The 144,179-nt window shown below is 39.3% G+C and overlaps 4 protein-coding genes and 3 non-coding genes across 10 annotated transcripts; 3 read left to right on the top strand and 4 right to left on the bottom strand.

The window, feature by feature from the left end:
* Window positions 1-1,849: 1,849 nt before the first annotated feature.
* LOC132641072 (uncharacterized) lies at window positions 1,850-14,425 on the top strand. Of its 3 annotated transcripts, XM_060357950.1 has the most exons (12): window positions 1,851-2,001; window positions 6,727-6,944; window positions 7,032-7,208; window positions 7,282-7,533; window positions 7,617-7,864; window positions 9,138-9,347; window positions 10,401-10,493; window positions 10,572-10,670; window positions 10,717-11,077; window positions 12,752-12,801; window positions 14,101-14,149; window positions 14,241-14,425. In XM_060357950.1, exons 2-9 carry the CDS (start codon window positions 6,734-6,736, stop codon window positions 10,939-10,941), a joined length of 1,515 nt encoding a protein of 504 aa, XP_060213933.1. In that variant the 5' UTR covers window positions 1,851-2,001; window positions 6,727-6,733; the 3' UTR covers window positions 10,942-11,077; window positions 12,752-12,801; window positions 14,101-14,149; window positions 14,241-14,425. The 3 variants fall into 3 exon arrangements, with proteins under 3 accessions (XP_060213934.1, XP_060213932.1, XP_060213933.1); XM_060357951.1 differs by lacking the exon at window positions 10,572-10,670 and having other exon boundaries at window positions 1,850-2,001; XM_060357949.1 differs by lacking the exons at window positions 6,727-6,944; window positions 7,032-7,208; window positions 7,282-7,533; ... (6 more) ...; window positions 14,101-14,149; window positions 14,241-14,425 and adding exons at window positions 3,196-5,785; window positions 5,880-6,603 and having other exon boundaries at window positions 1,850-2,001.
* LOC132639582 (uncharacterized) lies at window positions 11,225-14,001 on the bottom strand. The gene is made up of 5 exons (XM_060356020.1): window positions 12,856-14,001; window positions 12,459-12,487; window positions 12,307-12,415; window positions 11,902-12,186; window positions 11,225-11,803 (listed from the first exon to the last, which is right to left on the bottom strand). Exons 1-5 carry the CDS (start codon window positions 13,960-13,962, stop codon window positions 11,225-11,227), a joined length of 2,109 nt encoding a protein of 702 aa, XP_060212003.1. The 5' UTR covers window positions 13,963-14,001.
* Window positions 14,426-37,680: 23,255 nt separating the features above from the next.
* On the top strand, window positions 37,681-37,786 carry LOC132643047 (small nucleolar RNA R71). The gene has a single exon (XR_009583502.1). It is a non-coding gene; the product is annotated as a small nucleolar RNA R71 (small nucleolar RNA).
* Window positions 37,787-46,255: 8,469 nt separating this feature from the next.
* Window positions 46,256-100,306, top strand: LOC132639580 (uncharacterized). Its single transcript, XM_060356019.1, has 5 exons — window positions 46,256-46,502; window positions 48,623-48,675; window positions 99,281-99,334; window positions 99,435-99,581; window positions 99,718-100,306. Exons 1-5 carry the CDS (start codon window positions 46,256-46,258, stop codon window positions 100,120-100,122), a joined length of 906 nt encoding a protein of 301 aa, XP_060212002.1. The 3' UTR covers window positions 100,123-100,306.
* TRNAP-UGG (transfer RNA proline (anticodon UGG)) lies at window positions 89,668-89,741 on the bottom strand. Its single transcript has one exon. It is a non-coding gene; the product is annotated as a tRNA-Pro (tRNA).
* On the bottom strand, window positions 90,012-90,099 carry TRNAS-GCU (transfer RNA serine (anticodon GCU)). The gene has a single exon. It is a non-coding gene; the product is annotated as a tRNA-Ser (tRNA).
* Window positions 100,307-101,493: 1,187 nt separating the features above from the next.
* LOC132642571 (uncharacterized) lies at window positions 101,494-107,799 on the bottom strand. 2 transcript variants are annotated; one of them, XR_009583242.1, is made up of 8 exons: window positions 107,504-107,659; window positions 107,198-107,421; window positions 106,978-107,115; window positions 106,802-106,880; window positions 103,069-103,137; window positions 102,843-102,918; window positions 102,428-102,484; window positions 101,494-101,859 (listed from the first exon to the last, which is right to left on the bottom strand). XR_009583242.1 is itself a non-coding variant. In XM_060359692.1 (8 exons), the coding sequence occupies exons 1-5, from the start codon at window positions 107,782-107,784 to the stop codon at window positions 103,133-103,135; spliced, it is 639 nt and encodes a 212-aa protein (XP_060215675.1). In that variant the 5' UTR covers window positions 107,785-107,799; the 3' UTR covers window positions 101,496-101,859; window positions 102,428-102,484; window positions 102,843-102,918; window positions 103,069-103,132. The 2 variants fall into 2 exon arrangements, 1 of the variants encoding a protein (XP_060215675.1); XM_060359692.1 differs by having other exon boundaries at window positions 101,496-101,859; window positions 107,286-107,421; window positions 107,504-107,799.
* Window positions 107,800-144,179: the final 36,380 nt, after the last annotated feature.

The following is a 144,179-nucleotide window of genomic DNA, read 5'->3' as shown; positions in this document are numbered from 1 at the left end:
AACCGCTGAAAATTTGCTTCTGCTTCTACTTAAAAACACTTTTACTTGTTGGCCAAACAGCTCAATATTCTTTTATTTTATTTTATTTTTTAAAATGGTATTTTCTCTCAAAATAATGCTTTTACCCTCAAAACTGCTTGGCCAAACAGCTGAAATTAAAGAAATAACTTACTTAAATATTTTTTAACCACTTCCTAACATTGAGGTGATTCTTTTTTGTACTATATATACTCTAAAAAACAAACCAAATGCATTGTTTCCAATGGCTGTGAGGGTAATAACAATTTGCTTTTCTCTTTTAGTTTCAATTGTCATTCTTTCTAATGTGGTCAAGATTTACGAGTCCGCCAGAAGATCAAACCTTACAATTGAGGTATAATTTCTATATGTTTTTCTCCTTAGGGATATATATTACGAAAATGTATGCAGTGAAAGAATTCTTTTTGTTTTTATGTGGTGAAATTGATCTTTTTTATAGACTATTCACAAGACTTTTACGATTGTTGGACATCTACATGCAACCGTGTCTTCTGAATTCACCATTGGGCATAGAGAGAATTAAGGTGTAAGTTTTGTTATAGCATCTTTTTAAAAGAACAACTTTATCATATCTTCTTTGAATTACTTTCACTTGTGAAATCTCATGAAAATGTTACTTTTTTAAAAAAAAAAAAAAATAGGGGAAGAGGGATTTATTATTCACTTTGTCATATATCTTCTTCTTTTAATTTGAATTGTAGCCTCTTACCACCCTATTTTTCCATGCGAGGACTTACTAAAACCTATCGTTTAGGAAGATATGCAATTATCAATTATGAAAATAAAAAGAAAAGAAAAGAATGGTGCGGCTAACAAAGAACTATGGAAATACTAGCTCCCTCGCATATGGTAGATAAATTCATTTTGATATTTGATATGATTTGGATTAAATACTCATGGAATTTTCTTAGACAATTTTATATTCGGGTTTTCATTTTATTTACTATGCACAATATGCAAAATAGATGATCATTGCAAAGGAGCTTGAAAGTCAGATATTAAAATCTGAGCAACCAAAAAAGGAAGAAAGATCAAGCAATTTCAAGGCAGAAAAATATTGGTTGAACAAGGAAGGATGCCCAATTGGAACTGTGCCTATAACGACAAAGAAACAACTTCAAAATGCCTCCTCGATCTTGGCTGATGAATACTACGGATACAAATGGAATGATGTAAGTATTTGTTTACAAACATCTTTACTTGACTTGATGTTATTGTTACGACCCAAATTACGGTCATGATGGCACCCACACTAACTCCCCTGGTGGGCGGACCATCCCCTTAAGCAACGCTTAATCAATTTTAGAATCAGGCATAAATATCAAAAGTAAACATTAATAAGTCTTTAACCATACATAATCATAAAGTGCGGAATACGAAGTGAAATACATCTCCCCTAGGACGTGAGTCACTATACAAGAATGACTAATCCAATACAAGTCTAGGAATATAACAACCACTACAAGAAAAAGGCTTATCTGCGACCAACATTTAGGGACGAGTTAATAATCCTGTCTCTAAAAGTATATTTTTTGGGACGAGATTTTATTTCGGTCCTGAATTCTATATTTTATTGTGAAGGCACTAAATCTAGTCCCAAAATAATTTAGTAACTGGTCCCAAATTATAATTGATAGGCCATGAGCAGGATAGATGCCACCACATATAATATTAAAAAAGCTACTATTTCTGAAAAATCAGGCGCCAAAACAATTGTAGTGAAATAAACACTTTTAGTTTTCACAAAAATTAAGGCGCCAAAACTAATAAAGTAGCATATCCTAAAATAAAAATTTCTAAAAATTAAATCAAACTCTCTATCTTCTCAAACACAAGTGATGATCTGAACTCTAGCCCTAGTTTCTACGCATCAAACCCATCGTCTGCTCTTCCTTAATTAGTGCAACCAATTGATTTCTCATCTCCTCAGATTCTTCTCTTGTGCATCAAAAACCTCTCAAGGTATTATAGCTTCTTCTCCCTCTTTGTTTTATTTTCTATGATTTGTGCTATTTGTTTTATTACTTCTTTTTTTTAAATCAGAGGGTTAAAAACTCAATATTTTGAATTATTGAGCTTATTTTTTTGGGTTTGTGTGTTTATGATATGAAAAACCTTCTATTTCTTTTAAAACTCAATCTTCTAATTCTGTTTCAATGTTTTGCATATGCACCAAGTTGAATTTTTGATCTTTTTCTTTTGGGTATGTGTTTATGATTCTATTTCTTTTAAAACTCAATCTTCTAATTCTATTTCAATGTTTTGCATATGCACCAAGTTGATTTTTTGATCTTTTTCTTTTGGGTATGTGTTTATGATATGAAAAACCCTTCTATTTCTTTTAAAACTCAATCTTCTGATTCTGTTTCATTGTTTTGCATATGCACCAAGTTGAATTTTTGATCTTTTTCTTTTGGGTTTGTGTTTATGATATGAAAAACCCTTCTATTTATATTTTAAAACTCAATCTTGATTTCGTTTTATAGCTTTGTATAAGTTGAGTTTGATTTGTGTGCTTATTTTTGTTGTATGAATTTCTCTTTGTTTAGTTTTCGACAATTTGTGCTATCAATTTTATGGGTATGTGCTTAGGATCAGAAAGACCTTTTTATTGTTGAGATTTTCAGAGCCAAATAGGGACATGTCCTGTTACTCCTATTGCCATTTTTCTATTTTACATCTGAAAAGGTTTCGACTAAATCCATTTATACCTCATAGCCCGTCTACTCTCTATTGTCATTTGCATTTAGCATACCTGGAAAATAAGAGCATATAGGAAGAAAAACCACAATTTTTGTTTTACTTTTTTCAAGGATAATAAAAAAATTCGTTACAACCTAAAGAATAAATGCACCGATAATGAGACTTATTGTTAAAGCAGAATTAAAACAATTCAAACTAGTAAGAAAAAGGAACGTATTCATGTTTTAGGAACCAACATTTTAATTACAAGTTAATTTTTAATATTTTATGCATCTTAACACCATCTGATTGTATAGTGCAATGCATTAACGGATAAAGGAGCCGAGGTCCACTAGAAATTGCGACCTTAGAGTTCAACCTAGTTGTGTGCATCTGATCGTAACAAGTTGTGTGCACCTTAGTTTTTTCTTATCTTTTTTCCTTTCTTAATCTAATTGTTATGTACTTTCTAAGGTTATGGCACCTAGTAAGCAATGGATGCAACTTGTTGATAATCGGCTCGATGAAGCCTACTTAATTGGGGTGCAAAAGTTTTTGGATTATGCTTTTTGGAAAACAGGAGAAGAATATGAAATACGATGTCCATGTGTCAAATGTTGTAATACAACTTTGGGAACCCGTGAGACAGTTGAGACACATTTGAAAGTTTATGGAATAATTCAAAATTATACTTTTTGGTATCACCACGGGGAAACTTTAGGTGAGCCCCTATCAGAATCTGAAGATGAAGATGGTGATGAAGCAGAAGAATGCGAGAGTGAAGATGAAGTACAAGAATTGTTGAGAGATTTATATCCTAATCTTGATGGAGAAACCACGCACAATGATTGTGACGATTTACTTGACGAGGAACCAAATGCTGAAGCAAAAACATTTTACAGCCTATTGAAGGATTTCGAGCAGCCATTGTACCAAAATTCAAAAGCTTCAAAACTGTCCTCTTTGATTAAATTGCTTCATATCAAAAGTATGGGCCGTTGGAGTAACGAGTCATTTACGATGTTATTAAAAATGTTAAAAGAGGAGTTGTTGCCTGATGGTGCCAATTTGCCAAACTCATATTATGAGGCAAAGAAGATAATTCAAGACCTTGGGTTATCTTACATCAAGATTGATGCTTGTACTAATGATTGCATGTTATACTGGAAGGAGGACAAGTTACTCGATTCTTGCAAAATTTATGGTGCATCCAGATGGAAAATAGATACACATAGCGGGGAGACAAGAAATAAAAAAGGTAAAAAGATAGCATCAAAGACTTTGCGCTATTTTCCATTAAAGCCCAGGCTTCAAAGATTGTTTATGTCTAGAAAGACATCTACTCTAATGACATGGCATAAAGATAAAAGAGTTGATGATGGAATAATGAGGCACCCAGCTGATTCGATGGCATGGAAGTCATTTGATGAACTTCATCCTTCATTTGCGGCCGAGCCTCGTAATGTTCGACTTGGACTTGCTAGTGATGGATTTCAGCCATTTCGGAATTCAAAAACCTCATATAACATTTGGCCTGTGGTTCTTATTCCTTATAATTTACCACCTTGGTTGTGTATGAAGCAGGAAATTTTTTTTTGTTAATGCTTATTCCTGGTCCGAATGGTCCAGGAGATGCAATTGATACATATCTTCAACCTTTAATACAGGAACTAAAGGAGTTGTGGGAAGTTGGTATTGTGACCTTTGATGCATCGTCTAGACAGAATTTTAAGTTGCATGCTTCTTTGTTATGGACCATCAATGACTTTCCAGCATATGGAAATTTATCTGGATGGAGTACAAAGGGAAAATTGGCATGTCCATGTTGCAATAAAGACATTTCGTCAATTCGATTGACTAATAGTAAGAAGCAGTGCTTCATGGGTCATCGGCGTTACCTTCCTGTTAGTCACAAATGGAGGAATGACGAAAAGTCATTTGATGCTACAAAAGAGAAAAGGCTCCCACCAAAAATGCATTCCGGTATTGAGATACTTAATCAAGTGCAAGATCTTAAAGGGCTACAATTAACAAATGATCCAAAGAAAAGGAAGAAGATATCACATGAAAATCGAAAGGATAATTGGAACAAAAAAAGTATCTTTTTTGAACTTCCATACTGGAAATCTCTCTTGTTGCGACATAATTTGGATGTTATGCATATTGAAAAAAATATATGTGATAATATTATGGGGACAATCATGACTGTCAAAAGAAAGACCAAGGACACAGTTAAAACTCGGTTAGACTTGCAAGAAATGAACATTAGGCCAGAATTGCATCCCATCCAAAGAGGGGAGAAAGTCGAAGTTCCAACTGCATGCTACACATTGCCTCCCGAAGATAAGCACAAATTATGCCTTTTCTTAAAGAACTTAAAGGTCCCTGATGGATTTTCATCTAATATTTCTCAATGTGTGAACCTGAAAGATCACAAGATATCTGGGTTGAAGAGTCATGATTGTCATGTTCTTTTGCAACATATACTTCCTCTTGCACTTCGTGGTATGTTGTCCAAAGAAGTTTGTGAACCTCTTATTGAGTTATCTTTATTTTTTAACATGCTTGGATCAAAGGAGTTGAGGATTGATGATCTGGAACATATTGAAGCGCAAATTCCCATAACACTTTGCAAGTTAGAAAGGGTCTTCCCTCCTTCATTTTTTGATGTCATGATGCACTTGCCTATTCATTTGGCTAGTGAAGCTAAGATTGCTGGACCTATTCATTATCGGTGGATGTATCCTGTGGAACGATGGTTATATTTTTTGAAATCTCTCATTGGTAATAGAGCATGTCCAGAAGGTTCTATTGCAGAGGGCTACATTGCAAATGAATGTATGACCTTATGTTCAAGGTATCTGCATAGGATCGACACTAAATTCAATCGGCCTGAACGAAATTATGAAGGGGGTTTAAAAAAATCTAATGGAGGTTTAACTGTGTTTTGTCAACCTGGAAGTACTCTGGGAGTTAAAGTTCCATGTGATCTTGAAGAAAATGAATTGGAACAAGCACATATATACATACTGAAGAACTGTGATAAAGTCATACCATATCTCGAGTATGGAGAGTTCTTTTATATCTTCTTATTTTCCTTATTTCATTTAGGATAATTTTTTTCTATATGACATTTATGGTCCACTTCAATTTTGTAGAGAGTTTGCACAAACTCATGTGGATACTGTGCAACACTTGACTGATGCAGAATGGAACAGAAAATTTATTGAATGGTTTAAAGTTAGGGTGAGTATTACATAAAACATTAAATTTAAATTTGACATTTTAGTGTTGTATTACTCCTAAAATATTCAACTTAATTTGTTCGTAGGTTGCACAATTGTATAAGGGAGATAATAGTCAGATCATGGAAGATCTGCTCTCACTTTCACGTGGTCCTACCGGATATTCGACACATTGCAATGGTTACATTGTCAATGGATATAGATTTCATGCCGAAGATCATGATAAAAACTTAAGGACTCAAAATTGTGGTGTTGTTGTAGTTGGTGAGAATGATAAAGATAGTGAGAACCTTGATTACTATGGAGTTTTAACAGATGTGATTGAATTACAATTTGTCATGCATAGAAGAGTGATTTTGTTTCAATGTAATTGGTTTGATGTGTATGATAAAACAAAAGGAGTTAAAAAAGATGAGTACGACTTTGTGAGTGTTAATCCAAGGAGATTTTTGAAAACAAATGAGCCTTTTGTTTTAGCGGAGCAAGCATCTCAAGTGTTTTATGCTAATGACAATTCCAACAAAGGTTGGTATGTAGTGAGGAAGACTCAACCTCGTGATTCGTATGAGATTGTGAAACAAATGGATGATGTTATTGTAGACATAGGAAATCCTTCTCAAAAGAAACGAAAAAGAATTGATGAGGTGAAGTATCTCTTTATGAAATAGTACACTGTTACACATTCTGATGGCATGATTCCTTTTATTATTACATTGTCACGTATTTTATCTTATTGTTTTTTTATTATTGCTCTTTGCAGGTTCAATATGAAACCATTAAAGACTGATGAAGTGGGATCAACTATAAAGACTACTAGCAGATATGCATTCGTCGCGCCAGGTGCTATAGGTGCTATAGGAAAGGGACGAGGACGAGGAGGGCTTAGATCTTTGATTGAGAAAGAGCATATGCCAATTAAGAATTTATTTCCTCAATCTAGTGATGTAGTTAAGAAATACATCCAAGAAATTGAAACAAGTAAGAATATTTATTAATCTGTTGTTTTTAGTTTGTGTAATTGACTTTCAATGCTTAAGTACTAGTGATACGGTTACTCTTCCTTAGGTGCTACAGGGAAGGGACAAGGAGAAGGGCTTAAAAAATTCACGATTTCTTCTAGTCAAGGAATGAGAATGATACATAACAATTCCATAGTTCTTGAGAAAGAGTATATGCAAACTGATAGTCCATTGCTTCCATCCATTGATCAATTTAAGCAATCCACCCAAAAAGTTGAAACAAGTAAGTTTTTCCAATAAATCTGTTGTGTATTTTAATTGCCAAAGCTTTTACTAATATGATTTCTTTTTTCCAGGTGCTATAGGGACAGGACGACGACAAGGGCTTAAAAACTCTACCATGTCTACTTGTCAAGGAATGGGAACAATACATGAAAAATCCATGGTTCTTGAGGAAGAGTTGCATACTCCTTCTAAAAGCACAAGATCAAATTCTGCAATGGAGAAAAACCCCTTGATTCTTGAGAAAGAGCATACGCAAACAAATATTTTAGTGCCTCTATCTACTGATCAAGTTATGCAACACTCCCAAACAGCTGAAACAATTGGTATGGCATTTTGAATCCATGTGTTATTAATTTGTAGGACTGAATTTTATTACTGTAGTTTTTACCAAATTATGAAAATGTAGGTTCATCTAATCCTAGGAAAGTAAAAAGAGTTCGAGGGAGGAACAAGTGCAAAGAAGTTGCATCACTTGAAGTTGGACAAAAGCTGAAATTAACTTTTTACAATAATCGAACGGTTGGAACGAACAACAATCTGTTTTCGAGGCACTTGGGAAGAATAGCTCGTGACCATAATATATGTCCATTGGGAGTATCATCGTGGAGTGACATTAAGCAAGAAAAGTTGAATCACATGTGGGCAGCTGTTGAGGTAACTATTGTAGTCAAGAGTATGATTGTGCCATTTTTTTGGAGGATTATGTACTCCTAACAGAGGCAGATCCATGATTTTAAAGATTATATCCGAACTTGATATAAACTTATATATTACTGTTAAATTTTTCAAAAAACATGTGCATAGGTATTTTTTTCGATGAATCTGTATAGATCTTTTAACTACAATTTTGTGATTAGTCTCAAAATAAGAAAGGTTTTATAAGGACTTACTTCTAAAAACAGTGTGTTGGTGAGTTGATAGAAAATCAAGATGCAAAGGTTCTATTAACAATTAGTTTGCACAGTGCAGTAGTTTTGAGAGTCTTTATTTCTAAAATGCCATTTTTTTGCTGGATTATGTGCTCCTAACATAGGCGGATCCGTGATTTTAAAGACCATATATGAACTTGATATAAACTTATATATTATTGTTAATTTTAAAAAAAAAAAATGTGCATAGATATTTTTTTAGATGAATGTGTAGATCTTTTAGCTGCGATTTTCTGATTAGTCTCAATATAAGATAGGTTTTATAAAGAGTTACTTCTAAATACACTGTGTTGGTGAGTTGAAAAAAAAATTAAGATGCAAAGGTTCTATTAAGAATTAGTTTGAACGGTGCAGTAGTTTGAGAGTCTTTGTTTCTTTTTTTTGTAAGTAACGATTTTATTATTTACCAGTTCTTCTCTTACCTTGAAAGATCCTATTATTCCTTTCTCGCCAGATATAGTAGATGCTCCCAGCCAGTACCATTCTATGCATCTAAGCAGTCACATTTCTTCTTCTACAATGTGTCACTGCCCATAGCATTTCTTGTCGCCATTCCATAGCCTGTATAGAGCCTTGCTTGCTTGAGTCTTTGTTTCCAAAATGCCATTTTTTTGGCTGGATTACGTGCTCCTAACATAGGCTGATCCGTGATTTTAAAGACTATATCAGAACTTGATATAAACTTATATATTACTGTTAATTTTTTCTTTTTAAATGTGCATAGATATTTTTTTCGATGAATGTGTATAGATCTTTTTAACTGTGATTTCAGTTTCTATGCATAAAGTACTTTTCTTCTATTTTCTGATTTGTGTCCAAAGTCGAAATAAGAGTATATATTTGTTTCTAGCTTTCAAGCTCTTTTAAGGCCTTGATCTTAAGCATCAGTTTAAAAAGAATCAAACAAGAACTAACTTAATATAAGTATACGGAAAACATCAGTTTGTCGATAGTATCTTGTAAATGCATTAACTCAACCCATGTTTTGATTGTTGTAGGATAAGTTTGAGAGTGTGGACATGAATGATCATCGTGATCATATCTTGGAATGGATGAAAGAGTTATGGAACAAATGGAGAGGATACTTGTATGCAAACTATGTGAAGAATAAACCAATCCAACAGGCTCTTAAGAATATTCCAAAGGGAGTAGACACGAAAGAATGGGAGTGGTTAGTAAAAGAACATTTTACTTCAGAAAGTTTTCAGGTATGCCTAGTGATTTACTCGACTATTTCGCTATATTATCCGTAACTTGATTCCCCTCCCTTGCACTAGATATCTTTTTTCCACTATTCTTGGAAAATAACCTATGTATACTGTTTTTTTTTTTAATAAAGTCCACTAGGCATTTGGTGCCTAGGAAAATAACCTATGTATACTGTGTTAGTATCTGGAATTTTTTTTTTCTAACTGCTGAAAACAACAGCAATTTGCCCCAGCAGTACTGATTTCCTGGAGTTGCTGCAAGTGGCCCTTGCAGCCTTTGTTTCTTTTTGCTCAAAATTGATGCAGCCATATTTCAGCTTTCCTAGCCTTCTTTTGTTTTCATGAGTCCATGCTGAACCTGCTCTTTGTATCTTAAACCTGTTCCATGTTTCTGATTACATAAACAAGCAGATCCCATATCATGTTCAGAAGAATTGAATCACTGGACTGCATCTGTTGTGATCCTGCAGAACAAAAAAACAGCAACATACTTGCTGCTTTGTGTAGATTGCAGTCTTATTGTCCACTGCAACACATCCCAACATGCTGCACCCAGCCTTTGCATTTGCTACTGTCCTCCTCTGTTCATTTGTCCCATCTGATGGCTCATATGACTGCTACAGCATAGCAGTGATATTGAACTGTTGCTTACCAACTGCTACACATAGCAGTGATATTTTCCACCAGACCACCAGCAACCAATTCCAACTCTGCAACATATCATCTCCCATATATCTTCCCATCAACCATTTCGACCACAAAACCATATTTTCCATTTTGCCCCTGATCATGAAAAATCAGTCTTGATATTCCAAACCATTAGGTTCTCCATACAACATATTTGTAAATGATTGTATAAATCATTATCCATCAGCCTAACAGATTTTCCGACCTAAAAAAACATATTTCCCATTTTGCCCCTCATTAAGAAATACCAATGAAATCCACTCTCCTCCTACTTATTGTCAATAATCTCCAATATCTCCAATGTATACTGTTTGAGTTTATTTGTTATAATTATTACATTTAAGCTTAATTATATAACAAATGTAGGCGAGAAGCACCAGGAATGCAGCAAATCTAGCTAAGTTGAAGATGCCTCATCATATTGGTAGCAAGCCTATTCGAGAGATTATTTATCAAAAGGTATTATCATAAAATCTATGTCGCCCTAAAGGAAATATTTATGAGGTGTTATTTGACATGTTTTCTTTTGATGTAAAGGGCGGGAAATATGGCAATCCACCAGATTTGGGGACTGTTTTCTTTGAGACTCGTAAGAAAGATAACAAGCTTATTGAACCTGAAGCAATTGAAAAACATGTATGTTTGGTAAATTGAATATGTAAATTACTTGAAATTATTATAGGCTCAGATCAAAGATATGGTTCAATCAGAGCCATCTCTATCTAGCATAGAGATTGTAGAAAAATGTTGTGGCCCTCAAACTCGTAGCCATGTGTTTGGCTTTGGGGGTGGAGTAAAGGCGAAAGACTTGAAAGGTGGCACTTCTTCAAAGGCTGAATTATTGTCTGCGCTACGATCAACTCAAGAGGAAAACAAATCCTTGAATGAGAAACAAGTCCTTGAATGATCGCTTGTATGCCTTAGAAGATGAAATGAAAGATATTAAGAAAATGAAAGAATTCTTTACTGCTCAACGGTCATATGTCCCACCTATGACATCGCCTGTTTCATCCGAATGACCACTGTTTTTGTCTGCTGATCAAGTTAGTAATAATATACCCGACTTTTAAATCTATGTGTTGATTTGCGTATTGTCAATTTCTATCTTATATTGATTCACATCCTTCTTTGCATGGTTTGCATTAATTTTGCTACATTTTTAAGTTCAAAGCATCTTTATTATTTTATATTTAGATGGTGCTACTGTTATCCATTTCACAGTTCTTATTTATTTGTGGCAATCTCGGTTCAAAGTCTATAACATTTGTGTCTGATTCACACTCAGCTTTTACACTTTCCTGGCTATACTTCTTATTCTCAGATTTACTCTCATGCATCCTATTAGCATCAGCTCCAAATTCCCTTTGATCCTGCGCTTTGTGAATCTGTTTCAAGTTCTCTATGGCCGAGAATTGTTCAACTGTTGGGACCACTGCTTGCGTGTGCATCAACACACTAACTGTATCAGTCACAGCATAGTGTAGTTTGGTGACCGAGTCTCCACGTCCAAGCTCCTCAGGAAAATCATAAGCAATGTATGCCTTAGGCCCCAAATCTGGCTTCGAACAGTTATCAGGATGTCTTAGAGCGAGATTGAGATAGCCATATTGAGGATGCGTATATTCCATAAAAGGTAAACAACTAGAAAATTTGGCACCATGACGTGGCAGTCGCTCATCAAATAGACCTGATGGCAGCCAGTCATTCAACTTTAAGAGTTGAGGCCACCCATAACTGTCAAAACGACCCTCCATGTATCCTTTGAAAAACTGGTGTATGTTCATTTCCAACTTACACCAATTTAAGCAATTTAAAACATCAGTAGCTTTCTTGGTTTCTTGGTTTGTCGACAAGCACGACACATTACCATAGGTTGCCAGCTCAATCCCAATGCATTATCAAGAACGTTAGTTACCACAACTGGTTCACCCTTAAGCATATGGAGCCGAAAATGCCTGAAATTTGCACGCCGAGTATCCACAGCTGCTGGACAAAATACATAGTTATCATCAGAATTTGCTCGAGCAGCTGGCTTACGTAGCTTGCCACCATTTGCACCCTTAGATTTTGAACAGGAGTAGTGCAGTTCTGAATCATTATGCATTTCCTTCAATTTACACTTTCGTGCTATTTCTTTAGCTTTCTGTAACAGCTGTTATATCCAATTCTCAGAAAATATACATCTCAACTTTAAGGTTCCTTTACTGCAACCTCCCATATCTTTGGGTGGGCAAGGAATGGTACCATCTTCCTTGGCTTTCCAGTTAGATGCCATTGCCCCTTTGGTCTTATCCCTTATTTTAACTTCAGCAGTTCCATTCTTAGCGGAAGAAGTTATGCTACAACCTTTACCATACATTTTCCATATGTTGCCATTGCACCTGCACAACAAAAAACCAATAACATCACAAAAAAAAAAAATACTTTGCTGCCTGAAGTACAGCACCTGTTTCCTGCCAAAAACAAAATATTTTGTGTTTCAGGAACATATATTGCTTTAAGAAGAGTCTTTTGTTGTACAAGAGACTAACATCTACAGTTTATGTAAAAAATTTAGTTGGGAACATATTGTAGCAGTAGCATGTTTCTCTTAAAATGGGAAACGACGCCTTAAGTTCAAACACTTCCATTATGCTTGACACAGTTATTATTTTAGTTGCGTTTTGGTTAATGCGTCCCGAAGTTTTTCTAATTAATTTTGTTTTATACTCCTGCAGGCTCGATGATTTTGTTGGATAACACCTAATGAATTTAGATTGCTTTTGGGGTAAGCGGTATAACCACTATTAGTGTAACATTTACATATATTATCTCTCCATACCAGCTGAAATTTTTGCAGTAGTACAGTAACAAAGGCTAGCTGTACAATTTTCTGGCTGCCATTGCATTTGAAACACATAATAAACCTCATTCCAGCACACCCTTCACATGGACATTGAAAACTATCAATAGGAATTCCTTCTAGAAGTGGCCTAAACTTCCCTTGTTCATGCAATGTCACTACTTCTTCAGCTCCACCAATATATCTTCCTTTAATAAACAACCTTGGTGGCACCACTTTCCCATCCATAATTCTCCATAACTCTTCCTTAAACTCAGAATGCATCGAAATATCCCTCTCGAAGAACATAACACGAAAATTCTCTAATAGAAATCGAATACTATCACAGTCCTCGAACGTTTTTCGTATCCCTCTAAGACCTGTTGTGTACAGAATCACTGAATCACATCCTCCTGGTAGACACTTTTCTTTAAACTCCAATAAGGGGTCTATAGTTTCCTCGATTTTTCGAGTTTTTAAAGGCGGTTCCTTTTCTTCATCATCTTCTTCTTCTTTTCTTTCTTCTAGTGGTTTGAAAATCTTTTCCTCAATCTTGGCTTTTCTCTCTGCTTCTTGAGCTTTAACAACCATGACTGCTTCCTCAAATGCAGCAAGAATATTTGGATCAAAAAGTGTACCCAAATCCAAATCAGGTCGCCTAAAATTCAACACATCAAAGTCTAATAAAGGGGTAAAAGAATTCCCATCAAAACTCTCATTTTTTGGCTTCAGTGGGCTACAATTCTCAATATTTTCTCTCAAAGGTTGAGACTTTTTCACATTTGTAGCAGGCCTTATGTTCTCTTTATCGTCGATTTCGTCTTCTTCAACCTCCATTTCTTGATCTTCGAGGTCTTTCATTAGCTCAGAAACATCAATAATCTCAGCTTCTTGATCTTGTACAACATTCTTTTTGGGATCTTCATGGAGTTGGACAGGTGTTAATGGAGATTGACAATGAAACTGAGAATTTGTTGATTTTGGTGGTGAAGTATACTGAATATACCCATCTGATGCATTTGAATGAAGGATTCTTTCTGGTTTTAAATACCCAATTGTTTTGATTGTCTTTAGTTTCTTGAGTAGTTTTCCTTTCATGGTCTTCATTTTCTTGAAATTCTCAACAAATTTATTTCAGATTTTCAAATTCTGAAACATTATGCTTGAAATAGTTATTATTTTAGTTGTGTTTTGGTTAATGCGTCTCGAAGGTTTTCTAATTAATTTTTTTTTATACTCCTGCAGGCTCGATGATTTTGCTGGATAACACCTAATGAATTTAGAATGCTTTGGGGTAAGCGGTATAACCACTACTATTGTAACATTTACATATATTAATTATCTTACTAATAGTTATTCAGTCTTTTCAAATTTTGTACTTACAGGTTTTGAAGATCAAAGTTACAAGTCAAGATGCATTATTTTGCTAGAAATATTTTGTAGAACTCAATATAATAGTCTAGCTCGAGGTGTTAGCAATGTCTTTTTGTTAAGGTGTCAAGCAAATATTGAAACTAACATCATGGGATGTTAACCATTTTATTGTAATTAATAACTAGCTCTTTTCCTCTCTCTCTCTCTCTCTATATATATATCTAAGATTTTTATATGTATTTTTTTCAATATCCATTTGAAATTTATTGATAAAAATAACATTTTTGGATATCGAGCTTTAGGAACCACTCGTGATAAATAAAAGACCAGAAATATAAAATTAGTACAATTATTTCAAATAAAGACCAGAAATGCTCGTCTCTAAAGATAATCTAGGACCAGTAACGGCTGGTCGCTAAAAAGGTTTAACGACCAAACAATATTTATTTTTCATGATATTAATCATTCATTAGGGACCAGATATGTAGTCTCTAAAATGCAATAACGATGAGATATATAGACCGTCCCCAAAAACTTTTTACGACCAGATTTTTAAACCAGTCGCTATTGGCCTTTAGCGGCGGAGGCTATTACGACGGGTGGCGACCAGAATTTTCCCGTCGTAATTTCCTCTTTTGGGACCAGATTTGGACTTTTAGGGACCAGATTTCCCTTCCTTAAAGGCCATTTTTCTTGTAGTGAACAGTCTGAACATACCTAAATACTATCTAATGCATAGAGTAATAGACAACGATGATGTTATATCCCGCATTTTGTACATTCGGATAATTCAAGATAATTGCGGGAAGTTAAGAGCAAGGTTATATTTTGATCTTGTTTAATACACAAGTTGTTTATGAAAATTTTTGAAGTGGGAAATAATAAGAATGGCTAGGGGTAAAATGGGAAATTTGCAAGATGACTCATAGAAGTGTGAAGGAAGGCTAAGGGCAAATTTGGAAAATAAATTTTCATGAATTGCAAAAAAAAAAAAAAAAAAAAAGAGTTGGGCTTGAACTAAGAGGTCATGTGGCCGTCCAAACTAATTGGGCCAAAGCCCATATGGATGCTAAGTGTGTATAAATAAAATATGGCCCATGGATTATTATTCATCTTCTTCTTATTTCAAGAAACTTGAAGAAGTTTCAAGAAAAGAGAAGACAAAATAGTATTCGGCCATGGCTCCAAGAATTGAGACATGGAAAATTGATCAAGAAACATTGTTTTCTTCTAGCTTTTCTACCAATTGGAAGGTCCTCTACAACATGAGATAGTTGTTGGAATCAACAAACCATTCGTTTTGTCGTTTGCAAGCCCGAGCTATGTTGTGAAGTAAGAAGAAAAGGTAAGGTTTAATCCTCTTTTTCATATGTTGTGAATGTTTTGTACATGTTGTAGTGTGTAGAAATGGATGGAATTCATGAAACCATGCATGTTGATGTTGGCCGAATAGGGGTTGTTTTGGTAGGATGTGATGAATTGATTTTATTTAATGTTTTGGTTGTTATTGTTGTGAATTCTATGATGCCAAAGGAAGATTTAATGACTCAAGTTGGAGTTATGGTTGGTTATGGGCTTTTTTAGAAGTTAATGTGATATTAAGTTAGTTTCTTGTATTTATGAGAATGATGTTGCTAACGTGTGGATTGTTGGTGTAGTTAATGAATTTGGAAGAAAGAAATGTGTTATTGTTGTTCTTATTGAAATTGGGAGGTTTCGGGTGGTGTTGCATATTGGTTGGGTTGTTTTGAATATTGTGCGGATTATTTGAAATGTTCTTGAATCTCGCTTGAATTATTACGGATTAGTATTTGAATATGTGAGCGTTGATGTTGGTTTGAATGTATGTAGTTGAATGGAATGAAATCGGAATGTTGCTGAATTATGTAGAAAGGAGCTACTAATGTGAGAATGTGTTTTGACTTAATCGTTAGAGATGGAATCATGATTGTTGGTATTATTGTTGATAATTTGGCCGAGTTGAATTCTCGGGTTTGTTGTTGTTAAATTGGCCGAGTTAGATTCTCGGGGATGTTGTATTTACAGGGGAAATGCTGCCGAAATTTCGATAGAATGTAAATGAATTCATTTGAAAGAATAAGACGAGTATATGTCGATGAATCTAATGATTATGTCAACTTTCTTGAATGTAGACTAGCAAGTTTGGATAAATAAGCGTAGCTAATAAGGTGTGGCACAGGTATGTAAGGCTTACCCTTTCTTTCTTTTGGCATGTCCTAGAGCTAAGTAAGGTATGACATCGCACACACCTTGGGGTAACTCTACTCTTTGATTCCGAGCTTGGTTATGATGCTTATTCTCTTTTGTCATGAGCATGTCCCGTATGGCTGAGTCTATTGTATGATTAATAAATGAATAAGCTACTTCCTATGGTTTTGATATGTAGCCATGATTCCGAAGCTCTGTTTGATGTGCTTCCGAGGTTGCCTATGATTCTGATTCACTTCTGATATAAGTATGTCTAATATGATCGAGCTTATTATATGATTGAATAATGAGATGAGTATAAAGAGTTTTGTTTCTGAAAGAGTTCTATAAGTTTTAATGTCCCTAACTTTCGTAAAAGATATTGGATTTGATTAGAAACGTTCGTAAAAGTTCTGAGGTAAAAATGTCTATAACTTTCACATACTAACTCCGATTGACTTGAAACATGTTTATGATCCTTCAAAGGTCAGTATGTGTACGTATATATTGAGTCTTGATTTATGTGCATATGGTTTCGCACTACTCTGTTCGTGCAAGTCTCAGTATGTCCTCCACTGCGTCCCGGGCCAGGGTATGTTCTCGTGCGTATTTCTCTGCATTGTTCACCGCGTCCCTCTCACTTGCGGACCGGGGCATGTTATGTATATGATATGATGACATTATGATGTGATGACGGGGTGGTGGCCAGGATGGCACATGATTTATTCACCGCGTCCCGCAAAAGAGGGCCGGGGCACGTTACATGCATGTATGATACATGATATTGACATATGATGATTCTATTTACCGCGTCCCTCACTGGAGGGCCGGGACATGTTATATGCATACATGATATATGATTTACCGCATCCCTCAATGGAGGGCCGGGGCACGTTATATATGATATATGGTAATGACATGCATGAATTTCTCACCGCGTCCCTCACTGGAGGGCCGGGGCACGTTATATGATATATGACACATGATGATGGCATACATGATTTTCATTTACGATTTATGATGACATACATGATTTTCAATTCAAAAAGGCAAGTGCTTTGATGTTTTAAAAGTTCATACTTGATTCTGGTAAATCTCTGTTTCAGTTATGATTCTCCTTTACTGTGATTTTTGCCTTACATGCTCAGTACATTTTCCGTACTAACCCCCTTTCTTCAGGGGCTGCGTTTCATGCCACGCAGGTACACCCAGATGAGTGGAAGATATTACAGAAGATGTTCCAGTGAAGTTGGCAAGCTCCACTTGTTCCTAGAGTGCTGCCGAGTCAGAGTATACGTGCTATGATGTCTGATTAATATTAGAGACTTTGCAGACAGAGTCGTGGGTATTGGTTGTCGGTTCTGTAAGCGGCTCCATCAGCCGATATGTCATCCTGTATTATGATATAAATTCTATATGATTATGGATTTTTGGTTTGATTTGAGAATAACATGAAGGATATTTCTGAAAGTATTACTATGTATTTCATTCTATTTAATTTAAAAGTCCGAAAAGAATATGTATGTAGTAAGAGTCAGAGGGTTCGCTCGGCCCTGAGGAAGGGTCGGGTGCCCATCACACCCTAGTAAGGTTAGGGTGTGACAGATAGATAAGATCCAGGGTTGCAGGTTGGCAAGTGGATCACCCTCCGATCTGAAGCAAGAAGCCTCGGGGCTAGACTCGGGGCCTCAAACAAGAGCCTGTCTTAAACTCTGCACTCAATAAAAGTGCAGCAAGAGTAGTATCAGTACAACACACGTACTGGTAAGCATCATAGGCCGACTAAGACTAGTTAACGCATATGAAAAACAAAAATCAACAAGTAAACAGATAAGGCAATCAATGACAAACAACATGCACATAATGTCCCAAATAGTCAAGTCGTAGCCTAGGTTTAAGCTTCTATTCCACTAGTCTGCCAATTTATAATCAAATCCCTAAACTATAGGCAACAACACTACACAACATCAACAAGAATCCGATGAAATGGTATATGATGCAATGATGAGAAGTGCAATGCCATGAGATGCAATGTCGTGCAATGCAATGGACAATAACTCAAACTTGTACACACATGCTATATGCATTTGTCGCTTCAATAGTCATGACCCATGGGGGACTACGGGCCGTGACTCTGCCACTATATCCAGTGCAAACCTTGAACTATAGCAATAATCATGATACTTTCCTCATTATCTTTCTTTCCTTTTCAAATTTGTTTCCATAGCTCTTTCATTATGCATGAATGTATGAATGGAAGAATGAGGAATCACTTGCAAACAATGCTAATAAATATAATATGGAATTCACAAACACCATAATGCCAATTCAATCCCTGCACAAGTCATCATAACTATCATGGAAACGTATCAGATACTCAATCCCAATAATAACAATAGGACTATCACTTAACCTCAACCACTTCATCAAGCAGCACATGTCAATAATTGCATAAAGTACGGCGACAAGCTCACATACTCAGAAATCATACCAAGCCAGTGGATTTATCACCACAACCATGCCCGAAGGCCTATCATGATTTCCCCATCAATAACTACATAACACATATGAGTCACTAATCAAAGTCTAAGAAGATAAGTCATAACCTACCTCAAAGCCGAACACCAGCCTCGACTCCTCAAATCTGGGTCGTCCTCTTCCGGATTGCCTCCAAACGCCCAAAGTCTAACATATATATATATATATATATTGCTATGCATTTGGAAAACCCCAAATAACCCTAAAAAGATGACCTCGAGCCCACAAGGGTAAAATGGGAAACTACAAGTTGGAAAAGGTCAATCCGAAGTTCTAGAAGTCCATATACTAATCATCAACACCAATTAGTCCCCAATTAGCATTAATTTCATCAATAATAGGAAACACTCAATTTCCATAATTCAAACCCTAGAAATTAAGAAGAGATTCAACTTAGTTACTACATACCCTGATGATTAAAAGCTTAGAAATTAACAATCTTCCCATAACCTCATGGAAATATACAAGAAATCGTAAAGGAACAACTTAGGGTTTCTACCCATCTTCCCCAACTTACCACATGAAAACTACCATGCCTTCCAATCCAAAGTCATAACTAAATTGCAAAAGAGTGTAAAGGAACTTACCCCAAGATGTAATCACCTAAAAGCACTCCAATTTTGCCCACAACACTCTCTAAGATAAGAATTTGGTGAATGGAAGGAATGGTACATTTTGGGAAATAAGAAAGGCTTTCTGATCAGCGAGTTTTGCATCCGTGGACACCTTGTCCATAGAAGCGGACTCACCTCCGCGGAGTCACTAACTACGTCAATCTTTCGTGTCTATGGGCCAAGTCCCGCATAGGTGGACCCGAAGAAGCGAAGACATGCCCGCAGAAGCGGGACATCAGAAACCAACAGAAATCTGGTTTTCACTACTTCTAACCCAAAACCCGACACTCATCCGAGACCCCGCGCATACAAACCAAATATGCATATCAACATTAAAACACGCTACGAAACCACCTGTGACCTCAGAATTCCAACGGAAGTCATTTTGACTCGATCAACCCCCAAAACCTCTAAAGTCAAGTTTCCAACCAAGGACTTGAAACATTACCGAGTTCCTCGGGAACTGAACCAATCACCCCACCAATTTACAAATGGCTCTTCGAACCTCGTGGAATTAATGGAATTTTGAGAAGGTTCGTTTACCCAAAAGTCAACTATTGGTCAACAGTTTTTTTCACTTTAAGCCTCCAGTTTCCTCAAAATCAATCTAGATCACCTAGGGAACCGCGCTACCCATCCCCACGAGTCAAACATGCTCTAATGGAGCTAGAGGGAGGGTCAACAGAGGTAAAAGGGTCAAAAACCTAAACGACCAAATAGGTGGTTACAGTTATCATATATACATATCTATGTATATAGAGTATTAGAGTTGCATGTATAGTTGTATATAATGTAACAGAAAGAAAAATCCTTATGATACTTTTAGTGAGAAAGGCTTAATCTATATTTAGGTGCAGTTTTCAAATAGTAATTTCTGTGTTTTTAAGTGTATCTTTACTTGATCTATCTGAATTTTTGCCATGATACATTTGGGCCATGTTACCAGGAAAAATGCATCTATTGATCTTGAAAATGGATGGTCTTGAATTTTTAACCCTGCTTGCTCCATGTGCAATCCTTTAAGGTAAAAAGTTACAAAGTTTGTCTATGTGGCAAAACTTTTTAACTTGAAGATTTTTCCATAAAACAAGTGGAGTTAAAAGTTCAAATCATCCACCTCTAAAATTACCCTTCATTACTAGCTAAGTGCATTAACATACGCCACAATACAAACTTCAATAGTCGTATTTAGGGGTCGCAAAATTAGTTCAAACCCAACTAACCCGCCCAACCTATCGAAATTCGGGTCAGTTTGGATTGAGCATATATTTATGATGGATCAATTTGGGCTCAACCCAAGCTAAACCATCTAAGAGTTGGGTTGAACATATAGCCCAAACTAATCCATTTAGAAAATTAGTAAACAACAATCTTTAATTTTTATTTTTATTTTTGTGCGATGCAATAAATATAGTCATAATAAGAAAATAAAAAGTTTATGTTTGTAATTTAACATTTTATAAGAAAAAAATAAAGTAATTAACACTATTTTAGAGTTGGACGGGTTGGGTTATGACCTATTGCTTTGCCCATCTTCACCCAACATATCTCAACCCATGTAACTTGGGAAGGGTTGTGATACGCTCAAATTACACCTTTTATGTCAAATATAGTATCCCAATAAGGTTGGGATCGAATCCCACAGAGAATATGGTGTGAAAAGGTTACTAAAATCGTACAATGCTTAATTTAGGTCTAATCTCTTAATCTGATGATTTTTGTAAAAGTTGGTTGTTTATGACTAATTTCTAACTAATTATTGCTTTCGACTGTAATTTATGGTAAAAGAAACAAGGGTTGTGTCCCCTTCAGATAAAGTGTATGATCATGGGTATTGATCTTGATATACTTCTAATGGATCGTTTTTATTAATGCACTTAACCTCTATGTGAATCTTTACTATTTTCCAATAAATAAAGATTATCACTTTCTATGACTTTCCCAAATATAAGAAATTTGATATGAAGAACCGTTAATTATGCCAAGTAATTTCTTCTTATTCCTAAGTGAATTTATTAAACAGAGTTTAAAGCTTTTAGTTCTTGTTATTTATTCTTACCAAACCCTAATTATTTTCCCAAACAAATCAAGGTTTATGACTTTAATCAGTATTTGCAACCATTAATTATGAATGAAGAATGAAGAATAAATAAACCCTAACAATCCATTATGCATATATCAATCCCAATTCCCAATCACAAAACACCCATCATTGGGTTCACAACCCTAGTAAGGGTGTTTAGCTACTCATGACAAAGAACAAGAAACAAGAAATTGAAGAATTCATAATTGCTTACTTTTGATGAAAAGAGGAATTGATAATACTTGAATTGATGTTTTGAATCACCAAAACCAAGAGAGTATTTAATATTCTAAGCCAAAAGTCAAAATATAATAATTGATAATAAATAAACCCCACATTGGACTATTTATAGGTTTAAAAAAAGTAAAAGTACAAAATTCGCACTTAAGTCCTAGGCGGCACTTATACGGTCCGTATAACATTACATGGACCATATAAAAGTTATTCTTCAGTCTTCATGTCTGCATAGAAAAACACGAATTGGTATTACACAGTTCGTATAAACTTATACGGCTCGTATGACTTGCTCGTGAAACTCCTTCTAACACAACTTTCCATCTCATCTTGAATCTTTCAACACATCCAACTATACGGCCCGTATAATATTATACGGTCCGTATAAGTGCTCGCACCTCAGCATCTTTCAACTTTGACATTATGTTGCCTTGGTCTCTTTTATACGACCACAGACACGGTGCGTATAATATTGTACGGACCGTGAAAGTTCATCTTCAGTGCAATTTTCTATAACTTTCCGTTCTTGAACCCGGACTTTATGATTTACCTGAAACACATCAAAACAACACATACTTGCCTAAAAACAAGTAAAACTTCTTGTAAAAAGGTATCGAATGTGCCATAACTTCCCGGCACATCAACACCCCCAACTTAAAGTCTTTGCTTGTCCTCAAGCAAGCAGGACAACACAACGAAGACTCAACTATCACCTAGATATCACAAAGTAATAATGTCGACAATGGTTTTAACTCCAAACTACCGGCATGCATGTCTTACTATCAAGGACCACCTCACTTTCACTATTAAATACGATATACAACTCAAGAAGGCTACAACTCATAGTGAAGCTTCGATTTATTAAATTATATTATCGAACATATCATAATGCACACAAACGCCACTTTAGGCGATCACTTTCTTTTGCACCAATCTCCATCCTTATGCCCTCACATAGACCAAAGAAAGTCCCAAACACACATATATACAATGAACAAGGGACAACAAACTAAAGAGAAGAGAAAACACTTACACTCACAATGAATTTCAGATCTACACATGTAAATACCATAGGCTTGCCCTTATTTTCTATGCTTTCATCCTTTGTTTGTTCAGTTGTGATCATGTTAGGACTTGTTTCGTCTTTTAATGTAGGCTTGGGGACGGGTAGGATACTTTTTGGGTATTAGTGACTCACCCTCCTTGAAACTACAAATTTTACCTCTATTCACTTTCTTCGTTTCTCCCTTTGTTTTCGTTTCAAATCTTCGACCTCGATGTGGCTTAATCTAACTTAAACTTATTTTTGCATTACATTTTTCTGATTTTCTTCTCTTTATTTTTTTTTTTTTTTTTGTTATGTATAGACACCACAACTAATACAACATACACCAACCCCAAAATAGATTCTCAGCCTCTACTCCACACTTATCTCACCCCCAACTTAGGCTTTCAGCCTCTTTTATCTTGCAGTATCAAGGAGTGAATGGGTGCGAAGCTGGATTACTTTCCTAAAAGGTACGAGTTTGTTAATGGCTAGCGAAGAAAAAGGTCAAAGGCTCAGAGAGGGAAAACTAGGGATATTTACATCATATGGTTAGGCTTATTTAGGCAAAGTGACTATTCATAAAAAAGAAAGCCTATGATCATCTCACAACGAAACCAACTGTCAGATTCAAACATGACTAACCGGACAAGTTCTAGATTACACATGTATAGATCGACCAAAACTAACAACTCACTCACACATTGGTAGAAGGACGATTATTTATACATTTGTGACCTGCTAAGCAATCATTCGTCACACACAATACCCCAATACTTGTAATGTCATATAAAGAATCAATCACGTCAATCAGTAGCTCTTTCTAAGTATGCATTTCGAGGGATCCACAATTTCCAACAAAATCACACAACATGCCATAAGTTTCAGAACACTACCAAATAAGTCAAAACTACTCTATTCTATCTCAGCGACAACATACATATACCAGTTTCAACAAAACAAAACCCCTTAGGAAAAGAACTCTGGCAAAGAAAAGCCGCGGGAGTTCCTAGACACATATTTACACTATTAACATGATCAAATACCCCACCCCTAACTGAAAATCATGCAGTATCCCAATGCATCAACTGTAAGTACAAAAGGGTAAGGGATACCTGGGCTCCCTAGGCGCTATGCTTATCGGCTCAGGACTGTGCTGCCTCAGACGCAGCAACATCAGAGGTCACCTCTCAGGGCTGGCCGCCGATGCACCCATTAGGTATTGATAGTTCTCACGCAAAGAGTTCAGTCCAGCAGCCTGCACCATCTCCTCCTCCGTTCGGTGCAGCCTATTATTTCGGATCCTCAACTACAGCCTCTAGTGGCCTTTTCCCCTGAGCCTTCTCTAACTCCTCTTCTTCCTCCTCAGAATCGAGCAAGTTCTGAATAGGGATGTCAATATCCATGCTAGTATGTGGTGCCAGAACAGGTTCCTCTACTCGCTCTTGCACCTTCAGCGCCTCAAACTCAGCTTTCAACTTTGCCAATTCCGTACTAAGCGATACTGAGCTATCCCCTAGTGTTGACCGCTCCAAAGCAGCCAATCTCATCTCAAACCGGTCTAGTCGTGCCTGGAAAACCTGGTGAGTCTATGCATATTCCTCCCGAATATCTCTTTTGGCCATGTTTATTTGTTTGTTTATCTGGGGCTTAAGCTGGGCCAAGAACACCTTGATTTTTTTTTCAGCCTTTAAAGTTTTGAAGGCTATTTCTCGGTAACTTGATCTCGAGAATGTCAATAAATCAGCCCCAGATTGTGCTGCAGGTGGTGGAACAGATGAAGTAGTAGCAGCAACAACAACAATTGTGATAGTACTAGGGTCAGTGGCATGAGCCTTAGCTGTAACATCAGTATTACCAGCTTCAGGAATAGCAAGATCAGTAGTAGTAGCATCTTCCATGGCCCCAAACTCCTACTTGTGCTGAGTCTCTATATCTCCAACCGGTGGTGCCACAAATATTTCCGCCGCATCCTCTATCTTACCCTTACGCCAATCCCCAAATTTAGTGGCTTTGGTGCAGTGGTCTGATCTGGAATGTCAACAACCTGGGCTCGTCTGCACAACTTCGTGATAAGACACAGGAATACGAATGAGGTCATAGGCTGGGGTGCTCTCTGTCGAATCTTATAAACTATCAGGCGCCCCATGTTTACGGGATACGGACTCATCATTGAGGCAAGAGCTATCACCTGGAAAACAGTGACTGTGTTGTCATTCTGAGTCACAAATAATTTGTATCTCATCAGGTGCCACATGAATCTACCCTCCCTATTTAGTTTATTCTTGACTACCTTCGGGCAAGTATTGCAGCTACCCATCTAATAACTGTCCTCTGATTTTGGCAATCTAACTTGTCTAAGTACTCTTTCTCATTCTCTGGCACACGAAAATCATCCCTGAAATAAATTATGTTGATAGCCTCGGTGGAGATGTCAACTTTTACATTCCGCACTTTAATTTCATTAAGTACTGGGAGTTAAGGATTCGTCTGGTTGGGCTTCTTCATGTTCAACAACTCAGCCACATAGTTGGCATAAAATTATCGCACAATGACCGGGCAATACTGTCCAGGAGGCTCAGCGAAAACCCTAGCCTATAGAATCAGATGGTCTCTGCAGTGTTGGGAAGAACCTCAAGACCCTCGAATACAAGTCGCCTCTAACGCTTGGGAGAGAAATACCTTCCTCATACAGCTTCTTCAATTCTTCAATCCCGAACCGCAAAGCATCCTCTGGTAGTGTTTTACTCCTCAGAACCAACCTGCGCTTGCCTTGCGCAGATTCCGGGGAAGCATCCAAATTCGGAGCTAGGGTGTCTGTAGGCTCAGATGAGCCGCTCTCATTCATATCTCCCTCATTATCTGAGGGCTCACCTGACCCAGACCCGCTGCCTATGGCCCCTGCATTTTCAGACCCAGCTTTCGCTGACTCTTCTTCTCCCTCATCCGATGTGGAAGGAATCATGGTCGTGGATTGAGGATTTGTAGCCCCCCGAATCTTATTTACTGGCATGACCTCATCATCAGAGGACTCATCTATTAGGCGATTGTCAATCTCTAGTTGGTCTTGGGCTCGACCTCGGCCTCGGCCCCTACCAGTTCGGGGCCCCGTACCCTTTTGGACACTATGTTTTTGAACCATGCTTGCAAAAGAGCATTTGTTAGTAACGGGTCTTAGAAATTAAAGTCAAAAGAAAATAAAAAAAAATGGATAATGTTTTTTATATAGGTCATATAAGTCTTTTACGGACCGTATACGATTATATGGTTTGTATAAGTCAGGATTGTTGGAGACAGAAACTACAGAAACCCTAATATGATATACGGACGAGTTTCACGGACCGTATAATATATGGTCCATATAACAGCATATACTTATGAATTCAAAAATAGGGCTGCTACTATCCCACCAATCCTATATGACCTTTTAGTAGCAGAAGATCATCACTCTCACATTATTTCTATGGTTCAATTCCTACGGGGATTGGGTTACTAAGAATTCACCCACTTGTTAAATTTTCACAATTCATTTAGGATTCAATTTTTAGCAATTTTGGCAGGCATAACAATATTGGAATCCGAAATTCAAATTCGTCAACTGAAATGCCCTCCAACCCATTAGGGTGTTGATTTCTCAACCCCATGAATTCAAAGTAGCCCATTATACTCATCCCCATTTAGAAAAATCATGAACCATGGAAATTTCACGAAGAACCTTAGGTAAATCAACGCCCAACAATTAAATTACACCCATATGAGCAAACTTAAAGAGTGAAGCATCAATATACCTGTGTATTAATGATATTGAGAAGTATCCTTGAGGAAAAATTAGTGAAAACAAAGTAACAAACTAGTGAATTTTGAACAGAGGGTTTTCAGGCATGGAGAAGAATTGCAATGGGTTTTTGGTGATGAACTTGGATGTATTTATGGAAATTTAAGGTGGATTAGTCGTGGATTAAAGATGTATGGTCGTGGGTTTTTATGGGGGAGAGTGGGAGTTAATGGAGGAAGTGGGTCGAAGCGCAAAAGGCGGGCCTCGTTTATTTGCATTAAAACCCTCTGTTCGTGATTTTTTTTACAAGTTATACGGGCTGTATAAAATTATACGGTCCGTGTAACTTCAACTTTTTCTGCTAGCCCATGTTTGAACACATCTTAATTACACGATCAATTATACGGCCCGTGAAAATGATCGTGTATGAAAGATGTCTTCAAATAGTGATCTGTCTGATTTCCTTACCTTCTACGATTGGATTATACGGCCCGTATAATATAATACGGACTGTATAAGTCCATTTTCCTTCAGTGTTCAGTGATTTTTCTGCACTTTTCATCCTGCACCAAAACAAACATTACCCTATACACCCCCTATCTAAGGTACAAAAATTTCAAAAGCAACAAAAATTACATATGGGTTGCCTCCCATGAAGAGCATGATTTTACGTCGCAGCACGATGGTGTTACCAGTTTACTCCTGGTAAGGATTCTTCGAGTCCACATTCATTCCAAGGTGCTTCAACCAGTATCGGTCAACAATTCTATCTCCATTAACCATTCCGTGATAGTGCTTCACCCTCTGCCCGTTCACCTTAAATGTCTGAGTTCCATCTCCGAACTTCAGTTCAATCGCTCCATGGGATGAAACACTTACCACCTCAAACGGACCGGATCACCTTGCTTTTAGCTTGCCCGGTAACAGCAAGACAGGATCACCCTTGCAGAATTCTCGCTTTAGGATTTTCTTATCATAATACTGCTTCATTCTCTCTTTATAAAGTGCTGCACTTTCATATGCCTGGTACAGGAATTCATCCATCACATTGAGTTGAAACAACCTGAGTTTGGTCGCCTCTTCCCAATCCATGTTCAATTTCTTCAAGGCCCACATAGCCTTATGTTCAAGTTCAACTGGCAGGTGACAAACTTTTCCAAAAACTAGCTTGAAGGGCGAAGTCCCAATCAGAGTCTTAAAAGCAATCTGGTAAGCCCATAGAGCATCATCAAGCTAGCGGGCCCAATCAGTTTTATTTGCATTTACTACATTAGCTAGAATACTCTTGATCTCCCGCTTGGAGACTTCAACTTTCCCACTTGTCTGAGGATGATAAGGCGTTGCCACCCAATGTTTGATGCCATACTTCTCTATCAATCCCGCGAAGGCTCTATTGCAAAAGTGGGAACCACTATCACTGATTATAGCCCTCGGAGTACCAAATCGAGTAAATATGTTTTTCTTTAGGAACCCCATGACACTCTTGGCCTCATTGTTCGGTAAAGCCACCACTTCTACCCATTTCGACACATATTCCATAGCAACCAAGATATACTTCATGCCACTAGAGCTCACAAAGGGTCTTATGAAATCAATCCCCCAGACATCGAACACCTTCACTGCCATCACAAAGTTCATAGGCATTTCTTGCCTTCTGCCTATACTCCCTTGCCTCTTACACTGATCACAAGATCGCACCAATAGATTTGCATCATGAAAGATAGTTGGCCAATAGTAAATACATTCAAGAATGTTAGCAGCAGTCCAGTTACCACTATGATGTCCCCCAACTGAGAGTCATGGCATGCCTTTAGAATCGCCATCACTTCACTTTCGAGAACACAACGCCGAATGATGTTATCAGCTTATGTTCTGAAAAAGTATGGCTTGTCCCAATAGTATTGACGAGAATTGTGCAAGAACTTCATCTTTTGGTATGCCTTTATCTCCTCTGGAATTATGCCTATCACCAAATAATTGGCAATGCTTGTATACCATGGTGCCACTTCCATTGACACAACCATCACCCTCTCATCTGGAAATGTATCATTGATATCTACCTCATCCGAAGGTCTCCCGGCTTCTTCAAGCCTAGAGAGATGGTCAGAAACCTGATTCTCAGTTCCCCTGCGGTCTTTCACCTCGAAATCAAACTCTTTCAACAACAACTCCCATTGGATCAATCACAACTTAGATTCCTTCTTCAACATCAGGTATCTCAATGCGGCACGATCAGTGTATACCATGAATTTGGACCCCAACAGATAGGCCCGAAACTTCTCAAAAGCAAAAAATATCTCAAGCAGCTCTTGCTCTATCACTGTATAATTCATCTTAGCAGCATTCAATGTTCTTCTTGTATAATAGATCGGATGCATGATTTTATTATGTCTCTGGCCAAGCACAACACCGATAGCAAAGCCACTTGCATCACACATCAATTCAAACGGTAGAGACTAGTTGGGAGAAATAATAATAGGGGATGTGGTCAACCGCTGCTTCAATTCATCGAATGCCTCTCGGTACTTCTAGTCAAATTCGAACTTTGCCTCTTTTTCAAGAAGCTTACACATCAGGTTAGCAATTTTTGAGAAATCCTTAATGAAACGCCTATAGAAACCGGAGTGTCCCAAAAAACTACGGACACCCTTAACTGAGATAGGCGGAGGAAGCTTCGAAATCACATCAATCTTTGCTTGATCGACCTTAATCCCTTTTTCCGAGATTTTATGCTCGAGGATGACCCCTTATTTCACCATGAAGTGGCACTTCTCCTAATTCAGCACCAGATTAGTCTCCTCATAGCGTTTAAGCACTTGACCCAGATGGTCAAGACAGTCATCAAAAGAATCACCAACAACGGAGAAGTAATCCATAAAGACCTCGAGAAATTCTTCCACCATATCAGAGAATATCGACACCATACACCGCTGAAAGATAGCCTGTGCATTGCAGAGACTGAAGGGCATTTTGTTGAAAGCGAATGTCCCATAAGTACAAGTAAAAGTTTCACGACCCAAGCTGATGAGTTGTGACGAGTACCCAACCATTACTGACCAAGCACCCCTAATCTCGTACTTGCATCTCACCGAGCAACCTGGTGGCCCATAAATAACTTATAACTGAGCTATACCATCTCTTGTAAGATTAATACCATAGACTCTGCATCGAAAGCTCACAACCAACGCATATATATAAACATACATGCTAAGGATAATAGTGCAAGCCGACTAGGCCGCTACGTATGTTGTACAACAAAAATAAGAGATGACAAGGCTACATAACATCCCAGCTACATACAACTATCTAAAGACCTCTGTGGAGTACAAGTTGTAGAAAGCACAGGACAAGGCCCTATCATACCCATATATACATGTCAAAATGCCATACTAAAAGGGACTGCAGCTCCGAGCTAAGTGAAGCGCACTGTCTGTAGCTGAGCGGAAGGCCTACTGAGCTAGATCTCCTGTCTGGCTACCTAAACCTGCGGGCATGAATGCAGCGCCCCCCGGCAAATGGGACGTCAGTACGAAATAATGTACTGAGTATGTAAGGTAAAGGATAACTGAAACTGAACTGAAAACAGTACAATCTAGAGGCCAAAGAATTCCTTGAATATCTCACCTGACCTGTCTCATATGAAATTCAATATAATGCTATTATACATCTCACTGATCTGTCGGCCAAGAAATTTGTCTCACTGACCCGTAGGCCAGGCAATCTGTCTCACTGACCCGTAGGCCAGGAAATCTGTCTCACTAACAATGTGGCCAGGCTAAAGAAAATGTCTCATTAACCAAGTGGCCAGACTAAAGAAAAATATATATGTATATTATGCATATGCTGAAAAACACTGATATTGTAACATGTTTCTTATGTCTCTCTATAAACTCAAGGACATAGGGAGGGGATATGGCCCCTTAGAAAGAATAACATAACACTCGGAAACTATGCCATAATATGACAAGCTCTACTTTGACAAATCTCTAGTCATAAGGTTCTTTACGCTCCTACCATATGTGGAATCATGCCAAGAAAAGAAGGAACAACCTTAACATACTTGAAAGTTCACTTCTCGACTGTCCAACCTACTTCCGGTCGCGCAATCTACATATAAAATCATTCATACTATTGTTAGGCTTATCGTCGTATACTTATCTTAAGCCTTCAAATTAAACCCTTTTTTGAATCTGCTGAATTTCGGGCCGCATCTCCCCTATTTCATCTACTCCCTCCAATCTTAAAAACAACTCCCAAAGCACAATAAAAGATCAACAATTCCATAATCAAAAGATTACAATCAAACTATACTCAATTTAATCCTAAAACTTCTTTTCATAATCAATCCATAACAACAACTTCATACAACCCCTTATACACTCGTATACGACAATTCCTTAACATTATTATTATCCCTCATAACAATATTATGCTCAAAACATACTAATAATTATAAATCAAGTTAATTCACAACTCAAAATATTATCAAATGCATATTTGAACTTTTTCTCCAATTTTCTTCTCCTCAAATCTTTACATAATTACCAAACAAACTCATAAACATAAAACTAAGATGAAATCTTACCTCAAATTCAAGAACACTTCTATTCCATGGTTACTCCACCTTAAAAATACTCACCCAAACATCTTCAAGAAGAGGAGACAAGTGTAGACCTCACATGGAACCCTTAACAACTTTAATCTTCACTTTGATCCTTGGTTTGGGCTTGGAAATATGTTGGAATATGTTTGGAGTGGTTTCTAGGAATTACTAGGACTAGGGGCTATGTCAAAAATGAAATAAGAATGACCAAAATTGTCATATAGACTTGTAGGAATATGTCTGCATGTTGTGGAAGTTGGAGGAATGTTTTAGAGGATTTGGGATATGTTTAGGGGGGTTTGGATATTGGATGAATGTTTTGGGAGGTTCTAGAGAGGTGTGGAGATGAGAAATGGTACAAAATTAAGTTATTTAGGTGACTTAAGGAGGTATATATAGTAGTCCAAATCGGGTCGGGCTGATGGGCCGAAATTGGTGGGCTTTTAAGTAGTTTCTAGAATTTCCGTGTAGGTTCGCAAACTTCTGACAGTCCGTTTTAAAATTCCCATAACTCCCTACTCCGATGTCGTATTGACGGACGGTTTGTTGCGTTGGAAACTACACTCGACAAAATTCATTTTAGGATCTCGAAACACCTCAAAACTCCTGATATCCCAGGAGATATACCTCTCTAAACTTGATCCAAAATTTCTGTCCAAAATTCGGCCAAATTTTTCCCAAATTTTTGATAAACTTATTTTCTTCGATTTGCTTGATCCCAGAACCTTTAGACACTTGATTAATACTTGTTAAGATTATTCATTAACCTCATAAGGGTTCCATGACGTCTCCAAGCTTACATTAGTTTATTCAAAACGCAAACGACGCGAGAATTTTTGAATTGTAACAAAAAGTTATCTTCTCTTAATCTTCAAGGGGGATGTTGATCTGACTGTAGCCCGAATAACCATCAAGAAAGCAATAATAAGATCGCCCCGCTAGGCAATCAAGAATTTGATCAATAAAAGGCATAGGGAAGTGATCCTTGCATGTGGCAGTGTTAAGCTTACCGTCCTTATCGGAATCAACTCATTCTTTGCATTGGGTACCGTTGTTATGCCGGCCTTTTTGGAACGCATTGGACTGGGTTCACCCATTTACTTTCAGCAATTGGGTAAACTACTCCAACATCTAACCACTTGATAATTTCTTTCTTGACAATTTCTTGCATGCTCTCATTTAGTCTCCTTTGATATTCCACACTCGGCTTGCTATCCTCCTCTAACTGGATTTTATGCCCACATATCCTTGAAGGAATTCCCTGAATGTCTGCTATAGTCCAACCAATAGCACGTCTATATTCTCGCAATACCTCCAAAGGCTCTCGATCTGCTCCTTAGTCAGTAATGCTGAAACAATCACCGGTAATGTATTATTTGGACCAAGGAACTCGTACTTCAAATGTGATGGGAGCTTCTTAAGCTCAAGCTTCGGTGGTTCAATGATCGAAAGCTTTGCTGGAGGAGTTGTTCTATTTTCCAGATCAAGATTTAGCTTTTTGGGTGGTAGGAATAAGAACCCAACTCAACAGGTGAATGAATCGTCTCCACATAAGCCTCCATATCTTCAGCATCAAACTTTGAAAGAATACCAGCCAGAGCTTCTCCCAAACTTTTTTCTTCCATCTTGAACTCCACCGCCTCAACAACAACATCAAAAGAATCAATCACTGAAATGCTCTCATAAGCACTTGGTAACTTCATCCCCCTACTTGACTGAAAAGTAACTTCCTCATCATTGATTCGGAATTTGATTTCATTGTTCTCCGAATCTATTAGAGCTCTTCCCGTAGCAAAGAAAGGTCTCTCCAGAATAATGGGAATGTCCTGATCAACATCACAGTCAAGAATCACAAAATCAGCAGACAACATAAATTTCCCAACCCGCACAAGGACATCATCAACCACGCCAACAGGCTTCTTAATAAATCTATCAGCCATTTGTAACCTCATAGTAGTCGTCTTTGGCATCCCCAAACCTTATTTCTTGTAGATAGCAAGTAGAATAAGATTTATACTTGCCCCATTATCACACAGAGCACAAGCAAAATCATGGTACCCAACAGAACAAGGAATGGTAAACGCCCCAGGGTCTCCCTTTTTTGGACAGTAGTTGTTGAAATGATGGAACTCACAGTGTGAGTCAAACTCACGGTTTCATATTATGCCATCTTCTTCTTGGTCAACAGGTCCTTCAAGTACTTTGCAAAACCGGGTATCTCTTTAATAGCATCCAGGAATGGAAAGTTCAGAGCTAACTACTTTAGCTGATCATGGTATTTTTCGAACATAGCATCTTCCTTCTTCTTTACCAACCTCTAAGGAAAGGGTGGTTTATATTTGAAAAGATGAGTCAAGGGTGGAGAGCCCCTTTCACAGTTTTCTTACTTTAGTCATCAGCCCCCTTCGAACTTTCTGGAATATCAGCAACTTTCTTGTCAACAATAATTTGTGCGTTAGACTACACCTCTTCCTCTTCATCAATCTGCTCGAGATCAACAACCTTATTTTTAGCACCTTGGAGTACTTTACCACTCCGAGTGTACTTTACCACTCCAAGTACTAATCGAAAACACACAGTCTACACCGCTTCCCCATTCTTCGGATTTGGAATAGTGTCACTAGGAAGTCCTCCCTTTTTAATAGGGTGCTGTTTCTAGAAATATCACGCATCTGTGATTCGAGCTTCTGAATAGTTGTTGTATGGGATCCCACTATCTCTGTTAGCCCAGATAACGTCCTTTCCGACTTGGTTTGGTTTGCTAGAACCTTTTCGAGCATTTCCTCAACCCTTGAACTACCTTACTCTGTTGACTGCCTTTTTGGTGAAATGTAAGGATTGGAACTCTTATTCCCAAAATTGTTGTTGTTGTTGTAGCTCCCTTGGTTCGCACCACAATAATTATTTTTGTAGTTCCCTGGGTTATTGTTGTTATAGGTACCTTGGCCCTGCTGAGATCTCTTGTTATGTCCCATGTTTTCGCATAATTGGAAATCGTGAAAATAATTAAGACTTGTAGGTTATAAGGTAATATTTTGATTTTAGTTAATATGACTATGTTGGTTATGAAAGTATTGGTGCAAAGACATCGGGGAAGGCCTAGGGTGAGAGTTGGAGTTTCGGAAATTAGTTTCGGGAATTGCGAAAGGAGATTTTAACGAATTGGGCTAAAAAAAAAAATTAGAAAAAATTTGGGCCCAAGACCAAGGGGTGGCCGGCCAAGAGGCCTTGGCCCAAGCCCCATTTAATGGTCATGTGAGTTTCATGTGATCACTTAATCATCAAGATATATTCATACATATCCATTGGAAAGTTCAAGAAAATCAAGCAAAAATTGAAGAACACCTCCAGAGAGGGTTTCGGCTATAGCAAAAGAAAAGAGAAAAAAAAATTCTAGCCTCCAATCTTAATCCAAAAATCTTGTTCTTCTTGTATTGTAGCAAGTTCAAGACGCTCTCCGACGTGATACAATTAGTTTGGCGAAAGAGCGGCGTTTGCGGCACATCGGAATTTTAAGAAAAAGGTAAGATTTCTATGTTTTTATGTTATGGAATGGATACATATGTTATAGTGATTAGGGTTGCCTGAAGATTATGGGAGTGTGGTGTGTATGTGCATGGCGTGTGTGTGTGTGAAGGGTGTGTTTGGCCGTGAGCCATGTTGGTGTGGAAGGGGAGGTGAATTTGATTTTGTTTAGTTTGTTAGTTGCGTCGTTGTGGCATTTATGACGTAAATGAATGTTTAACGAGTTGAATTGGCATTGAAAATGGTTGCGGGTTGTTATGGGAGATTATATGATTTTTGTATATTCTTATATAATTGTGAAAGTAAGACTTTAAATGTGGATTATGGTTGTTGTTAATAAATTTGGGAGGAAACAATGCGAGTTAGTAGGTTCGTCGTAGTCGTTGACATTTCGGATAGAATATGGAAAGTGGCGGATTACTTGAATTCATGTATATTGCATGTAATATTATTGAAATACGGTTGAATAACCTTAAATGAGTAAATGAATATGATAATCTCGATATTAGTTTGATACTGTGGAGTTTGAATGGAAGTTGTCGCTTGATGTAGAAAGGAAGAATGTTGGCATTAGATTATCTCGTTGTGAATTATGATGTCTTTGGTATTGTGGGTTGTTGTTGTTGATATATTGAGCCGAGCTAAGCCTCGGGGATGTCATATGTATAGGGGAAGTGCTGCCGAAATTTCGGTAGACAAATATAAGGTTAGATGAATTCTTAAAATCTCGCAATTCCTAATTGGTAACTTTGACCATTTGTAGATTCTGAGCGAAACGGGATTTGAGTTTTGGACGAGCGTAAGACGTATATAAGGTATGTAAAGCTACCCTATTCCTTCTTTTGGCATGTCTTAAGTATCCTAGGTTGATATCGGAGCCCCGGGGGCAATTCTGTTCCTGGAAATCCGAATTGGAAATCGAGCACTATTCATTCAATTGAATTGAACCTTAAAATTCTCCTTTTGCTTGAAAAGTAATTAAATGTCCGAAACTTATGCAAATGTAATCAAATCGCTTCGGATCCTCCATGTATGATCCCATAGACTCCAAATGTTCGCGATTTATGTCCGCCACCTCGACTTGATCCGAGGTGGGCCCGCTAGCATCGAGATTCCCTTGTTTGCTCTATTATTCTCATTTTTGTATAATGTCGGCAAAACACTTTTGTTTATGAAATTGGCTATCATAAAATAATGTTTTGACTGCCACGATATTCTAAATTATAGTTTGAACCATAGATACTATGCTGGAAATACTTTTGTGAAACGAACCCCATATTGACTAACTATTCGAACTATTTGACTAATGAGTTAGCATATGATATTATCAAGTTTCAAAAGGTGTTTTGACATATAAATTGCATTGTTTGCTCACGACTCCGCTCGTGCCCTTATTATGACTTCGTTCACCGGTTCCCGGGCCGGTTATGGTTCGTGCGCGTTATGATAAATTCGGCCGTATGCTGTGTTACAGTTCCCGAGACTTCGCCATAGGGTCGGGTTCCGTTTGGAGTTATGCTGTGATATGGCTGGTGATGTGTTATGATGATATGTGTGTTCGGGGTTGTACGGAGATTAAAACCTTCTGGTGTTATGCTGTGTGTGGCACCAGCGTCGGAGTGGTGACCACGTTCCTGAGCTTTTGCATGATTTTACCTGCATTATGTATATATGTTTTCAGTACAGATTCTGATATACTGTTCAGTATTCCCCCTTTTGTATGCTGTTTGTTTTCAGTTGTGGCTTATATTTCTGTACTCTATGCTTTACATACTCCGTACATCTTTCGTACTGACCCCCTTACTTCGGGGACTGCGTTTCATGCCCGCAGGTACAGACACCGGTGATCCACCACTGTAGGCTTCACTTTCTGTTATTTCGGAGTGCTCCCTTTTGATCCGGAGTCCACTTTTGGTACATACATCTTTTGCTATGTATATATTTCTGTATATCTGACTATTTGGGTACGGCGGGGCCCTGTCCCGTCATACGTCTTCATTTTGGATTTGTAGAGGCCTGTAGTCATATATGTGGGTCGAGGGTCCTATATGTGTTTGTTTGTTTCCGATTTGCGTTTTAATGCGGTCCGTCTGTTATGGCGGCCAAAACGGCCCTTATGTTTATATTTGTACATATGACCGGCGATGTGCATTCCGCCGCTCCCTTCTGTTCGGATATGATATTTTGGGTGCGTGTGACCGCTTAAGACGAGTTTTGATTTAAATTATGTTTAAAATGGCTATTATGAAATTTGAGCTAAGTATGGGTTTGACAACGGGATATGTGAATCGGTCTGGGTGCCCAAGTAGGGTGCCAGTCGCGGCCCACGGGGCTGGGTCGTGACATCTCTATTAATTCTGATTCTGATAACCCCCTTGGTAATTCAACCTTTGATAACCCCCTTGAGAATTGTTCACATAATTAGCATCTTCAACCTGCATAGGAGATCCCTCTTTATATGGACCCTCTTGGACTTGGTATATTCTCTTCGGCATACCTGACTCATCTTCGCAAAAATTTACCTTCTTGATTTGGGTCTCATCAAACTTCTTAGTTTGCGAGGAAATATTCATTGCAAGCTGAGCCAATGTTTTCGAAGTATCTTGATTCTCCTTCACCATATTCTGGATCATAACACTACCATAGGGCACAATATCAGCATTGTTCGAGTGCCAAGCCCGATTGTGTGTAGTCAGCCTGTTAAGTATGTTGGTCACTCGCTGGTAAGATTTATCCATAAAACAACAATCAGCTGCGTTGTTTGCAAGTGATTGTGTCGCGGGATCCAGCCTTCGGTAGAACTTCTCCATTAATATGTGATCCGGAAAACCATGACTTGGAAACTTCTGCAAATATTCTTTGAATCTCTCCCAAGCTTCATATAATTGTTCCCCCAGTCGCTGCTTGAATTCATAGATTTTGTCACGAATCTCAGCCTTCTTGCTAGGAGGATACCACTTCTTGAGAAAGACTGCTACCATCTATGCCCATGTATTAATAGAATTTCGAGGCAGCTTCTCGAACCACGCTCTTCCATCTCCAGCTAAGAAATATTTGAAAAGCCTCAACCGAATAGCATCCTGTGGAACGTTATTTTGGATGTGATGAGCACACACATCCACATAGTTTTGTAAATGACGTTGAGGGTCATTCTCAGTAGAATTCTGAAAGCAGCCCTCAAGCTTCAACAACCGGTAGAGAGAGGAGTCAATTTTGACGCTTGTAGCCCCAACCCGAGGATGAACAATAGCAGATGCATAGTCCTCCTCAACAACAAGATCAGCGAAGACATTCTCTTAATCTGTGTCATTCACGTGATCATTCAATTGACCACCCTGGTTCCCAGCTACTCCACATTGGTTTCGCTGATTCAGATTCATGTTCACCTGGTTTACAAGGAATAGCAAACAAGGTGTGATGGAATAAGCAAAAGATTTCAATCAAAACAGACACTATTTAGTAATTTCAAAATCGTATTCCCCGGAAACGGTGTCAAAATTTGATACGCTCAAATTATACCTTTTATTAACGTAAAGCAGACGATGTCAAATATAGTAACCCAACAAGGTTGGGGTCGAATCCGACAGGGAATATGGTGTGAAAAGGTTACTAAAATCGTAGAATGCTTAATTTAGGTCTAATCTCTTAATCTGATGATTTTTGTAAAAGTTGGTTGTTTATGACTAATTTCTAACTAATTTCTTTGGATTGTAATTTATGGTAAAAGAAACCAAGGTTGTATCCCCTTTAGATAAAGTGTATGATCATGGGTATTGATCTTGATATACTTCTAATGGATCATTTTTATGAATGCACTTAACCTAAGTGAACAATAAATAAAAATCATCTCTTTCTATGATTTTCCCAAATACAAGAAAGTTGATATGAAGAACGGTTAATTATGCCAAGTATATGACAAAAACATATGATAGGGTCTCATGGTTGTACCTTTGTAAAGTGATGGGAAAGATGGGATTTTCTCCCTTTTTCATTGATCTTATATGGAGACTGTTGGCAAATAATTGGTATTCTGTTCTCCTAAATGGCCAGGCACATGGTTTCTTCCATTCTACAAGGGGAGTCAAACAAGGGGATCCACTTTCTCCTGCTCTTTTCATTGTTGCTGCAGAGGGTCTTTCAAGGGCACTAAATTCTTTGTTTGATTAGCCTGGTTTTGTTAGGTATGGGATGCCAAAGTGGAGTGATAATTTGAATCACCTGGCATATGCAGATGATACAATCCTCTTTCCTTCAGCAGATAACCAGTCATTACAGATGATCATGAATACTCTACAGGAATATGAGAAGGTATCTGGACAGCTGATAAACAAGAGCAAAAGTTCCTTTTATATGTTCAGCAAAGTATCACATGAGGTTAGTCAGCAGGTTGCAATTGTTACAGGATTTGTGAGAGGACAATTTCCTTTTACATATCTTGGAGTACCAATTACTCATGCCAGAAAAAGGAAAGTGGATTATACTGAATTATTGAAGAAAGTCAAAGACAGGTTACAAACTTGGAAAGGCAAGTTATTGTCTTATGGAGGAAAAGCTGTGTTGATTAAAAGTGTCCTTCAAGGTATTCCAATTCATGTTTTATCTGCTATAAGGCCTCCTAAATGTGTTATAAAGGAACTACACAGGATCTTTGCCAGGTTCTTTCGGAATAATAAGGAGGAAGGTAGATGCAGACACTGGGCAGCTTGGCTTAACATGTGTATTCCCAAACATGAAGGTGGGTTGGGATTCAGATCTATTCATGACACATCCAAAGCTATATGTTCTAAACTATGGTGGAAGTTTAGAACTACTAGTTCACTATGGGCCAATTTCATGTGGAATAAGTACTGCAAAAAACAAATTCCTCAGCTGGTTCAATGGAAGGGAGGGTCACAAGTCTGGAAGATGATGTTGGAAGCAAGGGAAAGTATAGAACAGGAAATCTGGTGGGAGCCAAAGAGTGGAAGTTCAAACATTTGTTTTGACAATTGTACTAAGCTAGGTACTCTTAGTTATGTGGTTCCCCAGTCCTGGCACATCAATGAGCATGCTGAAGATGTTTATGAACTTATGACAGATGGAAGATGGAATGTAAACAAACTCATGCAGATGTTTCCTGAAGATATTGTGCAGTATATATTACAGGAAATTGATATTAAATGTGCATCAAATGAATGGGATAGACCTTGGTGGATGATGACAAGCACATGTAAGTTTACAGTAAGTAGTGCATCGCACTTGCTGAGACAAAAAGCTAATGTAACAGTGCCATTTCAGAATATGTGGATCAAAGGTGTACCTTTTAAAATATCATTCTTCATGTGGAGATTATGGAAGTTTAAAGTCCCAATTGATGAAGTGGTTGCAAGTATTGGCATTCCATTAGTTTCAAAGTGTTGCTGCTGTCATAATGCTCAGATAGAGACAATAAACCATCTATTTCTGTGTGGAGATTTGGCTGCAAAGGTATGGAGATACTTCAATATGGGAGCTGGATTGAGCTTGAATTGTGTTCAGGTTAAACATGCTATAAGAAGTTGGTGGGAAGCAAAATGCCATTCCAAAATGAAGACAATATACAAAGTAGTGCCTGCTTTTATTGTATGGAAAATATGGAAGTGGAGAAACAATAGGCTTCATGGTGGTATTATGAATCTGAATAGAGTGTTATATGACATAAATATGAACATTCATATGTTATGTAAAGTTCAGTTTCCTGGGCTGAATATTCCAACTATATGGCATCAGATTGTTCAGTTCTTTGAAGGATATAAGACTACTGTTAAATGCAAAATTATTACATGGAGGAGACCTGCATATGGAGTTTATAAGTGTAATACTGATGGGGCTGCTAAAGGAAATCCAGGTCCAAGTTCTGCTGCCTTTTGTATAAGAAATGAAGAGGGATATTTGGTGTATGCAGCTTCTAAAATGTTGACAGATGGAACAAATATTATGGCTGAGGCTGAAGCTATTAGAATGGGACTGAGCCACTGGTAGAAAAGCAGCTTTTTCCATAGATCATAGAGACTGATTCCATGACCATGAAGATGATCTTAAATGCTGAATGGAAGGTCCCTTGGAGCATTTCAATGTTGGTGGAGGATATAAGGAGGATGATGGAGGATCAAATAGTATCTGTGGAGCATATACATAGAGAAGGAAATGGGCTTGCAGATTTTTTAGCTAACTTGGTTTTTGTTTTTGCAGGTTCAGTTCAGTTTCATAGTTTTCAGGAATTACCCAGTTAAGCTAAGAGGACTCTGAATATGGAGAAGAGAGGAATTCAAAACTTGAGAATAAGAACCCTTCAAGAAAAAGCACCAGATTGACATCAATGCTGCAACTATTACTGAGTACATTCTGCCAACTATTTGTGAGTACTTGCAGCAGTTGTATTAGGGTGGTATTAGTATGCCTGGCATACTCATTCCTTGGTATAAATGGTGTGATACTCAACACATAAGTAGCAGAATGTATTAATTATGGTTCATGTACCATACAGACCTGATTCATGCAAAATTTTATGCTATGGACAGCTGAAACATTGAAAGGAAAAGTACAGTAGTTGAAAGAAGATTCAAATAATGTATGAACTAGCATGTTCAGATACAGAAAACATATTAAGATGTCCAGATATATTTGCTACACATATCCAAGATAGGATTCATGCACTTGGACAATGGTACAAAGGTGAGAGTGGTGCTGGCTCCATGTAGATTCTGGTTTGAACAAGAAGATCACAACTACATTTAAGTGGTCTGAAGAATGATTCAACTGATTTGAAACATGCCACCTGTGAGACTTTGAAGGTGTGATAGATGTTATCAAGTCAAGGCCATTGGATTAATAGCTGTTTAGTCTGGTTTAAAACCAAAATCTGTATTTCCATTTCCACTTGGTCATTTTCTTTCTTTTGTTGTTTTTAGTTATTTGATCAATCACTTTTGGATTGATATGTACATATTTTTTATCAATAAATTTCCACCTTTTTGGTGGCTTTGCCAAAAAATAAAATAAAATTATGCCAAGTAAATTCTTCTTATTCGTAAGTGAATTTATTAAACAAAGTTTAAAGCTTTGAGTTCTTGTCATTTATTCTTACTAAATCCTAATTATTTTCCCAAACAAATCAAGTTTTATGGCTTTAATAAATGTTTGCAACCATTAATTATGAATGAAGAATGAAGAATAAATAAACACTAACAATCCATTATGCATATATAAATCCCAATTCTCAATCACAAAACACCCATCATTGGGTTCACAACCCTAGTAAGGGTGTTTAGCTACTCATGACAAAGAACAAGAAACAAGAAATTGAAGAATTCAAAATTGCTTACTTTTGCTGAAAAGAGGAGTTGATAATACTTGAATTGATGTTTTGAATCTCCAAAACCAAGAGAGTATTTAATGTTCTAAGACAGAAGTCAAAATATAATAACTGATAATAAATAAACCCTACATTGGACTATTTATAGGTTTCAAAAACATAAATGTACAAAATTCACACTTAAGTCCCAGGCGGAACTTATACGGTCCGTATAACATTACATGGACCGTATAAAAGTTATACGACCATTAGTGTTCACGTCTGCAGAGAAAAACACGAACTTATATTACACGGTTCGTACAAACTTATACGGCTCGTATAACTTGCTCGTGAAACTCCTTCTTCCAACACAACTTTCTGTCTCGTCTTGAATCTTTCAACACATCCAACTATACGGCCCGTATAATATTATACGGTCCGTATAAGTGCTCGCACCTGAGCATCTTTCAACTTTGACATTATGTAGCCTTGGTCTCTTTTATACGACCACACACACGGTCCGTATAATATTGTACAGACCGTGAAAGTTCATCTTCAGTGCAATTTTCTGTAACTTTCAGTTCTTGAACCTGGAGTTTATGATTTACCTGAAACACAACAAAAACACATCAAAACAACACATACTTGCCTAAAAACAAGTAAAACTTCTCATAAAAAGGTATCGAATGTGACATAATTTCCTGGCACATCAGGTTGTACATTACCCATTTATTGTGTCAACCCATCTTGACCCGCTGAACTTCACCTCAAACAGCCCATTTCCTATACCTAGCCTTAAAGGAGTCAAAATGGGCTAGTCTAGCTCTTGTGGACCTTATGTCCATTTTAACTACAGCACCTTTAAGATGTCACTCAATTCACCTTACGTGAGTCATGGGCCGGTCTTGGACGAATGTCTTCAATAAAAATTGGAACATAATAAATGAAAGAAATAAGAGTCTCCCTAGACTCTAATTCTAAACCGACAGATAGTTTGGAGCCTTGGAGTATAGAGTAGCCTAACAAAAATGAAAATAATGGTTAAAAGAAATTATACTTGTCTATTATCTACCAAATTAAAAATCTAGAGTTATGCATTTTGATTTGGATTTTTCATTAGAAGTTAGGATTCAATTAATATAGATTACTAATTTAATTGGAGACTTGTTAAGTTGTTTGAGCCTTTATTCTGCTTAATACAGAGTTATAATATAGATTTCTGCTTAATACTGAGTTATAATATAGAGTACTAGATAATTGATACTTCTTTTTTCTACTTAATAAAACATACATAGAGTACTCTATTATACTGCCTGGTACTTTTGGGTAAATAACTACACACATGGTATTTACACCAAATCAATGCAACCTTTTGTGGTTAAGGGATTATAGAAAGTTAATATATACATTACTTAACCATGATTAAGTGATAGTTGAATATATTCAAACACATGCCATGCATGTTTACCCAGAATTTCGGTAACAATTAAATTTGTAAGTGAGGTATAGGATATGTGGATAAACTTTAATCTATTTGGTTGGTATGAAACGTCTATGGATTTGTTTGTAGTTAGATATATACGTGTTTGTGCTTTGTGAATGTGTACTATGATTTATTATTATGTCAAAATATATATGAAGTAATATATTGAAAGGATAAGCAAAGCTAAGGAAGAACAACACAAAATTCGGACCACTATCTTTAAGAGAGAGCTTCTATATATTTGACTATTACAATGTTGAGATGTGAAAAAAGCTAACCCCAAAAAGGGGAAGAATGTCCTCAATTTATAGGTATGCCTTATGGGTCATGAATACAATACAAAAGCCTTTATAAATAAAGAAACCCTAAAAAAGATAAGGTAGGACCGTATGGTCTGACACCCGTACAATCGTCAGTGCAAATGGCATAATAGTTTCCTGACGCGTGGCAACATCACAACCGGCTAACTGGACCAACAGACACATTGATTTTGGCTCGGCGTATCCGGACCAACGGACACACTTTTCTTGTCTCGGGTCAATTACATCCGGTACGATACCCTGGTGTGAAGGAAAGATCAAACATGCTCATGGTCATTTGGACTTATCCTCGGCTCCGATTTCACCGGTAACACATTGACCCGATTTTTACCGTATACAGATAATCCCCACACTTTTCGGATCGTAGATTTATCGGAGTAACGGGAAGTGGATAAGTCCCAAAACCAGTGGTTCCACAAGCTCATTCTTTCTTCAAATTTGGCGGGAACCGTTATGTCACATCCTTCGGACTTCGGCCACGTGTCTCGCCCCGAGTGGTCGGCCTCAGGAACCGCTACAGTGGACCGTCTATATAAAACCCAAAGCTTCTCATTTTTCACTTTACATTTTCACTTCTCATTCTCTACTTTTTACTTCTTACCTCTTTGATCATAAGCCTCTTTGTTAACTTCTTCGTTTGCTCTGAATCTTCAAGGTTTTTTGCATCAAGGTTCAAATTGAGTCTCTAATCCTTCTAATATTCCTCTTTCATTGTTTCGTTCTTGTCTTGAAACTTTCATCTGCCTCTTCAAATCCTCAAATTGTCATACCCACTCTTTCATCTTTAAAATGTCAGCCAACACTGATTCTGCTTCCCAGGATGTTCCCTCGATTTCTTGTCCGGGCACCGAGCCTGTTTCAAAGCCCAAATGTAAGACCTTGGTGTAAACGACTGCCCTAGACATAGTACCGTCCAGACCCAATTACAACCATGAATTTGACGTTGAGAAACCGGTACAAATCGCTCATAGGGGTTTCGACGTGAGGCGGTATCCTTCGTCAATTACAGAGGATCTCCTCCTTCTGGTCCGGGCAGATTGTGGATGGAATAAGCATCCGGTGCAAGTGTTCGCTCCCGGACCCGACGAGTCCATTATCGACTACAAAGAAGGGTTCCTGTACGTTTACATGTATCCGTTCATGCTCAAACTCGATCCTCTAATTGATCCAATTATTCTCAAGATGTGTCGGACGTACAATGTTTGCTTAGCCCAAACCGGGCCAATCATCTAGAGGATCGTGGCCTGCCTCCGCCTATTGTCTAACAATTCCAATAACGAATTCACGTTGGCACACCGCATCCAATTGTATAGTCCTCGGATCTTCCGAGGAGGCGTGATAAAAGTCACCAAACGAGGTCGGAACCCGATTCTTTCCAAACTCGACGAGGATAGAGATCGAGGATGGTTAGAACGTTATGTCTGGGTAAGAACCACACACATTATTCCGGCTGATTATATGCCCTTTCCAGAAAAGTGGAATAATAGTCGTAAATTTCTCAGTTGTCTTCCCTCTATAGTTTTCTTTCTTCTATACTTTGTCCAAATTTGCTTTCTTTCATGCATATGTAAAAACAAATTTCTTTTTAGACGAGGCATGGATACCTTCAGCTATCCGGAACCTCCCCGAGTGGGTCGAGGCAATCATTAGCCAACACCTTCACGGTGAACGGACATGGGCGGACCTGTCCCGTGGCCGGTGGGTTGCCCAAAATTATGGTAATATTCCCCTTGATTCGGTACTTATTGTGTCCTTCCATTTTGATTTTTCCTTCTATAACTCCTTTGGTATTCAGGCTTGCCCAAGGGCTCTGTGGAGCCACGACCCGAACCAATGGTCGAGCCTGCCACACCGTCTTCTGAATTTGATACGGAAGGATCATCCCGGCTCATTGCTGTAGCCGAAAAAAGGCAGAGAAAGACCTCGGCCAAAGGGAAGAAACAAAAAGAGGCCGAGAAGCAATGTTCGGACCCTGAGGGACGAATCCGAGTCCGATATTATTATTCAAAGGGTTAGTGCAAGCCCCTTCGTCACCTCTGTTCCGGAGGAAGAAACTACCATTCCTCCCTCATCTACAACGGAGGAAGGAACTGCCATTCTGACCCCGAACACAGGTGGGCAAGAAGATGTTCTTTTTCCGATTCCTCTAAGGTCCATTGAATTTATCGACATTTCAGGTGATCGCCCGAAGCGGCACCCTTGGTGAAGAGGCCTAGATGATCTGGCCCATCTTCGGACACCGAGGATGATCAAAGGGATGAATCAGCCCCAGACAATGAGGCTATAATGGTTACCAGCCCATTGACCAGTAGCGACCAAGCTACTATATCCAAGGCACCCGCATCTACCGAGGCTGCTGGAGCCATTCCGGTTTCTCCTGCTCCTGCATCGAGGTCCGATAACCTGGATGACATGTTCTCGAATATCCCTCCTACAATCGGGGAAGCCACCGGGTTTGTCCATCTTCTTATATCTAGGGCCACGAGGACGGCTAGCCGGTCCACTGAAACGGGTGCTAGGGACACCCTTGCAGGTATTATCCCGGCCCCCAGTGTAGAACCGAGAAGGACGAGGTCGGCCGTGGTCACCGTCCCCGAGGATTGTAGTTTTTTATCCCAGCCTGTGAGGGTTGCAAGTTATCTAAGGCCTCTTATTTCGGATTCGGATAAGAAAAAAAGGTCGGGGTTCCTTGACAGTGCCTTATAAATGAAGGCATGCATGCAGGCAACCTGGTAACCTTTATGCTCGTCTTTCCAAAATTTTGATATGTGATTTTTAACTCTTGTTTATTCAATTTCTTAACTCGATTTGCTTCTTCTTCTTCAGAGTGTTGTGCTCGTTAATGAGGGCTTTGTCCGTGCCTAACACGAGGTTGATGACATAAAGGGTTAGCTGGATGCCCAGGGCTGAGAAACGGAGAAGTTCCAACTCCTCCTGCAGGAGAAAGATGATTAGCTGAGTCGGGCCGCTGTTCTTCCCAACCTTCAATCCGAGCTCAAAGCGGCAAAGGCCGAAAATCTTCGCTTAAAGGCCGAGTTGGCCGATATGATTGAAAATAACAGGCTCCTTGAGGCTAATAATGTCAGTCTTAATCGAGACAATGCCAATTTAACTACAAGGCTTGGTGAACTCGAGGCCACTATTTCCTAACTTCGGAGTGAACTTGACTCAGTCAAGGCTGCTGCCGTGAGGATGGCAGAAAGGCATCACTAGCTTTAATCCGAGAGTGCCAATGACAAGGAGAAATTGAGGGTGGCAGAGGAGAAAGCCGAGACTCAAGCTTGGATCAGTGGTGAACTCAAGATCAAGCTCGAGGAGGCTACTGAGGCCCATGATTTTCTTAAGGCTGAGTTTGAATTGGCTAATCAAATTTGAATAGCTCTTCTTGAAGTGAGATCCGAGCTAGAGGCTAGATTGAAAAAAGACGAAGCCGGTCTAGAAGAGTCTCTTAAAGACATGGAGGCTGCGGAGGCTCGTTTTGCGATTCTGATCTAGTATGAGCGGTGGAAATCCCGGAGGGTTACCCTCGAACAGGTTGAAAAAAGGTTAGGGGACCTCCAGGCCCGGATACTCGAAGCCAAATAAGTCGAAGAGAGGGCCAAGAAAGCCCTTGATACCGATTCTGAAGACTCCAAGCAAACGGTTTCCGAGAACTCTGGTTCCAACCACACCGGGTAGATTAGGGCCTGTACGAGCCTTCATTTTGTTTTTATTTTTGAATTGTGTGAAAATTCTAAGTGTAAACCCTTAGTTTATATATGAAATGCATATTTCCCTTTTGGCTGTTGTTTTCTTCATTTTTTTATCCGAATGTATGTTATGACATTTGCCTTAAACGTTTTTCCCGTAAGGAATAATCAAGGTTCGGAGCTACCTCTTTTGTCCGAATTGCAGCTACCTTAACTCATTGAGTATTGGCTTTTACTTCGTCCGGTAGGTTTTTGATCGAGTATTTTATCGAATTGTTTGCCCGAGGGGCTTATTTATGTTTCGTGAATTCAGACGTCTTCCAATCACGTTGGGCATTTTGGGTTGAGGTTTTTAAATTGTTTGAACCTTTTCCGACCGTTTACTTATAATAGATTAGGTTTGGATACCTAAATCCTTGCCTTTGTGAAGTTTTAAGATGGCAGTCCCCACTCGAGGGTTTTGCCTTTGTCAAGTTTTGAGACGGCAGTCCCCATTCGAGAGTGTTGCCTTTGTCAAGTTTTTAGACGGTAGTCCCCACTCGAGGGTGTTGCCTTTGTCAAGTTTTGAGATGGCAGTATCCACTCGAGAGTGTAAAAAGATTTTGGGCTCGGTTCATCTCGACCATGCTGCCTTTGCCAATTTTTGATAATAATTCCCGGTATAGGGTATTTAATACAAAGATGTGTCCAAGACATATGCTTTCATAACACTTTTTTTATATATCCAGTGTTCATACATAAAATGAGGATTTCATCCGTTTCCTTCTATTTTTGCCGTAGCAAATACTAACTGGAGACGATTCGTTTTTTATCATTTGGTCCTTATATCGAAACCTAACACAGAAGGTCCGGGTTTACACAAAAATAAGAGGCATAAAATTTTGAAGACCTTTCGGGGATAACACTTAATAGTGTTTCGTTATCTGCTTTGGTGAGTTAAACTCATTCTACCTTTCCGAGATAGGTCTTGATGCAGGTATGATAGTCCACCAGTGTTTATCCGAGCAACATGATCAGGTAAGCACTATTAAGTCCCCAGTCGAGTGGCGGACCCTCCGTTTCCGAGTACTTTATCTTATTTTCATAAAGTAACATGTTGTACTTGTTGCCTCGTTTTAAACCTTGTCAGAAAATCCGCTTCGGGACAAAACCGTACTAAGGAAAAGAGTGCAACACGTGTTTTCAGACTTAACTCCGTTCCGTCGAGGCTTATTTCGGTACCACTTCTGCAAAAAAGTATAAGTTAATAAAAAATGATCACAAAAGTCACCGGCCCATACCTTAGCAATAGTATTTCTTCAAATGAGCCACATTCCAGTTATTGCGCAGCCGTCGCCCATCCATGGATTCCTGCTGGTACGACCCTTTGCCAGTTACTCCGGTTATCTTGTACAGGCCTTCCCAGTTCGGACCCAACTTCCCATCATCGGGGTTGTTGGTATTCAAAGTAACTTTCCAAAGTTCTAAGTCCCCTGTTGTGAAATGTCGAAGATTAGACCTTCGGTTGTAGTACCTCTCCATCCGTTGCTTTTGAGCCGCTAAACGTACCAGTGCATTTTCGCATTGTTCGTCCGCCAGGTCGTGTTTTACGACCATAGCCTCCTCGTTTGGCCCACTAGTGATCTATTTGAACCGGAGGCTCGATTCGCCAACTTCTACGGGAATCAGAGCTTCGGACCCATAGACCAACGAGAAAGGTGTTTCTCCCGTGCTCGATTTTGACGTAGTTCTGTAAGCCTATAATACTTCTGGTAGCACTTCCCTCCATTTATGTTTCGATGTTTCAAGTCTTTTCCTTAGATTTTGAATTATTATTTTGTTAGTGGATTCCGCTTGTCCGTTTGAACTCGGGTGATATGGAGTCGATACTATCTTCTTGATCTTCAACCCTTAAGGAAATTATTAACCTTGCTGCCAACGAACTGAGGGCCGTTATCACAGGTTATTTCAGCCGGGATGCCAAAACGATAGATAATATGGTCCCATATGAAGTCAATAACCTCCTTTTCTCTAATTTTTCGAACGCCAGCGCTTCAACCTATTTTGCGAAGTAGTCGGTCATAAACAGAATGAAACGAGCCTTACCTGGAGCCCATGGCAGAGGGTCGATGATGTCCATTCCCCACTTCATGAACGGCCAAGGTGATATCACCGGGTGCAGCAACTCCCTGGGTTGATGAGTCATCGGGGCATGCCTTTGACACCCGTCGCATTTCCGAACAAAATTCTTCGCATCATCCTGCATCCGGTTCCAGTAATAACCGGCTCTGATAATTTTTCAAACCAAGGCTTCCACACCGGAGTGATTATCGCAGGTACCCTCGTGGACCTCTCTCATCACGTAATATGTTTCTCAGGGATCCAAACACTTGGGCAGAGGTTCGAAGAAAGATCGTCGATACAATTGGTCGTCTATTAAGCAGAACTGAGCTGCATTGGTCCGGAGTGATCGTGATTCTTTTGGGTCACTCGGGAGCTTCCCATCTTGCAAGTAGTCGATGTATATGTTGCGCCAATCCCAAGTTAGACCATTATGCTTATCTCGGCCTGCCCATTTTCTACCGCCTAATTCATCGATTGCACTACGGTACCGGGGTTGATTTCCTCTCCTTCGACTTAAGAGCCCAAATTGGCCAATGCATCGGCTTTGTTATTCTGCTTCTTGGGTTTGCATGGTCAATTCTTTAAACTGGTGTAGTATCACCTGAGTTTTCTCCAAGTATCTTTGCATACACTCATCTTTGACCTCGAACACGCCATTCACCTGGTTCACGACTAAGAGAGAGTCGCATTTTGCTTCGATTATTTTGGCTCCCAGACTCCGAGCCAATTCCAAACCTACAATCATAGCCTCATACTCGGCTTCATTGTTCGTCAATTTTATAGTTCTAATCGATTGTCTAATGGCATCACCAGCGGGGGTCTTAAGAACAATGCCTAACCCGGAACCTTTCAGGTTCAAAGCCCCATCTGTGCATAGAGACCAGATACCCGAAGCCTTTCCCGAGGTTAGCAAAAGCTCTTTCTGGACCTCGGGAATCATGGCGGGGTAAAGTCTGCCACAAAATTGGCTAAGATTTGAGATTTAATAGCTGTTCTAGGCTTATACTCGATATCATATCCGCTAATCTCTACGGCCCAATTGGTCAGTCTACCTGATAACTCCGGTTTATGCGTGACATTTTTTAGCGGGTAAGTAGTTATGTTACACCTCAGAAAATCTCCCGTTGGTACACAAGGGAATGAACTAGTGAAATACAAGTATCCGGTTAATGATGACTTAAGGTCATTTTAGGAAAGAGTTATAACATCCCTTAGATTGCTAATGAAGTGTTAAACAAGTGTTACGAAGGTTCTATAAGGATTGGAGATCAACGAAGTGACGAGAACAAGTTCAGTGGACTGGTGAGTTTTACGACACATTATACGGACTGTATAATGTTTTACGGACCGTATAATGGACCGTAAAACCATCACAGCGAGGGTTGCTCACTGGTGAAATTTTACGGTCAATTATACGGACCGTATAAATTTTTGCGGCCCGTATAATGAACCGTCAAGTGGTCACAGTGAAGGGTGAAGGAAAGGCACGTTTCACGATCAATTATACGTACCGTATAACGATTATATGGACCGTATAATGGACCATATAATGGAACCGACAGATCGGTGAATGGGTTATTAAATAAAGGACCTAGTTCATAAAATCATTTCCACATTTCATCCCTTCTCTCTAAAATATCTCTCTACATTTGTTATACAAGTTTTCAGGGATTATAAGCCATCAACAACATAAATCAAGTGAATCAAGAGTAAGGAAACCCATTAAGGGCCATTCAAGTCAAGAAATCCAAATGGAGGAAAACTAGGGTTTTTGCTCAAATGGAGTATTATCAACTAAGGTTTGTTCCTACAACATCTAAGGTAAGATTCATGATATTTATATGTTGTTTAAGGTATTTAAGAGTTAAAATGCTTGGACATTGAAGAATATAGTAAAATGGGTCATGAATGATGAATAGTGACGTTTTGAGAAATAGTTCGAATTGAATCATGACTGTTGTTGTGTTGTGACATGAATGTATTATAAATGAGGTTAAGACCATGAAGTAGAAATTGTAAATGAATGGACGAAATTGGGTGTTGTGACCATGAATATGGATGAATGAAAGTGAATTGAGAAACCTAGATAATGTGGATGATTAATGGCCATTGATATGATATTATGAATGTATTGTTGACGTTTGGGAGTGAAATTACGATATGGACAAATGTTGTATAAATAAAGGAGATGCTGTCCGATTTTCTCTAGCTTTGGCCATGTGTGTTAGTTATCGATCCTAATGATAGTATGACCTTAATGAAGGTAGAAACGTGAGCATCGGAGGAGTACGCGCAAGTGTAGAATAGTGCAACGGAAAGGTATGTAAAGCTAGCCCTTCTTTCATAAGGCATGGTTCTTTGGCCAAACTCTTAAATCCTCTATATGAGTATGTTGTATTCAAATGATTGACATTCCGAGCTCATAAGCTCACGATCCTCGATATATACTACGATTGTACTACGCACCACATATGACGAGTAAGCATAAGATATAGATGTAGCGGAAATGATGATGATAGTGATGACGATGATAATAATAATGATGCTAAAGGTTCCTACGGGCTATTATACTTATATGTGCCTATGAAGGGCTATAATGACACCCAGAGCTTATAACGCCGGGTAGGATATATGTATATGAATATGTATAAAGTATGTATACGATTACGATACGCGCGCACACCTCTGCAGATGGTACGGATAACCCTGAAGCCTTGGTAGGGCCAGGTATGAGTAACCTTGAGCCTTGGTTGGCCAAGTATGTATGAAACACCGATCCTATGAGGTCGGGTATGCTATGTAAATGCTATGTATATGGAATGACTATGTATATAATATGAATATGAATGGGATAAGACTATGTATAAGAATACGAATAAGGACATGTATACGAATATGAGCACAAGTATGGTATGCGTACTATTATGGGATACGGATGATGACGTAGGTGTACAAATATGTATGAAAAATGGAAAGTTTTACGAAAGGCAGGTAAGTGCTATGACGATGATATTATTGTCTCCCACCCCCCTATGCTATTTCATATGTTGTTCAGTATGCTTATATATCGATGTTGATCATTCTTTACATACTCAGTACATTCTTCGTACTGACGTCCTTTTGTTTGTGGACACTGCGTCATGCCCGCAGGTGCACAGGGAGGCAGACTTGATCCATAGCTGCTTATTTCAGAGATTGCATAGCAGAGCTCCATTTCTTTCAGAGCCGTAGCTTTTGGATACTTATTCTTTTGTGTATATAATTATGGGCATAGCGGGGTCCTGTCCCGCTCATGTGATATGTTATACTCTTCTTAGAGGCTCGTAGTCACGTGTGTGTATGGTTAGATATGTCTGGCCTTGTTGGCCCATGTTTTGTATATCATTTTGTCGGCCTCGTCGGCCCGCGTACATTGATGTGACATAAGTGCCTAAGATGATATAAAAGTGTCATTGTCCAAATGGGACTGGTTTGATGAATGAAAGGAAATGTATGTCTAATTGTGTGGTTCACCTAAATGTAAGCATAAGAGTAAGCTAAGGGGGTGCCCGGGGGGGCCAGCACCGGGTGCTCGTCGCGGCTCCCTAGTCGGGTCGTGACAAAAGTGGTATCAGAGCAGTTCAGTACTAGGGTGTGTCTATGAGCCGTGTCTAGTAGAGTCTTGGTTATGGGTGTGTTGCGCGCCACACTTATAGACAAGAAGCTGCGAACATTTTAGGAGTGAATTCCCTTCTTTCTTCATAAGAATCGTGCGATAGAGCTATGATATAAGAAATTCTTGTTTCTTAATCGTGTGTTGTGTATTTCAGAAATGCATGTAAAGAGAAAGGCTACGACAGCCCAAAAGGGCAAGACGGTGACAGAAAAGCGGGCCGAAAAAGCCCCACCACTGGTAGTAGATGAAAGTGAGGCCCAGAGTGCGGCCCAATCCCAGTCCTCCCAGACAATGCCCATTACTGAGGAGCGTGAGGGAGCTCCAGCTCCTCCACCGGATGCTTCGGGCCAAGATGTGAAAGAGGCTATTAATTTGTTGACTCAGTTGGTTGCTGCCCAGGCTCAGCGGCAAAGTACAGGGCGGGGTGACAGGGCTGTTAGTGCAAGGGCCCGTGATTTCATTACTTTGAACCCTCCGGAGTTCTTTGGGTCAAAGCCGGAGGAGGATCCTCAGGACTTCATTGATGGTATGTTGAGGACACTCCGATTAATACATGCTTCAGACACCGAGTCGGTGGAGTTAGCGTCATATAGGTTGAGAGATGTCTCGATCCAGTGGTATACGGTTTGGATGGCTTCACGGGGAACCAATGCACCTCCCCCGGTATGGCAAGAGTTTGTTGATGCTTTTCTCCGTCATTATATGCCTCCAGAAGTTCGGCGAGCTAGGGCCGATAAATTCATAAATTTGAGGCAAGGTAGCATGAGTGCTCTAGAGTATAGTCTCCGCTTCAATTCCTTGGCTAGGTATGCTTCGGCCATGGTAGCGGATATGGGTGACCGGGTACACCGATTTGTAAAGGGCCTAGGGCCCCACTTGATGGATAAATGCTTGACTGCGTCCCTTCAGGACGGTATGGATATTGCACGCATTCAGGCACATGCTCAGAACTTAGAAGAGAACCTACAGCAGCGGAAGGGTGAACGTGAGCAGGATAGGGTCATAGCAAGAGGGCCAAATCTTCAGGCCCGATGATAGAGTCCAGAGGAGGACACAGGCAGCAGTTCCCCAGACATTCAGGCTATTCTATACCTAGCGCACCTCCGCGATTTTCAGGCCAGAGCCTCGATAGATCTGCCCGTTCAGGGCCGAGTCCGAGTTATTCAGGACTTCAGTTCAGAGATGATTCAGGCCAGTCAAAGCCACCTGTACCACGATGTTCCCAGTGTGGGAAGTCGCATTGGGGTCAATGCCGATTGGGTTCAGATGTTTGCTATTCATGTGGTCGACCAGGTCATATTATGCGTGATTGCCCCTCAGTACATGGTAGAGGTAGGACCCATCCATCAGGGTCGGTAGCTGGATCTTCGGCATCTGTACGCCCTACGGGGCCAGGTTCACATGCGCCAGTCGGGCCATGGTAGAGCTAGAGGCAGAGCTCCCAGTTCTAGCGGTCCTCATCACCGTATCTATGCTTTGGCTGGACGCCAAGATCTTGAGTTTTCTCCTGACGTGGTCACAGGTATATTATCGGTATTCTCTCATGATGCATATGCTTTGATTGATCCGGGCTCCACATTATCATATGTTACTCCTTATGTTGCGGGTCAATTTATGGTTGAGCCGGAGTCGATCAAACCTTTTGAGGTATCTACACCCGTGGGTGAATCGGTAATAGCTAGTCAAGTATATAGAGATTGTGTAGTTATGATTTGTGATCGTCGTACCATGATTGATTTGCATGAGCTAGAAATGATAGATTTTGACGTTATTATGGGCATGGATTGGTTGGCTTCCTGTTATGCCAATGTTGATTGCCGAATGAAAATGGTTCGTTTCCAATTTCCGGGAGAACCAGTCTTAGAATGGAAAGGGAATACGGCGTCACCAAAAGGTAGATTTATTTCCTATCTAAAGGAAAGGAAGATGATCACGAAAGGTTGTATTTATCATCTAGTGCGAGTTCAAGATATAGAAGCTGAATCGCTGACTCTTTAGTCAGTTCCCGTAGTGAATAAATTTCCGGATGTGTTCCCGGAAGAGCTCGCAGGCCTTCCTCCCAAGCGGGAGATTGATTTTGCGATTGATGTGTTTCCAGGCACTAAACCTATATCTATTCCTCCATATAGAATGGCACCCGCAGAATTGAAAGAATTGAAGGAGCAATTGAAAGACTTGCTTGATAAAGGCTTCATTAGGCCTAGTTCATCCCCGTGGGGAGCGCCCGTATTGTTTGTCCGAAAGAAAGATGGCTCCTTGAGAATGTGCATTGATTATAGGCAATTGAATAAGGTGACAATTAAGAATAAACATCCTCTCCCGAGGATTGATGACTTGTTTGATCAATTGCAAGGTGCCAAATGGTTTTCGAAGATTGATTTGAGGTACGGGTATCATCAAGTGAGAGTTAGGGAGAAATATATCCCTAAGACAACTTCAAGAACAAGATATGGTCATTTTGAATTCCGGGTAATGTCATTTGGGCTAACTAACGCGTCGGCGGTATTCATGGATTTGATGAATAATGTGTTCAGGCCCTTCCTGGATTTATTTGTGATAGTATTTATTGATGACATCTTGGTGTATTCTAGATCCGAGGCAGAACATGCGGATCATTTGCGTATTGTCCTTGGAGTTCTTCGAACCCAAGAATTATTTGCAAAGTTTTCCAAATGCGAGTTTTGGTTGAACTCGGTGGCATTTTTAGGGCACATTGTTGCAGCCGATGGTATTCGAGTGGATAGCCAAAATATTAAGGCCGTGAAGACTTGGCCAAGGCCCACAACTCCTACGGAGGTTCGTAGCTTTCTGGGCTTAGCAGGTAATTACAGGAGATTCATTGAGGGTTTTTCTTCTATTTCTGCACCACTCACAAAGTTGACCCAGAAATCGGCAAAGTTTCAATGGACAGATGCTTGTGAACGTAGCTTCCAAGAGTTAAAAGATAGGTTGACTTCCGCACCAGTCTTGACACTTCCAGAGGGATTGGAAGGATATGTTGTTTATTGTCATGCCTCAGGTGTTGGGCTAGGCTGTGTATTGATGCGGCACGGTAAGGTGATTGCGTATGCTTCAAGGCAATTACGGAAACATGAGCAGAATTATCCAACACATGATTTAGAATTGGCTGTGGTGGTCCATGCATTAAAGATATGGAGACATTATTTATATGGTGTCCATGTGGATATTTATACAGATCATAAGAGTCTCCAGTATATTTTCAAGCAGAAAGAGTTGAATTTGCGGCAACGACGATGGTTGGAGTTGCTAAAAGATTATGATGTTGATATCTTGTATTACCCCGAAAAGGCCAACGTTGTGGCTGATGCTCTTAGCCGCAGATCCATGGGAAGTCTATGTGAAGTGCGACAAGAGAAGAGAGAAATGACCCGTGAGCTCCAACAGCTAGCTAGCCTAGGAGTCCGAGTGATGGACTCAGGTAGCTGGGGGACCACTATTAAGAATTCAGCAGTTTCGTCGCTAGTAACGGAAGTGAAAGCGCGGCAATATGAGGATGCTATGCTAGTGCAGTTCAGAGATACACTCCCTCAGAAAGAGGAGTCATCATTTGATGTTTCAGGAGACGGAGTCCTTCGATGTCGAGGCAGTTTATGTGTTCCTGATGTGGCGGGGCTACGCCACCAAATATTGAGAGAAGCTCATTGTTCCCGTTATTCTGTCCACCCCGGAGCGACGAAAATGTATCATGATCTCAAGTCTGTATATTGGTGGAATGGGATGAAGAGAGATGTCGCGGAATTTGTGGCTCAATGTCCTAATTTCCAACAAGTAAAAATCGAGCACCAAAAGCCGGGCGGACTGTTGCAAGCCATAGAAATCCCAACTTGGAAGTGGGAAGTGATTAATATGGACTTCATTACAGGGTTACCCCGTTCTCGATGTAAACATGATTCTATATGGGTGATTGTGGATAGACTCACCAAGTCAGCTCATTTCTTACCGGTCAGGACGACCTATGTGGCAGAAGACTATGCCAATCTTTACCTTAAAGAGATAGTGAGACTCCATGGTGTTCCAGTCTCTATCATCTCTGATAGAGGGACTCAGTTTACAGCTAAATTTTGGGAGTCTTTCCAAGAGGGTTTAGGGACCCGAGTTAGCCTTAGCATGACATTTCATCCACAGACTGATGGGCAAGCTGAACGCACCATCCAGACTCTCGAATTTGCCACTCATTGAATTTGCTTACAATAATAGTTATCATTCTAGCATTCAAATGGCACCGTATGAGGCTTTATATGGGCGAAAATGTAGATCCCCAATTGGGTGGTTTGAAACTGGAGAAGCTAAATTGATAGGGCCAGACTTGGTCCAACAAGCCATAGAAAAAGTCAAGCTCATAGAAGATCGGCTGCTAGCGGCCCAAAGTCGTCAGAAGTCCTATGCGGATAATCGTCGAAGGGACTAGGAGTTCCAAATTAAAGATTGGCCTATGAGCTAGATTTACCTTCGGAATTGGGATCAGTCCATCCCGTATTTCATGTCTCGATGCTTCGAAAATGTATTGGAGATCCTACTAGGATCGTCCCAGTGAAAGATGTGCAAGTGACAGAGAGACTGACTTATGAAGAGATACCCATTGCCATATTAGACAGGCAAGTACGGAGGCTTAGAAACAAAGAAGTGGCCTCAGTTAAGGTTTCGTGGAGAAATAACAATTGAGAGGAAATGACATGGGAAGCGGAAGAAAACATGCGATCCAAATACCCACATTTATTTCAGCCTTTGGACGAGGGCCAAGATGAGACATCAAAATCATAAGGTATGTATGATTTCCTTTTTATGCTTTTGGGTCGTGTGTGGCCAAATTTTAAATGCTATGGTGTTGTGGCCCTGTGATCCATCGATATTATGGGTTGTTGTGACAGGTTGGTAGTGTTATATCCCGTATTTTCTGCATTCGGATAATTCAAGACAATTGTGGGAGGTTGAGAGAAAGCCTATATTTTTAACCTTGTTTAGCACACAAGTTGTTTATAAGAGTTATGGATGCGGAAATATTGAGGAAGGCTAAGGGCAAAATTGGAAATTTGGAAAAAAATAGTTCCATGAATTACAAGAAATAGACATGAAGTAGGGCTTGGAAAAAAAAAACCCAAGAGGTGGCCGGCCATAGAGAATTGGCCCAAGCCCCATGTAAAATTAAATCCAAGTATATAAAAGAGAGGGCCTATTATTTGTCATCATTTAGAACTTTCAAGAAAAAGAAAGACGAAGGAGAAAGAGGGGAGGGGTTCGGCCATGGAGGAAAAAAATTAGCTCCTTGAAATCTTGTTCAAAAAAAATTATTTCTTCTAGTATTCCTACTAATTCAAGGTTCCTCTTCAATGTGGTATAATTGTTGAAACAAGAAAACCGCTCTTTGTTGCAAAATCACAACCCTAGCCAAGTTGAGAAGTTGAGAAGAAAAGGTAAAATTTAATCCTCTTTTATATGTTATAAATGGTTTATATATGTTGTAGTATGTAAAAATGGATAAAAATTATGAAGCTATGCATGTTGGAGGGTTGGCCGTGTATGTGTGTGTCGTGTAGGAAAAATGAACAAATTTTTATGTAGTAATTTGGTTGTCGTTGATATGTATTCTATGATGAAAATGAGAATTTGATGATTCAAGTTGAAGTTGTGATGATTGTGGGCTGTTTTGGAAGCCACCGTGGTCATTAAGGTAGTTCTTGTATTTGCGGGAATAACATTACTAACGTGTGAATTGTTAAGTGTAGTTCATGAATTTGAAAGATAGAAATGTGTTGTTATTGTCCTTGTTGGAATTGGAATTTTCGGGTGGAGCATGGTGAGTTGGTGGAATTGTTTGAATATTGTGTAGATTGTTTGAATTGTTCTTGAATTGTGTTTGAATGATCTTGGATTAGTAACGAATATGTGAGCGTTGATATCGGCTTGAATGTACGTAGTTGAATTGAATGTTGATAAACTATGTAGAGAAGAAGGTTACTAATGTTAGAATTCAATTTGGATTGATTGTTGATGTTGTTAGTACGGTTGTTGGTATGGTTGTTGATGTTTTGGCCGAGTTAAGTCCTCGGGGATGTTGCCCAAATTTTTGTAGACAAGTGTTAACTTGAGGTTGAATTCCTAAATGCCTATAGTTAATGTTTGGTATTCGTTGACATATTGTAGATCTTGGGAAGTCCGGAACTTGAGTTTGGATTAGCTTAAGAAGCGAACGAGGTATGTAAAGCTCTACCTTTCTTTCTTTTGGCATGTCCTAGTTATAATAGGCTATGATACGAGCCTCGGGGAAAACTCCATTCCTAAAAATCCGAGCATGGTTATGACCCTTATTCATTTCAATATAATTGAATTATGGACCTTATGCCTTGATATGCTTTGATGGAAAAAAATAGCTTAAACACTTTTTACTCCTAAAAGAGTCTTGCACCGTAAAACGTCCGTAACTTTCGCAAACAGAACCCGATTGCTTCGAAACGTTTTTGTAAATGACTTCATAAGGACTAAAGTTCATATTTCTCGTACGCCCCCCCCCCTCGGTTTGATCCGAGGTGGGCACAAATCCCGAGACCTTTTTATATCGTTTTGTGTAACTCGTTTCCGAGCGGCATTCGAAGGAAATCCAGGTTGGTTATTGTTCCGACTCCTAAATGACAATTGTTTCGATTACTCCCTTGAAGCCTATGTCACATTTTGTTATGTAAAAACGATCCCAGAAGTTCCGTGTTAGTATAATCCACCGCGACATCTGAAAGGTATGTACTAAGATTATCGTCTGTCGTTTGGATTGTTCGATCGACTCTTTTTAAATGTTTTATATTTTACATTGCATTTAGTTTCTCACTACTCTACTCGTGGATGCCTCAATACTTCCTTCACTGAGCCTGGGCCAGAATATGTTATCACGCGTATTTCACTGCATTGTTCGTCGTGTCTCGATGTGAGGGGGCCGGTATGACATGTACATAGGTTCTGGAGTATGATGTGCTATGTACATACATTCTGATATATGATGTTATGATATGATATGGCCATCTGATATGCTATGATATGTTATGGAGCTATTCTCTACTCTGGAGTATGATGTGTTATGGCGCCAGTGACGGGGTGGCGACCATGTTCTGTTCACCGAGTCCCATAGTGGGGCCGGATTTGGCATATGTTTTAGCATGCATTATTTATGTTTTATAAATAAGTATTTGATATCCTGGATATTGCACTCACTTTCTGTACCTTTTGTTCCGGTTATAATTTGTTTACTGTATTCCATGGTTTACATAGTCAGTACATATTCCGTACTGACCTCCTTTCTTCGGGGGCTGCGTTTCATGCCCGTAGGTACAGACGCTCGTTTTGCTGATCCACCCGCTTAGGACATCTACTCTGCTGTCTTGGAGTGCTCCTTTGTCCGGAGCCTACATTTTGGTAAAGATTTTTCTGTTGTATATGTACATGTTTATTCAGGGGTACGACGGGGCCCTGTCCCGTCTTATGATTCTGTTGCTACTCGTAGAGGTCTGTAGACATACATGTGGGTTGTGTATGTATTTTGGGTATGGTATAATCCGTGACAGCCTTATCGGCTTCCGTGCGCCACATCCATTTATGTGCGATAGTTTGAAACGCCATTTGCCCCTTATATCTGTATGATTCGTTTATATGCTGGTTTGGGTTATTGGGTGCGTACGGGTGTCCAGCTCGGACACTAGTCGCGGCCTACGGGGTTGGGTCGTGACAAAAGTGGTATCAGAGCGGTTCGTCCTCGGAGTGTCTACAAACCGTGTCTAGTAGAGTCTTGTTTATCGGTGTGTTGTGCACCACATCTATAAACAGGAGGCTACAGGACATTTAGGATGTTACCTTTCCTTCTTATCTTAGATCGTGCGATAGAGCTGTGCTATTAGGATGATTTCTTTCTGAACGATTGTTATGTTTACAGCGATGCCTCCGAAGAAGGCGACGGCTTCCCAGAAGGGCAAAGCAGTGGCAGGAGAGGCTAGCCAGGCCCAGAGAGTTACCAGGGCCCGTGCTCAGCTTGAGCCGGAGGTTGTGCCCCCGACAGCTAGTTCTGCTACGCTGCCAGCATCAGAGGGGATTAGAGCAGCACCAGCTACAGACCAGAGGGCGGCTTCACCGCCAGACCCCAAAGCTCCGGTACCCGAGCCTCCAGCTCCACAGCTAGGAGCAGAGGATAGGGCTATGCGAGATGCGGTCCAGTTGCTGACCAGACTGGTGGCGGAGCAGGGGCACAGGTACGGATTAGGGGGTGATCAGGCGCACAGACATGATAGTTCGATGGCCCGTGAGTTCTTGACGTGTAATCCTCCAGAGTTCTTCGGAACAAAACCTGAGGAGGATCCCCAGGAGTTTATCAGACGGATGCAGCGCACGGTACGGTTGATTAAGGCTTCTGCGACCGAATCCGTTGAGTCTGCTTCATATCGGTTGCACGAGGTAGCCGCTAACTGGTATGAGTCCTGGGAGTTGTCCAGGGGTGACGGCGCTCCCCAAGCAGTGTGGGACGAGTTTACTGAGGCCTTTTTTGGTCACTTTCTGCCTTCGGAGCTGCGGCGAGCTAGGGTTGACAGATTCTTACAGCTGAGGCAGAGGGGCAGGAGCGTCCGAGAGTATAGCCTAGAGTTCGACTCACTGGCCAGATATGCACCCGCTATAGTAGCTGATATGGCTGACAGGGTGCACCGGTATGTGATGGGGCTAGATCGTTATTTGATTGATAGCTGCCTGGCGATGGCTTCCCAGCCAGGGATGGATATTGCCCGGGTACAGGCATACGCCCAGGGTATGGAGGACCGACATAGGGGACGTCAGCCCGACGGAGATCATGACAGGAGCCAGCCCAAGAGGGCAAGATCAGTTGGGTATTCTGGGGAGTTTCGGAGTAGGCCGTCTCAGCAGCAGGGTAGCAGGTATTCTTCCCAGCCAGCACGGAGCATACCCCCACAGTTCTCGGGCCGGAGACCAGATAATGCAGGGTATTCAAGGGCAAGCCAGAGGTCCAGGGTTTCGGGTTCACAGGCGGACAGAGGTTCCGGTCAGACGAGGCCACCCAGACCTCAGTGTTCTTATTGTGGGAGGCACCACCCTGGAGAGTGCTATCGTGCTACAGGTGCCTGTTTTTCTTGCGGCCGTCAAGGCCATACTGTGAGAGAGTGTCCATACAGGGGCGGTTCAGGTGGTGCGGCTCAGCCTACTGGGTCAGCTGTTGGTTCATCGTCTCCTTCCGTAGCTATGCGCCCTACGGGGCAGGGCGTGCCAGCACCAGCAGGCCGTATTAGAGGCCGCGGCGGAGTTTCCAGTTCTAGCGGTCCTTCGAACCGCATCTATGCCTTGACTAGTCGACAGGACCCGGAGGCGCCACCAAACGCGGATACAGGTATATTATTGTTCTTTTCCCGAAATGTATGTGCATTGACAGGTCTAGGCTCTGTTTTGTGGTATATTTTCCCCTCCTAGTTACTAATAGAATTGGGACAAAACCCGAATTGATGAAACCGTTGAGGTAGTTATACATATAATGAAAGGTGAATATTGAAGATTTAGAAGGCTAATACGGTAAATGCATAATCAGAAAAATGAAAGACCCTCTCTAGATCGGAGTGGGACCCGCTACGAGAACTTTCCGGAAATTGTTAAGACCCCGACTTGCCCTAGACTGTGTGAAAAAGGTCGTGTGGGGAAGTGGGTGCAATTATATCAGCACTAACGTGTCGAAATGCACTAAAGTTTCGAGGTTAAGCGTGCTAGGGCCAGAGCAATTCTGGGATGGGTGACCCCCTGGGAAGTATACTAAAATTTCCACAAGTGTAGGTATAAGAGACAAATGGGAATTTGGGGTAACCTAAAGGAAATTAGAATATGTGGAGTGGCTAGAAACACTTATAGAGGTCGCGTAGGCTGAGGCGGACTAGATTGGTGAAAAAGAAGAAAGCGCAACATAGCTCGGGAATCAAAGTAAATTTGAATAGCGGTTGGAAATGTTTGTAAGCGAAATGGTAGTAAATGTATATGTATGCGTCTGACCTTCCACTGGTGACTGTATTGATCGAGTATTGCGATAGACGGAAGAAATTAACTGAACGAAATTCAAGAGACAAAGCGAAAGGTAGGGTACAGATGTTATGAAATAAACGAACACTGATTTCACTACAAGTTAAGGTCGGAAGATTCTAACATGTCGATATTTGGAAAGGGAAGTGAGTGAGTAAATGGGAGGCAAGGAGATCAAAATGTCGGAAAGGGTGAAAAGTAAGAAACATGATTAAGCAAAGCCTTCAAAAGAGCCGACAGGCGAAGGATGAAACTATTTGCATAGAAATTTGAAGAACGAGTCTGTAAACGAGCGAGAATGTGATGGTATAGGACAAAAGAGCGACAAACCTGAGGAAGGTTAACAGAAATAAGACAAACGTATGGGAGTACAGAGGATACTTAGATAAGTGGTGATAGTAAGCCGATTACTCGCCAAGGAAGGACTAGGATAATGGGTTGACGCAGTTGATAAGGAAACCCATGACATGGAATGCGAATTCATGTGAAGGTCGAGAGGTTCAATTATACAAAGAAAGCAGGACGAAGGGTAAGGAACGGGCTTGAAAGAAAAGACAGCTTGGCCGACTCCTCTATTGTGGGAGGATATAATCACAAAAGGATAATTCCGCAGCCGTGTTGGTATAGTTGTTTTGAACATAGAGAAGCCTTTTGGAGGGTGACTTGAGAGTGGAACCGATATGCGCGTATAAAAGAATATCCTGCGAACTTCAGAGCTGATGCTACAACAACAAGAGAAGGAAGTAACTGGAAATGGTTATGCACCGAAGGGCTAATGACATTATTAAACGTAAAGGACCGAGGTATGTCAAAATGAATAAGCGTAGGAAATGGATGTCCTTATAAGTATATCGATTAAACTAAATACAAGAATGTAATTAGCAAGGAAATAGGCATGATAGACTCCGCAAGGGAGGAGCTACAATTGTAAGAAGATCGCGGAAAGCGATGGTGGCTTAAAGGGCATAGACGTATACAGACCCTCTTAATAAAGGGGGGGAGAACATACTAGACCTAAAATGAACTATGACAAATCAAGCCCCAGGAAAGGAAACTTATTAGCTCAGGGCCAGAGTTCAGGATATGTTGGCATATCGTGGAGATTAGGAAAAGATGTGAAAATGAATTAACAATAAAGTGTGCCATAAGATAGATATAGGGAGAGAATCTGGAAGGCACCTGGAGAGGTCAACAAATATAAAAAGGGACAACCCGAAACAGCACCACGTGAGATTTGGTATGGCAAGAAGTGCAAATTTCCGATCAGTTAGTTTGATGTCGACGAAACTAAGTTAATCGACCCGGATACAATCTAGCAGGCAGTCGATGAAGAAGGATCCATGTAGAGACGGTTGCTGGCTGCCCTGAGTCGGCGGGAATCATACATCAGAAATCGACGTCGACACCTAAAGTTCCAAATTGGCAAATGGCTATTCTCGAAGGAGTCACCTATGGGAGGTATAATAAGACTCGGCAGGAAGGGAAAGCCCAATTTGAGGTATAGTAGACTTTATCAAACTATCCGTAGTGTTAGTAAAGTCACCCATGAATCAGAGTTATCACCAAATTAGAAGCGCTACATCCAGTCTTCCACGTGCTTATGCTTCGCAAATGTGTTGGTGGCCCTTGCCCAAGTGTTTCATAAAAATGATATCTAAGTCACAGAGAAGCTACCATATAAGGAATAGTCTGTGTCTATAACGGACGGTCAGGCGAGGAAGATATATTTCAAAGATGTAGTTTCGGTTAAAGTATTGTAGCCAAACAATAATAAAGAAAAGACGATTTGGGAGGCCGAAAGGAGAAATGAAGAGGAAGTGTCCCTAATCGTTTCTACGCCACAGGCAATCTAAGCTTCTAAAACGGAAATGTTAAATGATCATATGTGAAAAGTATAGAGGAGACCTCCCCGAAGTACTATAATACACCAGAAGACCGATTCAACATTCGAGGACGAATGTTTTAAAGGGGGGGAGGATGTTATATCCCGCATTTTGTGCATTCGGATAATTCAAGACAATTGCGGGAGGTTGAGAGCAAGCCTATAATTTTAACCTTGTTTAGCACACAAGTTGTTTATAAGAGTTATGGATGCGAAAATATTGAGGAAGGCTAAGGGCAAAATTGGAAATTTGAAAAAAAAATAGTTCCATGAATTACAAGAAATAGACATGAAGTAATTGGGCTTGGAAAAAAAAAGAGAAAAAGCCCAAGAGGTGGCCGGCCATAGAGAATTGGCCCAAGGCCCATGTAAAATTAAATCCAAGTATATAAAAGAGAGGGCCTATTATTTGTCATCATTTAGAACTTTCAAGAAAAAGAAAGAAGAAGGAGAAAGAGGGGAGGGGTTCGGCCACGGAGGAAAAAAATTAGCTCCTTGAAATCTTGTTCAAAAAAATTTATTTCTTCTAGCATTCCTACTAATTCAAGGGTCCTCTTCAACGTAGTATAATTGTTAAAACAAGAAAACCGCTCTTTGTTGCAAAATCACAACCCTAGCCAAGTTGAGAAGTTGAGAAGAAAAGGTAAGATTTAATCCTCTTTTATATGTTATAAATGGTTTATATATGTTGTAGTATGTAGAAATGGATAAAAATTATGAAGCTATGCATGTTGGAGGGTTGGCCGTGTATGTGTGTGTGGTGTAGGAAAAATGAACAAATTTTTATGTAGTAATTTGGTTGTTGTTGATATGTATTCTCTGATGAAAATGAGAATTTGATGATTCAAGTTGAAGTTGTGATGATTGTGGGCTGTTTTGGAAGCCACCGTGGTCATTAAGGTAGTTCTTGTATTTGCGGGAATAACATTGCTAACGTGTGAATTGTTAAGTGTAGTTCATGAATTTGAAAGATAGAAATGTGTTGTTATTGTCCTTGTTGGAATTGGAATTTTCGGGTGGAGCATGGTGAGTTGGTGGAATTGTTTGAATATTGTGTAGATTGTTTGAAATGTTCTTGAATTGTGTTTGAATGATCTTGGATTAGTAACGAATATGTGAGCGTTGATATCGGCTTGAATGTACGTAGTTGAATTTAATGTTGATAAACTATGTAGAGAAGAAGGTTACTAATGTTAGAATGCAATTTGGATTGATTGTTGATGTTGTTAGTATGGTTGTTGATGTTTTGGCCGAGTTAAGTCCTCGGGGATGTTGAATTTATAGGGGAGATGGTGCCCAAATTTTTGTAGACAAGTGTTAACTTGAGGTTGAATTCCTAAATGCCTATAGTTAATGTTTGGTATTCATTGACATATTGTAGATTTTGGGAAGTCCGGAACTTGAGTTTGGATTAGCTTAAGAAGCGAACGAGGTATGTAAAGCTCTACCTTTCTTTCTTTTGGCATGTCCTAGTTATAATAGGCTATGATACGAGCCTCGGGGAAAACTCCATTCCTAAAAATCCGAGCATGGTTATGACCCTTATTCATTTCACTGTAATTGAATTATGGACCTTATGCCTTGATATGCTTTGATGGAAAAAAAATAGCTTAAACACTTTTTACTCCTAAAAGAGTCTTGCATCGTAAAACGTCCGTAACTTTCGCAAATAGAACCCGATTGCTTCGAAACGTTCATAGATGACTTCATAAGGACTAAAGTTCATATTTCTCGTACGCCCCCCCCCCCTCGGTTTGATCCGAGGTGGGCCCACAAATCCCGAGACCTTTTTATATCGTTTTGTGTAACTCGTTTCCGAGCGGCATTCGAAAGAAATCTAGGTTGGTTATTGTTCCGACTCCTAAATGACAATTGTTTCGATTACTCCCTTGAAGCCTATGTCACATTTTGTTATGTAAAAACGATCCCAGACGTTCCGTGTTAGTATTATCCACCGCGACATCTGAAAGGTATGTACTAAGATTATCGTCCGATTCCTTCTAAATGATCTGTCATTTGGATTGTTCGATCGAATCTTTTTAAATGTTTTATATTTTACATTGCATTTAGTTTCTTACTACTCTACTCGTGGATGCCTCAATACTTCCTTCACTGAGCCCAAGCCAGGATATGTTATCACGCGTATTTCACTGCATTGTTCGCCGTGTCTCGATGTGAGGGGGCCGGTATGACATGTACATAGGTTCTGGAGTATGATGTGCTATGTACATACATTCTAATATATGATGTTATGATATGATATGGCCATCTGATATGCTATGATATGTTATGGAGCTATTCTCTACTCTGGGGTATGATGTGTTATGGCGCCAGTAACGGGGTGGCGACCATGTTCTGTTCACCGAGTCCCATATTGGGGCCGGATTTGGCATATGTTTTAGCATGCATTATTTATGTTTTATAAATAAGTATTTGATATCCTGGATATTGCACTCACTTTCTGTACCTTTTGTTCCGATTATGATTTGTTTACTGTATTCCATGCTTTACATATTCAGTTCATATTCCGTACTGACCCCCTTTCTTCAGGGGCTGCATTTCATGCCCGCATGTACAGACGCTCGTTTTGCTGATCCGCCCGCTTAGGACATCTACTTTGCTGTCTTGGAGTGCTCCTTTGTCCGGAGCCTACATTTTGGTATAGACTTTTCTGTTGTATATGTACATGTTTATTCAGGGGTACGACGGGGCCCTGTCCCGTCTTATGATTTTGTTGCTACTCATAGAGGTCTGTAGACATACATGTGGGTTGTGTATGTATTTTGGGTAAGGTATAATCCGTGACAGCCTTATCGGCTTCCGTGCGCCACATCCATTTATGTGCGATAGTTTGAAACGCCATTTGCCCCTTATATCTGTATGATTTGTTTATATGTTGGTTTGGGTTATTGGGTGCGTACGGGTGTCCAACTCGGACACTAGTCGCGGCCTACGGGGTTAGGTCGTGACAGGTAGTGCCACATTATAGGGGAAACTCTGGCGAAATTTCTGTCGAATCCCCGAGTGCTTAACATTCGAGGACGAATGTTCTTAAGAGGGGAAGAATGTTACACCTCGAAAAATCTCCCGTTGGTACGCAAGGGAATGAACTAGTGAAATACGAGTATCGGGTTAATGATGACTTAAGGGCATTTTAGGAAAGAGTTATAACATCCCTTAGATTGCTAATGAAGTGTTAAACAAGTGTTAAGAAGGTTCCATAAGGATTGGAGATCAACGATGTGACGAGAACAAGTTCAGTGGACTGGTGAGTTTTACGGCACATTATACGGACCGTATAATGTTTTACGGACCGTATAATGGACCGTAAAACCATAACAGCGAGGGTTGCTCACTGGTGCAATTTTACGGTCAATTATACGGACCGTATAAATATTTACGGCCCGTATAATGAACCGTCAAGTGGTCACAGTGAAGGGTGAAGGAAAGGCACGTTTCACGGTCAATTATACGGACCGTATAACGATTATACGGACCGTATAATGGACCCGACAGATCAGTGAATGGGTTATTAAATAAGGGACCAAGTTCATAAAATCATTTCCACATTTCATCCCTTCTCTCTAAAATATCTCTCTACATTTGTTATACAAGTTTTCAAGGATTATAAGCCATCAACAACATAAATCAAGTGAATCAAGAGTAAGGAAACCCATTAAGGGCCATTCAAGTCAAGAAATCCAAATGGAGGAAAACTAGGGTTTTTGCTCAAGTGGAGTATTATCAACTAAGGCTTGTTCCTACAATATCTAAGGTAAGATTCATGATATTTATATGTTGTTTAAGGTATTTAAGAGTTAAAATGCTTGGACATTGAAGAGTATAGTAAAATGGGTCATGAATGAGAAATAGTGACATTTTGAGAAATAGTTCGAATTGAATCATGATTGTTGTTGTGTTCTGACATGAATGTGTTATAAATGACGTTAAGACCATGAAGTAGACATTGTAAATGAATGGACGAAATTGGGTGTTGTGACCATGAATATGGATGAATGAAAGTGAATTGAGAAACCTAGATAATATGGATGATTAATGGCCATTGATATGATATTATGAATGTATTGTTGACGTTTGGGAGTTGAATTACGATATGGACAAATGTTGTATAAATAAAGGAGATGCTGTCCGATTTTCTCTAGGTTTGGCCATGTGTGTTAGTTATCGATCCTAATGATAGTATGACCTTAATGAAGGTAGAAACGTGAGCATCGGAGGAGTACGCGCAAGTGTAGAATAGTGCGACGGAAAGGTATGTAAGGCTAACCCTTCTTTCATAAGGCATGGTTCTTTGGCCAAACTCTTAAATCCTCTATATGTGTATGTTGTATTCAAATGATTGACATTCCGAGCTCATAAGCTCACGATCCTCGATATGTACTACGATTGTACTACGCACCCCATATGACGAGTAAGCATAAGATATAGATGTAGCAAAAATGATGATGATAGTGATGACAATGATAATAATAATGATGCTAAAGGTGCCTACGGGCTATTATACTTATTTGTGCCTATGAAGGGCTATAATGACACCCCGAGCTTATAACGCCGGGTAGGATATATGTATATGAATATGTATAAAGTATGTATACGATTACGAAACGCGCGCACACCTCTGCAGATGGTACGGATAACCCTGAAGCCTTGGTAGGGCCAGGTATGAGTAACCTTGAGCCTTGGTTGGCCAAGTATGTATGAAACACCGATCCTATAAGGTCGGGTATGCTATGTAAATGCTATGTATATGGAATGACTATGTATATAATATGAATATGAATGTGACAAGACTCTGTATAAGAATACGAATAAGGACATGTATACGAATATGAGTACAAGTATGGTATGAGTACTATTATGGGATACGGATGATGACGTAGGTGTACAAATACGTATGAAAAAATGGAAAGTCCTACGAAAGGCAGGTAAGTGCTATGACGATGATATAATTGTCTCCCCCCCTATGCTATTTCATATGTTGTTCAGTATACTTATATATCGATGTTGATCATGCTTTACATACTCAGTACATTCTTCGTACTGACGTCCTTTTGTTTGTGGACGCTGCGTCATGCCCGCAGGTGCACAGGGAGACAGACTTGATCCATAGCTGCTTATTCAGAGATTGCATAGCAGAGCTCCATTTCTTTCGGAGCCATAGCTTTTGGGTACTTATTCTTTTGTGTATAAAATTATGGGCATAGCGGGGTCCTGTCCCGCTCATGTGATATGTTATACTCTACTTAGAGGCTCGTAGTCACGTGTGTGTGTGGTTAGATATGTCTGGCCTTGTTGGCCCATGTTTTGTATATCATTTTGTCGGCCTCGTCGGCCGGCGTACATTGATGTGGCGTAAGTGCCTAAGATGATATAAAAGTGTCGTTGTCCAAATGGGACTGGTTTGATGAATGAAAGGAAATGTATGTCTAATTGTGTGGTTCACCTAAATGTAAGCATAAGAGTAAGCTAAGGGGGTGCCCGGGGGGGTCAGCACCGGGTGCTCGTCCCGGCCCCCTAGTCGGGTCGTGACAAGTTACTACACATATCAGATGGCATTGAAAGTAAGGTTTTAGCTTTCTTGACGCACTTACCAATGCCAAGGCCAACTTTTCGAGGTGTGGATAATGAGTCTCCGCATCCCCTAAAGTCCTACTCACATAATATATTGGGAATTGTGTACCTGCTTCTCCTCGGACCAAAACACCGCTTACCGCTACCTCCGTCACCGCAAGGTATAGAAACAACTATTCGTCTGCCTTCGGTGTGTGCAGCAGGGGCGGGCTCGATAAGTACCTTTTTAATTCCAGCAAAGCCTTTTGACACTTCGGTGTCCAGACGAAGTCATTCTTCTTTCTCAGTAGTGAGAAGAAATGGTGACTTTTATCGGAAGACCTCGAAATGAAACGGCTCAGTGCTGCTATCCTTCCGGTGAGCCTATGCACGGCCTTGACGTTGTTCACCACCTCAATATCCTCAATGGCTTTGATCTTGTCCGGATTGATTTCAATTCCCCGATTTGACACCATGAAGCCCAAAAATTTGCCTTATCGGACACCAAAGGCGCATTTCTCCGGGTTAAGCTTCATGTTATATTTGCAAAGTAAATCAAAGGTATCCTGCAAATGTTTTAAATGGACATCTGTTTCCAGGGACTTGACTAGCATGTCATCAATATAAACTTCTACTGTTTTCCCTATCTGTTCTTCGAACATTCCATTAACTAGGCGTTGGTATGTTACTCCGGCATTTTTTAAACCCGAATGGTATGACATTATAACAGTAAGTCCCGTATCGGGTAATAAAAGAGATTTTCTCTTGGTCCTCCGGATGCATCCGGATCTGATTGTACCCAGAGTAAACATCGAGAAAACTTAACATCTCATGCCCGACCGCTGAATCGATCATTCGATCGATGTGAGGCATTGGAAACGAATCCTTCGGGCATGCTTTGTTCAGATCCTTATAGTCAACACACATTCTAAATTTATTACCCTTCTTTGGCACCACCACTACATTAGCTACCCAGTCCGGGTATTTTACCTCCCGGATAGAGCCTATTTTTAAAAGCTTTGTTACTTCATCTTTTACGAAGGTATGTTTTGGCTTGGCCCTTGGTCTCCTTTTCTGCTTCACCGGGGGGAATTTCCTATCGAGGCTGAGCTTATGAGTCGTGACTTCTGGTGGCACACCTGTCATGTATATATTGGACCATGCAAAACAATCGGCATTATCTTGAAGAAATTTAATTAACTTGTTCCTGAGCTTCGAGGTTAACCCTGTGCCTAGGTATACCTTTCTATCCGGTAGATGTACTAACAAGACGACTTGTTCCAGCTCCTCCACGGTAGATTTGGTTGCATCCGAGTCATCCGATAATACAAACGATCTAGGCACGCCAAAAGCGTCCTCTTCACCAGCCTGGTCTGATCCCTTCTGCTCCACTTTCGAACCCGTATTCTTTAATTTCTATTTGGTGTCCTTGCCTTCGATTGATTCATCATCTCTCTGATCCGACTTTTTTGGAAAAAAAGGTCCTTCCTCGACCGCGAACATTTCCTTTGCTGCGGGCTGTTCGCCTCGGATAGTTTTTATCCCCTCCAGAGTTGGGAACTTCAGCAACTGATGCAGTGTTGATAGAATCGTTCTCATGCTATGAATCCACAGTCTGCCGAGCATAGCATTATACTTCCTATCTCCCTCGATGATGTAGGATACCGTCTGCTGTATGGTGCCGTCAATGTTGACTGGCAAAGAAATTTCACCCTTCGTGGTTTCACTTGCCATATTGAACTCGCTGAGTACTCGGCCTACCGGTACAATCTGGTCGAGTAGCCTCAGCTATTCTAATACTCTCTACCGGATGATGTTGGCCGAATTACCTGGGTTAATCAAAATACAATTAACTTGTGATTTGGAAATTAAGATAGAAATTACCAATGCATCATTGTGCGGTTGAATGATGCCTTCTACATCTTCGTTACTGAAGGAGATGGAACCCTCGGGTACATAGTCCCGGGTGCGCTTCTCTCGCATAATTGAGACCTTTGTTCTTTTCATCACCGGCCCTCGTGGATCATCCGTTCCCCCAATTATCAAATTGATCACACGTTGAGGTTCTTCCGGCTTGGCTCGGTTGTGACTCTCCCTTTCTTTGTAGTAGTTTTTGGCTCGTTAACTCAGTAATTCTCGAAGGTGGCCATTCTTCAATAAACGAGCCACCTCCTCCTTTAATTGACGACAATCTTCAGTTCTGTGCCCATGGGTCTCATGATACCCACACACCATGAATAGGTCCCATTGACTCGGGTCCGAACTTAATGGCCTTGGCCATCTAGCCTCCATGATATGGTTGATAGCTGAGATGAGGTCCAAGGTGTTGATTGTCACGACCCAAACTGATGAGTCGTGCCGGGAGCCTGACCTGTAGTGACCAAACACCCCTAAACACTTGTTTGAGATATACTGAACATCAAAGCCCATAAATGGCATAAACTAACCTCATAAGAAGAAAACATCAGAACTCTGTACAATTAACATACACATACACAACATGCGGAAGAACAGTGCAAGCCAGCTGGGCTACTACATAAACTGCACACAAAAGAATAGAAGCCGACAAGGCTACATCATCTGACTACTACATACAACTATCTAAAGACCTCTACTGGAATAAAAGCTGTAGAAAAGACGGGACAGGGCCCCCTTCATACCCATGTGCATACACATCTCAAAAGGGGCATACCAAAACTGGTTGTAGCTCCGGATTGAATGGAGCGTACTGACCACTGCTAGATCTAGAGCTCCTACCGAGCTAGACCACCTGTCTGTCTCCCTTACCTGCGGGCATAAACGCAAACCCCCGAGCAACGGGGAGTCAGTACGGATAATGTACCGAGTATGTAAGGCATAAGAACAACAACATATATATTCATGAGAATCATTGATAAGATTTGAACTCATAAGCTGAAATGACTGACTGCATGAACTTGTATGAACTAGTATCTGGCTAAATCTACATAAATCTGCGTAACTGACAATGCCTCTGTGGGCACATAATATGCATGCTCATACCTATCAATGATGGTCGTGCATCTATATATGTGCGTATATAACGCCTGATATGTGTGCGTATATAACACCTGATGTATGTGCGTATATAACGCCTGTAAGCCTTTGTGGCATCTCGTCATATCATGTTGGCTCCTTTGTGGCCATAATCAATATCATCATCGTAGTAGTAATGTGTATATAATGCCTTCTAGTCATGAGTCAATGTACATAAATATATAATGAATGTAATGCATGAATGAACTATATGAATAGAACTGGCTGCGTAAGTGTCACGACCCAACCCCGTAGGCCGTGACTAGTGTCCGTGCTGGACACCCAAACGTACCCAATAACCCAAACGAGCATATTTGCAGAATATATCAATATAAAAGTCAATTGGCGCTACCAGATATCGCAGATGAACAGATATAGCACGTGGAAGCCGATAAGGCCGTCACAGATCATAGTAACCCAAAAACATATACAGAACCCACACAAGTATGTCTACAGACCTCTACAGAACATAACAGAATCATAAGACGGGACAGGGCCCCGTCATACCCCTGAAAAACATACAAATGTACCATAGCAAGGACTGTACCAAACATAGGCTCCGAACAATAGAGCACTCCAAGATGGCAGAATATAGTCCTAAACATGCGGATCAGCAAATCTGTAGTCTGTACCTGCGCGGCATGAAAACGCAGCCCCCGAAGAAAGGGGGTCAGTACGAAATATGTACTGAGTATGTAAAACATGGAACGTAGTAAACAAAGTCATAATCGAAGCAGAAGATACAGAAAATGAACAGAATATCCAGATTAGCAAAGATGTTGATCATAAAGCATAAATAGTATTTGCAGAAAACGTATGTCATACCTGGTCCTACTACGGGACAAAATCATAACCGAAACAGAACGTACAGAAAAGTGAGTGTGATATCCAGAGTATCAAATGCATATTTTCAAAACATGAAGAGTGTGTACAGAAACATATGCCATATCATATCCGGCCCCTGCCAAGGGACTCGGCAGACAGAACGTGGCCACCCCCCGACGCTGGTGCCACAACACATAAGGAACAGAAAAGGGGAATAACCCCATAACATCGCATAACATATCAAATGGCCATATCAGATCATATCATATCATGTCAGAATAGTGTACATGGCACAGCATACTCCACAACCCATGTACATATATACCTGCCCCCTCACATCGAGGCACGGCGAACAATGCAGTGGAAGACGCTTGAGAACATATCCTGGCCCGGGCTCAGTGTGGGAAACATTGAGGCATCCACGAATGGAGTAGTGAGAAACTAAATGCAATAAAATACCATGTATACTTCCAGAGGCTCAATGAGGCATATCGAGTGACAAGTCAAAACAATGAAATCGGACGGAATCATAGTAAGTAAACTTCAGATGTCATAATGGGTTACGGAGGCATAATCTTTCTGAGATCGTTTTCAAGATCCAAAACTGTTTATAAGACTTAACGGAGTATTTAAAACAATTCTTTAGATAATAGTTAGAGGAGTAGTTAAGACATTTCCTTTAAAGCAGCTCGAAGACAAGTCATAAATACAAAAGGGGTAAAATCGGAAATAGTGGGCCCACCTCGGGACAAACGAAGCGGTGGGCTCAAATTACGTAGTTTAAGCTTATGGGGTCACCTATAGAGGTACTAGGGACATTTCATAACTTTCTAAACAATTTGTGAAAGTTTGCCTAATTCTTCCAACAAAGCATACCTAAAAGGTTCAATTCTATTGAATAAAAAAGTGAAATTTTAAACGCGGATTCCGAAGGACAGAATATATTCCGGGGCTCAAATCCGATCCTAGTACACCTAGGACATGCCAAAAGAAGAATCGGGATAGCTTTACATACCTTTTTCGCCTTTTACGTTTGCCAAAACTCAAATCCCGTTTCGACCAAAACCTACAAATGGTCATGTTTACCAAATATTATTTATAAAGCTTAAAATTTCAATCTTAACCAATACTTGCCTACAAAAATTTGGGCAGCATCTCCTCTATACATACAACATCCCCGAGATTTAAACTCGGCCAAAATAACAACAACCATACCAACAATAATACCCACAACATCAATAATCGACTAGAAACGCATTCTAGCATAAATAGTCTTATTTTCCAACTAATGCAACAACTCCCAATCGAACTTTACACTTATAAATCAATATCAATATTTTCATGTTTACATACTAATTTAGGATCACTCAAACATAAACCAAGAACATTCCAAGCCATATATCCGATATTCAACAATTCCATCAATTTGCATACTTCACCCAAAATTCCTACATGTGCAAAAAAATCATCTCAACACATTTTCTACTTGCTAATTCATCTCCAACAACAATCTACACTTTAACAACTTCATTATCTTAATATCATAAAATCACATTAATGTGTCATAATTCTCTACATTCCATTTTCATGTCAACTTCACTCATATAATCTTCCTTTGCATTGTGAAGATCACAATAACACAACTAACATGTTAAACAAAATAAATCCAACATTATCTCAACAACATATACCACACGGCCAACATGGCTTCTTTCCAATTTCATCCAATTTTCATTCAACTTCCATTTCCAATACAAATTCCACAATAACCACAACTAGTATACAACTTAAAATTCAACTCATATTATCCATACAACAATATACATATACGGCCACTTACACACATGCACTCCCACTTTGCAAACTTCCATCTTTTCATAAATTCTACTCATTTCCATATACTACCACACAAACAAACCTTCATAACATAATAACAAAGGATTAATTCTTACCTTTTTCTCCTTGATTCTTCACTTGTCCAAAGTGTGAGATTGAAGAAACTAATGCTTAATCTTCCAAAACAACTACACCAAGTTGTAGAGGGACCTTGATTTAGTAGGAATATAATAAGAAAATAATTTTTGGGACAAGATTTTGAGGGGTGAATTTTCCCATGGCCAAGCCGAAATGCCTTCTTTTTTTTTGTTCTTGTTTCTCTCTTGTTTTTCCTCCTATTTTTTCTCTTGAAAGTTCTATGGAATTTGGATGATTAAGTGGTCTTTTATTCATTGACCACATGACTTAATTCCATGGGCTTGGATCCTTTTTATGGACCATGGCCGAATGGCTCCTATTGGGCCTCTTCTTCTCCCTTTATTTTTCCATGGGCCTAATTCGGTTGGCCCCGAGTTGGCCTAGTCCGCTGACCTTTCGACCTTAAAACGTCCATATCTCCTTGTACCGATGTCACATGGGAACCCACGACCTATGGATGGAAAGCTAATTCAATTATATACAACTTCTAATTCTTGGTATTTTTCGAAATTCCAAACTTATAATACCGGTTTTGCCCCTCAAAGTCAGGTCACCCGAAACGTTTTCTTAAAAATATTCGTTTGGAGGGCTTCCACTTTGATTTGGCCCAAGGGTACTTCATGAGTTGTGTTTAACTTTAAATATGTGATTCATATGACTTTTCATATGTTCAAAAAAAAAAAAAATCTCGGTGTGTGGGCCCCACCCCAGCAAATAATCCGACGTTCAAAAATACGGGATATAACATCCTCCCCCCCTTTAGAACATTCGTCCTCGAATGTTAAATTATCCTTATAGGTCTTACAAACACTCCGGGGGAGTTTCTTCTTATGAGTAGCACACATGAATTATTTACCAATTAATATAACAAGTTTAGAGATTTAGATCACCTGTAGGTGTAGAGAACAAGTGAGGGTACTTTTTCTTCATTTCATCCTCTGCTCCCCAGGTCGTTCCTTCTTTATTATTGTTTCTCCATAAGACTTTAACAGAGGGTATATCTTCAGTACGCGGGCTCCTCACCTGACGATCCAGAATAGCTACAGGTTGCTCTTCTTAAGAAAATTTCTCCATCACCTGAATATCATTCACTGGAAATGTTCTGGAGGGATCACCAACACATTTGCGGAGCATGGACACATGAAATACCGGTTGTATCGCTTTCAAATCAGATGGCAGATCTGGCTCATAGGCGACATTCCCAATCTTTCGAATAATCTGATAAGGTCCGATATATTGCAGACGAAACTTACCCTTTTTGTCGCATCACACCACGCCTTTTATAGACGATACTCTAAAAAATACACAATCACCGACCTGGAACTCCAAGGGTCGACGTCGTTTATCAGCATATGACTTCTGTCGACTCTGAGTTGCTAATAGTCCCTCTCGGATAAGTTTCATCTTATCAACCGCCTGTTGGATCATACCTGGGCCTATTAGTTCTGTTTCGCCAATATCAAACCAGCTGATCGGTGACCTGCATTCTCTGCCAAACAAAGCCCCGTACAGAGCCATTTGGATGCTAGACTGGTAGCTGTTATTATAAGCAAACTCAATCAACGGCAGATGACTATCCCAGCTGCCTCTGAAATCAATAACACAGGCTCGCAACATATCTTCTAGCGTTTATATAGTGCACTCGGCCTGTCCGTCGCTCTGGGGATGGAATGCTATGCTCAGACTCACCTTAGTCCCTGATCTTTCCTGAAAAGATCTCCAGAAATTTGCCATAAAATGGGCACCTCCGTCAGTGGTAATAGATGTAGGAACTCCGTGGAGTTGCACTATTTCTTTAATATATAGTCTGGCATAATCCTCCGCTGAGTAAGTGGTTCTGACGGGAAGAAAGTGGGCTGATTTTTTTGTCGGCCTATCCACAATAATCCAAATAGAGTCATACTTCCGCGGAGTGCGAGGCAACCCTGTAATGAAGTCCACTTGGCTTCTAATGTTCAATTTTAACCTGCTGGAAATTCGGGCACTGGGCAACGAACTCTGCGATGTCCCGTTTCATGCCATTCCACAGTATAAGCATATAAGTTCATGGTACATTTTAGGGGATTCAGGATAACAGAATGCCGAACATTATGCGTTTCGCCCATAATTGGCCGTCGCAGCCCTGCAACGTCAGGCACACATAATATTCCTCTGTATAATAATACCCCATCAGGTGAGATCTCAACTGGGTCCCTATCTTATCAAGGGTTGTATCTTTGTACCATACCAGAATAGAATCCTCGAACTGACGCTGTTTTACCTCTTCCCTAATCAACTATTCAGCAACTTCTCGGACAAAATCCCAATATCTCCAGAATCGACCAAACGGACTCCAAGGCTAGCTAACTGATGAATTTTACAAGCCAATTCCTTCTTTCTGGATACACGCCGGTCAAACTTCCCATAGATTTGCGGTTAAGTGCGTCTGCCACAACGTTAGCTTCCCTTCAGCAACTGGGACTACATTCACAAGTACCGGTCCACTGAGATTTCACTGCCTTCTAAATTAGCTTCATTAATAGTGTCGTAGCAGAAATAAATTTCTCTACAAATCTTCTGTAATATCCGACCAATCCCAGAGAACTGCGTATTTCAGTCGAAGGCCTAGGCCAATTCCTTATCGCTTCAATCTTCTATGTGTCAATTGTTTTCATTTATGCTTACTTTACTTTCATTTACTCCCCTTCTTTGGGGTTATACTTCTACCATATCCATGTCTTTTTTTTCTAACCTATAACTTGATTATCTTCGTACGAAACCTTAATAGAATCACGATTATATAGTACAAAATCTTATCCGATAGCTGGCACTCAAGTAATATAATTAATGTAGAAGTTTATCTCTTAGTAATCACATTCTTCCTTCATACCCATTCCTTATCTGTCGTTCTGTTTCCTCAATAATCGAATTATTTGATACTCACATGATTCATCGTTTCATGCCATAAGTTTTCCTTTGCCCTGCACTATTTCATTCTAGCTCGTTTTCGCAATTAACATTCGTGCTTTGCCCGTCAACTCTTTTAAAGACTCTGCTTAACTATGTTTCTTACGGTTCACTTTTTCTGGTATTTGATCTCCTTACCCCCCACTCAATTATTCTCTTTTCTTTCCAAACAGCGTTGTATTAGAATTTTCCAAACTCAACCAGTAGCAAAATGAGTATCGGTCTATTTCGTAACATTTGTATCATACCTTTCCCTTTTCCTCGTAAATTCTGCCCAGTTAATCCTTTCTATATATTACAACAGTGGCTATTAGGGTTCACCAATCGATCGACATAGTCGTAAATAGGGCGTCCTACACATACGTACATATATCACTACCATTTCTTTCACCATACATCTTCAATCACCTGTTCAAATTTTTACTCTAATTCCAGAGTTGCGCTGCTTTTCCTTCATTTTTACCAATCTAATCCGTCTCAGCTCACGTGACCCCTATAAGGTTTCTAACCATTCCACACATCCTAATTCCCTTTAGGTTACCCCGAATTTCCTATTCGTCTCTTATATCTATGTTTGCCAAACAATTTGGTACATTTCCCAGGGGGTCACCCATCCCAAAATTTCTCTGGCCCTAGCACGCTTAACCTTAAAACTTTAATACATTTAGGTGCGTTAAGGCCGGTATAATCACGTCAACTGCCCCGCGCGACCTTGGTCACGTAATTTAAGGCAAATCGGGGTCTTAACAACTTTCAAAACGTTCTCGTAGCGGGTCCCACCCCGATTTAGAGGGAATTCTTTTACTTTTCTAACTATATAGTTACCGTGTCGCCCCTGTAAATCCTCAATATTTACCTCCATGCGTGTGTGTATATATATACTTTTAGACAGCTCACGGGTTTAGGTTTTTATTCCACAGATCCCATCTCCAACCAGTCGATGAGAACTGATAAAATGTTACAAACTAGAATCCGACGAACTTCGCGGAATATCTTAGCACTTAACTCACATAATTACCTCCATATTTGTGTATATGTATATTTTTGAGTCGTAAACGGACCACTCAATTTCCACTGCCTGTCATACACTTTGTATTCTTCCAATTAGAGGAAACTTAATCGTTGGACATTTTTTGCCCTTCCACATATGCTGTCCTAAAGCAAAATGGGGTCGGAACATATTCCGGTTCGTTTAAATAAATTGCAAATCTGCTACTCATATATGCTTTCTCGAGATAAATTTTCCAAATACGGATAATACTTCTTACGAATGACACGGAGGGTATCTCTCAAACTTTAGTCCAACATAATGAATTTACCCTATCGGGATCGACCTTCAAGACATGTTAAGAATTTATATCTCATCTTCCTCTTCGTATTTCTAGGAAAATTTGGGCAGAGGTTCCTCTGTATTTCTTACTATCCTAAAACCTGCCCACAGGAAATACCAACCATGCCTCACAGGGCCAACACATATACGTATATACATATCATATCATATCGCATCATAGCCACACAGGGTTGATAATTTCAAATAAAAAGTATAAATATGCCGAGGCCTACTTCACATGTCCAACTCGAACTGCACCTATTGCACTTTCCTGTTTACTTTTCATTACGATTTTAAACTTTATGTTTCAATCGTGCTTCAAATACCTTACCCAGCGTACGTCTTTCATACCATTGCTTACCTGTGTACTGTGTAGCTTCCAATATCATCAGTCACTGTCTTACGTCGATACCGTTCTCCAGCTGAAATCAGAGGTTAGTAAAAAGGAATTCATTTCCTACAACTGGCTCTATCGCACGATCTAAGATTCAAAGAAAGGTAACACCCTAAATGTCCTGTAGCCTCCTGTTTATAGATGTGGTGCACAACACACCGATAAACAAGACTCTACGAGACACGGTCTGCAGACACTCCGAGGACGAACCGCTCTGATACCACTTTTGTCACGACCCAACCCCGTAGGTCGTGACTAGTGTCCGTGCTGGACACCTAAACGTACCCAATAACCCAAACGAGCATATTTGCAGAATATATCAATATAAAAGTCAATTGGCGCTACCAGATATCGCACATGAACAGATATAGCACGTGGTAGCCGATAAGGCCGTCACAGATCATAGTAACCCAAAAACATATACAGAACACACACAAGTATATCTACAGACCTCTACAGAACATAACAGAATCATAAGACGGGACAGGGCCCCGTCATACCCCTTAACAACATACAAATGTACCATAGCAAGGACTGTACCAAACATAGGCTCCGAACAATAGAGCACTCCAAGATGGCAGAATATAGTCCTAAACATGCGGATCAGCAAATCTGTAGTCTGTACCTGCGCGGCATGAAAACGCAGCCCCCGAAGAAAGGGGGTCAGTACGAAATATGTACTGAGTATGTAAAACATGGAACGTAGTAAACAAAGTCATAATCGAAGCAGAAGATACAGAAAATGAACGGAATATCCAGATTAGCAAAGATGCTGATCATAAAGCATAAATAGTATTTGCAGAAAACGTATGTCATACCTGGTCCCACTACGGGACAAAATCATAACCGAAACAGAACGTACAGAAAAGTGAGTGTGATATCCAGAGTATCAAATGCATATTTTCAAAACATGAAGAGTGTGTACAGAAACATATGCCATATCATATCCGGCCCCTGCCAAGGGACTCGGCAGACAGAACGTGGCCACCCCCCGACGCTGGTGCCACAACCCATAAGGATCAGAAAAGGGGAATAACCCCGTAACATAGCATAACATATCAAATGGCCATATCAGATCATATCATATCATGTCAGAATAGTATACATGGCACAGCATACTCCAGAACCCATGTACATATATACCTGCCCCCTCACATCGAGGCACGGCGAACAATGCAGTGGATGAAGCTTGAGAACATATCCTGGCCCGGGCTCAGTGTGGGAAACATTGAGGCATCCACGAATGGAGTCGTGAGAAACTAAATGCAATAAAATACCATGTATACTTCCAGAGGCTCAATGAGGCATATCGAGTGACAAGTCAAAACAATGAAATCGGACGGAATCATAGTAAGTAAACTTCGGATGTCATAATGGGTTACGGAGGCATAATCTTTCTGAGATCGTTTCCAAGATCCAAAACTGTTTATAAGACTTAACGGAGTATTTAAAACAATTCTTTAGATAATAGTTAGAGGAGTAGTTAAGACATTTCCTTTAAAGCAGCTCGAAGACAAGTCATAAATACAAAAGGGGTAAAATCGGAAATAGTGGGCCCACCTCGGGACAAACGAAGCGGTGGGCTCAAATTACGTATTTTAAGCTTGTGGGGTCACCTATAGAGGTACTAGGGACATTTCATAACTTTCTAAACAATTTGTGAAAGTTTGCCTAATTCTTCCAACAAAGCATACCTAAAAGGTTCAATTCTATTGAATGAAAAAGTGACAATTTCAAACGCGGATTCCGATGGACAGAATATATTCCGGGGCCCAAATCCGATCCTAGTACACCTAGGACATGCCAAAAGAACAATCGGGATAGCTTTACATACCTTTTTCGCCTTTTACGTTTGCCAAAACTCAAATCCCGTTTCGACCAAAACCTACAAATGGTCATGTTTACCAAATATTATTTATAAAGCTTAAAATTTCAATCTTAACCAATACTTGCCTACAAAAATTTGGGCAGCATCTCCCTTATACATACAACATCCCCGAGATTTAAACTCGGCCAAAATAACAACAACCATACCAACAATAATACCCACAACATCAATAATCGACTAGAAACGCATTCTAGCATAAATAGTCTTATTTTCCAAATAATGCAACAACTCCCAATCCAACTTTGCACTTATAAATCAATATCAATATTTTCATGTTTACATACTAATTTAGGATCACTCAAACATAAACCAAGAACATTCCAAGCCATATATCCGATATTCAACAATTCCATCAATTTGCATACTTCACCCAAAATTCCTACATGTGCAAAAAAATCATCTCAACACATTTTCTACTTGCTAATTCATCTCCAACAACAATCTACACTTTAACAACTTCATTATCTTAATATCATAAAATCACATTAATGTGTCATAATTCTCTACATTCCATTTTCATGTCAACTTCACTCATATAATCTTCCTTTGCATTGTGAAGATCACAATAACACAACTAACATGTTAAACAAAATAAATCCAACATTATCTCAACAACATATACCACACGGCCAACATGGCTTCTTTCCAATTTCATCTAATTTTCATTCAACTTCCATTTCCAATACAAATTCCACAATAACCACAACTAGTATACAACTTAAAATTCAACTCATATTATCCATACAACAATATACATATACGGCCACTTACACACATGCACTCCCACTTTGCAAACTTCCATCTTTTCATAAATTCTACTCATTTCCATATACTACCACACAAACAAACCTTCATAACATAATAACAAAGGATTAATTCTTACCTTTTTCTCCTTGATTCTTCACTTGTCCAAAGTGTGAGATTGAAGAAACTAATGCTTAATCTTCCAAAACTACTACACCAAGTTGTAGAGGGACCTTGATTTAGTAGGAATATAATAAGAAAATAATTTTTGGGACAAGATTTTGAGGGGTGAATTTTCCCATGGCCAAGCCGAAATGCCTTCTTTTTTTTTGTTCTTGTTTTTCCTCCTATTCTTTCTCTTGAAAGTTCTATGGAATTTGGATGATTAAGTGGTCTTTTATTCATTGACCACATGACTTAATTCCATGGGCTTGGATCCTTTTTATGGACCATGGCTGAATAGCTCCTATTGGGCCTCTTCTTCTCCCTTTATTTTTCCATGGGCCTAATTCGGTTGGCCCCGAGTTGGCCTAGTCCGCTGACCCTTCGACCTTAAATCGTCCATATCTCCTTGTACCGACGTCACATGGGAACCAACGACCTATGGATGGAAAGCTAATTCAATTATATACAACTTCTATTTCTTGGTATTTTTCCAAATTCCAAACTTATAATACCGGTTTTTCCCTTCAAAGTCAGGTCACCCGAAAACATTTTCTTAAAAATATTCGTTTGGAGGGCTTCCACTTTGATTTGTCCCAAGGGTACTTCATGAGTTGTGTTTAACTTTAAATATGTGATTCATATGACTTTTCATATGTTCAAAAAAAAAAAATCTCGGTGTGTGGGCCCCACCCCAGCAAATAATCCGACGTTCAAAAATACGGGATATAACAGTAAGACTGGACCCACGAAAAGAAGGATCAGTCATAAATGGGGTACATGAACATCAAAACTGAAGTACTCCTAATACTTCTAAGAGTAGAGTAATATGGAATCTCTCTTACTCGCTTGTTGGATCATATCATGGGATGATGACAAAAGAAGGAAATGTTAGCCTTCACATACCTTGAAGAATACGCAATCGCCCAACTTCTACCTCTTGAACTTCCAAGTCTACAATTAGGATAGCATAGAGCTTAATTAGGCTATTTACTTCGCTTACTAACCATCCTCAAATGCGTATAAAGCTCAATGAACTATAGACATCAATTTCCTTGTAAGCTTACAACTCTCTAACTTCTCATTCGATCCCACATCAATTACAATACTCAAATAAAAAATGACAACACACACACACACACACACACACACAGACACACACACACAGACACACACACACACACACACATATATATATATATATATATATATATATATATATATATATATATATATATATATATATATATATATATATATATCAAAAATATATTCAAATCTATTCCCAATCATATCTTCAAGTAACCCTATGTCATTATCTTGTCTTTCATTCACTTACCTCTTCCACCACTATCCCCTCTTTACTTAGGATCATAAAAACTCTTGATACTCAACTTAAATATAAGGGTAGAAATCATGTACATACCTTGAGGGGTCAAGAATCCCAAGATTCACTCCAACTTCAACTCCCCAACTTTACAACCTTGAAGAAACCCTAGAGGCAACCTTTCTCTTCACCATCTCGGGTTTACGGGGTCCGGGTCTTGTCAAATCTTCACTAATATGATGAAAAATATTGGGAGTGAATATATTAGGGTTTTTCTTATTTTTGGAAGGTGGAAAATATGAAATACGGTCGTGGACCACCTATTTATACTTGGAAGCCAAAATGGCTACAACATCCAGTTCGACGAGTGGGTCGACGACCCGTCGACTTGCTCTGTCGGCCTGCGCCTGCAGATGCAAGGCTTCGAGATCCTGTCGACGCTGCACATCGACGATGACTGGTGTTCTGCAGATTTTTCTAATTCAGATCCGATTGCGCCTATTCAATTCACTCAACTTTTAACTCTATAAATTGCTCGGAATATCTAATGGTACTCGGGCTCAAGTCTCTATTCCAAGGGCATACTCGACTAGGAAACCATAGGTTCTACCACTACGAACACGACGGGTGTAACATTCTCTCCCCCTTAGGAACATTCATCCTCGAATGTCAGAACAACCCTAGGTTATAAAAATTTCGACAGAGTTTCCCCTGTACTTATAGTAATCCACCCAACACACAACAACCCAAAATAATGCCACAGAGGGCAAAATACTATAACAAACAATGTCGTGGCCTCACACGACCAATCAGGACAACTGAAATGAAATAAAACCTAGAGGCAATAATGCCTCAAACTAAACCTCCTGTACTGCTGGGAACAAATGCGAGTACTCCATCTTCATTGCCTCTTCCGCTTCCCAAGTCACTTCCTCAACATTCTTACTCCTCCACAAGACTTTAACTGAACCTACATCCTTGGTCCGCAACCGACGGACCTGTCTGTCCAATATAGCCTCTGGAACTTCCTCGTATGATAGCTTCTCGGTCACCTGGATGTCATTCACTGGTATCACTCTTGAAGGATCTCCGATGCACTTACGAAGCATTGATACATGAAATACTGGATGTACCGATTCTAACCCAGAAGAAAATTCTAGCTCATATGCCACTGTACCCACTATACGAATGATATTATATGGCCCAATATATCGAGGGATCAACTTACCCTTCTTACCAAACATCATCACTCCCTTCATAGGCGAAACTTTCAGGAACAACCAGTCGCCTATCTCAAACGCTAGCTTACATCGCGGATTATCCGCGTAGGATTTCTGTCAGCTCTGAGCTACTAGCAACCTCTCTCTAATCACTTTCACCTTATCAACTGCTTGCTGAATTAAGTCTAGGCCCAGTTACTGATTCTCCCCGACATCGAACCACCCTATGGGCGATCTGCATCACCGCCCATATAAGGCCTCATAAGGAGCCATCTGAATACTGGAATGGTAACTATTGTTCTATGCAAACTCGATAAGAGGCAAATGATCATCCCAACTGCCTTGAAGATCAAGTACATGAGCTCTAAGCATATCCTACAGGGTCTGTATAGTACGCTCCGCCTATCTATCGGTCTAGGGGTGAAACGTCATACTAAGGTTCACTTGAGTCCCTAATCCCTGCTGAAAAGATTTCCAAAATTTAGCTGTGAACTGTGCTCCGCTATCTGAAATAATGGCTGAAGGAGCACTATGAAGTCGTACAATCTCCTTAAGGTAAATCTTTGCATAATCCTCGACTGCATAAGTAGTTCTGACAGGCAGAAATTGAGCTGACTTTGTAAGCCTATCAACTATGACCCCTATCGAATCACACTTTCACTGAGTACGGGGCAACCCCGTAATAAAGTCCATATTAATTACCTCCCACTTCCATGTCAGAATCTCCATAGCCTGCAATAGACCTCCAGGCTTCTGGTGCTCTATTTTGACCTGCTGACAATTTGAACACTGAGCGACAAACTTTTGCTATATCTATTTTCATACCATCCACCAATAAAATTCCTTGAGATCATGATACATCTTTGTTGAGCCTGGATGAATAGAATAGCGGGAATAATGTGCCTCTCCCATAACCTGCTGACGGAGCCCTGCAACACTAGGGACACACAATCTACCTCGATATTTGAGTACTCCATCACGTGTGATCACAAAGGGTGTCTTTTCTTTCTGAGAGGCTATACCTCAGTAATGAACTAGAAACGGATCCTCATACTTACGCTACTTTATCTCTACTACCAAGGATGATATCGCTGTGTCTTGAATAGTAACTCCGGCATCACCTGAATCTAGCAATCGAACTCCGAGGCTGGCCAATCGATGAACTTTGCGGACCATTTCTCTTCTCTCTGGCGACACGTGAAACAAGGTATACATAGATTTACGACTAAGGGCATTGGCTACTACATTAGCCTTCCCAGGATGATATAAAATATCCACATCATAATCTTTTAACCTCTCCAACCATCGCCTTTGACGAAAGTTCAAGTCCTTCTGCGTAAATATATACTGGAGACTCTTTTGATCTGTATAGATATCAACATGGGCACCGTATAAGTAGTGCCTCCATATTTTCAAGGCATGAATCACTGCTGCTAACTCCAGATCATGGGTTGGTAATTCTTCTCGTGCTTCTTCAACTGTCTAGAAGCATAAGTGATGACCTTACCGTGCTGCATCAACACACATCCCAATCCAACACCTGAAGCATCACAATATACCACATAGCTATCTGCTCCTTCTGGAAGAGTCAAAACTGGTGCTGAAATTAGCTTATCCTTCCACGTCTGAAAACTCTGTTCACAAGCATTTGTCCATTGGAACTTAGCTGATTTCTGAGTTAACTTAGTCAATAGGGCTGAAAGAGAGGAAAATCCTTCTAGAAACCTCCTATAATAACCTGCCAAGCCCAAGAAACTACGTATCTCCGTTGGTGCCGTGGGCCTTGACCAATTCTTCACTGCCTCAATCTTCTGGGCATCCACTCTAATTACCTTCCTCTGAAATAATGTGACCCAGAAAAGCCACAGAGTTCAACCAGAACTCACACTTAGAAAAATTGGCATACCACTCTTTACCTCGAAGAATTCCAAGCACTATCCGCAGATGTTTTGTATGATCGGCCTCTGACGGCGAATAAACCATAATATCATCTATGAACACAATCAAGAACAAATCTAGAAAGGGCCTGAATACACGATTCATCAAATCCATGAATACAACTGGGGCATTCGTTAGCCCGAACGACATAACACGAAACTCATAGTGGCCATATCTAGTCCGGAATGTCGTCTTCGGAATGTCCTCTTCCTTGACCCTGACCTGTTGATATCCTGATCTCAAATCTATCTTCGAGAAATATTTAGCACCTTACAACTGATCGAACATATCATCGATTCTCGGGAGCAGGTACTTATTCTTTACAGTCACCTTATTCAACTGTCTGTAATCAATACACAGTCGCAAAGAGCCATCCTTCTTTCTTACAAATAGTACTGGCGCTCCCCACGGCAATGTACTAGACCTGATAAAGCCCTTCTCGAGCAGATCTTTCAACTGTTCCTTCAACTCTTTCAACTCCGCAGGTGCCATCCTATAAGGAGGGATAGATATTGGCTGAGTGTCTGGCAATAGGTCAATAGGAAAATCAATCGCCCTCTCTGGGGGAATGCCTGGAAGCTCATCTGGAAACACTTCTGGAAACTCATTAACCACAGGAATAGACTGAAGAGTCGGCGACTCTGCTTGCACATCTTGAACTCGAACTAGGTGAAAAATATACCCTTTTCTGATCATCTTCTCTGCCTTAAGGTAGGAAATAAACCTACCCCTAGGCGAAACAACATTTCCCTTCCACTCTAGGACTAGCTTGCCTGGAAACTGGAATCGCACCATCTTTGCTGTAAAATCAACATTAGCATAACAAGAAGCTAACCAGTCCATGCCCATGATAACATCAAAATCAATCATATCTAACTCAATTATATCTGCTACAAATTGATCCCTCGTTACTGCTCCTTTGAGCAGTAATAGGTAGGGATGACAGGATTTGAACCTGTGACATTTTGTACCCAAAACAAACGCGCTACCAAGCTGCGCCACATCCCTTCAATTGTTCTACAGTGTAATTGTAGAGAATTCCTGTCTTGTTTTCCACATGGTTATTTCCTCCATTGATATATATAAATTTTCTGCTCATTTAATGCACTATTGGTTCTAAGCCATCTCTTACGATTAATCAACAATTCGAAGTGCTTTTCTTGCATATTCCTGATAAACCAGTGTTTTCCAATTTTCTTAGGGTTTGGTCTATTCCACACATTTAACTAAGAATAAGAATAAAGGATTTCTTAAATTGAAAAAAAATCAAGTCATCAACGGAAAGAGAGGGATTCGAACCCTCGATACGATTAACTCGTACAACGAATTAGCAATCCGCCGCTTTAGTCCACTCAGCCATCTCTCCCAATTGAAAAAGATGTTCTACTAGAAATATTCTTGTCATTGCTTTGACTCATATTCCCCCAAAAAGTGGATCCCGCTCTAATAGCTCCGAATAAATTAAATACGTGCATTAAGAATCAAACCCAATCAAAAGGGAAGAAGTATTAGGATTTCTTTGACTCGTAGGAAAAATTTAGGAAAACCGAACTCAAGGTGCAAGTAAAATAAACAAGCAGTACAGTAATCCGAGAAACTTTTCATCTATTTTGTATTTGTAGCATTTTGGAAACATGGCCAAGTGGTAAGGCAGAGGACTGCAAATCCTTTTTTCCCCAGTTCAAATCCTGGTGTCGCCTGATCAACAAAAAACTAGAAATCTCTTCTTTTCTTCTGTTGATATAACCAGCCAAATGATTCCCCAACAGAAGCAGAGAAAGCAGACTATTGATACTTGTTTGATTCTAAACATCTGGTCTGGGGTTTTTCTAAAAAATTGTAAATATCTTTGCATATTTAGGCTTCAAGGAAATATTCGAATGCTACAGGGGACAGAAGAACATTATGTAAACACTTACTCGAGATCTCACTTATCATATTTCATTATGGAAGACACAATTTTTTCTGAAGAATTCGCCATGATATACCTGATCCATACATAATATCAGGAAAAATGGATACAAATTTTTGACTACTACTTAGTATTGGCAATAGGCCCTCTTACAAACACTTACTACTTAGCATCTGAGAATTCTCGCCACACTGCTGGAGGGTATTTTCTCCCCTAGATAACTCCCATGCCTGATACCACTGTATCGAAATATCCCGGAGTCTATATGAAGCCAACTCTACCTACTCAACCTCATCCGCGTGCCTAACCCTCAAGGTCCTCTGCATGCCATCAATGAAATCCTGGGGGTCCATATTTTGCTTTACCACAGAAAACTCAGGAGGACCTAACCCAAGGAAGGTCTTAACCCTTGAACTACTAGCCCTGTCTGCTGGGTCAACACCAACTCCTTGCCGCTGTGCCTGGGCGGCTACTAATCTGGTCAACAACCGTACATCATCCCGTACATCCTGGGCCACTGCATCTGGCTAACGAACTAGCTTTGGTGCTGGAGGCGGGATATGCGATGTCTCAGACGGCCCCTCGCTCTGAATCTCCTCTTAGGCCCTCGTGGCCTATCGAGTACGACTAGTGGCCTCACCAGCCGCTCTCTTGCCCTTTTGGGCGGCTGTAGCTTTCTTGCGGGGCATCGCTGAAATCAGAGCAATTCATCAGAAGCGAACGCTTAACACAGGGCTCTATCGCACAATCTAAGAGAGAAAGAATGACATCATCCTAAATGTCATGTAGCCTCCTGTTTATGAGTGTGGTGCACAACACGCCCATAAACAAGATGCTACTAGACACGGTCTATAGACAACTCTAGGACAAAACTACTCTAATACCACTTCTGTCACGACCCAAACGGATGAGCCGTGACGGGAGTCTGACCTCTAGCGACCAAACACCCCTTAACACTTGTTTGAAACATACTGAACATCAAAGCCCATAAATGGCATGAACTAACCTCACAAGAAGGAAACATCAGAACTCTGTACAATCAACATACACATACACAACATGCGGAAGAACAGTGCAAGCCAGCTGGGCTGCTACATAAACTGTACACAAAAGAATAGAAGCCGACAAGGCTATATCATCTGACTACTACATATAACTGTCTACAGACCTCTACTGGAATAAAAGCTGTAGAAAGGATGGGACAGAGCCCTGTCATACCCATGTGCATACAAATCTCAAAAGGGGCATACCAAAACTGACTGTAGCTCCGGATCAAATGGAGCGTACTGACCATTGCTAGATCTAGAGGTCTTACCGAGCTGGACCACCTGTCTGTCTCCTTGTACCTGTGGGCATGAACGCCGCCCCCCGAGCAACGAGGAGTCAGTACAGATAATGTATCGAGTATGTAAGGCATAAGAACAACAATATATATATACATGAGAATCATGGATAAGATCTGAACTCATAAACTGAAATGACTGACTACATGAACTTGTATGAACTAGTATCTGGCTAAATCTACATAAATTTGCGTAACTGACAATGCCTCTGTAGGCACATAATATGCATGCTCATACCTATCAATGATGGTCGTGCATCTATATGTGTGCGTATATAACGCCTGATATGTGTGCGTATATAACGCCTGATGTATGTGCGTATATAACGCCTGTAAGCCTCTATGGCATCTCATCATATCATGTTAGCTCCTCTATGGCCATAATCAATATCATCATCATAGTAGTAATGCGTATATAATGTCTTCTAGTCATGAGTCAATGTACATAAATATATAATGAATGTAATGCATGAATGAACTATATGAATAGAACTGGCTACGTAAGACTGGACCCACGAACAGAAGGATCACTTATAAATGGGGTACATGAACATCAAAACTGAAGTACTCGTAATACTTCTAAGAGTAGAGTAATATGGAATCTCTCTTACTCGTTTGTTGGATCATATCATGGGGTCGTGACAAAAGAAGGAAAGGTTAGCCTTCACATACCTTGCACAATACGCAATTGCCCAACTTCTACCTCTTGAACTTGCAAGTCTACAATTAGGACAACATAGGGCTTAATTAGGCTATTTACTTCTTTTACTAACCATCCTCAAATGCGTATAAAGCTCAACGAACTATAGACAACAATTTCCTTGTAAGCTTATAACTCTCTAACTTCTCATTCGATCCCACATCAATTACAATACTCACATCAACAATGAAAACACACACACACACACACACACACACACACACATATATATATATATATATATATATATATATATATATATATATATATATATATATATATATATTCAAATCTATTCCCCATCATCTCTTCAAGTAACCCTAAGTAATTATCTTGTCTTTCATTCACTTACCTCTTCCACCACTATCCCCTCTTTACTTAGGATCACAAAAACTCTTAATACTAAACTTAAATATAAGGGTAGAAATCATGTACATACCTTGAGGGGTCAAGAATCCCAAGATTCACTCCAACTTTAACTCCCCAACTTTACAACCTTAAAGAAACCTTAGAGGCAACCTTCCTCTTCACCATCTCGGGTTTACGGGGTCCGGGTCTAGTCAAATCTTCACTAATATGATGAAAAATATTGGGAGATAATATATTAGGGTTTTTCTGATTTTTGGAAGGAAGAAAATATGAAATAGGGTCGTGGACCACCTATTTATACTTGGAAGCCAAAAAGGCTACAGCGTCCAGTTCGACGAGTGGGTCGACGGCCCGTCGACTTGCTCCGTCGGCCTGCGCCTGCAGATGCAACGCTGCGGGATCTTGTTGATGACGCACATCGACGGTCCATCGAGCATGTCGATGACCCGTCGACTATGACTAGTGTTTTGTAGATTTTTCTAATTTAGATTCGATCACGCCTATTCGATTCGCTCAACTTTTAACTCAATAAATTGCCAGGAATATCTACTGGTACCCTTGTACACGGGGTAAGACATTTTCTACCGCCAAACTCGGGCTCGGGTCTCTATTCCAAAGGCATACTGTTACACCCCGAAAAATTTTCTGTGAGCATACAATGAATATACCAATGAAGAGTATGAGTGTACGATGTTTTACTAAGAAGGGAGTGACTACCCATGAGTTTTGAAAACGCGAAGGTTGCAGATTTGCATTTCAGCCCTGTGGTCGTAAAACAGAATACGGCCCGTAAAATGATTTACGGACCGTAACGTGCCATCGTCTTCCAACTATCAAAACTTCAACTTTCTGTCAAATGTTGAAATGGTAAAATACGACTCAGAATACGGACCGTAAATTGAAATACGGACCGTAAATTGAAATACGGCCCGTAAACTGTGACTGTAAACCACCATGACCTACAGTAAACCTTTTGTTTCTGATATGCTTAAATAGGGTCATAAAGGACAGACCGTAAACCAGAATACGGCTCGTAAACTGGGCTTACGGCCACTGTACACCCCGACTACTTTTCATACAAATCAGATTTTGTGATTAACATAAGGGACCCTTTTCATTCATTAATTTTGCTGACTTAAGTGCTCATGTGTATAAAAGCAATATGTTTTGAAAAGTTAAAGTGATTTTCTTATAAATTGAGCATGAATTTGATAAATGATCGTTGAATGAGTCTAATAAGTGATAGTACGGGCAGTGCTCGGTGGTTAGCCCCGGGTGCCCGTCGCGGCCCCTAGCTGGGTCGTGACACATACTCGACTAGAAAACCATACGTTCTACCACTACGAACACGAGGAGTGTAACATTGATGTTGAATTTGTATTCCGATATCCTCGGTATGTCTTTATTGCTAGCCGAACTCCCAACCTCATTTCTAAATGATAGGCCTCGACTGTTTGACGGGCGTTCGGCCCGTTTTTCGGCTCTACTCGAGAAGTGACTGGGGCCGACCCTCAATTTTTCCGACCTAAAGTTCAGTTTTTCCGAATGAGAGTATGGCCGGTACCTTTCCCTCGATGGTCGTGTCTCCGGCTCGTAATTTTTCCTCGACCTCTCAAAGCTTTTGCTTATATTTATAGGTCCCGAGGGAAGTTCGAGCTGGTCATCCTCTACCCGAATCTTTGATTCATACCTGTTATGAATATCTGCCAAGGTTATAGCCTCATACTCCAACAAGTTTTCCTTCAGTTTGAATGAAGTAGTCGAGCTCTGAGGGTTAAGCCCTTTGGTGAAAGCTTTTGCAGCCCATTCTTCCGGAACCGATGGGAGCTCCATCCATTTCCTTTGGAAGCGGTTCACAAATTCTCGTAACAACTCATCGTCCCTTTGGGCTATTCGAAAGATGTCCGCCTTCCAGTTATGCACCTTTTTGGCTCCATCATGGGCTTTGATGAATGCATCTGCAAGCATTTCGAAGGAAGTGATGGAATGCTCGGGCAGATGGTCATACCAGGTCAACGCTCCTTTCGATAGTGTTTTCTCAATTTTTTTCAACAAAACACAGACTCAATTTCATCCTCTTCGACATCATTTCCTTTTATGGCACAGGTGTACAAAGTCACGTGTTCCTGCGGGTCCGTTGTACCATCATATTTCGGGATATCCGGTATTTTGAACCTCTTGGGATTAGCTTCGGAGCTGCACTAGGAGGGAAAGGCCTTTGAATGTACCTCTTTGAATCTGGCCCTTTCAGAATTGGTGGAGCTCCCGGGATCTGGTCCACCCGAGAGTTATACGTTTCCACCCTCTTCTCCGTTGAATTGACCTGTTTTGCCAAGGTCTCGAGCATCTCCAGAACTTCGGTAGACGAACCGGCTCCGGATCCATTTCTTTGGACTATCCGTGTTTCGTCCCTCCTTAGTTTGGTGACCCCTTTTGACCTTACCGGAGTTGTCTTGTCGTTTTTGCTTGGAAGCTGAGCTATTGCAATTCCCTGTTAGGCTATGGCGGTCCCCTGTTCCTGCAACATTTCAAATATTAAACGTAAGTTAATCTCATCCGGAGTATTCGGTGTTTTCCGGCCTAGAACCCGGGACAAAGTAATTGAGTTATGAGTATTCAAGGGATCGGTGGCCAGAAAGGCGGCATTCTCCCGATTCACGGTATTCTGCCGGTTGTGGCCTTCTCTCGAGGTAATAGAGTTTAGGTCGATTGGATCTGCAGGTAGCTTTCGTAACCCACTGTTGTTCTTGTTTTCAGCCATAATCTCGTTGTTGTTCACACGACCGAAATGTCCGCTGCTTGCCATTTTGTCCGTTTTTTGCGGAAATTAGCAGATTCTTCAATTAACGGGTAAAAGAAGGAAGAAGTAAAGATTAAAAAACTACTATTATCCTAGCCCCACGGTGGGCGCCAAATTGTTTACCCCGAATTTCGGTAACAATTAAATTTGTAAGTGAGGTATAGGATATGTGGATGAACTTTAATCTATTTGGTTTGTATGAAACGTCAATGGATTTGTTTGTATATACGTGTTTGTGCTGTGTGAATGTGTACTGTGATTGATGATTTATGCCAAAATGTATATTAAGTAATATATTGAAAGGATAAGCAAAGCTAAGGAAGAACACTACAAAATTCGGACCAATATCTTTGAGACAGAGCTTCTATATATTTTACTATTACAATGTTGAGATCTGAAAAAAGCTAACCCCAAAAAGGGGAAGAATGTCCTCTATTTATAGGTATGCCTTATGGGTCATGAATACAATACAAAAGTCTTTATGAATAAAGAAACCCTAACAAAGATAAGGTAGGATCGTACGGTCTGACACCCATACGATCGTCAGTGCAAATGGCATAACGGTTTGCTGACGCGTGGCAACCTCGCAACCGGCTAACCGGACCAACAGACACGTTATTTTGGCTCGGCGTATCCGAACCAACGGACACACTTTTCTTGTCTCGGGTCAATTACATCCGGTATGATACCCCGGTGTGAAGAAAAGATTGAACATGCTCGTGCTCATTTGGACTTATCCTCGGCTCTGATCTCACCGGTCACACATTGACCCGTTTTTTACCGTATACAATGCATACATTGGTTTGGTATAAACATCCTGTGTGGGTAAGTTGTTACAGTATTTTTGGATTGGTATAATTGATTTTTGATGTTCTCTAGACTCACGGGCCGACCTCGGCCCAGCTTTTTAGGCTGGTGAACCAAGTGGGAATGAGCTCATAATCTCTTTTTTAAATGGGCAGCAATTTTATTTCAGCTCTATTTAGAGAAAAGATTTGGCTGAATATTACAAGCAAGTTCATTTTGACGACTATACTTATATATAACCTTTATGCCCTAGTATTGGATACCTAGTTTTTTCTCTCTACCTATTCATTGTGTTAAAACTTAATGGGACACATTTCATCTATGATTCGCCCAGCTTCTTACTAATATATGTTTTCAAAATTTAGAAAAATGAGAGATGGAGTGGCCTAAACAATACACTGGATGCTCCGTGTTGAGACTATGAAAATTTAAAGGATTTACAGATTAACTAAGCTAACTTAAGTACGAATTATATGAAATTTGTGGATTCGAAGTTGCTTGATCTATTGACAAGTGAATAAAAATATTGTATTAGTTTGCAGGAATTTCCATAAAAGCGTCTCTACCAATAGAGAGATTTTTTGGGGCCTCGGCTTTTCTTTCTCTATACAATCCTCAAGTAAGAAGCGGAACTGGCTCATAGTCTCATACAGTGCTTCAACCATTTTTCTCCAAAATGGGGAAGGAGAAAACTTCGAGCAAATACAAGTGGGGTGGATTGTAAGTTTCAAGTCTTGTCATTTCTTTTCTTGCTTTTTTCAGAAACAAATAGGCTATTATATTATTGAATTTTTTTCGTCAACATTTATAGTATTGAATTTGCATTATAGAAATTACTCAATCGTCCATAGTAAATTTTTGATAGTTTCCGGGAGTTGATGGTAATTAACCATCAAAGTCATCTATCTTCTCATTGTCTTTGAAAAGTCATTTTACTTTAGCTAATTAGCATCATTTTCACTCATTTTTGTATTTCCAGGTGAGATTTAATGATGTGACAAGTTTAGATTTAAGAAATAAATAGCTAAAATACTAATTATGAATCGAGATCAATTTAGAATCAAACTCGACCCAGAACGACCCTTTATCTTACTCGATTCGTCCCTTTTTATTCTAAAAATATCCAAGGGCTCATACCTTTGTTCACATTAATTAGTGTTCAAGTGCAAATCACAGTTCCAATTTTGCAAAGTGTTGTATGCCAACTTGAGAATGTGGTCAGTATATCAACAAAAGCAAACTTAAATAACTTAAAATGTGTATTTTCTCATTATATGGACCACTTTCATATCTTAGTAATTACCAACATAAAGTAATTAGTGAATGCCCAATTATAAGTCAATGCTTTATACTTATTAATATAATCAAATTAAACAAGATCATGATTTCCAAATTATTAGACAAAAGGAGCCTCAACAATTAAGTGAGACATTTTAATCAATATTAACTTTGAAGGACGGCCAAGAAAAGACAAATATTCTTTGAATTGTTTGTCAGTTAAGATTTCGTGCTACTTTAAGATTTGGGTTAGGTGGAGTTTTTTCTCAGCATAAAGATCATATGAGCTGTGCACTATTTGATATTATAAAAGATTGAAATTTTTTATTAACAATGTGTAACCCCGAGAATTTTTTTGGAAAATCTTATTCATTAGGTTCGTTTTCCTAATTTCTCTTTCAATGAACAAGTTTTCAAGGACTACGTCATACAGAAAATAGTAATAAAAAATTTTCAAGCGCTCATATTTTCTGAAAATTTTGACCCGACACATCCCTTCTTATTCTATATTGAGTTAGATGTTGGCATTTTTAGTTTCTTAAATCTCTCCGGAAAATGTAATAATCAATGAAGATGATCATTGAAACTGATTAGCTAAAGTAAAATGACTTTTAGAAGAAAAAAAAAAAAATAGACGACTTTGATGGCCAATTATACAAAGTTGAGCACCATCTTAGCAATCCACTCTAGTTTCTTGTTCACATTGTATCTTTTATGCTATTAATGTTTTGGATTTACTACCAAATACTCTCTCAGTTTCTATTTATGTGATTTTCTTATTAACAATCTATTTCAAGAAAAATAGAACATTTCAATATTTAAAAATAATTTAGCTTATACTTTTCTTTTTGTCCTAATTATGAGAAGCTTTTATAAGAAAAATACTATGTTATTATTAAGAAAACAAATTCAAAATTCTTTCTATCTTTCTTAAATTCAGTATCAACTCATCAAAAGCTTAATTTTTTTTTAGGAACGCACTAAGTAAGCACTTAGTGGGAATACTTTATTAATAAAATAATATGTCCAGTAAAACCCCAAAGGTCAAAGAATACCAGAAGACAAATTCTACATCTAAAACATCGACTAACAAAGTGCTTACTCAGTGGTTTCCTTAAAAAAGTTAGAATTGAAATGCAAAGATCAGAGTAATAGTTTAGAAAGAAAATCTACTCTAAAATATAATATTTTTTTATCCATCAAATTCGTTGGAGTTAATTGAGAGTCGTCATAGTTCTATCCGAAAGGAAAGGTAGTTCAGTCATCTGTCAATTCTTTATCCTATTTTCTTTTTCAAAACATCACAACTATATATTTTGTCTGTATATACGTTTTACAGGTGCATCCAAGGTTGTACGGTGACACCTGGACTCATTTGTTTACCATGTGGACAGTAAGTATATTTTAAAAAATTAATTATTTTTTACTTGAATCAGAAATTATTTCACCGTAGAATTTTGAATAACAAAATAATCAACAAATACTTGAAATAGGTGCATGGCTATCAAAAAACAGGGTGCTACAGCACCCAATGTCCAGGATTTATTCAATTAAGTCGTTTAATACCTATAGATTATTCTTTTCCAAGGACCTCCGACATAGAAACTGATTACAAAGAAGTGCTTCTCAGGGTTTATCAGGTATTATTTCATGACACGCGCATTTCTATTTATTCGTACTATATGTTTTATGTAAATTAATTTTTTTTTCTATTTTTAGATAAGGAGGTTGTATGCTTACATAATCGTCCTAATAATAATGTTATCATTTTGTTAGACGGAAGATTTCGATTATCATCTTGTACTGCCGACAATTGACGAGGAGATAGGAATGTGGAACTGGCAAGTGTTCGACAGATTGAGTGCAGATGCAGCGAACTTAGTGCAACACGGAGGGAAAGTGTACACACCAGCAGGTGAAGATATTAGCCCTCCTATGGGAAATGGCCAATTTAGGGGAGGACATTGGCAGCTAACCAGCTATATGCGCAAAGTCTTATATGAAATAGAAGTAAATGACCACAAACAAGAAGTTCCACCAGATGACTCTAAGGTTGAACCTCATGAATCAAGGTGTTTTTACGAAGGAAATCATTATAATGCGAAAGATGGCTACTGGGACTATAACTTCTTATTTGGGAGTGCAGGTGGCGGAGATCAAAGTGAATTTTGTCAGTATTAAAAGAAGGGGAAAAGAAAAAAAATCAATACCTAGCAACGTCATCTCTTGCACCTCTATTTTTGCTTGAATGACAAAGGCTTTCATTTGGTTCTGATTGTTTTTTCTTTGATTGTTATTGCATATCGCCTACTTGTTCTATAGAAAACTAAGTGCATATCAATTATTATGTATCATCTACGTCATACATTTCTTCCCTTTGAGTATTGAATATATAGAAAATTAAGAATTGCACATCCCTATTAAGCTGGCCATTGATATAATCGATTAGACCACCGAGGGCACACCAATCACGTTCATCCAAAAGTCGTTCATGCCCATGTTTCTTTGTTTCTTTAACTCTTTCAGCAAGGATTTGTAACACTTTTAGCCATGCCAAAGCATCACAGTCGTGTTGTAGAAACCTGAAGCAGAACTTAACATATTGTTTCTTACTTTCGTATATCTGTTACAAGGCTGCAGTTGGTATATATAAATGTTCCACACTTCTGATTTGGTAGACGCCTTTTTAAATATACATTAACTAAACATTAACCTAAACATATTCTTGTCACGCCCCAACTAGGGGACGTGCGGGCACCTACCATTTTTCACCTCGGTAGGCAAACCCGTCCCTTGTTCACAACCAAACAGTAAATAAAATAAAACCAATCATCCAGAATTACATAATAATAAGTCTAGCATAAATAGGTACACACTACTAAAAAAAACAGCAAAATTCGACCAAAATTTTCGACCACACGCAATCGAAAAAGGCCAATTTTCGACCAAAATTTCGACCACAAGGCATGGTCGCTAACAGGTAGGGTGAAATTTTTTTCGACCTCACGTGGTCGAAAATTTTCGACCTCACGCGGTCGAAATAAATTTTCTACCTAAATTACGAAAATAAAATTTTCGACCACGTGAGGTCGAAAAAGTTATTTTTATTTAACTATTAATAAAAAATTTCGACCGCATGAGGTCGGAATTTAGCAATATTATTGCCAGATTTCGACCTCATGAGGTCGAAATTCAAAATATTACCCAGATTTTTGACCTCGTGCGGTCGAAATTTAGCAATATTGTTGCCAGATTTCGACCTCATGAGGTCGAAATTCAAAATGTTGCCCAGATTTTCGACCTCGTGCGGTCGAAAAATTTAATTTTTGAGTACAATTTCGACCTTATGAGGTCGAAAATTATCAATATCTGGGTGGATTTTCGACCTCATGAGGTCGAAAATCTGGAAAAAAAAATTCCAACATTCAGCTGCTTTTACAGCAGCCCACCTGCCAATCACATTCATCAACCAAATCAAATGCAATTCATCAACACGTCCAATTCATCAAAGTACTTCTACAATCATAAACTTCACATTCTAAAATCAAATTCAACCTCAAGTTTCAATTTAAAGTACTAAATATCCTTAAAACTACATTCAAACACTTCAACATCGTAAAGTTAAACAACCATAAACTGATTTCTATATTCAAACACTTAAACATCGTAAAGTTAAAACATCGATAAACTACTTCCTACAATCAAATTCACCTTCAAAAGTACATCTAATTCGAATTAAAACTATCATAAAAAAAAAATATACATATCCAAGAAAACATAGCAATATTACAATCCAAAAGTCAACGTTGGGTGTTAGAGACATGATCTGATTCCTCCCCACTATATATCCTAATCAACAAAAGCATGAACTACGTCTTCTTGTGATGCATGCCACATCGAGGTTCAAATAGCCAAAATCTGTTGGTAGAGAAAAATCATTACTTACAACATCAATAAACAAAAAACCCAAGACACAATGAGAGACCTATATTTGTATTACAAACAAGAAAAAAGATGTTTTACTAAAAAACATTCTGATATGAGAAAACATTCTAACAGTTAACCACAAGCTTTCATAGTTACACCTTCTGAGAAAAGAGTAACTAAAATTGAAAAAGAGGGAGAGAATGAGAGAAAAGGAAAAACTACACTGATAAAAGTAGAAAGAGAAGACATTGATCAGGACCCACAATTTTTCAAGCTCATATTTAAACGTGGATGACTAGACTTCAATAAATTTGTAAGCAGTAACTTCCATTAATTTTGTCATTCCTTTTCAGTTTTTCTTTTCCATCCAACAAAAATGAGATAGACTAAATCCAGTTCAATAATCTGAACCACCTCTTCACCTTACATTGTAACTGGAGAATAGGCACAAACGTCAAAGCAGTGTAAAAAACCATGGAAAAATACTAAAAAAATATGATAAAACTGTGGAAAAAAATGGATTTTGGTTAAGTATAAACAACTGCAAGCATGTCTTTACCTATGAGTTCTTTGCACACCCTTATTCTTCATAGCAGCCAAATTCTTTACTTCTCGACTGCAAGAAACAGCAGAAGAGAGAATGATCTAGTTAACTAAGATTCCATTTCAAAGAAGCAAAGAAAATTGAGCAAACAACAGAAAAAGTACATAAACAGCAGCTGCTTTCTTTTACTAGAACTAGAATTGTTAAAACTTCTTAGCACAATTTTCCAATCAAACTGCATATAAGCTGAAGACCAAGAATCCGCTTTCGTTGTAAGCCCATGAAGTTCGAGGCAGTTGAGGACAGGTTTAAAAACAGAAATGCAAACACTGGGAAAGACATCTAATATGCAGTAGGGAAGAGAGCCGACATTTGCATGAATACAATAATGTCGGAGCCATGTAATTGTTCCAATGGAGGCAAAACTTACCTGTTAACAAACTCTATTTTTGCCTTCTTCATCAAGGAACTCTTTGTGTTGCCAAAACTACTACCAGGTCCACTACCTGCAAATTACCTCTTCACTCAGGAACAAATAGAGAAGTAGCCTTATCACCATGTAAGGTGTCCCTTATGACAAAATACCATGCATTCTAAATTAATATAACGTATTTAGTTTGATAATGGAAAAGGTATCTAAAGAAAACATGGCATACCGTAAAAGCTTCTTTTATTGCTAGAAGGTGGAACCTTTGTGCAGACTCGAACTTGTCGGCTCTGTCATTCTGCACAGATAACAAAGATTTAATCTCGATCGTCCGACTACAAGCCAAATATAATGGTAGACTTACACCACATCTCTATTAAAAGAGAGAATAAACTAAGCTGGTTTCAAGAACTAGATAAAGTCAAGTGTGATCATGACGACACAACCTGTCAGGACCCAACCCCGTGGGCCGCGACCAGTGCCCTAGCTGGGCACCTATACGTACCCGATACCCAAATTAGCATATTAACAAAATAATATCATAATAATATTAGTGGACGCTACAGAATTTAGCATAAAAAGCAGACTTGGCACACATAGGCCGATAAGGCCATCATAGAACAAAGTATCCCAAACATATGTACAGAACCCACACAGATATATCCACAGACCTCTACAGAACATATCATAATCATAAGACGGGACAGGGCCCCGTCATTCCCAGAACAATGTACATATCCAGATAGCAGTGACAGACTGTACCAAAAGATGGGCTCTGAAGAAGAGAGCGCCCCAAAATAGCAGAAATGGGATCCTAAGCGTGTGGATCAGCGAAACTGTCGTCTGTACCTGCGCGGCATGAAAACGCAGCCCCCGAAGAAAGGGGGTCAGTACGAAATATGTACTGAATATGTAAAGCGGAATCACAGAAGTCGAATCATAATGATTTCAGAAAATAAGTACAAAATCCAGAGTGTCAAATGCATATTTCCAAAACAGACAGAATGTGTACAGAAACATATGTCATATCATATCCGGTCCCTGCCACGGGACTCAGCAGACAGAACGTGGCCACCCTCCCGACGCTGGTGCCACAATACAGAGGAATCAGAAAAAAGGGCGTAGCCCCGTATCATAAAATGTCATATCAAAATGGCCATAACAGATCATATCAGAATAGGCGGACATGGTACATCATACTCCACAGACCCATGTACGCGTATACCTGCCCCCTCACATCGGGGCGCGACGAACAATGCAGAGAATCACGCTTGACAACATATCCTGGCCCGGGCTCAGTGTGGGAAACATTGGGGCATCCATGAATGGAGTAGTGAGAGACTAATGCAATTTAAAAATACCATAATTGTTTTCAAAGACTCGAAGAGGCATATCAAAGATAAACAAATCCAATGAAGTCGGACGGAATCATAATAGATGCATTTCGGGTATCATAATAAATTACAGAAATATAACCTCCCTGAAGTCATTCCGAGTGTCAAAATAATTTATAAGATTTAATAGAATATTTTAAACAATATTCGTTATGCGATTAGTAGGGTATTCTAAACATTTCTTTCAAAAATCGCTTAAAAAGGAAGCTTTAGCACATTAAGGGCAAAATCGGGAATAGTGGGCCCGCCTCGGGACAAATAAGGCGACGGGCTCAAACTGTGCCCTCTAAGCTTATAGTATCACTTAAAAAGGTTCTACAAACATTCTATGACTTTCCAAGTAATTTGGAGCAAAGTTGCATAATTTTCCGGAAAAGCATACTAAAGTGGTTCAATTCCACTGAAGGAAAAACTGAGATTTTCTCTTGCGGATTCCGAGGGCCAAGAGGTCCTTCGAGGCCCGGATCCGACCCTAACACACTAAGGGCATGCCAAGGGAAGAATTGGGGTTGCTTTACATACCTTTCACGCTCCTTACGCCTTTCCAAACTCACTTCCCGTTTCGTCGAAAAACTGCAATTGGTCAAGTTTACCAATTGTAAGCTATGAATACCCAAGTTTCAACTTAATGCATATTTGGCTACCGAAATTTCGGCAGCACTTCCCCTATTCAACTCGGCTATAAATCATCAACAACAACCCAAACGACAACATCAATATCAACAATGAACATTAAAAACACAAATATCCTTCAACTAGTCATTTTTCTCACAAGTTGACATAACCTTCATTCTAACCCAAACTTTCACTAATATCAATAATTTCACATTTATCAACAATCCAAATCATCACCATATAGTTCTAGAAACATTTCATATCGTTTTCCTCACGTTATACACTCGATATACATGATATACAACTTTCCGTCAAAGTCATAACTTATGCAAAACACCAAATCTTTGGCATACAACTTCATAACATGTTTCCAACTTCCAAATTCATCAATGATCATCACAATTAACAACCAAACAACTTTATTTCCTTAATGTCGGAAAATCATACTGAAACGACATAAGTTTCTACATTCCAATTCAATACAAACTTATATCATTCTAACTTCATTTACATTACAAACATCACAACAACACTCTAACACACTAAACAACTTAATTCATTTCTATCCCAAATCAAGCACACCCTACGGCCATATGCTTATTTTTCCATATCAACTAAATTCATCCAACTTTCAATTCCCATATGCATTTCATCACAATCACAACTAGAATGTAACATAAATTCAACACATTATCACCACACAACACCACACACACCCACGACTACAAGCCTTATTCCAAACCCACTTTGCAAACTTTCATTTTTCCATACAATCAACACATTTCTATATACTACAACACAATCAAAACTTCATAACACAATAAAAAGGTAGAAATTCTTACCTTTTCTTCAAGTCTTCTTCACTTGGAGATATGATCACTTTGGTGATTCTAATGCTCCCCACTCCAAAACAACTATAGCAAGTTACAAAGGAACCTTGACTTAGTAGGAAATCAACAAGAAATAAATTTTTGGAGCAATATTTTTGATGGCTAATTTTCTTAGCCAAACCCGAAACCCTCTTTGTTTTTGCTCTTATTTTTGCTTCTTCCTTGCTTAGCTTTCTTGAATGTTCTAATGCATATAATGAAGACTTAGGCATCTTATATTAATTTGTCACATGACCATGCACATGACTAATTAATTGGACTTGGGCCAAGGCCATGTTGGCCGGCCATGTCCCTAATTTTGGGCCTCAATTTCAATTCAATTTTTGAGCCCAATAGCTTGTGAATCATATTTTGTAATTCCCGACACTAATTTCCAAAATTCCAAAATTGCCCTTAGCCTTGTCCCACACTTCCATGATTCTATTCTTTCATGCATAACTCCTATGTTCAACAAAATATCAAATTTGACCTTATATCTCAAAAATCCAATATAATTCAAGTCTTTCCAAACGTGTGAAAAGACGGGATATAACACAACCTATCACCATAAATGACCAAACTCAAATTACTCAGCAGTATTTGGTTGGAACTCCTGAGCTGATACTGAATTCTGTAATACACTCTTTCAAGTCCAAACATAGTCTGTTTAGAAGTAATTGGGAAATTTTACCACTATTGTTAAAGGCTACAGCCTAATTAGTCTAGATCAGCATCTGAATCTATGACAGCTTATGAAGGCCTCAACTAGCACTAGTTGTAGACGGGTCGATAAAGCATTCTTCTATTGATTCTAGTCAAATTACATCAGGTTAGAAACAGAAAATGGTGAATAACAGATTGCTTGATAAAGATCAAAACTCATTTTCAAGACCTCAAGTAAGCTAACATCATTAAAAATGTTGCAATATGTGCTTCCAAAATGGTGAATAAATTTTAAATCTTGAGCAAATCAAATCATGAGCGCTGAGGATTTATATCACTACTTTAAACTGACAACGAGAAGATGGGACAACTTACTGGGAAAACAAATTAAAGAACAACGAAACAGAACTAAAGCACATACTCGCATCTTCCTTTTGATACAATTCCTTGATTCTTTCGAATGACCTTTGCTGAGTTTCCGCCACTTCCTTTGTCTTTCCCTGCAAGTAAATCAATTTTACCCTTTTGTAGATATCGAATGATTTGGTAACCATAATAAGAGAAAGATTAAAGAATGGGAGAACAAAATTAAATCACCTCATACAACTGTTTCCATTTAAATGTAACTTTCCTTTGCTTCATTCTCTCAACCACCTGATTGATGCTCTTCTCACCAAACTCAATCTGGTAAAACCTCTTCCAAAGTCTATTAGTCACTTGACTGAGATCTCTTCCCTGAACAAGAATTTGAGCATTAAAAAAGGACTTGATACATAACACTGCAAGAGGATAAATTATAAGTAATACCATAACTCACCATGTTTTCAGTAATAGCATTTCTGAGGCAAATTTTAGTGGATCAACAGAAGGTAAACCAATAATGGGTAGAAGGAGAAGATAACAACCTTCTTCAGCACTTGCTGCTCCAATGGAGAAAATGCAATAGCCTGAGAATTGGATCTAGTTTCCTCACAACTTACAGATGTATCACTAAGCTCCCCAGCTACATCACTAGTCAACTTGCTTCTGTGGTTCCCCCCTCTAAAAAAGTTGAAGGACCAAGAAATTAGAATTACCACACATATCATAAAAGATGCAAAAAATAAACAATTAAAGAAGGTACCTGGCGGACAGCAAGGGCGGCGACGGAGGACAGGCAGTGGTGGGGATGGAGCGTCGGCGGCGGGGAGGGGTGTGGTGGGGATGGGGCGTCGGCGGCGAGGTAGGGGTGTGGTGGGGGTGGGAGTTTTGGGATAAAATTAGGTTTTGGTATATTTTGGGATGAGAATTGCCCGATTGATGTTGGGGGAGCACATTAAATTTTTCAAATTTATTATTTTGACAGCGTGCGGTCGAAATAATTAAGTCAGATTTGACCAAATGTGACTTAATTTTCGACCGCATTTAGTCGAAATATGCTCTTTTTTTTTAATTAATTATTTTATTTATATAATTAAATTTTTTAAAATGTTTTTTTCATTTATTATTTGTACAAAAATAAGTTTCAACCTCATGCGGTCGAAATTTTATTTTCCGTTTAAATATCGACCACGTGAGGTCGAAATCCAAAAAAAAAAAATTGAAAATTTCGACCTCACGTGGTCGATTGTTTTGTCGACCAAAAAGTGAGGTGGAAATTATTTGGTCAAAAAACCCTGTTTTTTTAGTAGTGACATTTAATATGTGCGGAAGATACATCGAATCCCAAAATCTGGTCTGAATAGTACAAGAGCCACTACATAATGTCTAGGAAATACAAGTCTCAAATATCCATAGATAACTATCTAAATGATAGAATATAAAGACAGGAATAGATAGAGCCATCTGGGCAGCGAATCCATCCAAGTGCTCACCCTAGAATGCTCGTCAGATGGCCTCGGGACTCAGTCACAAAGCGTAGAAGTCGATCCGGTCACGAACTCTGCACTCAGAAAAGAATGCACAAGGTAGAATCAGTACAACAACATGTACTGAGTAGGCATCATAGGCCGACAACAGTTAGATAATCATATATATAAGAAAGAGACTGAAAAAGTAGGCATGCTCAGAATCAGATATAACTCAACACAGTCCAAAATATCAAATCCAGTACCAAATCACCAAGTCTAGTATATCTCCTCAAATTCACTATAACTCCGCAACACAATCTCATGAACCACTATCAAGTACACGTATCACCAAAGATCAACCAACAAGTCCAATATAATGCCATATGTAAATATGAGATGAATTCAACGCAAATGCAGTGATACACACACGCTTCGGGTAGAATATCTCATCGGCTGGACAGTCATGACCTGTTACACCCCGTAAGATTCCGTGCTATTTTAATTAAGACAAGAAATAATGAGTTAAGAAAGTTCAAGGAAAGTTAATCGAGTTAGTAAGAATATCGTTATATATATATGGTTGCCTTAAGTATCCGAGGTGACATGGTAACCTAAAGGATTTGAAATCGCGTTATGAGTATGTATATGTATGTATAGGATGTTACATGAGGTTGGAAGAGGATTAGAAGTTAAACGAAATGAATCGGAACAACTTCAATAAAATCTCGAACCAGATTTTTAGCCCATATTGTTGGAGGCATATCTCCTTGTATATGAGGAGTTTTAAGGTGTTTCAAAAGCCTAAAATTAAGTTCATCGAGTCTAGTTTGCAACGCAACAAACCTCTCGTCAAAATGATATCGGGATAAGGAGATATGGACGATGCAAGTTGGGATGAGTGGGGATTAAGACTTAAATATCCACAAATTTATCACTAGTGGCCGTGTGGGCCCACTACCACATGGCAAAATCTGATTTTTGCCATGCTTTAGTGGGGGAAACGTTCAAGACCATCTTGGGCAGCAAAATGGCCTACTTTGTTGACCATAGTTGCATGCCACAACTCATTTTCCCAATTCCACAAATTGAACAAGAGAGAGAAGCTCTCATCTTCACCAAATAGAGAAAGAGAGCCACGGCCATGGCAACTCCACCACCAAAAACGGCCAGACTTCTATGTTCTTTCTTGCCATTAAACCCCTAATGTGTTCTACACCTTCACCATTATGTTTCAAGTGAAGAAGAAACCATAAACATGCCATTCATGCTTCTATAAGCTCACGGCCAGATTTGAGTTCTCCAAGTTGATCAAAATTCAGTTTCTCAAGAAATTTAACCCCTTTGAAGGTGTACAATAACGTGTAGCATTCATTGGAATAGCAAGAACAAGTGTTGAAATTCAAGAAGTGAATTTGAAGGGCTAGCCGATTGAAGGATTGAGTGACAAGGTAAGAGTTGATCATCTTTCATATGTTTTGTGGTGAATTGAATGTTTATGATTGTGCATGTTGGTATTGGACTGTTTTTCTTAAAGTTGAAGTGGGTCGTGTGCTATAAACTTAGGTGAAATGATGTTTAATCTTCTTGTACATGTATTGGGAATGGATTGAATGTGTTGTAGTATGGATAAATGGATGAAAATCATGAAGTTGTTTTAGTTGTGTTGAAGCCGTGTAGGGGACTGCTTTAGGAGAAGTAATGGACTGTTTTGTGTCATGCTTTAATTGTTGTTGTTATGGACATTGTGGTGCATTGTATGCCTTATGAATATGTGAGTTGAGGTGTAAAAGAAATGAATTATGTTGAAGTAGGAAAACAGTCCCAAACCGTGGACTGTTTTAATGATAGGAGTGGATTAGTGCGTTTTGGATGTGAATTGTTGTTATGAACGTATAGTGAAAGTGAAGCTTAATGATTCAAGTTGAAATTGAAATGGTTTGTGGGCTGTTGTAAGAATAAATATGATGCTAAAACAGTTCCAATAATCATATAAGTAATGTTGTAAACGTGTTGTTGTCGTTGAAGTTGGAAAACTGCGAATTGCAAATGGTAGTGTTGTGCATGCTGTTTGGCCGTGAATAAGGGACTGTTTTCAATGATGTACGGACTGTCCAAAGTTCACTTAAGTCATGTTTAACCAAGTTCGGATTGATACTTGAAAGTATGATTAGCAATATTAGTTTGTAGTACTAGTGGGTTTGAATACGAACGAAACGTCGTCTAAATGTTAGAAAGGGATTGTTAACGTTAAAATACATATTGAATTCCCTCGTAGACTAATCGTAGCTCTTGATATCTTGATATAGGATAAGTACCATTGGGCAGCAAGTACAAGTTATAATACGACTAAACGATAAAGGTATGTAAAGCCTATTCCTTCTTTTTCTTGGCATGTCCTAGACGTAAGTAAGAAATGATATGAACCTTGGGGTAAATTCTACTCTCTAGTTCCAAGCATGACTTATGATTCTATTCATTCCTTAATGTTATTGTCACGAGCCTACTATATGATTGACTAACAAATGATGTATGGAAATTCTTACTCTTAAAGGATTGCATAATTAGAGTCATATTTGACTTTCAAAAGCCATATCATGTTAGATTGATACAAGTATATGAATCCCGAAACGTTCCTTGCTATGGTTTGTAATAAGATTTAGAAAGAACTGAATATGATTATTATCCTGACACTTGAAAGCTGATTAGTTACTTATCTATTGAGTCTCCAAAGATGATTTGCATGTATGTGGTTGCTTATTATTCTGCTCATGCTTACCGTTACATCCTTCACTGAGTCCCGGGCCAGGACATGTTTTCGTGCGCATATTTATTACATTATTCACCGAGTCCCTCACTAGAGGGCCAGGACACGTTATATATATATGATGATATGATGATATGATGATATGATGACATGATGATATGGGGATGGCGGCTAGGAGGGCATACGTTCATTATTCACTGAGTCCCTCACTAAAGGGCCGGGACACGTATATGTACATGTTTATGATGCCATGATTTTAATTACCGAGCCCCTCACTAGAGGGCCGGGACACGTTATATATGTTATATACAGAATGATTATTCAGCTTTGATTACAAAACACTATATTGATATTGATATGAGAACGATACAGATGAATTATGTTCAAAGGTAAGTTTTATGAATTTCTGTTTGTTGCATTGGGTCCTACACACCTTGTCTCAGTATGAGTCTATTACTATATTTCATGCTTTACATGCTCAGTAGATATTTCGTACTGACCCCCTTTCTTCGGGGGGCTGCGTTCATGCCCGCAGGTACAGACGCTCATTTCGGAGATCCACCAGCCTAGGATATCTATTTAGCTACTTTGAAGTGTTCCTTTGTTCCGGAGCCTAGCTTGTGGTATAACTCCCTTTTGTTGTATATGTATGTGTTTATTTGGGGTACGGCGGGGCCCTATCCCGTCATATGATACTGTCAGTACTCTTAGAGGTCTGTGGACATTTGTGTGGGTCTGTATATATAGTTGTTGTTGCGTTGTTTGAATACGACTTATGTTTAGGGCGTACCTATTCGTAATGGCAGCCTTGTCGGCTTGCATATATATATATGTTTGGGATGTTGCGTGTAGTGGCAGCCTTGTCGGCTTGCGTAGATATATATATGTTGTTGTTGAAGATCGTAACTCCTCAGGAGACAGGTGCCTACGACATACAGAATTGTGACAGCTTTAAAATAACGTCCTGCCTTTTTATACAAATAAGTTCATAATATGCTGGTTATAAAAGATTATAGTTAACAGGGGATATGAGTGTCCAACTCGGGCACTAGTCACGGCCTACGGGGTTGGGTCGTGACAAAAGTGGTATCAGAGCGGTTCAATCCTTGGAGTGTCTACGGACCGTGCCGAGTAGAGTCTTGTTTATCGATGTGTTGTGCACCACATCTATAAACAGGAAGCTACAGGACATTTAGGATGTTACCTTTCTTTCATATCTAAGATCGTGCGATAGAGCCCAGCCATAGGAAATGAAATTCCTTTTATTAACCTTGATTTCAGCTGAAGAACAACATCGACAGAAGAAAGTAACTGATGATATTGGAAGCTACCCAGTACACAGGTAAGCAATGGTATGAAAGATGTATGTCGGGTAAGGTATTTGAAGTACGATTGAAATATAAAGTTGAAGATTGATAGGGAAAGTAAATAGGAAAGTATAACAGGTGCAGTTTGAGTTAGACATGTGAGGTAAGTCTCGACATCTTTATACTTTTACTTGAAATTGTTAGCCCTGTGTGGCTATGATACGATATGATGTATACGTATATATGTTGGCCCTGTGAGGCATTATTGGTATTTCCTGCGTGTAGGTTTTGGGATAGTAAGAAGTACAAAGGAACCACTGCCCAAATTTTCCCAGAAATATAAAAAGGAGAATGAGATATAAGTTCATAATATGTCTTGAAAGTCGATACCGATAGGGTAAATTTATTATGTTGGATTAAATCTTAAGAGATACCCTCCATGTCATTCGTAAGAAGCATCATCCTTATTTGGAAAATTTTATTTCGAGAAAGCATATATGAGCAGCGAATTCGCAATTCGGACCAGAATACGTTTCAACCACATTTTGCTTTAGAAAAAGCCTATGTTAAAGGGCGAAAATGTCCGGTGATTAAGTTTCACCTTATTGGAAGAATACAAAGCGTATGACAAGCAGTTGGGAATTAAATGATTCGCTCACGACTCAAAATAAATATGGAGTTAAACTATGTGAATCAAGCACTAAGAAGTTCTGTGGTGCTTGTCGGACTCTAGTTTTCTTCTGCTGGTGGTTGGAGAATGCCTCATAGTAAAATTTTATCAGTTCTCATCGACTAATTGGAGATGGAATTTGTGGAAGAAAAACTTAAACTTGTGGGCTGTCTAGGATCATATATTTCATGTGTTGTTGGTGAAATACTACAGATGATCTAGGAAAAGGTGGCAACTCGTAATAGAACATTTTATTGAGGTATCGAGTGAACCGATAAGCAGGGATAAATTACGACGAGTTACAATTAAAAAGAGTAACAGTATGATTGAGATAAAAGTATAGAAGAGGAAGAGTTATACCAAATCTTGAGGGTGTTGATAAGACAACTTGTGAGATATTAAGGATAGGATTGATCAGAAAGGGCGAAGGGTCAAGTACACCTAGTCCGCAGAGTGTAATTAAAACATAGAAGAATCGTGAATAAGATTAAGAAGTATTACGTCATAGGATGGATTACGAACAGGATGTACTGTGAACACCATAAGGATTGCTATAGAAATGAGTAAAGCCTAGCAAGGAAGAAACTAAAGGAAATGGTGTAACTAGTGTGAAATGGTAAATCGGATGTAGAACGAATAAGGAAGAACTTACAAGGTCCTACAGGGAAAGTTTAGAATAAAAGTCAAGTGGTAACAAAAGTGAAAGTGCGCACAGGAAGAGAAGGGGGTTAATAGAAGGAGGAAGATAAGAAGAAAGCGAGTGGGATTACAGTGTAGCAATGTGTTATGGCGTGTATAGCTGAGAAAATGAGTTATATAAGCGACAGAATTGTGAAAGACCGAACCAAAGAAAGATGAGCAACAAGACATAACAAATACTAGAAATGACTGGTGTGATAAGAATAAAAAGAGATAAACAGAATATGATTTGAAAATGAGGAAGGGCTTATGTAGAAGTAGTGTTTTCTGAAAGATACGGGAATAGCATGAGATTCCTCGTGCACAAAATAAAAGATGGACGTAGACTGGAGAAATGAAAGGAATACTAAAGGAAGTACCCAAGACAGACGTAATTAATTGAGTATGAGTATAGAATAAAAGGGAAACATATAGTTATGGACTTAAAGATGTAGTACGACGAAACGATGCTAAGACACGACCACTATTAAGACAAATTCGATATGATTTCGAGTAAGTTAGAAGTTAGCATTTGATATACAACAAGAGAGAAAGAGTATGAGGCATAAAAGAGTACTGCGTATATGTGACTTCACCTCGGGAATAGTGAATCTTTAGAGGACAAGGATTGTGGATTTGCGAAACAACTGATGTATTGTGAATTTATTAGAGGAAACAGATGATATCCGTTGGGATAAAGATATTGTTATAAGAAAGCTTGGGACATTTATCATCAGAATATAAGTGCTACCTAATTGGGAATTTAAAACGATTATAAACACTAGCTCATTACTGATCGGAATAAATGGAATGTGACTTTTGATAAATTGTTACATTACTTACATTACTTGAGTACCAACCATCAGATAATATTTTGTACCATATAATCGAGAGTTCTCATCGCCAAGTGATTTTGTTAAGGTCTCGTACGAAGATAATCAAGTTATAGATTATAAAGAAAAGACATGGATATGGTGTAAGTACAACCCCAAAGGGGGGAAGCGAGTGAAAGTAAAGTAAGTATAAATGGAAACAATTGACACTGCAACAAGTTTAATGTGAATTCTTAAACTTTAAGTGAGATCCCTTGCAGAAACAAGTTAGTAAGATTTGAAGGCCAACAATAAGTGGATAGAAGTCAAGATGGTATTGGAGACAGTGCTGAGAATTATTGGTAGGGGTCTTGGATAATATGACATCAGAACGTGGATGCTTGTAAAAAGGAAGAATACGACAAGAGGATGGTAACGAGTAACTTAATGATATTATAAAAGATAGCAAGGCTATACTGGATTAGAGGTTAAGATATTGACAACAGAGTTATTGGCTAATGATATTGTGACATATAAGTAGCAAAGGAGAAAGGATAGGAAATCTCTCCTATAGCAAGTTATGAGAAAACCAAATGGTGAATAGAGGAAGGAAAAGGAGTAGTGCAAAATAGACAGCAAATGAGTGATAGTACAATAAGATATGTAAAACAGGATGAACCAGGAGAAGAAAGGACTATGACTATGATTAGATACCCTTTATACAAATTGTACAAGGATAATTATGCAACCTACAAATACTTGTATGCTGAAGATAAGACCAAGTAAGTACTTGATAAAAAGGGTAGGAATTCAGTAACAACAGTGCGGTTGCAATATTTTGGATACGTCAAAGAAAGGTGTAAGGTGGTTTAAGGCAAAACTACAGAGACATCATTAGTACGGAGAGCAAAAGTCAAAATTGGGCCCCGATACTATTGAAAGGTAGGAAGGAAGAATGTAAGGTAAAGCATAAAGACTAGTGAGACGACGCTAAGATATTTTCTGGGCTGATTTGAGTACCTACACATACTCGTGTAAAGCTTGCAATAAGATGCATGATAGGAGAACTAAGAGCAAATCTGAGTAAAGGGACGATAGAAGAGTCGAGTCAAAAATAGAGAAACGACACGAGATAATATGCTTAAAGTGTTATAAGTGGGATTAAGGGAAATTGCGAAATGGTTTAAGTGAGATGGTCAGAACGAGCTAGTTACTAGAAGACAGTGAATTTAAAGAGAACGAGCAAGAAGAAATCGACTTAAGCTTCAAGTATAGATGGATATGGTAAGTTGCAGTCGATTACGAAGGTAGCTTAATCGTGTCTACTATATTTGGAAGATCAATATTAACAGATGTCAGGTGGAGAATGGCATTAGGCTAAGTAAAGAAAGGCACAACATGATAGATGAGTTCAAGTTACAAGTGATTCGTTATAAGATCACCAGAAGCAGTATACTTATGTAGGACTAATTTGACATTCGGGGACGAATGTTCCTAAGGGGGGAAGGATGTTACACCCCGTAAGATTCCATGTTATTTTAATTAAGACAAGAAATAATGAGTTAAGAAAGTTCAAGGAAAGTTAATCGAGTTAGTAAGAATATCGTTATATATATATAGTTGCCTTAAGTATCCCGAGGTGACATGCTAACCTAAAGGATTTGAAATCGCGTTATGAGTATGTATATGAGTGTGTATATGTATGTATAGGAGGTTACATGAGGTTGGAAGAGGATTAGAAGTTAAACGAAATGAATCGGAACAACTTCAATAAAATCTCGGACCAGATTTTTAGCCCATATTGTTGGAGGCATATCTCCTTGTATATGAGTAGTTTTAAGGTGTTTCAAAAGCCTAAAATTAAGTTCATCGAGTCTAGTTTGCAACACAATAAACCGCTCGTCAAAATGATATCGGGATAAGGAGATATGGACGATGCAAGTTGGGCTGAGTGGGGATTAAGACTTAAATATCCACAAATTTATCTCTGGTGGTCGTGTGGGCCCCACTACCACATGGCAAAATCTGATTTTTGCCCATGATTTAGTGGGGGAAACGTTCAAGACCATCTTGGGCAGCAAAATGGCCTACTTTGTTGACCAAAGTTGCATGCCACAACTCATTTTCCCAATTCCACAAATTGAACAAGAGAGAGAAGCTCTCATCTTCACCAAATAGAGAAAGATAGCCACGACCATGGCAACTCCACCACCAAAAACGGCCAGCCTTCTATGTTCTTTCTTGCCATTAAACCCCTAATGTTTTCTACACCTTCTCCATTATGTTTAAAGTGAAGAAGAAACCATAAACATGCCATTCATGCCCCTATAAGCTCAAGGCCAGATTTGAGTTCTCCAAGTTGATCAAAATTCAGTTTCTCAAGCAATTTAACCCCTTTGAAGGTGTACAATAACATGTAGCATTCATTGGAATAGCAAGAACAAGTGTTGAAATTCAAGAAGTGAATTTGAAGGGCTAGCCTATTGAAGGATTGAGTGACAAGGTAAGAGTTGATCATCTTTCATATGTTTTGTGGTGAATTGAATGTTTATGATTGTGCATGTTGGTATTGGACTGTTTTTCTTAAAGTTGAAGTGGGCCGTGTGCTATAAACTTAGGTGAAATGATGCTTAATCTTCTTGTACATGTATTGGGAATGGATTGAATGTGTTGTAGTATGGATAAATGGATGAAAATAATGAAGTTGTTGTAGTTGTGTAGAAGCCGTATAGGGGACTGCTTTAGGAGAAATTATGGATTGTTTTGTGTCATGCTTTAATTATTGTTGTTATGGACATTGTGGTGCATTGTATGCCTTATGAATATGTGAGTTGAGGTGTAAAAGAAATGAATTATGTTGAAGTAGGAAAACAGTCCCAAACCGTGGACTGTTTTAATGATAGGAGTGGATTAGTGCGTTTTGGATGTGAATTGTTGTTATGAACGTATAGTGAAAGTGAAGCTTAATGATTCAAGTTGAAATTGAAATGGTCTGTGGGCTGTTGTAAGAATATATATGATGCTAAAACAGTTCCAATAATCGTATAAGTAATGTTGTAAACGTGTTGTTGTCGTTGTAGTTGAAGTTGGAAAACTGCGAATTGAAAATGGTAATGTTGTGCGTGTTGTTTGGCAGTGAATAGGGGACTTTTTTGAATGATGTACGGACTGTCCAAAGTTCGCTTAAGTCATGTTTAACCAAGTTCGGATTGATACTAGAAAGTATGATTAGCAATATTAGTTTGTAGTACTAGTTGGTTTGAATACGAACGAAACGTCGTCTAAATGTTAGAAAGGGATTGTTAACGTTAAAATACATATTGAATTCCCTCGTAGACTAATCGTAGCTCTTGATATCTTGATATAGGATAAGTACCATTGGGCAGCAAGTACAAGTTATAATACGACTAAACGCTAATGGTATGTAAAGCCTATTCCTTCTTTTTCTTGGCATGTCCTAGACGTAAGTAAGAAATGATATGAACCTTGGGGTAAATTCTACTCTCTAGTTCCAAGCATGACTTATGATTCTATTCATTCCTTAATGTTATTGTCACGAGCCTACTATATGATTAACTAACAAATGATGTATGGAAATTCCTACTCTTAAAGGATTGCATAATTAGAGTCATATTTGACTTTCAAAAGACATATCATGTTAGATTGATACAAGTATATGAATCCCGAAACGTTCCTTGCTATGGTTTGTAATAAGATTTAGAAAGAACTGAATATGATTATTATCCTGACACTTGAAAGCTGATTAGTTACTTATCTATTGAGTCTCCAAAGATGATTTCCATGTATGTGGTTGCTTATTATTCTGCTCATGCTTACCGTTACATCCTTCACTGAGTCCCGGGCCAGGACATGTTTTCGTGCGCATATTTATTACATTATTCACCGAGTCCCTCACTAGAGGGCCAGGACACGTTATATATATATGATGATATGATGATATGATGATATGATGACATGATGATATGGGGATGGCGGCTAGGAGGGCATACGTTCATTATTCACTGAGTCCCTCACTAAAGGGCCGGGACACGTATATGTACATGTTTATGATTCCATGATTTTAATTACCGAGCCCCTCACTAGAGGGCCGGGACACGTTATATATGTTATATACAGAATGATTATTCAGCTTTGATTACAAAACACTATATTGATATTGATATGAGAACGATACAGATGAATTATGTTCAAAGGTAAGTTTTATGAATTTCTGTTTGTTGCATTGGGTCCTACACACCTTGTCTCAGTATGAGTCTATTACTATATTTCATGCTTTACATGCTCAGTACATATTTCGTACTGACCCCCTTTCTTCGGGGGGCTGCGTTCATGCCCGCAGGTACATACGCTCGTTTCGGAGATCCACCAGCCTAGGATATCTATTCAGCTACTTTGAAGTGCTCCTTTGTCCCGGAGCCTAGCTTGTGGTATAACTCCCTTTTGTTGTATATGTATGTGTTTATTTGGGGTACGGCGGGGCCCTGTCCCGTCATTTGATGCTGTCAGTACTCTTAGAGGTCTGTGGACATTTGTGTGGGTCTATATATAGTTGTTGTTGCGTTGTATGAATACGACTTATGTTTAGGGCGTACCCATTCGTAATGGCAGCCTTGTCGGCTTGCATATATATATATGTTTGGGATGTTGCGTGTAGTGGCAGCCTTGTCGGCTTGCGTAGATATATATATGTTGTTGTTGAAGATCGTAACTCCTTAGGAGATAGGTGCCTACGACATACAGAATTGTGACAGCTTTAAAATAACGTCCTGCCTTTTTATACAAATAAGTTCATAATATGCTGGTTATAAAAGATTATAGTTAACAGGGGATATGAGTGTCTAACTCGGGCACTAGTCACGGCCTACGGGGTTGGGTCGTGACATGACCCATGGGGGACCACTAAGTCCATGTACTTGTTGTGGCGCACAGCCCGATCTAATAGTCAATGTTGCGGAACGTGCAACCTGATCCCAGTCAGTGTTGCGGTACATGCAACCCGATCCCAGTAAGTGTTATAGCGGGCAACTCGATCCTAATATATGAATAAGTGAGTGAATGCATGATAACAATGCCAACAAGAATATATGAATCAATGGTGCCACATATGGACACATATATCAATCAATATCAATATCATAACCTTACTTTCCTTTCCAACAACCTCAATCATGATAAATATGCTCTCCGAAACATAAAGTACTCACTAAGCATCAACTCTAGAATCAATCACGCGGCGACCAGCCAACAACTCACAAATAAGCAACATCTCAAAAGAACACAATAATGTGACAAGCCATAATCAACAACAATACCAACCTAAGTATTCCATCCCAACTTCATACCCGAAGGTTCAATGCTTTCTCCAACAATCACTAACTTTACATATGATTCGCTAACTGAAGTCTAACCAAAAGGTAAGCCGTAACCTACCTGGAAAGCCGAACTGGATCCATGAATTGGCCTTGCCCTTCCATAGCTCATCCAATTACTCAAAGTCTATTCATAATCGAATTCTATATCAAAAACCACGAATAACAACACCCATAATGCTACACTTCTAGTTAGGTCAATTATAACCCAAGGAATTAGGGAAACGGGCCCACAAGGATGAAAAGGGAAATTGAAGGATGGAACATGCAATTCAAGCTCTAGGTGATCAAACCCAATAATCAATTGTTAAAATAACTCAAGATTAAGCCTAATTCGGATTTAAAGCAAAACCCCCAAATTTGGGCATGAACCCTAATTCTTCAATCCTCAAATTAATCACTAATAATTGAAGAAATAAGCTTAATAATAATGAATTCATCAAATTCTATGGTTATACTAGTCAATTTCACCATCAATTTCCATTTAGGAAGTCTAAACTCGTTTCAAGAAATTTATCATAAGGCTCATCTTCTCTATTTTGATTCTAGTGATTCTAAGCATAGATTAGGGATCTAGAAAGGTAAATTATAAGGTCTAGGGTCATCGATCTTACCCCCAAGAAGATTTAGTCCACAAGTTGATCAATTCTCCCAAAGAGTGCCTAGAAAGTGATGAAGAGAAGTAGTAGGGTTTAAGGGTTTTAACTTGAGAAAAAGAATAGAATTCTGCCTGACATCAGCTGTAGTGGTCATAGGCCCACTGCAGCACATGCACTGTGGTGATAGGTAACCTGCTACAGCGGCCAACACAAAAATCCTCACAGCTGCTATAGCGGCACCCACTACCTGTTACACCTTGGCAAATTCACCATTTTGGCTGAGATTTATGCCCAACACCACCCCCATGTTGCGGAGGGAGTATGCGGCCACATACTCAGTATCTGGAGCCGCATGCTCACCGCAACACAGAGCGGTGGGGTGATTTTCAGCCCTTTTTAAACCCCAAAGGATCCCATTTGTCACATTAAATTTCCACACCTATTTCCCAATTTTTTAGAGAGTTCTTGAAAGTTATCCAACATTCCAAAACCTTCCACACCATTAAAAGATAAGATCAAACATTAAAACTCCAAGATAAATCCATGGAAGATGATGGTTCTTGTTTCTCTCCAAAGTTGTGATAAACTTGGTATTTGAGGGAGTTGAGTGAGGTGAAGTTCTTCTATTATAAGGTATGTTCTTCCTATTATTTATATGATTGAGTTGTTGTAAAGGTTAGTAACTCTTGGAAAGGAAAATAATTAAAGTGGAGAAGTCATAAAGTGTTGAATTGAAGTTGATGACGATGAGGTGAACTTGAAAGAGGATTTTGGATTAATTTGAGACTAAATTGAATATAACTCCTTGAATATGGTATTTTGGATATTATTATTAATGTTTGGGAGTTTTTTTTGGAGTTTGGAGGAAGTCGATAAAGTAGAGGAAGTGCTGCCCAAATTCAGTTAGCTCGTTAATTACACTAGTTTGAACTTAAGAGTGTTTTCAAGACTTAACCTCCGTATGAATTCTATTGAATGTAGATTTACGAGCTTGGAGGGAGAAACGTTAAGTGGTTAAGAAGACGTAAAGGTTTGTTAAGGCTAACCCTTCCTTTCTAAAGGCATGATTTCCTTATTGTGAACCTATACATGATTACCATAATGTCCTATTTCCTAGAAATGCTAGAAGCTGATGACTTTCAATGTCCTTATGGTATTGTTGGTAAAAGTTCTTCATGATGATGACGTTAATGATAATGATGATGGTAATTCCATAATAAAAATCGGAGGCTTACCGACCTTATTCCACCCAAAAGAGTTGTAATACTTCCTTTGGATACTCATTTATGTCATAAATATATGTAGTTACTTTCTGACACTGAGCTTATATGGTCGGGTTTGATATCTATTGTGTACAGCACTGCAGTTGGGTATGGATAACACCGAGCCTTGTTATGGCTAGGTAGGGGTAACACCGAGCCTATATGGCCGGGTACAGTATCAATATTTATGTATATATGTATGCGTGTATGGAATGTTCTCTTTAGATAAAGGCTAAATATGCATGACAGTAGCCTCAAGAGGTATAAATTGATCTCTTTACCTCATGTTATCTTCATATTTTCATTATACTGTCATTCACGCCTTACATACTCAGTACATTATTCGTACTGACGTTCTTTTGTTTGTGGACACTATGTTCATGCCCGTAGGTAGATAGGGAGACAGACAAGCCCCTAGGCTGCTTCTTCGGTGATTGTACAGTAGCGCTCCATTTGTTTCGGAGCCACACATTAGCCAGTACTATTCTTTTGTGTACATATGGGCATGGCGGGTTCCTGTCCCATCTTTACGATGTTATGCACTCCTTGTGGAGGCTCATAGACAGGTGTATATAGTTAGGTGTTTTGTATTCCTATCGGTTCATTTTTTATATATCATTTGGGCAGCCTTGTCGGCTTGTACATATAGGCAAAGGTTATGATGTTTACATAGACGTGCCTATATCTATCTAAATAGTGTCTCTTTCAGGTTATGTTTTCATGAGTTATCCATATGTCCCATCTAGATGTAACTATGAGATGTAGTAGAAAGGTGCTCGGTAGGTTAGCTCGGGGGGCTGCGGTCATGGCCCTCCGGTTGGTTCGTGACAAAAGTGGCATCAGAGCAGTTCGTCCTAGGGTGTGTCTACGAGCCGTGTCTAGTAGAGTCTTGTTTATGGGTGTGAAGCCTGCCACACTTATAAACAGGAGGCTGTGGGGCATTTAGGAATGATTGACTTTTCTTTCTCATCATAGATCGTGCGATTGAGCCATGATATAAGAATTTCCTTTTTCCTAACCATGTGTTATGTTTTCAACGATGCTTGTGAAGAGAAAAGCAACAGCAGCCCAGAAGGCCAAGACAGTGGCAGGTAGGAGGACTGAGCGGGTACTGCTAATAGATATAGAGAAGGGCTAGTCTTAGAATGAGGTTTCCTCTCGGTCCTCTCATACTCCGCCCGCTCCAGAGGAGCATGGAGGAGCCTCAACTCTAGCTCCGGCACCCCCAGTTCCTCCACCGGATGCCTCAGGTCATGAGATGGTAAATTTATACTTTGTTTGGTTGAAGATATAATTTTATCCCAAAATAAATTGATACATTCAACCAATCAAAGTAAAAAATTATGAGAGCGGCCATTTAGTTATTGACCCAGTTAGTAGCCGCTCAGGCTTAGCAGCAAGATACGGGTCATGGTTATAGAGCTGTCAGTGTTGGAGTTCGTGATTTAATTAGATTAGACCCTCCAGAATTCTTTGGGTCAAAACCGGACGAGGACTTGCAGAACTTCATAGATGGAATGTTGAGAACATTGCGGGTAATGCATGCTTTGGATGTTGAGTCAGTAGAGTTGGCCTCCTACAGATTATGGGATGTTGCTGTTCATTGGTACACGGTTTGGATGTCTTCCAGAGGGGTTAACGCACCTCTACCGGTATGGCAAGAGTTTGTGGATGCTTTCCTTCAACATTATTTGCCGCTAGAGGTTCGACGGGCCAGAGCTGATAGATTTCTGAACCTCAGGCAGGTGAATCTGAGTGCCCAAAAGTATAGCCTTCGTTTTAATTCTTTGGCAAGGTATGCTCCAATTCTGGTAGCCGATATGGGATATCGCGTCCATCGGTTTGTGAATGGGTTGGGGCCACATTTTATTGATGATTGTTTGACGGCCTCACTTCAGGAAGGAATTGATATTTCTTACATAAAGGCCCATGCCTAGGGTCTCGAAGAACGACAACAATAGTGGAGGAGTGAGCGTGAGCATGATAGGGGTTATAGTAAGAGAGCCTGATCCTCAGGTCCTGTTAGTGAGTTCAAAGAGGGTCAGAGGCAGCAGTATTCTAGACACTCAGGCCATTCAGCGGCTAGTGCACCTCCACGATTTGCGAGGTTAGAGATTTGATCAACCTATTCACTCTGGACCAAGACAGAGTTTCAAAGCTTCGGGTTCTCAGTATAGGGGTGATTCAGGCCAGATGAGACCACCGTTACCATGATGTACTCAGTGTGGTAAATTACACTGGGGACAGTGCCGATTAGGTTTAGATGTTTGTTATGCTTGCGGTTAGCCAGGCCATATTATGCGTGGTTATCCATCGATAGGTGGTAGAGGTAAGGTCCAGCCACAGGATCAGCAGTTGGTTCCATATCATCTGTACACCCTCCGAGGAAAAGCTCACAAATACCAGCAGCCCATGGTAGAGGTTAAGGAGGAGCATCCAGTTTGAGTGGTCCTCAGCACCGTATCTATGCACTGGCTGGATGACAAGACCTTGAGTCTTCCCCTGATGTTGTCACATGTATATTATCAGTATTCTCTCACGATGTATATGCATTGATTGATCCAGGTTCTACATTATCATATGTTACTCCTTATGTTGTCGATTGATTTGGGGTGAAACCTGAGTCAATTAAACCTTTCAAAGTGTCTGCACCTGTTGGTGACCCAGTGATAGCTAGTCGAGTATATAAAAATTGTGTGGTTGTAGTTTGCAACTGCCATACCATAGATGATTTGATTGAGCTGAATATGGTAGATTTTGATGTCATTATGGTTATGGATTGGTTGGCCTCCTGTTATGCCAATGTTGATTGCAGAATAAAAATGGTTCGTTTCCAGTTTTCGGGATGACCAATTTTAGAGTGGAAAGGCAATAAAGCGTCTCTGAGGGGTAGATTTATTTCCTATCTAAAGGAAAGGAAGATGATTGCTAAAGATTGTATTTATCATCTAGTCTGGGTCCAAGATACAGAAGCAAAGTTGCCAACTCTTCAATCTGTCCCAGTAGTGAATGAGTTTCCAGATGTGTTTCTGGACGAGCTTCCGGGTCTTCCACTAGAATGAGAGATTGATTTTTCTATTGACGTGCTAGCGGATACTAAGCCTATATCTATTCCTCCTTATAGAATGGCTCCTGCAGAATTGAAAGGGTTGAAAGAGCAATTGAAGGATTCGCTCGAGAAAGGCTTTATTAGGCCTAGTTCGTCGCCGTGGGGAGCACCTGTCTTATTTGTAAGAATGAAAGATGGTTCCTTGCGAATGTGTATTGATTACAGACAGCTGAATAAGGTGACAAGAGCAAATATCCGCTTCCAAGAATTGATGATCTATTTGATCAGTTGCAGGGTGCCAAATTGTTCTCAAAGATAGATTTGAGATCGGGGTATCACCAGGTGAGTGTTAGAGAGAAGAACATTCTGAAGACAGCCTTCAGGACCAGGTACAATCATTTTGAATTTCGGACAATGTCGTTTGGGCTGACTAATGCAGCGGTAGTATTCATGGATTTGATGAACAGTATATTCATGACTTTTCTAGATTCATTTGTGATTGTGTTCATCGATGACATCCTGGTATATTCACGATCCGAGATAGAGCATGCAGATCATTTACGTGTTGTCCTTAGAATTCTTCAAGCTCGAAAGTTATATGCAAAATTTTCTAAATGTGAGTTCTGACTGAATTCTGTGACTTTTCTGGGCCACATTATTTCATCTGATGGTATTCGTATGGATACCCAGAAGATTGAAGCTGTAAAGTCTTGGCCAAGGCCTACAACACCTACTGAAGTTCGTAATTTTCTGGATCTGGCAGGTTATTACAGAAGATTCATAGAAGGATTTTCTTCTATTTCAGCACCACTGACGAAGCTGACTTAGAAAGTAGCTAAGTTTAAATGGATAGATGCTTGTGAGCGCAGTTTTTAGGAGTTGAATAACAGATTGACTTCGGCCCACGGTTCTGACACTTCCAGAAGGACCGGAGGGATATGTTATTTATTGTGATACCTTAGGCGTTGGGTTAGGTTGTGTGTTGATGCAACACGGTAAAGTTATTGCATATGTTTCAAGGCAGTTGCGGAAACATGAGAAAAACCACCCGACCCATGATCTAAAGTTGGCTGTTGTGGTTTATGCATTGAAAATGTGGAAGCATTATTTGTATGGTTTTCATGTTGATATTTATACAGATCACAAGAGTCTCCAATATATTTTCAAGCCGAAAGAGTTGAATTTATGGCAGAGGCAATGGTTGGAATTGTTAAAAGATTATGATGCTAGTATCTTATATCATCTATGGAAAGCGAACGTCGTAGCCAATGCTCCCAGCCGTATATCCATGGGTAGCTTATGTGATGTCCAACGGGAGAAGAGAGAGTTAGCTCATGAGCTTCCGCAGTTAGCTAGTTTGGGAGTTCGATTAATGGACTCGGGCAATGCAAGAATTACTATCCAGAATTCAGTTGTTTCGTCTTTAGTAGTGGAGGTGAAAGAGCACCAATATGAGGATCCCACAGTAATTCATTATAGAGACACACTCCCCCAAAAGAAAAAGTCACCATTTGAGATTTCTGCAGATGGAGTTCTCAAATATCGAGGCAGATTATGTGTTCCCGATGTTGCGAGGTTACGTCGCCAGATTTTGGGAGAAACCCATTGTTCCCGTTATTCTATTCATTCGGGGGCGACGAAGATGTATCATGATGTTAAGTCAACTTATTGGTGGGATGGAATGAAGAAAGATATAGTAGAGTTCGTAGCTCAATGTCCTAACTGTCAGCAGGTAAAGATAGAGCATCAGAAACCTGGGGGATTGTTACGAGCCATGGAAATTCCAACTTGGAAATGGGGAGTAATTAACATGGATTTCATTACAGGCTTGCCCCATTCTCAGCATAATTACGATTCCATATGGGTAATTGTGGATAGACTTACAAAGTCAGCTTATTTCCTGCCTGTAAGAACTGCATACTTTGCTGAAGATTATGTGAAGCTTTATATCAAAGAGATAGTACGACTCTATGGTGTTCCAGTATCCATTATTTCTGATAGAGGAGCACAGTTTAAAGCTAATTTCTGGAAGTTTTTCCAAGAAGGTTTGGGTACTCAGGTGAGTCTTAGCACAACATTTCATCCACAGACTGATAGACAAGCTGAGCGTACCATTCATACTCTCGAAGATATGCTACGGGCATGCATGTTAGATTTTGGAGGTAGTTGGGATGATCACTTACCGCTTATTGAGTTCGCTTATAACAATAGTTATCATTCCAGGATTCAGATGGCCCCGTATGAAGCTCTATATGGGCGAAAATGTAGATCACCAATTGGATGGTTCCAAGTGGGAGAGACTAAGTTAATAGGGCCAAATTTGATCCAGCAAGCAGTGGAAAAGGTTAAGCTTATTCAGGATCGATTATTAGTAGCTCAGAGTCATCAGAAATCTTATGCAGATAATCTCCGACGAGACTTAGAGTTCCAAGTTAATGATTGGGTATTCTTGAAGGTGTCACCTATAAAGGGTGTCACCACCCAAGCCGATAAGTCGTGAAAAGTGTCTGACCTCTAGCGACCAAACATCTCTATACTCATATTTGAATCTTACTGGACATCTAGGGCCCATACATGACTTAAACTAATCTCACAAGTAGGCGAGATTATAAACACTGAACAATCTGTATATACATAGCGTGCTGAAAGAATAGTGCAAGCCAGTTAGGCTGCTACATATACTGTACACAAAAGGATGGGAGCCGACAAGGCTATATCATCTGACTAATACATACAACTGTCTACAGACCTCTACTGGAATAAAAGCTGTAGAAAGGACGGGACAGGGCCCCGTCATACCCATATGCATATACATCTCAAAAGGGTGGCATACCAAAACTGACTGCAGCTCCGGATAAAACGGAGCGCACTGACCACTGCTAGATCTAGAGGTCCTACTGAGCTGGACCACCTGTTTGTCTACCTGTACCTGCGGGCATGAACGCAGCCCCCCGAGCAACGGGGAGTCAGTACGGATAATGTACTGCGTATATAAGGCATGAGAACAACATATATATATATATATATATATATATATATATATATATATATATATATATATATATATATATAAGAATCATGAATAAAGGCTGAACTCATAAGCTGAAATGACTATCTGCATGTACTTGTATGAACTAGTAACTGTCTGGATCTGCATAAATCTGTGTAACTGACAATGCCACCGTGGGCACATAATATGCATGCTCATGACTATCAATGAAGGTCATACATCTATATATGTGTGCGTGTATAGCGCTTGGTATATGTGCGTATATAACGCTTGTCTCTTTTCTCATATCATATCGGCCTCTCTACGGCAATCATCATATACATTGTTGCGGTACTTGCAGCCTGATTTTCATATCATCATCATAGTGGTAATGCGTGTATAACTCCTATATCTCCTGTCATACTTCATGTACATCTAATATTCACGTATATAATGCCTTCTGGCCACGGGTTAATGTACTTAAAGATATAATGAATGTAATGCATGAATAAAGTGTATACATATAACTAGCTACATAAGACTGGACCCATGAACAGAAGGAACACTAATAAATGAGGTACATGAACATCAAAGACTGAAGTACTTCTAATACTTCTAAGAGTAAAGTAATATGGAAGCTCGCTTACTCGCTTGTTGGCTCATATCATAGGATCATGCCAAAGGAAAGAAAGGATAGCCTTAACATACCTTGACGTATATCAAATCGCCCAACCTTTACCTCTTGAACTTGTAAATCTACAATTGAGATAACACATGCCTTAATTAGACCATTTTCCTGGCTTACTAACCAACTTTAAATGCGTATAGAGCTTAACGAATTATGGACAACACTTCCCTTGTAAGCTCAGCAACCCTTCAACTTCCCATTCAATCCAACATCAACCACAACAACAATAACAACACTTATATATATACTTAAATTTATCCCCAATCATCTCTTAAAATAGCCTCAAGTCACTACCTTGCCCTTCATCAACTTACCACTTCCACAAATACCTTCTCTTTACTTAAAATCACTAAAACCCTTGATAATAAACTCAAATACAAGGGTAGAAATCATTTACATACCTTGAGGGGTCTAAGATTCCAAAGATCAACTTTAACTCCAACCCCCTAAGATTCACAACTTAAAGAAACCCTAGGAACAACCTTCTTCTTCACAAGCACGGGTTCACGGGACTCGGATCTTACCAAATCTTCAGTAATATGGTAGGAAATATTGGGAGAGGAAATATTAGGGTTTTTCTCTTACTTAGAATGGAGGAAAATGAGAAATAAGTCGTGAACCACATATTAATACTCGAAATTAAAAAGGCTACAGCGGTCCGGTTCGACGAGCGGGTCAACGACCCGTCGACGTGTCGACGGTCCGTCGACGTGTCGACGGTCCGTCGACCTGCGCTTGCAGATATCTAGCTGCGAAACTCTGTCGATGCCACACATCGACGGTCCGTCGACCATGTTGACGACCCGTCGATGATGACTGGTGTCTGAAGATTTTCTCAGATTTAGTTCAGATCGCATTGATTCGATTCGCTCAACTTTTAATCCTACAAATTGTCTGGAATACCTGCTGGTACCCTTGTACATGGGGAAACATACTTTCTACCTCCAAACTCGGGCCCGAGTCTCTATTCCAAGGGCATACCCGACTAGAAAACCATAGGTTCTACTACTATGAAAATGAGAGGTGTAACAAAGGGTATGGTAAGATTCAGTAAAAAGGTTAAGCTTAGTCCTTGATATATTGGGCCTTACAATATTGTACGCAAGTTAGGACAAGTGGCTCATGAGTTAGATCTACCTTCGGACTTGAAGTCAGTCCATCTGGTTTTCCATGTAATAATGCTTCGCAAGTGTATTGGAGACCCTTCCAGAATTGTAGATGTGCATGATGTCCAAGTCACTGAGCAATTATCCTACGAAGAAGTTCCCATTTCTATTCTAGATAGACAAGTTTTGAGATTAAGGAGCAAAGATGTAGCTTCAGTTAAAGTTCTATGGAGAAACAATAATAGAGAAGAAATGACTTAGGAAGCTGAGAAAGATATGAAGTTAGGTATCCACATTTGTTTCCACTCCCAATGAAGGTTCATACAGAGGTACTGTTGTCTTCAGGTACGTAATGCTTTCTTTTGATGATTTCTTGGTCGTGTGTGGCCATTATTGTTGTAGTTGTTGTGGCCCTATGAGGCATTGTATATTTTTTGTTGCTGTGATGGGATGATAGTGGCATATTTACAGGGGAAACTCTGGCGAAATGTTTAGAGAGTCCCTAAGAATCTAACATTCGAGGACGAATGTTCTTAAGGGGGAAGAATGCTACACCTTGGAAATTTTGCGTCGTTTGCATTATAAGTAAACTAACGCAAGATCAAATTCTCTCTCTAAGCCGAAACCCTAAAACTTGCCGAAACCCTAAAAATTTCGAACCTTTTCACGGTAACAATGGCCTCTCCGGCCACTGGACAGCCGCCTATTATGGCTGTCCAGGCTAACACAACAGCACCTACACAACGTACTCACCTCTTACCGAACCAAACCTATGTAACAACCCTTAACACTAATACTTCTACTACTACGTATAGCCCTACACTACCCATGAAGAATATCACATATTTACGTGGAGAGCCCATGGTAGTATGGGATGAAGAGGAGATTGAGCAGATGATTATTAAGGAAAAACTACAATATGCTGTCGTTGGGAAATTCTCATATGGATGGCCTGACGTAAAAGACTTGAGAACATTAATCCCAAAGCAATGTGGTTTGAAAGGGGAGTCTATTATCGGCTTGTTAAGCAATAAGTATGTACTAATACGTGCTTCTTCTTTGGAAGATTGTGTAACCTTACTGGCCCTATCCCATGCTTACGTTCAAATGGGATCCAAGGTTTGATCCAGAGGAGGAAACGAAGATAGCAATTGCATGGATATTATTCCCATAATTACCTCCTAACTATTTTGTGAAATAAGCAGTTTTTTCACTTGCCTCTACTGTTGGAAAGCCGCTACAAGTTGATATGGCCACAGCCAATAAAACCAGGCCAAGTTGTGCGAGAGTGAAGGTCGAAGTAGACCTGCTTGGAGAATTCCCAAAGAGAATCAATATAAGAATGAAGAAGAAGAGTACTGGGGAGATTGTGGATAAATGGATAAAGATCAATTATGATTATGTTCCTAAGTACTGCAAAAAATGCAAACTTCAAGGATATAATGAGCAAGATTACTATTTCATTCATCCAGAATTGAATCCCAGGAGGAAGAACAAAGTTCAGACAAAGAACAGGAGGTAATCAGCAAGGCAGATCCAAAGCAGAATAAGGAACAAAAGAATGCAAAAAATAGCAGGTCTGAGATTAAGGAGTTCAAAGGAACTAATGCTAACATAAGGATAGGGAAGGAAGTAGCAGATAAGGTGCAACCTGTAGAGGGCAATGACAATGATGGATTCAAGGAGAAGAAAGGAAAACAAAGGAATAACAGGCACTTTCATGGAGGTAAATATGATGAAAATGCTTGGAGACTGAAAGAGAATCAAACTCTGCAAAATAATCAATATGCAGCATTGCAGAACACAGATGAGGATATAATAGATGTGATTGATGTGCAGAAATCCTCAGATGTAGAAGCAAAGGTGTCTGATGTTATAAATCAGATAGTTACAGTGCAGCAAATTGTAGACAATACTGAGAAGGTCAAGGAAAAGCAGATTGAAGAAGCAAAGGAAAATCAGTTAGATGAATCAAACAAGGTGGAGAGGATATCAGCAAAGGCATGGATTGAGAAGAACTTTGGTAAACAACTCAATGATAAAGGGGAGATTTTATCCCAGTAGGTGTCTAAGGCGATTTCAGATACATTTAGTCAAGGGAAGGAACAAGATTCAGAAGAAACTAGTGACATCTTAATCCACAAAAACTTAGAGGATGAAAACAAGTTAGGTGATGTGCTACAGGAGGATGCTGATCATTATGAGATTCCTATATCAGAGGAGGAAGTGGAAGATAATGAAGGAAAAGAAGGTACAAGGCCACCAAAGAGTAACAATTCTGTCATCTTGCCAGTGGAACAAGTAGAGAATGCACATCATGGAAAGCAAAATGAAATACAGGCCCATTGTCACGACCCAGCTAGGGGCCGTGACGGGTACCCGGGGCTAACCACCGAGCACCACTCGTTCTACTACTCATCATAATCATTAAGCCTCCTTTTTTCGTTCATAAACTCATAATCATAAGAAAATCATTTTCATTAAAGAACATAAACACTTTTATACACATAAGCCCTTTGGCTATCAAAAGATAATGTACACATATCTGCATATATACAGTAGTGACCTTGCGAGACCATACAACCCACACATACGTATCTACGAGCCTCTACTAGAGTGCTAGACATATGGATGGGACAAGACCCCGTCGTGCCCAAAATACTTATACATATATATATACACAAAAGTATAAACCCGATTAGCACCTCCGGAATAATGGAGTGCTTCTGCAAATCTGCTGATAGCTCTTAAAGGTCTGTGCCGTCTCCCTGTCTACCAGTGGGCATGAACACAGCGTCCAAAGAAAACGGACGTCAGTACGAATATTGTACTGAGTATGTAAAGCATGAATAAAACAAACATAATAGAGAAATCATAAGTCATGAGGTGAAGGAAAAACCTGCGCGACCTTTAAGGATGAATACATTTCATACATATATCACAGATACATAATCGTCGTACATGAACCATCATAGCGTATACATCATCATGTCATATAATTCATAATCGTAGTGCCGTAGCTTCTCATACACATAAAACATTATCCGTATTCGGCCATGTAGGGCTGGACAATATCCGTATTCGGCCACATGGTGGCTCGACAGTATCCGTATTCGGCCACGTAGTGGCTCGACTATATCGCATACACATCTTCCATATTCGGCCATGTAATGGCTCGACCATATCACATGCATCATGCAAGGATCAATATATCTCATCATTATCATCGCCATCACATACATCTTATAAGCTTATCGTAACCTTTCATTAATGCACACATTTAAATTTAAAGACAATCTATGAAAATCAAATCGTATTCCTAGGACATGCAATCATATTTCCTTGTTTCAGATTTAAGAACCTATCCGCTCTAGCTCGGCGGACCTCGGGTGGCAAGTAGTGGCGGACGAAGACATCTACAAATTCTGGCCGAATCGGAGGAGGTGCATTCTCTCCTCTTGATAATACCAAATTATTATACCATAAGACTGCCACGTCCCGGAGTCTGTAAGATGCTAACTCCACGGATTCAGTCTTGGAGGCATGGATAATTTTCAATGTCCTCAACATCTCATCAATAAAGCCTTGCGGGTCTTCGTCCGGCTTTGACCCAAAGAACTTCGGAGGATTTAAAGTCATAAAATCGCGGGCTCTAGTACTAACGGCCCTATCACTTGAACCCGAACCCTGTAGCTGTGCCTGGGCGGCAACTAGCTGTGTCAATAAGCGGATAGCCTCGGTCACTTGTTGACCCGAAGCAACCGGGGGAGGAATTGGAGCTGGAGCTCCTCCTTGTTCTTCCACATCAGGCGGGGTGGAGGAAGTATTAGATAGGGCCTCATTATGTGACTCGCCCTCTTCTACATACATCGGAGGCTCTATTTCAACCCGCCTCTTTGCTGTAGTCTTGCCCTTCTGGGCGGCTGTAGCTTTTCCTTTTGGTAGAATTCTAAATCACAACACACTATTAGGGAGGATAAAATCTTATACACGGCTCTATCGCACGATCATCATAAGAAGAAAGATGGTCATTTTTCCAAAATGCCCTGTAGCCCCTTGTTTATTGATGTGGCGCGCAACACACCATAAACAAGACTCTACTAGACACAACTCGTAGACACTTCCTAGGACTGAACTGCTCTGATACCACTTCAGTCACGACCCAGCTAGGGGCTGTGACGGGTACCCGGGGCTGACCACCGATCACCGCTCGTTCTACTACTCATCATACTCATTAAGCCTCCTTTTTCGTTCATAAACTCATAATCATAAGAAAATCATTTTCATTAAAGAACATAAATACTTTTATATACATAAGCCCTTTGGCTATCAAAAGATAATGTACACATATCTACATATATATAGTAGTGACCTTGCGAGACCATATAACCCACACATACGTATCTACGAGCCTCTACTAGAGTACTAGACAAATGGACGGGACAAGACCCCGTCGTGCCCAAAATACTTATACATATATATACACAAAAGTATATACCCGATTAGCACCTCCGGAATAATGGAGTGCTTCTGCAAATCTGCTGATAGCTCTTAAAGGTCTGCGCCGTCTCCCTGTCTACCAGTGGGCATGAACACAGTGTCCAAAGAAAACGGACGTCAGTACGAATTTTGTACTGAGTATGTAAAGCATGAATAAAACAAACATAATAGAGAAATCATAAGTCATGAGGTGAAGGCAAAACCTGCATGACCTTTAAGGATGAATAGATTTCATACATATATCACATATACATAATCATCGTACATCAACCATCATAGCGTATACATCATCATGTCATATAATTCATCATCGTAGTGCCGTAGCTTCTCATACACATAAAACATTTGTCACACCCTAATCTAGCTAGGGTGTGATAGGCACCCGACCCTTCCTTGGGGCCGAGCGAACCCTCTGACTCTTATTACCTACATAATCCTTTGAACTCTTAATAAATAAAAATGACAAACATAATAAATTCTTTTGGAAACTTTCAGAAACAAGTCAAATTTGTAATCACACAGAATTTGTAACATAACATAAAATGACACATCGGCTGATGAAGCCGCTTACAAAACTGACATTCTATACCCACGACTCTGTCTGCAAAGTCTCTAACTTCAATCAAAAATCATAACATACAAACTCCGACTCGGCAATACTCCGGAAGGAGGTGGAGCTCACCAATCCTGCTGGAACATCTTCTAATAATATCTTCCACTCATTTGGGTGTACCTGCGTGGCATGAAACGCAGCCCCCGAAGAAAGGGGGTCAGTACGGAAAATGTACTGAGTATGTAAGGCATGAAATACAGAAGGCAGAACCATAACCGAAACAACCAGTACCAGAGTAAGTACACTATCCAGAATACTAACACGTTTACCTCCAGACTCAAATCATGTATACCGATGTCGTATGTCAGAAGAAATACAGAAAATAAGTGAATCATCCAGAGTTCCAGAAGAGCTTACTTTTCAAACACGGATCATGCATGTCAGAATCATATATCCCATATGCATATAACGTGCCCCGACCCTCCAGTGAGAGACGCGGTAAGTCATATATCATGTATGCATATAACGTGCCCCGGCCCTCCAGTGAGGGGCGCGGTAAATCATATATAATGTATGCACATAACGTGCCCCGGCCCTCCAGTGAGGGGCGCGGTAAATCATATTTCATGTATGCATATAACGTGCCCCGGCCCTCCAGTGAGGGGCGCGGTAAATGAAATCATGTATGTCATCATCATGTATCACACTTACATATAACGTGCCCCGGCCCTCCATTGAGGGACGCGGTGAATGAAATCATGTATGCTAATGTCATGTATCATATATGCATGTAACGTGCCCCGGCCCTCTTTTGCTGGACGCGGTGAATAGAGTCATCATATGCCATCCTGGCCACCACCCCATCATCATATCATAATGTCATCATATCATATATAACATGCCCCGGCCCGTAAGTGAGAGGGACGCGGTGAACAATGCAAATAAGTACGCACGAGAACATACCCTGGCCCGGGACGCAGTGGAGGACATACTGAGACTTGCACGAACAGAGTAGTGCGAAACCATATGCACATAAATCAAGACTCGATAGATACGTATACTTACCGACATTTAAAGGATCATAAACATGTTTCGGGTCAATCCGAGTTAGTATGAGAAAGTTACGGACATTTTTACCACAGAACTTTTACAAACGTTTCAAAGCAAATCCAAGATCTTTTACGAAAGTTAGGGACATTAAAACTTACAAAACTCATTTAGAAACATAATTCTTTATGCTCATCTCGTTATTCAATCATATAATGAGCTCAACTATATCGAGCGTACTCATATCAAAAGTGAGTAAGAATCATAGACAAACTCGGAAACATATCAAACGGAGCTTCGGAATCATGAATACGTATCAAAACCATATGAAGTAGCTTATTCATTTATTAATCATACAATAGACTCAACCATATGAAACATGCTCATGACAAAAGAGAATAAGCATCATAACTAAGCTCGGAATCAAAGAGTAGAGTTACCCCAAGGTGCGTGTCATGTCATACCTTACTGAGCTCTAGGACATGCCAAAAGAAAGAAAGGGTAAGCCTTACATACCTGTGCCACGCCTTATTAGCTACGCTTATTTATCCAAGCTTGCTATTCTACATTCAAGAAGATTTTGCATAATCATTAGATTCATTGTCATTTACTTGCCTTAGCTTTTCAAACAAATTCACTTATAACCTGCCGAAATTTTGGCAGCATTTCCCCTATAAACACATCATCCCCGAGAATCCAACTTGGTCAATTTTATCAACAACAATCCGAGAATTCAACTCGGCCAAATTATCATCAACAACAATACCAACACCCATATCAACAACATCAATAATCAAATCAAAACGCATTGTAACGCTAGTAACTCTTTTCTACATAATTTGACAACATTCCATTTATATTCAACTACATACATTCGAACCAACATCAATGCTCACAAGTTGAAGTACTAATCCGAGATCATTCAAACGAGGTTCAGAAATTAATCAAACAATCCACATAATATTCAAGACAACCCAATCAATCTACTACTTCAACCGAAACTCTCCACTTCTAATAGAAACAACAACATATTCTTTCTTCCAAATTCATAAACTATACCAACAACCCACACATTGACAACATCATTTCCATAAATGCAAGAACCTATCTTAAAGTTCCATTAGCTTCTACAACAAGTCACAAACGACTATAACTTCAAATTGAGCCATCAAACTTTCACTTGCATCATAGAACCCACAACACAACAATCCAAAATACTAGATAAAATTAGTTCATCATCCCTACACAATACAATACATACACGGCCAACACCAACACATACACGGCCACAACACAACTTCCATATTGTCATGAATTTCATCCACTTTTACATACTACAACATACATAATCATCCATAACATATAAAAGAAGATTAATTCTTACCTTTCCCACTTATCTTCTTTCTTGGCTATAGTTGCTCCTTGCAAGAATAGATGTTTTTCTTGCTCCAATAATTACACCACGTTAAAGAGGACCCTTGAATTAGTAGGAATACTAGAAGAAAATATTTTTTTGGATAAAAATTGAAGGTTTCCAATTTCTCCCTCTTGGCCGAATGGCCCTCTTATTTTTGGTCTTCTCTCCAAGTTTCTTGATTTTTTTATGGTTGAATGATAAATATGACCATTAAGCCATCTTTATGTACATATATAATTTGTCCATGTGGGCCAAAGCCCATCCCAACATAACCCGCCACTTGGCCCATTTTTCTCAAGCCCATTTTTTTTTCTTTTTTTTGTGCCTTGTAATTCATGAAAAATTATTCTCCAAATTCCAAATTTGCCCTTAGCCTTCCTCCGTATTTCTATGAGTCATCTTGCGAATTTCCCTTTTCACCCTAAGCCTTTCTCAATATTTCCATACTAATAATACTCATAAATAATATTCGCAGCCAACTTGTATATTAAAATAATTCTGGAAAATGGTCTTTCCCTTAACTTACCACGATTACCTCGAAATATCTGAACGTACAGAATACGGGCTATAACAACATTATCTGTATTCGACCACGTAGGGCTCGACAGTATCCATATTCGGCCACATGGTGGCTCGACAGTATCCGTATTCGGCCACGTAGTGGCTCGACTATATCACATACACATCTTCCATATTTGGCCACGTAGTGGCTCGACCATATCACATGCATCATACAAGGATCAATATATCTCATCATTATCATCTCCATCACATACATCTTATAAGCTTATCGTAACCTTTCATTAATGCACATATTTAAATTTAAAGACAATCTATGAAAATCAAATCGTATTCCTAGCACGAATTTCGTATAAGTATCGCCTGAAAGTCTTTATAATCTTTGGGCTTAAGCTCATCATTTCCATTATCATTTCTATAGCCTATCTCATACCTTTATCTCACATGAATTCCTTTATGAACATAAACTCGTAGTTTCTCGGAACATTGGTCATAGGACATGCATTGAGGCTTATGAACAATCAATAACAATGTCGGGGTGACGTAAGGTCGAGAGCCCCCGCTTATATTATGAACGTTTATGAGTATCGTGCCTCGCCTTGAAGGAAATAGAGCGTAAGGTGAGTGTAAGCAAAGATAACATCATTAGCCTTATAGGAACATCATGCCACAATTTCTTGAATCGCTATACTCTAGCTCATTATCATCACCAACATATTCGTATGTAATTCAATATATTGAAGGACTCATAGGCTTCATTTTGTAGAAGGATTGTATAAGACTTGAAGGATTCATGCCTTTTGAAAGAAAAGATAAGCCTTACATACCTTTTCCTTTAGCTATTCTACCACTTGATCATTCCTCTTCAATATTCGCGTCTTTACCTTCAAGAGAATTCACATCAACGTCAGTTAATCGACTATAAGAATGCGTGACTATTTTCTAGGGAAAATTGGGCAGCATTTCCTTTGTTTCTACTACTTTTCCCATCTTTCATTTCAACTACCAAACATTCACAACAACACTCACAATATCGTATCAACAATCGTCATTTATCTACATTTACCACATTCCACCATTTTTCTCCAATTTCTCCACATTTATGGGTTTTAGCTCATCATCACATTTTCCCATACATCACACCTATTTTATGGTCTACACGTCATTTATAACATATTTATACTCCCAACTCATCAACATTCATAATTCAATCCAACTATCATTCAACTATGGCACTATTCACATTTTATGACCCATTTACTACACTCTTCTATAATCCAAGTGTTTCAACGTATAAATAATTCAATCATCATGAGAAAGTCATAAAACTTACCTTAGATGTGGTAGGAACAAGCCTTGAGTAGCAATACTCTTCTATGCCAAAAACCCTACTTCACTTCCCTTGTAATTTCTTGATATAGATGAACTTTGATGAGTTTCACACTCTTGATTTCATGGATTTTGTGTTGTTGATCTTGATTTTCCTTTGATTCTCTTGTGGATGAATATTAGAGAGTATTCTAGATGTTTCTTGAAGTGTGAAGTGAAAATGAAATGAATGGAATGAAAAAGGGTCCCTTATACTTAACTTAAAATCTGATTTTCATGAACAGTAATCGAAGTGCAAAGTGGCTGTAAACCCAGTTTACGGGCTGTATTCTGGTTTACGGTCCATCCTTCACGGCCGTATTCTGGTTTACGGTCCGTCCTTCACGACCGTATTTAAGCATAACAGAAGAAGAAAGGTTTGCTGGAGTCATGGTGGTTTACGGTCACAGTTTATGGGCCGTATTTCGATTTACGGTCCGTATTCCGAGTCGTATTTAACCATGTAGACATTCGGCAGAAAGTTGAAGTTTTGGAGTGTTGAAAGACGATAGCAGTTTACGGTCCGTAAACCACTTTACGACCAACTGGGTCGAAGTGCAAATCTGCAACTTTCGCATTTTCAAAACTCATAAGTAGTCATCCCCTTCTTAGTAAAACATCGTACACTCATACTCTTTGTTGGTCTATTCATTGTACGTTCACGGAGAAATTTTCGAGGTGTAACACCCATGCTGATCTCAATAGCCAAGATGAGGAAGATTTAAATCAGAACATTGATGATATAGCACAGGAGGCAGATTTATCCCTTAGAAGTGTGCAGAAATTGAAACAGGAAACAAATAAACAAAAACCTGTCAGAAGTAGCAGTATTCCAGTGGCAGGAGTGTCAACAAGGAGGAGTAAGAACGAAACTAATAATTCTCAATGATAGACAAAGCTTTATTTTTGAATATTAGGTTAGTTAACACTCAGAAATCTTTTGAGAGGTTAATTGAACTAAAGAGGAGACATCATTATTCTATCATTGGCCTAATGGATCCTTTTCAAGATCCTATTGTTATTGAAGAGTTAGAAGGAAGTTAGGCTTTCAGAATTGCAAGGTGAACTGTTCAGGAAAAATCTGGATTTTTTGGACAGATGAATGGCTTGGTGTTGTTGTATCTGAATTAGAACACAAGTTACTTTGAAACTAACTCACTCATCCTTGAATCGATCAGTGCTGGTGTCAGTAGTCTATGATAAATGTGATAGACAAGAGAGGGTGGAGTTGTGGGAAGCTATGATGGACTTAGCAAATCAGCAAGACCTTCCTTGGATTATAGGAGGAGATTTTAATGTCATAGTGTCTGATGAGGAGAAGCAAGGTGGCCTTCCAGTATCATCTAATGAGACTTTGGATTTTTCTACCTGTATACAAAGTTGTGGTTTGATTGATGTAATATTCACTGGAAGTAAATTCACCTGGTGGAATGGGAGGACTGAAGAAGATTGCATATTCAAAAGGTTAGACAGAATACTGGTGAATCAGCAAGTGTTAGATATCATGCCATCCACAACAGTGACTCATATGATTAGACATGGTTCTGATCATGCACCACTACATCTTGAGTGTAGTAGCAATGCACATTATATTGTCAAATATTTTAAGTTTCTTAACTTCTGGACAAAGCATCATACATTTATGGAGGTGGTAAAGGAGAATTGGACTGCTGATTTCTGTGGAAATCCATTTTATGTATTTCATCACAAGTTGAAGAAACTTAAAAGAGCACTGGTTCAATGGAGCAGGAACGCATATGGGAATATATTTCAGCAGATTGCCACTATTGAAGATACTATAAAAGTGAAGGAGTTGAAGTTTGAAAATAATGCTTCAAGGGAGAATAGAATGCTATTACATCAAGAACAGGCTGAACTAACCAGATTTTTACACCTGGAGGATGAGTATTGGAAGAAGAAAGCTGGTATGAAATGGTTCAATAATGGAGACAGAAATACAAAATTCTTCCATTCATATGTGAGGGGAAGGAGGAATAAATTAACTTTGAAAAGAAAACAAGATCCTTCTGGTACATGGTTGGAAAATGAAGTAGCTATTGGTTATGAGGTAATCAGGTTCTTTTAGTCACAGTTTAGTGAAGAAAATTCAGGAGGGGATTATGCATTGTTGAAAAATATTCCTAAGCTGATAACTGAAGAACAGCAAAAGAATATGGAGGAGTTGCCATCTGAAAGTGAAGTAAATGAGGCTGTGCTCTCACTCAATGGGGACAGTACTAGTAGGCTTGATGGATTCACAGGACAATTTTATCAGAAGTGTTGGGAGGTTATCAAGCTGGATGTGAGTCAAATGGTTAGAGCTTTCTTTTGTGGATCTGAGATACCGCATTTCATCACACATACTAATTTGGTTTTGTTGCTAAAGAAGAAGGTGATTAATACTTTCAGTGATATGAGACCTATCAGTCTCAGCTGCTTCTCCAATAAGATACGGTCAAAAATACTGCAGAATAGATTGGCAAAGGTTCTTCCTAATATTATTTCTCACAATCAGACAGGATTTGTGAAAAGGGAGGAGCATTGCAGAAAACATATTACTGGCACAGGAGATCATAAAAGATATTAATTTGAGAGCTAAACATACTAATATGGTGATCAAATTAGATATGGCAAAGGCATATAATAGACTTTCCTGGATTTTTTTGACTAAAGTATTAAGACAGTTTGGGTTTGGAGAGGTTCTCATTGATTTAGTATGGAGATTGCTTTCAAACAACTGGTATTCAGTATTAATCAATGGTCAAAGTCATGGTTTTTTCAGATCAAGTAGGGGGGTAAAGCAAGGTGATCCACTTTCTCCTACATTGTTCATTATAGCAGCAGAGGTCTTTACTGTCACACCCTAACGTTACTAGGGTGTGATGGGCACCCGACCCTTACTTAGGGTCGAGCGAACTCTCTGACCCTTAGTACACACATAATCTTGTCGAACTCTTAAATCAAATAAGGATGAAATACGTAGTAAAGCTTTCAGAAATATTCTTTCTCGTTGTTCTCAAATCAAACAAAATATGTAATCATGTAGAACTTATATCATAACACAAAATGACACATCAGCTGATGGAGCCACTTACAGAACTGACAACCAATACCCACGACTCTGTCTGCAAAGTCTCTAACATAAATCCAGAAATCATAACATACAAATTCGGACTCGGCAACACTCCGGAGGGAAGTGGAGCTCGCCAATCCAGCTGAAACATCTTCTAGCAATGTCCTTTACTCATCTGGGTGTACCTGCGTGGCATGAAACGCAGCCCCCGAAGAAAGGGGGTCAGTACGGAATATGTACTGAGCATGTAAGGCATAGAATACAGAAAAGAGGATTATAACTGAAATAGAGATTTACCAGAATCACGTATGACCTTTTAAAACATCAAAGCACTTGCCTTTTTTTAAATGAAAATCACGTATGTCATCATAAATCATAAATGAAAATCATGTATACCATCAGCGTATATCATATATCATAGAACGTGCCCCGATCCTCCCTTGAGGGACGCGGTTAATGGAATCATGTATGTCATCATCATGTATCATATTTGCATATAACGTGCCCCGGCCCTCCCTTGAGGGACGCGGTGAATGGAATCATGTATGTCATCATCATGTATGTCAATGTCATGTATCATATATGCATGTAACGTGCCTCGGCCCTCAATTGAGGGACGCGGTAAGTAGAATCATATATGTCCATATCATGTATCATGTATGCATGTAACGTGCCCCGACCCTCTATTGCGGGACACGGTGAACAAAGTCATCATATGCCATCCTGGCCACCACCCCGTAATCATATCATCATGTCATCATATCATATGTAACATGCCCCGGCCCGCAAGTGAGAGGGACGCGATGAACAATGCAGAGAAGTACGCACGAGAACATACCCTGGCCCGGGACGCAGTGAAGGACATACTGAGACTTGCACGAACAGAGTAGTGCGAAACCATATGCGCATAAATCAAGACTCAATAGAGACGTACTCTTACTGACATTTGAAGGATCATAAACACGTTTCAAGTCAATCCGGTTTAGTATGGGAAAGTTACGGACATTTTTACCACAGAACTTTTACGAACGTTTCAAAGCCAATCCAAGATCTTTTAAGAAAGGTAGGGACATTAAAACTTACATAACTCATATAATAAGCTCAACTATATCGAGCGTACTCATATCAACAGTGAATAAGAATCATAGACAAACTCGGAAACATATCAAACGGTGCTTCGGAATCATGGATACATATCAAAACCATATGAAGTAGCTTATTCGTTTATTAATCATACAATAGACTCAACCATATGAAACATGTTCATGACAAAAGAGAATAAGCATCATAACCAAGCTCGGAATCAAAGAGTAGAATTACCCCAAGGTGCGTGTCATGTCATACCTTACTGAGCTCTAGGACATGCCAAAAGAAAGAAAGGGTAAGCCTTACATAACTGTTCCACGCCCTACTAGCTACGCTTAATTGTCCAAGCTTGCTAGTCTACATTCAAGAGAATTCACACAATCATTGGATTCGTCGGCATACACTTGCCTTAGTCTTTCAAATAAACTCACTTATAATCTGCCGAAATTTCGGCAGCATTTCCCCTGTAAATACACCATCCCCGAGAATCTAACTCGGCCAAATTATCAACAACAAATCCGAGAATGCAACTCGGCCAATTTATCAGCAATAATCCGAGAATTCCACTCAGCCACATTATTAACAATAATCCGAAATCTTCCAAACTTAGCAAGGACAATAACCACATTGTTTTCTTCCAATTCATGAACTACACCAACAATCTACATATTAACAACATTGTCAATCAATTCAAAATACATTCTAACGTTAGTAATTTCTTTTACATAATTCGACAACACTTTTCTTATGTCCAATTCAATCACAACAACCAACTTACAACCTTCCAAGCTCAATAAAATCAACACATTTCTCCCTTCCAAATTCATGCATTATACCCATAACTACACGTTGACAACATTATTCCTACAAGTATAAGATTTCATGCTAGTGTCACATTAGTTCCTTCAATAATCCCACAATGATCACAACTTCATTTCAAACCATCAAATCTTCATTTTACAACATGGAATCCACAACACAACAATCCAACCACTAAATAAAAATCTATTCATTTGTTCTTCACAACACACCCTATTCGGCCATGACCTCCACACCCATATTTCATGAATTTCATTCATTTATACATACTACA

The sequence above is a fragment of the Lycium barbarum genome, chromosome 5 (genome assembly GCF_019175385.1).
Source record: "Lycium barbarum isolate Lr01 chromosome 5, ASM1917538v2, whole genome shotgun sequence".
NCBI lineage: Eukaryota > Viridiplantae > Streptophyta > Magnoliopsida > Solanales > Solanaceae > Lycium > Lycium barbarum.
This window is presented reverse-complemented; position numbering and strand designations above follow the sequence as displayed.

Bases quoted from the DNA above. Each gene is read 5' to 3' on its own strand.
- LOC132641072 (XM_060357949.1), top strand. From the start codon at position 4,323: ATGCTTATTCCTGGTCCGAATGGTCCAGGAGATGCAATTGATACATAT. The intron at 5,786-5,879 runs GTATGGAGAGTT...TCAATTTTGTAG, and splicing joins AAAGTCATACCATATCTCGA to AGAGTTTGCACAAACTCATG.
- LOC132639582 (XM_060356020.1), bottom strand. From the start codon at position 13,962: ATGAAGACCATGAAAGGAAAACTACTCAAGAAACTAAAGACAATCAAA. The intron at 12,416-12,458 runs GTATTTTTTTTT...TTTGTTGTGCAG, and splicing joins GCTGTACTTCAGGCAGCAAA to GTGCAATGGCAACATATGGA. The intron at 12,187-12,306 runs GCATCTAACTGG...TGGATATAACAG, and splicing joins ATAAGACCAAAGGGGCAATG to CTGTTACAGAAAGCTAAAGA.
- LOC132639580 (XM_060356019.1), top strand. From the start codon at position 46,256: ATGGTTACCAGCCCATTGACCAGTAGCGACCAAGCTACTATATCCAAG. The intron at 46,503-48,622 runs GTATTATCCCGG...TTTCCGAGATAG, and splicing joins TGCTAGGGACACCCTTGCAG to GTCTTGATGCAGGTATGATA. The intron at 99,582-99,717 runs GTATTATTTCAT...TCATTTTGTTAG, and splicing joins TGCTTCTCAGGGTTTATCAG to ACGGAAGATTTCGATTATCA.
- LOC132642571 (XM_060359692.1), bottom strand. From the start codon at position 107,784: ATGCGGTCGAAAATTAAGTCACATTTGGTCAAATCTGACTTAATTATT. The intron at 107,422-107,503 runs GTACCTTCTTTA...CAACTTTTTTAG, and splicing joins CCGCCCTTGCTGTCCGCCAG to AGGGGGGAACCACAGAAGCA. The intron at 106,881-106,977 runs GTGATTTAATTT...ATTTACTTGCAG, and splicing joins AATGGAAACAGTTGTATGAG to GGAAAGACAAAGGAAGTGGC.